Genomic DNA, 124111 nt, shown 5'->3' with positions numbered 1-124111 from the left:
CCAACTCCTGGGTTCAAGTGATCCTCCTGCCTTGGCCTCCCAAAGTGCTGGGATTGTAGGCATGAGCCACTGTGCCTGGCCTGATGAGTGTGCATGGTGTTGTTTTTTCTTTTGAAGATTTCTCCTCTTCAATCCAGTCTCATTCAAGTTGGAGTGAGGCAGGGCTCCTGGTCTGGAGTCTCTTTTCTATCTGCTTTTACACTCTGCTGATTTCATCCTGACTCAGAACTTTAAATATCATTATAGGCCAATGACTCCTACATTTCTATTTCCAGCTAAATATTTCCACCTCATCGTGTCTAAAACTGAACTCCTAATCCCGTGCCACTTTCCCCAATTCAACTCATGGCAACCCATCCTTCCTATAAAACAAAACAAAATGTGGAGTGCTTTTTAATGTCTGTCTTTAGCACCCATATCTATTATGTCTGTTGGCTCTATCTTCCGAATACATCCAGAATCCAACCATATCTCACTACCTCTATTGCTAATACTCTGGGCTGAGCCACTGTCATCTCTCTTCAATGTTATTCTGCTTTTCTCCCTCTTCCTGTTCTCTTTTCATTTCTTATTTATTTATTTATTTATTTATTTATTTATTTTGAGATGAAATGTCACTCTGTCACCCAGGCTGGGGTGCACTGGTGCGATCTAGGCTCACTGGCACCCACCACCTCCTGGGCTCAAGCAATTCTCCTGCCTCAGCCTCCCGAGTAGCTAAGATTACAGGCTTCCGCCACCATGCCTAGCTAATTTTTGTATTTTTAGTAGAAACAGGGTTTCACCATGGTGGCCAAGCTGGTCTCGAACTCCTGACCTCAAATTATCCACTCACTTCAGCCTCCCAAAGTACTGGGATTACAGGCGTGAACCACCGTGCCCAGCCAATACCTGTTCTCTTTTTAATACGACAGCCAGGGTTATCCTTTTAAGCTTCAGATTCTATCATTGTGCTCAAACCTTGCAGGGCTCCCCATTTCGCTGAATAAAGACCCTAGGTGCTCAGGTTTCCCATCACCTCTCTAAACTCTTCTGCCTCTGTCTCTCCTTCACTCTGCCCCAGACACACTGGACTCCCTTGCTGGTTCTTTTTTTTTTTTTTTTTTTTAATTGGCAAACAGGCAATTTCAAACCCGGGCGCAGTAGCTCACGCCTGTAATCCCAGAACTTTGGGAGGCCAAGGTGGGCGGATCACGAGGTCAAGAGATGGAGACCATCCTGGCTAACACAGTGAAACCCCGTCTCTACTAAAAATACAAAAAATTAGCCTGGCGCGGTGGCGGGCGCCTGTAGTCCTAGCTATTCCAGAGGCTGAGGCAGGAGAATGGCGTGAACCTGGGAGGCGGTGCTTGCAGTGAGCCGAGATCGCGCCACTGCACTCCATCCAGACTGAGCGACAGGGAGACTCTGTCTCCAAAAAAAAAGAAATAGAAAAAGAAAAAATGAAATTGGCAAACAAGCTCTTGTCTCAACGCTATTGTACTGACTGTTCACTCTGCCTAGAACTTCATCCCATATATCCGTATGGCTCACTCCCCCATCTCCCTTCAACTCTACAAGAAGGCCTACTCTTTAAAATTGCAATGCACACTACCACTCTCTATACTCACCACCTCTCCTCCCACCTTACTCTGCTATTTTTTTCCATAGCATTATCTTATTATGTTTATTAATTGTATGTCCTCCACCTGACTGTAAACTGCACGAGGACAGGGATACTGTTAGGACAATGCCTGGCATTCATGAATCAGTGACTGAGGTATTGTGAGGGAATAGTCCCTCCAAGTCGGAGGAAATGAAGTCAGATGGCAGTAATTCTCCAAGATGCCACAAGAGGGCATCACCAGCCCTGTCGTTGGTCTAAGGCAGTTCTGCTTTCCCCAAACTTATTTTGAGCCTCAGCTTTCCTATTTTTGTACCTACAGAGGAAAGTTAACAAAATATATTTATGTTTTGTTGTTATGTTTTCTTTAAAGCTAAATGGATTTCCTATTTTATTTTTGTTTCATTTACTTATTTATTTATTTATTTATTATTTTTGAGACGGAGTCTCGCTCTGTTGCCAGGCTGGAGTGCAGTGATGCAGTCTTGGCTCACTGCAACCCCCGCCTCCCGGGTCCAAGCGATTCTTCTGCCTCAGCCTCCCAAGTAGCTGGGATTACAGGCACGCGCCACCACGCCCAGCTAATTTTTGTATTTTTAGTAGAGATGGGGTTTCACCATGTTGGCCAGGCTGGTCTTGAACTCCTGATCTTGTGATCCACCCCCCTCGGCCTCCCAAAGTGCTGGGATTACAGGCGTGAGCCACCGCGCCCGGCCTTATTTTTTTATTTTATTTAATTCTCTTTATTTAATTTATTTTATTTTTTGAGACGGAGTCTCACTCTGTCTCCCAGGCTGGAGTGCAGTGGCACAATCTCGGCTCACTGCAACCTCCGCCTCCTAGGTTCAAGGGATTATCCTGCTTCAGCCTCCCGAGTAGCTGGGATTACAGGCGCCTGCCACCATGCCCACGCCCAGCTAATTTTTGTATTTTTAGTAGAGACGGGATAGCACCATGTTGGCCAGGCTAGTCTTCAACTCCTAACCTCAAGTGATCCACCCGCCTTGGCCTCCCAAAGTGCTGGGATTACAGGTGTGAGCCACCGCGTCCACCGCGTCAGGCTGAGAGATCAAATCATTTTTAGTTTTTAGTCTTCTTTTTCTGGTCACTGTTCGGTTTTAGTTTTTAGTCTTGAAATGTTTTCTTTTGCATAATGGTAAAAAAAAAAAAAAAAAATAGTACCCCAGAACTTTTTTGGAAATTTTAATAATTGGGAAATCCAAAAATCTAGGAACCACTGGGCTAAAGTGATCATAATTAAAAAAAAAAAAAAAAAAAAAAACCCTTTAAAAACTAAACTGGCCAAGCGGGAAGTGGTGGCTCACGGGAGGTTGAGGTGGGTGGATCACTTGAGGCCAGGAGTTTAAGGCTGCAGTGAGCTATAATCGTGCCACTGCACTCCAAACTGAGTGACACAGTGAGACCGTTTCTAGAATAAATCAATTAAAAACAAAAACAAAACAAAATCTTGTCACGGTGGCTCATGCTTGTAATTTACCCAGCACTTCGGGAAGCCAAGGTGAGCAAACCAACCTGGCCCAGGTAGTAAATGCCCATCTCTATTAAAATACAAAAACTAGCAGTGAATGATATTGCACGCCCATAGCCCCAACCACTTGGAAAATTGAAGCAGAGATTGCTTACTACGATCTAGTTTAAGCCCTATTTCCATAAAACCAAAAAACCAACATTTTTACTACTACAATCCAAATATAAACAACAAGAAGAAACCCCTACATCACGCTTAGCAACAAACACACAACTTTGAAAACATTACAAGGCGCAAGTCTGTATCTTCTTTTTAAACACTATTAGACAGCCCCACGAACGTGAGGCCTCAAAAAATTAGTTTAAAACTCGGAATATGTTCCTCTCCACGGAAATCTTTAGTAAAAGGCGAAAGATTTATACGATTTGAAGAGAAACCAGAGCATATGTTCCAACATGTTGCACACAGTCCTCGAGGGACGGTCACTACTAGATTAGCAATGGTTACTATTAACCCAAAAGTGCTAGTGACTTCTATTTTTGTCTCAGACGATTGTATGAAAGGAGCTCCATTATTATGGTAAAAGAAAAAAAGGGGGGGAAAAAAGGGAGAATCTCCTTTTAAAGTAGGACGTGTTCTGTGTGCAATGCATTGTGGGTATGTAAATGCCCTGAGTCACCACCCCCTCGGTTTCTACAAATACCCTAAATAGTTCGTTACTTTTTCTAGGCGTTAGGCCACCACCAGGGGGCAGAGCGGAAGCCAGATTTACAGATCTGTAGATGCCTGGTCCAACTAGACAGTGACTTTTATAATTGGCACTTAAAGTAAAAAAAAAAAAAAATTAAGAGCCTTAAAATAATTGTATTCATAGGCCTGGCGCGGTGGCTCACGCCTGTAATCCCAACACTTTGGGAGGCCGAGGCGGGTGGATCACGAGGTCAGGAGATCGAGACCATCCTGGCCAACATGGTGAAACCCCATCTCTACTAAAAATACAAAAATTAGCTGGGTGTAGTGGCGTGCGCATGTAGTCACAGCCACTTGGGAGGCTGAGACAGGAGAATTGCTTGAACCCAGGAGGCGGAGGCTGCAATGAGCCGAGACTGCGCCACTGCACTCCAGCCTGGGCAACAGGAGACTCCATCTCAACAAAAAAGAAAAGAAAAGAAAACCACATCATAGCAAATACTGAATTTTCTATCATCCTTCTACCTTCCACAGTATGTAACAAAGACTCCAAAAAGAGTGGCTTGAACAAGCAAGAAGTTTATTTTCACCTTACATGAACGAAGCCTGGAGAAGAAATTCTGAGTTGTTACGGAGGTGTCAGGGCTTAGAACATGATACCCCAAAATATGGCACCTTTGCATACTGAGTATTTTAAGCCATCAAGGAAACTGAGAAAACTATATAAGCAAGAAGTTATTTTTGACCTTTTCCTTCTCTTCTCCCATGAAGACCTTCGTGTGACAAGTGTCCTGCCTTATGCCCACAGGGAATGAATGTCACACAGAGGCCAAGAATAATCTGAACAAACAGGCTTTGCCAAGTACCCCCCCACCCATCCAGTTTATTACCATTCGATCATACACTTTTTTTTTTTTTTTAAAGAGTCTCAATCTGTCGCCCAGGCTGGAGTCCAGTGGCGTGATCTCTGCTCACTGCAAGCTCCGCCTCCTGGGTTCATGCCATTCTCCTGCCTCAGCCTCCTGAGCAGCTGGGACTACAGGCGCCTACCACCACGCCTGGCTAATTTTTTGTATTTTTAGTAGAGATGAAGTTTCACTCTGTTAACCAGGATGGTCTCGATCTCCTGACCTCGTGATCTGCCCGCCTTGGCCTCTCAAAGTGCTGGGATTTCAGGCGTGAGCCACTGCGCCCGGCCTTTTTTTTTTTTTTTTTTTTTTTTTTTTTGAGGCAGTGTCTTGCTCTGTGTCCCAGGCTGGAGTGCAGTGGTGCAATCGAGGGCCACTGAAGCCTTGAACTCCTGGGATCAAGCAGTCCTCCTGCCTCAGCCTCCCAAGTAGCTAGGACTACAGAAGCATACTACCACAGCTGGCTAATTTTAAAATTTTTTGTAGAGATGAAATCTTGCTATGCTGCCCAGGCTGGTCTTGAACTTCTGGCCTCAAGCAATCCTCCTGCCTTGGCCTCCCAAAGTGCTGGGGTTACAGGCATGAGCCACTGCACCTGGCCAGAAAATTTTTGATCATTCCTTTATTACCTATTAAAGCAAATGAAATGATCAAAAATTTACTAAATATTCTAAAATTTACTAAAAATTTTACTAAAAATTTACTAAATTTTCTTGTGCCAGTTTTGACATTTTTGACATTTTTTTTCTAGAAATGTAGAAACTTATTCACACAACAAGAAGTATGGAGACAGGTGGATCAGGAGGTCAGGAGATCAAGACCATCCTGGCTAACATGGTGAAACCCCATCTCTACTAAAAATACAAAAAATTAGCTGGGCATGGTGGCACACGCCTGTAATCCCAGCTACTTGGGAGAATTGCTTGAACCCGGGAGGCAGAGGTTGCAGTGAGCTGAGATCGTGCCACTGCACTCCAGCCTGGGAGAGGGCGACAGGGCGAGACTCCGTCTCAAAAAAAAAAAAAAAAAAAAAAAAGACATATGGAGATAGAAATTAAAAATGTATATATATGGAAGTAGGTAGTTGCTAGCATTGGTTCAACTACTGAACCATCAAGAACCCTCTTAGCCTCTTCCTGCTGTACTTGGCTGTCCTGAGCATGTTGGCTTTTAACCAAATTACTGTCTTCTGCCTCATGATCACAAGGCAGCTGTCACAACTCCAGAAAGAACATCCCATGTCCAAGGCAAGAAAAAAGAGATGACACCAGGAAAGCATTTTCTGTCATTCCCTTTTAATAGAAAAACAACAAATCTTGCCCACAAGCCCCCAGAACTCTCCTGCTTACATCTCATTGGCCAGAACTGTGTCCCATGGCCAGCTCTAATTGCATGGGAGTATGGGAAAGGAAGTATAGCAACTATAAAGCTTTTTCAGTCTCTAATGTGGAGATGATTTAGGAAGAAGGGGGTTGGGAATACCTGCTGAGTTAACCATCAACAGTGTATGTCACAAACAGTTGGTTCATTTGTTTTCTACCCTGTTTTCTTTATCCCTTCCTGATGTCTTTTGGGTGAATCCTCACCCTTGATCCTGTTACTCCTCATTTCATTTTGGCTGTAACCATTCTGCTATTCAATTCATGTATGGATTTCAACTATTAAATTTTTCAAACCTGGTATTTTCAGTTGCTTCTTCCTGCCTTAACAATATCCTTCCTTATCTTTTGAAGATGTTCATTATGCTTATTTCTTTTTTCTTTTTTTGAGATGGAGTTTGGTTCTTGTTGCTCAGGCTGGAGTGCAGTGGTGCAGTCTTGGCTCACTTCAATCTCCGCCTCCCGGGTTCAAGCGATTCTCCTGACTCAGCCTCCCTCCTGAGTAGCTGGGATTACAGGCGCCTGCTACCACACCCGGCTAATTTTTGTAATTTTAATAGAGATGAGATTTCACCATGTTGGCCAGATCAAGTGATCTGCCCGCCTCAGCCTTCCAAAGTGCTGGGATTACAGGCATGAGCCACCACGCCCAGCCCATTAGGCTTATTTCAAACTGTCAGATCTATTAATTCTGCTTCCTCTTAATATCAGTTTCTGGCCAGATGTGGTGGCTCAAGCCTGTAATCCCAGTATTTTGGGAGGCTGAGGCAGGCAGATCACCTGAGGACAGGATTTTGAGACAGGCCTGGCCAACATGGCAAAACCCCGTCTCTACTGAAAATACAAAAATTAGCCAGGTGTGGTGGTGGGCACCTATCGTCCCAGCTACTCAGGATTCTGAGGCAGGAGAATCGCTTGAACCCGGGAGGCGGAGGTTGCAGTGAGCCAAGATCATGCCACTGCACTCCAGCTCAAAAAAACACTGTCTCAAAAAAACAAAAACAAAAATCCCAACATTTTGGGAGGCTGAGGCAGGAGAACTGCTTGAATCCGGGAGGCGGAGCTTGCAGTGAGCTGAGATCATGCCACTGCACACCAGCCTGGGCCACAGACTGAGACTCCATCTCAAAAAAAAAAAAAAAAAAAAAAAATTAGTTTCTCAGTTTGTCATTTTCCTATTATTGCAAATGTGTTCCCCTTTGACTTCACATCACCTTGGGGGCATCAGTGATTGTGACAGGGGAAAACAAAAGCCCAGAACCCAGGATACACAGTATAGGAGGAGGTATGGAGATTATGTCTAAAGTCGGGTATGTTCCTACGTGGCCAGGCTAAGGTGCTGAGACAGCGCTGCTGGTTTTCTGCCTCACAGTGGCAATGGGGCAGTTAATGACCCACCCACGGCCTTGGGGGATAAGAGTGGCATATGGAGGGAGGGGCGATGGTGAGCACAACTAAAGAGCTCTCCCTCAGCCTCCCCCGCATGTCAGGGTGTCTGACCCTCTTCCACTCTGGCTGCAGTCACAGTCTCCCCACAACTGGCTCCTGGCCACCTTCTTCTCTTTTTTTGAGACGGAGTCTTGCTCTGCCACCCAGGCTGGAGTGCAGTGGCGCAATCTCAGCTCACTGCAACCTCTGCCTCCCGGGTTCAAGCAATTATCCTGCCTCAGCCCCCAAGTAGCTGGGATTATAGGCACGTGCCACCACACCCAGCTAATTTTTTGGATTTTTATTAGAGACGGGGTTTCACTGTGTTAGCCAGGACAGTCTCGATCTCCTGACCTCGGGATCCACCTGCCTCAGCCTCCCAGAGTGCTGGGATTACAGGCGTGAGCCACCGCACCTGGCCTTTTTTTTTTTTTTTTTTGAGATAGAGTCTCTGTCTCCTAGGCTGTAGTGCAGTGGTGCGATCTCAGCTCACTGCAACTTGCAACTCCCACCTTCTGGGTTCAGGCGATTCCTGTGCCTCAGCCTCCCGAGTAGCTGGGATTACAGTTGTGCGCCATCACACCCAGCTAATTTTTATATTTTTAGTAGAGACAGGGTTTCACTATGTTGGCCAGACTGGTCTTGAACTCCTGGCCTCAAGTGATTCTCCTGCCTCAGCCTCCCAAACTGCTGGGATTACAGGTGTGAATCAACACAGCTGGCCCACCTTCTTTTTTTCTTCTGAAACAGGGTCTCATTCTGTCCCCCAGGCTCAAGTGCAGCTGCACGATCATAGCACACTGCAGCCTCGAACTCCCCAGGCCCAGGTGATCCTCCCACCTCAGTCTCCTGAGTAGCTGGGACTACAGGCATCTGGCACCACACCCAGCTAATTTTTGTATTTTTTGCAGAGATAGGGGTCTCACTGTGTCACCCAGGGTGGTCTGGATCTGCTGAGCTCAAGCAATCTGCCTGTCTTGGCCTCCCAAAGTGCTGGGATTACAGGTATGAGCCACTGCATCCAGCTTAGTCCATTTTCTGTTGCTACAACAAAATACTGGAGACTGGGTAATTTATAATGAACATAAATTTATTTCATTCATGGTTCTGGAGGCTGAGAAGTCCAAGAGCATGGTGCTTGGATCTTGTGAGGGCCTTTTTGCTGCATTATAACATGGCAGAGAGTATAACATAGTGACAGCGCAAGAGCATGTCAGCTCAAGTCTCTCTTCTTCTTATAAAGCTACCAATTCCATCACAGGGCCCCATCTTGATGACTTTATTAATCCTAATTACCTCCCAAAGGCCCCACCTCCAAATGCCATCAATATGTGAATTGGGAGATTAAGTTTCCAGCACATGAAATTTGGGGGACTCTTACCACAGCATATCCCTAAACAATATTCCATCTATTCTTGTCTCTCTAGTCTGGTTCTCACCCTCAATAGTTCACCAAGACTGCACAAGGTCAGCAATGACTTAGGTGCTAATAAATCCAAAGGATACTAGAATATCCTCATCTTATTTGGCCTCTGAGTAGCTCTCCAGAGTTACTTTCACCTTCTTCATTCTATCCCTTGACTTCTAAGGAACTCCCCCACAACTCTTTTGTTTTCTTCATCCCTTCAAACCACCCTAATCCCATCTCCTTTGCTGGATCCTCCTCCCCTGCCCTGCCTCAAAATATTGGCAAGTCCCATGGCTCAATTATACATGTTCTTCTCATCTCCATCTATACTCTTTCCCTAGATAGTATTCAGCTCATGACTCCAAATACCATCTACATAACGCAGACTGCCAAATCTCAATCTCTCGCTTTGACCTCTACCTTAGCTCCCAGTTTGTATATCCAACTGCTCAGTTGACACCTACACTCAGATGTCTTGTAGACATCTCAAATTCAAAATGAACAAAATAAAACCCTGGACTTAACCCCCAACTCATTCCTTCACAATCCCACTCTCCCTTTTCAGGACATGGTCCATCATCCAGCCAGGTGCTCTAGCCAGAAACCAGGAGTCATCCATGACCACCCCTGTCATTCACATCCAACTCATCAGCAAAACCCATTCACTTCACTTCCCAAACATGGGGTATCTTGAATCAATTGTCTCAGCCATAGTTCCAATCCAGTATCACTACCCTGGCCTATGACAGCATAATCTCTTGCCTACTAAGTGGTCTCTGCCCTCTGTCTTGCCCCTTTCAAATCTACTCTCCACACAATAGCAAGTTTGACTGACATAAAAGTAAAATGTAGGCTGGGCACAGTGGCTCACACCTGTAATCCCAGCACTTTGGGAGGCCGAGGCGGGCGGATCACCTGAGGTCGGGAGTTCACCACCAGCCTGACCAACATGGTGAAACCCCGTCTCTACTAAAAATACAAAATTAGCCGGGCATGGTGGTGCATCCCTGTAACCCCAGCTACTTTGGAGGCTGAGGCAGGAGAATTGCTTGAACCCGGGAGGCGGAGATCGCACCATTGCACTCCAGCCTGGACAACAAGAGTGAAACTGTCTCAAAAAAAAAGTAAAATGTAAATCAGATCTTGTTAGTCCCCTGCTTAAAACTTTTCAATGATTTCTCATTAGCACAAAAGCCAAAATTATTACTACAGGCCACAAGATGCTCAATGATTTTGCCCCTCCCCACCTCTTCAACTTCTTCTGATGTTCCTCTCCCCCATTGCCTTCCAGCCATCAGTTCTTCAAACAAGACCTTTCCTGGCTGGGCACAGTGGTTCACGCCTGTAATTCCAGCATTTTGGGAGGCTGAGGCAGGCAGATCGTCAAGAATAGGAGGCCGGGCTTGGTGGTTCACACATGTAATCCTAGCACTTTGGGAGGCGAAGGAGGGAGGATCTTTGAGCCCAGGAGTTCAAGATCAGCCTGGGCAACATAGCAAGAGACTGTCTCTAAATAAAAAAAAAAAAGAAAAGAAAAAGGCCGGGCGCGGTGGCTCACGCTTGTAATCCCAGCACTTTGGGAGGCCGAGGCGGGCGGATCACGAGGTCAGGAGATCGAGACCACGGTGAAACCCCGTCTCTACTAAAAATACAAAAAATTAGCCGGGCGTGGTGGCGGGCGCCTGTAGTCCCAGCTACTCGGAGAGGCTGAGGCAGGAGAATGGCGTGAACCCGGGAGGCGGAGCTTGCAGTGAGCCGAGATTGCGCCACTGCACTCCAGCCTGGGTGACAGAGCAAGACTCCGTCTCAAAAAAAAAAAAAAAAAAGAAAAAAAAGAAAAAAAAAGAGGACAGGAACTATGTGTCTAGTTTATTATCTCCATTTCCTGGTACCATGCCTAGCACGTGGTAGACTTCACTCAATAAATATCTGGTGAATCAGTGTCTTCCTGGAAATTTATACATAACTCCTTGAATGAGGCAACATGCTTCTCTACCGTGCAATAAGAAAAACTAAGTCAAGTTTCTAACCTGTGGTTTTGTTTTGCTTAGAGAACAGGGTCTTGGCTATGTTGCCCTGTCTGGTCTTGAACTTCTGATCTCGAGCGATCACTCCCAGCTCTCCCTTCCTAAGTGTTGGGATTAACAGGAGTGAGCCACCGCGCCTGGCCAAGTCTCCAACTTGCTCGAGGTCACTGAACTAGCAATTGAAGAAGCTACGATTCGAACCCATGTCTGTAGGATCCCAGGGCCCTCACTCTCAAATACATACTGAGGTTTCCCAGTTTTCGGGAACCCCGCAGTACAAGGTGACCAAAGACAATACCAGGAAGTGGGAGCCCCAGACGCCGCGGAGCGTAGAAATTCCCAGAAGGCACAGCGCTCGGGGGTGTGGCCAGACGCATGGGCGGTGCCGGGCGTTGGAAGATGGTTCGGAACTGCGTATCCCCCAAGGCTAGTCAGGGCGCTGCTGACTGGCGGAAGCGAGGGCGGGGACAGCGGGATGACGTTTTAAGGACGCTTGCGCGCGGGATTTAAACTGCGGCGGTTTACAAGGCGTTAAGACTTCGTAGGGTTAGCGAAATTGAGGTTTCTTGGTATTGCGCGTTTCTCTTCCTTGCTGACCCTCCGAATGGCCATGGACTCGTCGCTTCAGGCCCGCCTGTTTCCCGGTCTCGCTATCAAGATCCAACGCAGTAACGGTGAGGAGCGGGGTCCCTAGGTCAAGGGGACTCGTGAGCGGTGAGACGACTGAAATTACTGCCCCTCCCCGGACACACAAATAGGCTCTCACTCTCTTTCTCTCCCTCCCTCCTTTTCCCACGCACTCACTCCGGGTTTCTGCACTGGCAGTCATTCTTCTCTACACAGGGGTGAGAGTCCCTGCGCTGGACGTGGGTCCCTTTCGCAGTCCTCCGGGAGTGGGCGGACCTTCTCCAAGGCTGGTAGACCTCCCAGGGAAGTTGGGGCTTCTAAATTCACTTCCCTTGCAAAATTCTCCCCTGAAAATGCCCTGCTCTTATGGGGACCTCAGTCTTCTGGCCCCTCTACTCTCGAATAAATATTGCGCTGTTGGGGTGTGTCAGGTAAACGGGACAGACAAGATCCCTGCTCTTGAGGAGCTTGTAGTCGCTCTCTCTTTTGCTTAAGCAGGTACCGCAGTTCTGGCAGGTCTGATACCCGTGTCATTAGGGAAATGGACAGATACGACCGCCAGAAATGAGTTAGGAAAACCCCAAAAGGGCCAGATCCTCAATGCTATGTTGAGGAAAAGTTCATCTAAGGGTTATAGGGAATCCTCTGCTCAAACATACCTTTTGTGTGTTCTCTTCTGTAGGCCCTCTTTTTTTGTAGGCTCTCTTAAGTAGGGGTGAATCCTTATCCCACGCAGCTCAATTTAAAAACCTGTCCCCTGCCCACCTCACTGTGGATATTCTAAGGGTGAAGCCCAGGAGATTTATTTGTTTCTCTTGTTTTTTGTTTTTTTTTTTGTTTTTTTTTTTTAAGGCAGCTGTCTGTTCCTTCAGGTTAACTCTACTTTGGGAATCTCTGTGGAATCTTAGAAGTGAAGCTCTCAGGAAAGAGATGGGTAACTCTTTTTTTTCATACTTGATAGGCTTAATTCACAGTGCCAATGTAAGGACTGTGAACTTGGAGAAATCCTGTGTTTCAGTGGAATGGGCAGAAGGAGGTGCCACAAAGGGCAAAGAGGTAGGTTCTATGATAATTCCTCTACCACATTTAATGTTTTCCTACATAAAGGATCTGTGCAGAAGTGGAATCTGTGAGAGCCTAGTTTCTGATGCTGTGCTCTTCTCACTCACGCCTGTAATCCTACCACTTTGGGAGGCTGAGGCGGGCAGATCACCTGAGGTCAGGAGTTCGAGACCATCCTGGCCAACATGGCGAAACCTGTCTCTACTGAAAATGCAAAAATTAGCTGGTCGTGGTGGTGCATGCTTGTAATCCCAGCTACTCGGGAGGCTGAGGCAGGGGGATTGCTTAAACCCGGGAGGCTGAGGTTGCAGTGAGCCGAAACTGTGCCACTGCACTCCAGCCTGGGCAACAGAGTGAGAATCTGTCTCAAAAAAAAAAAAAAAATGGCTGGGTGCGGTGGCTCTTGCCTCTAATCCTGACACTTTGAGAGGCCTCGTCTGGAGGATTGCTTGAGCCCAGGAGTTCGAGACCAGCCTGGGAAAAGTGTTGAGACCTTGTCTCTACAAAACATAAAAAATTAGCAGGGCGTGGTGGCTCATGCCTGTGGTTCCAGCTACTCTGGAAGCTGAGGTGGGAGGATTGATTTAGCCTGGGAGGTTGAGGCTGCATTGAACCATGATCGAGCCACTGCACTCTGGCCTGGGTGACAGAGTGAGACCTTTCCTCAAAAAAAAAAAAAAAAAAAAAAAGGTCTTCTTGACTGGGCACGGTGGCTCACATGTATAATCCCAGCATTTTGGGAGGCTGAGGCGGGCAGATCACTTTGAGCTCAGGAGTTCAAGACCAGGCTGGGCAACATGACAAAACCTCATTTCTACAAAAAATACAAAAAACATTAGCCGGGCATGGTGGTGCATGCCTGTGGTCCCAGCTACTCTGGAGGCTGAGGCTGGAGAATCGCTGGAGTCTGGGAAAGCACAGGTTTCAGTGAGCTGAAATTGCGCCACTGCTCTCCAGCCTCCCAGGCAACAGAATGAGGACTTGTCTCAAAAAAAAACAACAACAACAACAAAAAAAAAAAACAAAAGAATGGTCCCCTTCCAGATGCATTGGGATTTTATTTAGTCAGGTCCATTCTAAATTGAAGCAATCAATAGTTTTCTGATATGTTTGTAGAAGGCGAACTGCAGCCAGGCGCGGCGGCTCACGCCTCTAATCCCAGCACTTTGGGAGGCCGAGGTGGGTGGATCACTTGAGATCAGGAGTTCGAGACCAGCCTGGCCAACATAGGGAAACCCCCATCTCTACTAAAAATACAAAAATTAGCTGGGCTTGGTGGCACGGGCCTGTAATCCCAGCTACTTGGGAGGCTGGGGCAGGAGAATCACTTGAACCCGGGATGCAGAGGTTGCAGTGAGCTAAGATCACGCCAGTGCACTCCAGCCTGGGTGACAGAGTGAAACTCCATCTCAAAAAAAAAAAAAAAAAGAGAGACGGCCGGGCGCGGTGGCTCACGCCTGTAATCCCAGCACTTTGGGAGGCCGAGGTGGGTGGATCACACAAGGTCAGGAGATCGAGACCATCCTGGCTAACACAGTGAAACCCTGTCTTTACTAAAAATACAAAAATTAGCCGGGCGTGGTGGCGGGCGCCTGTAGTCCCAGCTACTCGGGAGGCTGAGGCAGGAGAATGGCATGAACACGGGACGTGGAGCTTGCAGTGAGCCAAGATCGCGCCACTGCACTCCATCCAGCCGGGGCAACAGAGCAAGACTCCATCTCAAAAAAAAATAAAAAAGCAAACTGCACAGAATTTTAGGTTTTAGAAAACTTTGCTTGCCCAAGCTAAGTTCTGCATGCACACTACCTGTGATATCAGTTTGGTGAATGAAATCAATAACCTGGTTGAGGAGACAAAAATACCTTTCTGAATCACCAACTAACAGAAGGCAACTTGTGATGAATGGCACAGATGAGCATTGCTAGAGCAGCTCAGAGGTGGAAACTTGCTGAGAATGGGCTGGGCTTGGAGGGTGGAGTGTGAAGGCTTAGCTGAAGCAGCAAGATGGCACACACGGGGACCATGAAGAAGCTGGCCACAAGCAGTGCAAGGCCCAGGATGCTTGGCAGCAGCAAAACAGCTGAAAAAGGAGATAAAGGTCTTCATGTCTGGCACTGAGCTGGTTAGGTTTTCTTCTGTAGGCAGTGGGGAACCTTGGAAGGACTTTGAGGAGAGCACTGTGACTAAGACATTTCTGTTCTAGTGGCATTGTGGTGTAGTGGAAAGGTCACTGGGCTAGGAGTATGAAAACCTGGATTCTAGTCTGGCTCTGCCACTGCTTTGTGTTCTCAGGCATGTTCTGCCCCTCTTCGAAGTTTAGTTTCCTCATCTATAAATTGAGGATGATAATGTCTACCTCACAGGGTTGTTGTGAGGATTTACTCAGCACATTTTTTGGACTGCTTCCAAAATGCTAGACACTTATTGGGTGCTAGGGATACAGAGGTGAAGGAGACAGACTCTTGGACTCTCTTCCATGGAGCTTAATAAAATAATACATGTAGCTGGGCACAGTACCTATAATCTCAGCACTTTGGGAGGCTGAGGCAGGAGGACCTCTTGAGGCCAGGAGTTTGAGTCCATCCTGGGCAAATAAGGCAAGACCTCATCTCTACTAAAAATAAAAAGCAATTAGCCAGTCATAGTGGCTTGCGCCTGTGGTCCCAGCCACTCCAGAGGCTAAGACAGGAGGATTGCCTGAGTCCAGGAGTTCAAGGCTACAGTGAGCCACTACACTCCAGCCTGGGTGACCGAGTGAGACCCTGTCTCAAAAACAAATAAATAAAAAAGATAAAACACGCAAAAAGCTTGCTTAGCATAGTACGTATAGTAGAGATATTTAGGTGGTATATTTGAGAAACAAAAGGATTGAATACTTTCCATTATCTGCCCCTAAAGAATCAAGAGGTTCCTAAAATTCCTATCAACTAGCTATTATCAGTCCTTTGTGATTTGTTTTTGTTATTTGTTTAGAAATATATCCCTTGTCTTACCTCAGATCAAATACTGCTTTTGGAATAAGATCCAAACTTCTTAGTGGGGCATTCAGAGCCTTTTCAAGCTCTGATCTTTTTTTTTTTTTTTTTTTTTTTTTTGAGACGAAGTCTCACTCTGTCACCAGGCTGGAGTGCAGTGGCACGATCTCCCTCAGTGAGCCGATTTTGGCTCACTACAACCTCCATCCCCCAGGTTCAAGCAGTTCTCCTGCCTCAGTCTCCCAAGTAGCTGGGATTACAGGCACCTGCCACCACACCCAGCTAATTTTTCTATTTTTAGTAGAGACAGGTTTCACCATGTTGACCAGGCTGGTCTCAAACTCCTGACCTCAAGTGATCTGGCCGTCTCGGCCTCCTAAAGTGCTGGGATTACAGGCATGAGCCACCGCACCTGGCTCAAGCTCTGATTCTAATCACCCTTTTTCTTTGTACCACACACTCTTCTTCCACATATCCTATGCCCTGGCAAATGAGGCAGTTTACTGCTCTGTGACTGCCTAATTCCCTGCTGCCTTTACACTTTTTCCTTTCTCCTGGAATGTTCACCCTGAATTATCAACATGAGAATCAGTTGATTGTCAGAGCAAGTCTTAAAACTCTGATTTTTGCGGGGTATGGTGGCTCACGCCTGTAATCCCAGCACTTTGGGAAGCTGAAGCAGGCAGATCATGAAGTCAGGAGTTCAAGACCAGCCTGGCCAATATAGTGAAACCACATCTCTACTAAAAATGGAAAAACTTAGCCAGGCGTGGTGGTGCGCACCTGTAGTCCCAGCTACTCAGGAGGCAGAGGCAGAGGCAGAAGAATCGCTTGAACCAGGGAGGTGGAGGTTGCAGCGAGCTGAGATTGCGCCATTGCACTCTAGCAGCCTGGGTGACAGAGTGAGATTCCATCTAAAAAAGGCCAGGTGCGGTGGCTCATGCCTGTAATCCCAGCACTTCGGGAGGCTGAGGTGGATGGATCACCTGAGGTCAGGAGCTCAAGACCAGCCTGGCCAACGTGGTAAAACCCTGTCTCTACTAAAAATACAAAATTAGCTGGGCATAGTGGCAATGCCTGTAATCTCAGCTACTCAGGAGGCTGACGCAGGAGAATCGCTTGAACCTGGGAGGCGGAGGTTCCACTGAGCCGAGATCGTGCCACTGCACTCCACCCTGGGCACCAAGAGTGAAACTCCATCTCAAAAAAAAAAACACTCTGGTTTTCTTTGTTGTTTATGCTCTCTGTAGTTTAGGGGGTGGAAATGGGGGAGTATGTACCAAGAGTCTGGCTGTCCCAGAAGTGTGGATAGAAGTGTGATTACTGAAGTGCTTGCCAGCTTTTGCATTTAGTGATTCTATCCTCCTTTTTTTTTTTTAATCTCATTCTGCTTTGATTTCCTTTGTGCATATGACTTATAATCCCCATTAGAAATTGAGCTCATGGTGGCAGGGGTTATATATGTCTTTTTTTTTTTTTTTTTAAGACAGCATTTCGCTCTTGTTGCCCGGGCTGGAGTGCAATGGTGCTATCTTGGCTTACCGCAACCTCCGCCTCCGTGGTTCAATCAGTTCTTCTGCCTCAGCCTCCCGAGTAGCTGAGATTACAGGCATGCGCCACACCTGACTAATTTTGTATTTTTAGTAGAAATGGGGTTTTTCCATGTTGGTCAGGCTGGTCTCGAACTCCCGACCTCAGGTGATCTGCCCGTCTCAGCCTCCCAAAGTGCTGGTATTACAGGCGTGAGCCACCACGCCTGGCCTATATATGTCGTAATTCATGTTTGAGTACCTTCCCCCTGCAGGCTGCTGTCTTCGTGGTGCCTAACAAATGTTTGAATAGGCAGCTAATAACTGCAGGTTTCTTTTTTTTTTTTGAAACGAAGTCTCACTCTGTTGCCCAGGCTGGAGTGCAGTGGCGCGATCTCGGCTCACTGCAAGCTCCACCTCCCAGGTTCACGCCATTCTCCTGCCTCAGCCTCCTGAGTAGCTGGGATTACAGGCGCAAGCTGCCATGCCCAGCCAACTTTTTGTATTTTAGTAGAGACGGGGTTTCACCATGTTGCCCAGGCTGGCCTCGAACTCCTGAGCTCAGGTAATCCGCCTACCTCAGCCTCCCAAAGTGCTGGGATTACAGGCATGAGCCACCGCGCCCAGTCCTGCAGGTTTCATCTCTAGGCAGTAAAGCCCTCACCCTGGAGTACATGCTTCAGCTCTGTCACATTTTGAAATACAAATAACAAAGTTGGGATAAATTTGATATGTCTGAACCTGTTGTAAAGTTATCCTGGTGAAGTTTGAGTTGTTCCTGGAGGATTGCAGGACTCTTGATGATGTAAACTTAGAACTGTGACCTCATTGCAGGCATCAACAGGAAATAGGTAAGGCTTGGGCAGGAAGCCGTAACTGGGGAAGAAGTTTCTGGGCCCAGAAGAAAATGTAGGTAGTCTTAGGGTTAGGTAGCAGCTGTTGGGAACTTGCTCCTGCCCATGAGATCCTAAAGGGCCTCCATTTGACTCTCACCAGACAGTTAGAACTTGTTTCCTCTTCCGTGTCAGCCATCAAGAGGTGCTTGGGGGGCTGTGCCCAGCAGGACCTCACTGCCCGGCAGAACAGCAGGGGAGCCAAGTGGCCTAAATCTGCTGTGGAGTACCCGACTGTTTGCCTGCCTGTCTGCCCTCCTCTTCACCTCATTCTCATCACTGATGTCTACCATTGGCTTGGAAATCAGAAACCCATATCCATCTAGATAGTAAACCATTATTAAGGAGTAACTGTTTGTTTTATAGCTATTCATACTTAGTGGAACTTAAAGTTGGTAAGGTTTGAATTTAGGGGCACCCCTGTCTATAGAAATGTATTTGGTTTTTTTATGTTGTTTTTGTTTTTTGTTTTTTGTTTGTTTGTTTGTTTTTTGTTTTTTGAGACAGTCTTGCTCTGTTGCCCAGGCTGGAGGGTAGTGTCGCAATCTCAGCTCAATGCAACCTCCGCCTCCCAGATTCCAGCGATTCTCCCGCCTCAGCCTGGGGGGGCCAGGCACAGTGGCTCACACCTGTAATCCCAGCCCTTTAGGAGGCCAAGGTGGGGAGATCACCTGAGGCCAGTAGTTTGAGACCATCCTGGCCAACATGGTGAAACCGTGTCTCTACTAAAAATACAAAAATTAGCTAGGCGTGGTGGTGCGTGCCTGTAGTCCCAGCTACTCGGGAGGCTGAGGCAGGAGAATTGCTTGGACCCAGGAGGCAGAGGTTGCATTGAACCGAGATCGCACCACTGCCCTCCAGCCTGGGCGACAGAGCGATACTCTGTCTCAAAAAAAGAAAAAAAAAAAAAGAAATGTATTTGGATTGAACAATGTTGTTTCTTTTTTTGAGATGGAGTCTCGCTCTGTCGCCCAGGCTGGAGTGCAGTGGCGCAATCTCGGCTCACTGCAAGCTCCGCCTCCCAGGTTCACGCCATTCTCCTGCCTCAGCCTCTCCGAGTAGCTGGGACTACAGGCGCCCGCCACCACGCCTGGCTAATTTTTTTTGTATTTTTAGTAGAGACACGGTTTCACCATGGTCTCAATCTCCTGACCTCATGATCCGCCCGCCTCAGCCTCCCAAAGTGCTGGGATTACAAGCGTGAGCCACCGCGCCCGGCCACACAATGTTGTTTCATTGAAACTTTTACTTGCTCCTTGCAGATTGATTTTGATGATGTGGCTGCGATAAACCCAGAACTCTTACAGCTTCTTCCCTTACATCCGAAGGACAATCTGCCCCTGCAGGAAAATGTAACAATCCAAGTAGGTGCCTGTCATCTGGCTGCAGCCAGTGCCCCAGAGAATTCACTTTGCTTATTGACTCTTTGCTGATTGATTGTCTGGCATTTTAGCATAGTACACAGGCCCAGGATAGGCCCTTGAGAATTGATAAGAGCCATATATTGTGACAATTTGATTTGTTTTTCAGAAACAAAAACGGAGATCCGTCAACTCCAAAATTCCTGCTCCAAAAGAAAGTAAGTGGATTTCTACTAGCTTGCTATCATGGAATTTGTGTCAGGAATTATGTTTCTAGGACTCAGAGTTGTGGAAGCTCCTCTTTTGCAGGTGGTTTCTATGTGGGCTGAGTCCTGCCTGTGTTCCAAGCATCTTTCTCTATGAGGAAGAATCCAATCTACAGCTATCAGGCCAACCTTTAAGAGACATGGTGCATTTAGGAAATTTGCTGCCTGGCCTAGAAACCTTTTCTGTAGAATCCAGAGCCTGATGCTGAGGAGAGTGGGAATCAGCCATTGGTAGGCCTGTTTTCTTCCCTCAGGGCTCAGCCACCTCAGGGGAACAGTATACCTTGGAAAGAGACTTTGAAAAAGGGAGACACTAGGTCTGTGGGTTGTTTAAAAGTACAGTTGGTGGCGCTATAGAGAGGGATGGCTGGGGCTGCAGAGAATAACAGCATTGCCTCCTGGTCTAGGAGGTTGGGGTCTCTCTGCAGAAGTAGTCTGTGAAAACCTACTTTGACAACATGATAGACTGTGACTCTAGGGGGTAAGCTTCCCAAAAGATCCAGCTTAAAGCCAATTGTATCTTGAAGGCTGGTGACCTGCACAGCTCTCCAGGTCTAGGGGTCATCATTGCCCTGAAATGATCCAGCTACCTCAGGGACTCACAGAATACTTGGCTGGAACTTCAGGTTCTGGGGGCCCTGAGCAGAGGGTGGTGCCATTGCAAGCTTGGGCCTGACTGTTGTGGTGCTGGCCCTTTCTTGCTGGGTGTACCATAAGGTCAGGCAGGAGAGTTGGGACTCGCAGCAGTCCCATTCCGTGTTCATGTCCTCAAAGGATATAGCCACAGCTTTTTTTTGTTTTGTTTGGTTTTTCTTTTTTTTTTTTGAGACGGAGTCTCGCTGTCGCCCAGGCTCGAGTGCAGTGGCGCGATGATCTCGGCTCACTGCAGGCTCCGCCCCCCAGGAGTTCACGCCATTCTCCTGCCTCAGCCTCCCGCGTAGCTGGGACTACAGGCGCCCGCCACCTCGCCCGGCTAATTTTTTGTATTTTTAGTAGAAACGGGGTTTCACTGTGTTAGCCAGGATGGTCTCGATCTCCTGACCTCGTGATCTGCCCGCCTCAGCCTCCTATAGTGCTGGGATTACAGGCGTGAGCCACCGCGCCCAGCCTGTTTTGTTTTGTTTTGTTTTGTTTTGTTTTTCAAAGGCAGGGTCTCACTTGGTTGTCCATGCTGGAATACCGTGATATGATCGTAGCTCACTGTAGCCTTGAACTCTTGGGCTCAGGCAGTCCTCCACATCAGCCTCCCATGTAGCTGGGACTACAGGTGTGCCGCATCACACCTGGCTAATTTTTTTTTTTTGGTAGAGACAAGGTCTCACTATGTTGCCTGGGCTGGTCTCAAACTCCTGGCCTCAAGTGATCCTCCTGCTTCAGCCTCCCAAAGTGCTAGGATTGCAGGCATGAGCCACCATGTCCAGCCAATAGCTTTTTTTTTTTTTTTTAGGATGGGGTCTCACTTTGTTGCCTAAACTGGTCTTGAACTCCTAGCTTTAAGCAATCCTGCCTCAGCCTCCCAAAGTGCTGGGACTACAGGCACACACCACCATGCCCAGCTACACAGCTCATTTTAATGGAAAAAAAAAATCTTTAAGGCCCTGAGCAGTAGCTCATGCCTGTAATCCCAGCACTTTGGGGGGCCAAGGTTGGCAGATCACCTGAGGTCAGGAGTTCCAGACCAGCCTGGTCAACATGGTGAAACCCTGTCTCTATTAAAAATACAAAAAAACCGGCCAGGCGCGGTGGCTCACACCTGTAATCCCAGCACTTTAGGAGGCCGAGGCGGGTGGACCACCTGAGGTCAGGAGTTCGAGACCAGCCTGGCCAATATGGTGAAGCCCCTGTCTCTACTAAAAATACAAAAATTAGCCAGGCGTGGTGGCAGGCGCCTGTAATCCCAGCTACTCAGGAAGCTGAGGCAGGAGAATCGTTTGAGCCTAGGGGGCGGAGGTTGCAGTGAGCCGAGATCATGCCACCATACTCCAGCCTGGGAAACAAAGTAAGACTCGGTCTCAAAAAAAAAAAAAAAAAAAATTACAGATCATTTGGGGCTAGATGTGATGGCCCACACCTGTAAGCCCAGTGCTTTGGGAGGTTGAGGTAGGAAGATGGCTTGAACCTAGGAGCTTGAGACCAGCCTGGGCAACATAGCAAGACTCAATCTTATTATAAAAATAAAAAAAATCATTAAGGAAATAGGATGATTGTAAAAACTCAAAACATGGATTATATACAGCCATCAGCCTCAACTTATAATACTCAGAAACTCAGTAGAAGTTGGTTTTGGCAGAGGTTGCAGTGAGCTGAGATCATGCCACTGCACTCCAGCCTGGGTGACAGTGTGAGACTGTCTCTAAAAAAAGATGCGCTGGGCACGGTGGTTCACGCCTGTAATCCCAGCATTTTGGGAGGCCGAGGCGGGTGGATCACAAGGTCAAGAGATCGAGACCATCCTGGCCAACATGGTGAAACCCTGTCTGTACTAAAAAATATAAAAATTAGCTGGGTGTGGTGGTGCACGCCTGTAGTTCCAGCTACTTGGGAGGCCGAGGCAGGAGAATTGCTTGAACCCGGGAGGTGGAGGTTGCAGTGAGCCGAGATCATGCCACTGCACACCAGCCTGGGCAACAAGAGCGAAACTCCTCAAAAAAAAAAAAAAAAAAGATTCATAATACTTTTTCTCAAGGACTTGGATTAGGTCTCTCTCTCTCCAGAAATGTTTTCAGGATAGCTATAGGTTCTCAAGACAGCTGCTCTTTGTGGGAGATATCCTTGCCCTCAGGAGCTCCTGGACTTGCACAATGTGGACAAAGAGGTTTTGGGGTTACTGGTACTTGGTCTTTCTAATTTTTCCCTTCTAAGGAACATGGGAAGTTGGTGAGCCCCTTTCCTGGTGGCTGGGACCTATTTCACCTTGTACAGAAACTTGGAGGTTTGCCCCTGACCACCCTCCAGATCATGCAGCACTGACTGGCTACTGCTCTCGGTTCTCCAGGTCTTCGAAGCCGCTCCACTCGCATGTCCACTGTCTCAGAGCTTCACGTCACCGCTCAGGAGAATGGCATGGAGGTGGAGCTGCCTGCAGCTGCAAACCCCCGCAAACAGTTTTCAGTTCCTCGTGAGTAACGAATGTGCCCCCCACCCGCCATGTTTGAGGCCCTGGAGCACATTGCTTGGTCCCTGTGCTAGAATATCCTGAGATTCATCCATTCCCCCAGCTTCAGAACTGGTCTGCTCCTGCCCTACCAACACGGCTTTCTTATTTGGAAATCATCTCTTTTTTAAAAAAACTTAACTGAAACATTACACACACATACACACAGACGTGAACACACAGCATTGAGTATATAGTTCTGTGAATTTTTGTAAACTGAACACACTCATGTAACTAACATGATCAGAGCATTACCAGAACTTCAAATCACCTGAGTTCAAGCCCTGTTTGTCACATGGGGGCATGTTTTCCTGTGGCCATGGAATCAGTCTTTCGCAAGAGGTGAAAGACTGGGCAGAAGCCCTCTGACGTAGTTGAGGATTCTAAGGTCTAAGTACACATAGCATTGAGTATATAGTTCAGTGAATTTTCATAAACAGAACACACTCATGTAACTAACATGATCAGAGCATTACCAGAACTTCAAAAGTCCCTGTTGGGCATATTTCCAGCTCCTAATTCCCCCAAGGGTACCCATAATCCTGACTTCTAATAGCATTAATTAGCTTTTTTCTTTCTGTATTTTATTATTTATTTATTTATTTATTGAGACAGAGTCTCACTTTTGTCACCCAGGCTAGAGTGCAATGGCGTGATCTTGGCTTACTGCAACTTCCGTCTCCTAGGTTCAACCAGTTCTCCCACCTCAGCCTCCTGGGTAGCTGGGATTATAGGCATGTGTCACCATGCCTGGCTAATTTTTGTATCTTTAGTAGGGGTGGGGTATCGCCATGTTGGCCAGGCTGGTCTTGAACTCCTGGCCTCAAGTGATCCACCCACCTTGGCCTCCCAAAGTTCTGGGATTACAGGCATGAGCCACCTCGCCCAGCCCTCTTTTTGTACTTTTTTTTTTTTTTTGAGACGGAGTTTTGCTCTTGTTGCCCAGGCTGGAGTGTAATGGCTCTATCTTGGCTCACCTCAATCTCCGCCTCCCGGGTTCAATTGATCCTCCTGCCTCAGCCTCCTGAGTAGCTGGGATTACAGGCATGTGCCATCGTGCCCAGCTAATTTTGTCTTTTTAGTAGAGATGGGGTCTCTCCATATTGGTCAGGCTGGTCTTGAACTCGTGACCTCATGTGATCCGCCCACCTTGGCCTCCCAAATTTCTGGGATTACAGGCATGAGCTACTGCACCTGGCTCTCTTTTTATACCCTTTTTTTTTTTTTTTGATGGAGTCTCGCTGTGTCGCCCAGGCTGGAGTACTGTGGCGTGATCTCAGCTCACTGCAACCTCTGCCTCCCAGGTTCAAGTGATTCTCTTGGCTCAGCCTCCCGAGTAGCTAGGACTACAGGTGCACACCACCACACCTGGCTAGTTTTTATATTTTTAGTAGAGACAGGGTTTCACCATATTGGCCAGGCTGATCTCAAACTCCTGACCTCGTGATCTGCCTGTGTTGGCCTCCCAAAGTGCTGGGATTACAGGTGTGAGCACTGCGCCCGGCCCTTTTTGTACTTTATATAAATTGAAATTTTTTTTTTTTTTTGAGACGGAGTCTTGCTCTGTCACCCAGGCTGGAGTGCAGTGGCACGATCTTGGCTCACTGCAAGCTCCACCTCACGGGTTCATGCCATTCTCCTGCATCAGCCTCCTGAGTAGCTGAGACTACAGGCGCCCGCCACCACGCCCGGCTAATTTTTTTGTACTTTTTTAGTAGAGACAGGGTTTCACAGTGTTAGCCAGGATGGTCTCGATCTCCTGACCTCATGATCCACCCACCTCGGCCTCCCAAAGTGCTGGGATTACAGGCCTGAGCCACCGCGCCCGGCCTATATTAAATTGAATTTTTGTTTTTTGTTTTTGAGACAGAGTCTCGCTCTGTCGCCCAGGCTGGAGTGCAGTGGTGCGATGTCGGCTCACTGCAAGCTCCGCCTCCCGGGTTCACGCCATTCTCCTCCCTTGGCCTGCGAGTAGCTGGGACTACAGGCGCCCGCCACTGCGCCTGGCTAATTTTTTGTATTTTTAGTAGAGACGGGGTTTCACTGTGTTAGCCAGGATGGTCTTGATCTCCTGACCTCGTGATCTGCCCACCTCAGCATCCCAAAGTGGTGGGATTACAGGCATGAGCCACCGCGCCTGGCTATAAATTGCATTTTAAAATTTTTAAAGTGAGTCAGATGAGGTGTGGAAAATTAGTAAATATAAATAAAAATTTTTAATGTGAATTGTTTGTCAGTCTTTAATAAATTATATAAATTAGATGCAAATTGTGTAAGACACACAACCATTATACTTTACACATATCAAATTCAGCTCTAATATGATGAAGGTAAATGCATGGGTCATGACCATGTATGGGAAGTAATGAGGTATTGTGGATTGGACCTTTCTGTATTGAATCAATCTGGTTAGTTGTTGCCCCAGTTCCCTGTCACCCTTGATTTTCAGTCTTTGCTCTTGTTAACCACCTGGGTTCCTGAGGCTTGGGAGAAGTCAGAAAGGCCGGGCTTTTCTCCCTAAGACCAGACCTCGCCTGGCCTGAGAACCCATGCTTGGGTGAAGTCTAAAGAGTTCACACACTCAGAGGCTTTTCCCTTCATGTCGAAGCCCATACTGAACTGTTCACATACCCTTTAAGATATTTTGACCCCAGGAGCCAGCCCTTGCAGAAAGGGTGGTCAGGATGAGAGTGTGGGCTGAGGTGAAGGGAAAAGCCCAAGCTCTGCACATACTATAAGAGCTTTGCTGAGCAGGCAGGTCGCTCTCCCGGCCCATAACCAGGGCCATGGGCTCAGGTGAGATGCCTGCAGTATACTTGCCTGCTTCTCCAGTGACTCTTGTTCCCCTACAGCTGCCCCCACTAGGCCTTCCTGCCCTGCAGTGGCTGAAATACCATTGAGGATGGTCAGCGAGGAGGTGGAAGAGCAAGTCCATTCCATCCGAGGCAGCTCTTCTGCAAACCCTGTGAACTCAGGTAGACACACTGAGCTGTCTGCTGTTCTGCTTCTAGTGAGGCACAGATAGTTAACATCCCGTCCTAAACCTGGCCTACCTTGGCACCTGAGTTCAAGCCCTGTTTGTCACGTTTTCCTCTGGCCATGGAATCAGTCTTTCATTATCAAGACAAAACAAGAACTGTCTCACCTCTGTGGTTGTTGAGAAAGTAGCCAAGATGCATAGGGAGAGCTTGGGTTAGAACTGGAGTGCAGTTATCACTATTTGACTTCGTATTGGCCAGGCCACTACTTTGTGGACTTATCCATCTTGAGAGTCACATCTATTACTTCTTTTTGCATATAGTGATTTAAGAGTAAGGATCTAGAGAAGGCCTCTCCCTGGGAAAGGCCCAGTACTCAGTTAATAGCCAGAGAAGAGTAGGCTGGCTTAAACTGGTAACAGAGTCGGCTTCCTTTTTTTTTTTTCCTTAATGTTTTCATAGTTCGGAGGAAATCATGTATTGTGAAGGAAGTGGAAAAAATGAAGAACAAGCGAGAAGAGAAGAAGGCCCAGAACTCTGAAATGAGAATGAAGCGAGCTCAGGTACCTTTCTTGGGAGGCCAGGGTAAGGGTTTTTGGACAGCTGACTTAACCGAAACTCTACGGGCAACAGAGATACAGTTGGGCCCCAGTATTTCTGAGGCTCCAGTTCTTGAGGCCCCAATTCTTTTTTGTTTTGTTTTGTTTTTTGCTCTGTTGCCCTGGCTGGAGTGCAGTGGTGTGATCTCGGCTCACTGCAACCTCCACCTCTGGGTTCAGGTGATTCTTGTGCCTCAGCCTCCCAAGTAGCTGGGATTACAGGCATGTGCCAGCTAATTTTTTGTATTTTTAGTAGAGACAGAGTTTTGCTATTTTGCCCAGGCTGGTCTGGAACGCTTGGCCTTCCAAAGTGCTGGGATTTTAGGCATGAGCTGTTGCGCCTGGTCTCTGACGCTCCAATTCTGATATCCAGGAAATTTAACTGGTTTATCGGGATTCAGAGAACAAATAATTCAGAAATGTTTCTGAAGGCCCTCAGATGAGGAATATTTCATGCTGATTGTCTAGTAAGCAAGCCCATCACATGCTCACATGGCATGATGGCCAGAGGGCCTGCAGGGCACAATTGGTCTGCTCTCCCCTACCCTCCCCCCAGTTGTACGTATTTGGAGGGCAGGGACTGCAGTACAGTCCCCTTATTTGGGTTCATTGCTTCTAGGAAGCCTGATCTGCTGCTGTGCCTCCTAAAATGTGGAACTGGCCCTAGTCCCCAATTCCTAGCGTGCTTTGGTGTATGCTTAGGCCCCTCTGCCAATCTCTTCCCCAGTGCTTTGTACCTGGCTTCTCAACCTAGAGCCAGGGCGGGGATTTTGACAACTATGAAGGGTAGTGAGCAAAGAGCTGTTGCTGCTGCCACATAGGGGTCTGAGAGCACTTACATCTTAACAGTCTGCCCTTTTTCACTCTCATCTCAAACCAGGAGTATGACAGTAGTTTTCCAAACTGCGAATTTGCCCGAATGATTAAAGAATTTCGGGCTACTTTGGAATGTCATCCACTTACTATGACTGATCCTGTAAGTACATCCAAAGAACTTCTCTTTCTTAAGTGTACAGTTGACAGACAGAAAACTTCTCTTTACAGGAATGAGGGCATGCGGGAATCTTTACTCACCTTTGAGGGTTTTATTATTTTTTTTTTTTTGAGATGGGGTCTCACTCTGTCACCCAGGCTGGAGTGCAGTGGTACGATCTTGGATCACTGCAACCTCCTTCCCTGGGCTTGAATGATCCTCCCCACCTCATCCTCCCAGGTAGCTGGGACCACAGATGCATTCCACTGCACTCTGCTGATTTTTTGTATTTTTGGTAGAGACAGGGTTTCACCATGTTGCCCAGGCCGATCTTGAACTTCTAGGTTCAAGCGATCTGCCCACCTTGACTTCCCAAAGTGCTGGGGTTACAGGTGTAAGCCACCGTGCCTGGCTGAGGTTATTTTATTTTATTTTATTTGGAGTCTCACTCTGTCACCCAGGCTGGAGTGCAATGGCATGATCTTGGCTTACTGCAGCCTCTGCCTCCCAGGTTCAAGTGATTCTCCTGCCTCAGCCTCCCCAGTAGCTGGGATTACAGGCATGTGCCACCACGCCTAGCTAATTTTTGTATTTTTAGTAGAGATGGGGTTTTACCATGTTGGTCAGGCTGGTCTTGAACTTCTGACCTCATGATCTGCCCACTTCAGCCTCCCAAAGTGCTGGGATTACAGGCATGAGCCACCATGCCCAGCCGAGGTTATTTTTTAATATCCTTTGGTGGGCCAAAGCTAGTGAGGCCCACATTGGGAGGGGTCTGATCTTTATAAACTGGGTTCCACCCCCACTACCATAGGTTGGCTAGATTCCTGCATCAGTAAGAATCATGAAAGTAGTGCTGAAACTCCTGTAGGCAGCAGAGTGAGAAAAATGGGAACAAAATCCAGTGCTCTCTTGTGCTCTGGAGTATCTAATGGAGGATGCAGGGGTCCTAGTGTTAGATCTTGGCCTCTGACTAGGCCAGACATGGGATTGGAAGGGGTGGGAGTTCTGGACAAGCTCACTTTTGAAATTGCTCTGACCCTTTGCTGTTGGTTGCCTCCTCATCCACTTGCAGATTGAAGAGCACAGAATATGTGTCTGTGTTAGGAAACGCCCACTGAATAAGCAAGGTAAGTCCTGCTCAGTCAGGAAGAGGCTTCAGACTGACTAAGGGGCCCTCTGTTTCCAGGGAGCACCCCCTGAAATACTCTCCTTCTGCAGAATTGGCCAAGAAAGAAATTGATGTGATTTCCATTCCTAGCAAGTGTCTCCTCTTGGTACATGAACCCAAGTTGAAAGTGGACTTAACAAAGTATCTGGAGAACCAAGCATTCTGCTTTGACTTTGCATTTGATGAAACAGCTTCTAATGAAGTTGTCTACAGGTTAGTCCCTTGCATCCATTTTTCCCTCCTTGTGCCCTTCCATCCCCTTTTTGTTGTGGGACATCGTGGTAACACTACTCACAGACGTGCTGAATTCTGAGGCTCTTCCTCGCTTCTTGTGTTTTCTTTGGGTCATACCCTTTGGTAGCTTAGTGGCCCATCCTTGAGTGGATCCTGAATGAGGTATTACCCGCTATGTGCTGAGGCAGGGCTGGCCAGGCTCCAGGGGTTCTTCCTGTGCCTTATGCAGCCACCCCATTGCCCACTGGGGTTCACAGACTTGGGGAACTCCAGATCTGCTCTATGTCTTTTTTTTTTTCTTTTGAGACGGAGTTTCGCTCTTGTTGCCCAGACTGGAGTGCAGGGGCACAATCTCGGCTCACTGCAACCTCCGTCTCCCAGGTTCCAGCGATTCTCCTGCCTCAGCCTCCCATGTAGCTGGGATTACAGGCGCCTGCCATCACACCTGGCTAATTTTGTATTTTTAGTAGAAACAGGGTTTTGCCCTGTTGGTCAGGCTGGTCTCGAACTCCTGACCACAGGTGATCCACTCGCCTTGGCCTCCCAAAGTGCTGGGATTAAAGGTGTGAGCCACTGCGCCTGGCCCTAGATCTGCTCTTTCTAATACAGCACCCAGTACCCTCATAGGGATATTTATTTATTTTATTTTTATTTATTTATTTATTTTTTGAGACGGAGTCTCAGTCAGTCTGTCGCCCAGGCTGGAGTGCAGTGGTGAGATCTCAGCTCACTGCAACCTCCACCTTCCGGGTTCAAGCAATTCTCCTGCCCCAGCCTCTCAAGTAGCTGGGATTACAGGCATGCACCAGCATACCTGGCTAATTTTTTTGTATTTTTAGTAGAGACAGTTTCACCATGTTGTTCAGGCTGGTCTCAAACTCCTGAGCTCAGGTGATCCACACACTTCGGCCTCCCAAAGTGCTGGGATTACAGGCATGAGCCACCATGCCCAGCCAGTAGTGTCTCTTCTGCTGGAAGTTGGATGCTGAGCTTAGGCTTTCATCCTGTGTCTGCAGGGTCAGAGGAAAGGTCAGATGGCTTAGAGTATGGGCCGTCAGCTTGCTTCTGGGTAGTCAGCCCAGTGATCCCCCAACACCCATCCCACTGCCAGTTTGCTAGGAGTATTTCGGATTTGTAAAGTGGGGTTGGGGTCAGGTGGGACCACTGAGGCAGGAGAAGAGTGCTATTCTTAGAAGGAGGAATCAACCCTAGAACTCTGCAGTGGAAGGGTGGCAGGACATGTTCCAGGGAGCACAGTTTGGGAACAGATACAAATACTCTACCTCTCTTCTAGGTTCACAGCAAGGCCACTGGTACAGACAATCTTTGAAGGTGGAAAAGCAACTTGTTTTGCATATGGCCAGACAGGAAGTGGCAAGACACATGTGAGTACTGAGGCCTGGCAGGGAAAGAGCCTTTCCATTGTGCATCCCTGGCTCCCTATAAAGGGAGACAATGAGTTTGTTAAGAAAGGCCCCTTGTGGCCAGGCGCAGTGGCTCACGCCTGTAATCCCAGCACTTTGGGAGGCTGAGGCGGGCGGATCACAAGGTCAGGAGATCGAGACCATCCTGGCTAACGTGGTGAAACCCCGTCTCTACTAAAAATACAAAAAATTAGCCAAGCGTGGTGGCAGGCACCTGTAGTCCCAGCTACTCGGGAGGCTGAGGCAGGAGAATGGCATGAACCCAGGAGGCAGAGCTTGCAGTGAGCCAAGATCATGCCACTGCACTCCAGCCTGGGTGACAGAGTGAGACTCTGTCTCAAAAAAAAAAAAAAAAGTCCCCTTGTTACAGATGCCCCATCACCAGAGATAGCCTTGCCATGTCAGATGCAGGGAGGGGCTTTAGGTCCAGCCTTCTGGCTTTGTTGTGGCCCACTGTGGTGATGGAGCCAGTAGTGCTCTGCCCTAGGCCAACGGCCCTTTTCCATGGTCTTCTACCCCTTCCCTTTGCAGACTATGGGCGGAGACCTCTCCGGGAAAGCCCAGAATGCATCCAAAGGGATCTACGCCATGGCCTGTAAGTACTGTGTACTGCTGCTTCAGGGTTGGGCACCAAAAGGCAGGCTGTTTGCTTAGCAAAGTTCTCTCCCTCAGCCCGGGACGTCTTCCTCCTGAAGAATCAACCCTGCTACCGGAAATTGGGCCTGGAAGTCTATGTGACATTCTTCGAGATCTACAATGGGAAGGTAGCTGGCAGGAATCCCCTTGTTTACACTGTTGGGGCCCAGCACTTTTTAAAACGTTGAAGCTGGCTAGAAGTTGAAGCCAAAAACCTATTAGCTGTCAAGCCACTGATGGGCCACTCTGCCCTGGCATCCACATGTAGGTGGTTTCATCTGATGGTGAGATGGCACCTAAGTTCAACAAGTATGGCAGTAATACTCCTCAGGGCCCCCTTTCAGGTGCAAGGTTTGCCTGTGTGTGTCCTGACCTCCCTCAGCCTACCTCCTTCATCCTTCCCCGATTGTGCACATTCAGTCTCATATTCATTCTTTCCCTCCCCGTACCACCATATATCTCTTTCCACCCCTCTCTGTATTCACTGTGTGCTTCTGCAGAGTTGCTTTCCCTAGAGTGGGATCTAGATAATAAAAATAGCTAATATTTATCATTAATAAGATATTAGGAGCTGGGCGTGATGGCTCATGCCTATAATCCCAGCACTTTGGGAGGCTGAGGCGGGCAGGTCACCTGAGGTCAGAAGTTCGAGACCAGCCTGGCTGACATGGTGAACCCACATCTCTACTAAAAACACACAAAAAATTAGCTGAGCATGGTTGTGGGCACCTGTAATTCCAGCTACTCGGGAGGCTGAGGCAGGAGAATCGCTTGAACCCAGGAGGCAGAGATTGCAGTGAGCCGAGATCGCGCCATTGCACTCCAGCCTGGGCGACAGGAGTGAAACTCCGTCTCAAAATAATAATAATAAGATATTAAGAGCTATACGCTATTCTAAGCACTACCTGTCTCAGCTTTACAGATGAAATGCAAGGCTAGAGTGGTTATTAACTTGCCCAGGCTCACACAGCTAGTAAGGCAGTGTCACAGCAAACTGAGGCAGTTCGGCTCAGATCCCAAGTATATTGCCCTCTGCTAGGCTGACACCCATCAGCTCATATTCTCTGCCTTTCCTGCTGCTGGCTCTTGTCTGAGCTGGGCAGGCTCTGTAGGAGGGAGCAGTCGGGTGGGGTGCCCGGTGCCCAGTGGCCTTAGCCTCATTCCCCCTGCCTGGCACAGCTGTTTGACCTGCTCAACAAGAAGGCCAAGCTGCGCGTGCTGGAGGATGGCAAGCAACAGGTGCAAGTGGTGGGGCTGCAGGAGCATCTGGTTAACTCTGCTGATGATGTCATCAAGATGATCGACATGGGCAGCGCCTGCAGGTGAGAGTCCTGGTGAGGGGAAGGAGCGACCTTCTCATGTCTGGTTTATGAGTAAAGTCTAGCTCTGAGCACACTTCCGTTTACACAGTACACAGAGTGCTGCTTTTCCCAGTTTGGTAAGGGCTGCGAAGGCCTGTGCTTTACGGGGTCTCAATAAGACATATGACCCCAGGGCCAGAGGCTTATCAGAACCAAGTCAGGTCAGGCACAGTGGCTCACACCTATAATCTCAGCAGTTTGGGAAAACGAAGCAGGAGGATCACTTCAGGCCAGGAGTTCGAGGTTGCAGTGAACTATGATCGCACCACTGCACTTCAGTCTGCATGGCAGAGCGAGATCCTGTCTAAAAAAAAATAAAAATAAAAACAAGTCAAAGTGTTATCCCAAAGGCATGCTTCCTGGCTTCTCTGGGTTCCTCCTTGCTCTTCCCTCCCTTTATGGTGGAAGTCAGGAGCTCTGGGTCTGTTCTGGGCTGGAAGTAATGGGTTCATACCCCCTCTGCACAGAAGTTGGGGAGCACTTTTCCACTAGGGCTGTAGACATTGGTACAGTGGGGCGCTAGGCAGCTATGGAGGCCCAGGGAGGGGGCTGCCCTCTACAGGGTCCTCAAGTTCTGGCAGGTGGTTCATGACAGCTTCCTCCTTCCCTTTGGGCCCTTTAGCAGAGGCAATTTATCCTTCCCCGTGTCCTTCTAGGGCTCCAGGTCTGGCAAAGGCCCTAGTCCAGAATCCAGTACTAATTTGGCTGCCAGGAAAATGTATTAGGTCCAGAGCTGGAGGGATAATTGCTACCCAGGGAGGGCAAGATGGAAGCCTGGGACAGGAAGACACAGGACTTCTTTGCCTGCTAACCTGTGTCCCTCCCTTCCTAGAGAACTTCTGTGGAGTCGGGTGCCATGGGGGCTGGTGACCACAGAATCTCATAACCTTTCTTTACCACAGAACCTCTGGGCAGACATTTGCCAACTCCAATTCCTCCCGCTCCCACGCCTGCTTCCAAATTCTTCTTCGAGCTAAAGGGAGAATGCATGGCAAGTTCTCTTTGGTAGATCTGGCAGGGAATGAGCGAGGCGCGGACACTTCCAGTGCTGACCGGCAGACCCGCATGGAGGGTGCAGAAATCAACAAGAGTCTCTTAGCCCTGAAGGTAGTGGGACAGCTAGAGCTGGTTGGCTGGGAGAGCTGCTGGGAAGGGATGGGGAGGGGTCAGTGCAAGGAAAGAAGGGACCTCAGTTGTTCCTGCTGTCCCCATAGGAATGCATCAGGGCCCTGGGACAGAACAAGGCTCACACCCCGTTCCGTGAGAGCAAGCTGACACAGGTGCTGAGGGACTCCTTCATCGGGGAGAACTCTAGGACTTGCATGGTGAGTAGGGTCACTTTGAAGGTGATGGTGCAAGAGGAGACAGAGTTGCTTTCCACAGAGACACTTAGTCCTGTCCCTGGGCTGGAAGCTCAGCACTGCTGGCTGCCTGGGTTTCCAGGCTCTACCGTGACTGGGTTTCCAGACCCTGCTTTAATGCACCAGACTCCTCGTGGCCTAACCAAGCGTAGAGGAAAGGCTCTATTCCCTTTAAGATGTGTAGGTGCAGCTCTTGGTTTGGGAGAGGTCAATCCTCCATTACCTGATGAAAAGGGGGTTCCAGAATTCAGAAGATGGGCCTTTGGGTCAGCAGGAGAGGAAAGTCCTTGTCTCTTCCATGGCCTCCCTCAGGTTCACTGGCTCCGAGCCTAGAAAATAGAAATAGCCTGGATCATAAGGCTGTGTCCTTGAATGACTTCCTCTTCTCTGTTTTATCCCCAAGCCCTTGTATGTGAGACCTGCCATCCTTCCCCTCAAGAGAATATTCTCCCCTACCCTTTAGGTAGGGGCCTTTTCATGAGGAAGGTGGGATTTTCTGACTAAGCTCTACCTAAGGCATTATCCCTTGGCCTAAGGGAACTGAAGTTTCCAGCAGAAGCCACAGAGCTTTAAGATAGGACCTTGGGCTGGGCGTGGTGGCTCACACCTATAATCCCAGCACTTTAGGAGGCCAAGGCAGGCGGATCACAGGGTCAGGAGATAGAGACCATCCTGGCTAACATGGTGAAACCCCGTCTCTACTAAAAAATACAAAAAATTAGCCAGGTGTGGGGACGGGCGCCTGTAGTCCCAGCTACTCGGGAGGCTGAGGCAGGAGAATGGCGTGAACCCGGGAGGTGGAGCTTGCAGTGAGCTGAGATCGCGCCACTGCACTCTGGTCTGGGCGACAGAGTGAGACTCCGTCTCAAAAAAAAAAAAAAGAAATGATAGGACCTTGGTAGCAAGACTGTCTCAGTAAAGGAATAACGAAGCAAAAGATAATTAGGTGTGTCTTTGAAAGCAGTAAACCAATGTCTGAGGCACCTTAATTCGCAATGCCCATGGGGCAAGTGGCCTAGCACAGTGTGGTGCTAAATGAGTCCTCCCACCAATACCATGTGGGTCTCCGAAGCTTGAGGAAACTCCCCGACTGGAGGCCCCTTGGGGACAGGCTATCTAGCATCCTCACCGTGCCTCTCAGCCTTTAATCACCCACCCCTCTTTTGCAGATTGCCACGATCTCACCAGGCATAAGCTCCTGTGAATATACTTTAAACACACTGAGATATGCAGACAGGTACTAGGACCTACAGCTAGGTGGGATGGGGAACCTGACTGGGCACGGGAAGGGCAGTGATGAGAGGGGAGGAGGCTCTGGGGCCTCAGGGCCTACTGTATACTCCTCTGTGACTCTGAACCTGAGGCTTGGGAGTTCCGCCGTGATGCTAGGTCTGTCCCAATCCTCTCCAGGCCCTGCTGGAGAGTCAGCTGGGTGAGGGGCTTTTCCAGTCCAGCTTTAGTTTACTCTCTCCTTGGCTGAAGGCAAGGTTGCCATTCCATCCCCTTGGAGCCTCAAGCCTCAAAGCCTGGGCGGTGCCACGTTCCTCTGGTGAGTACCAAGGGGGCTGCTGTGGGATCTGAGACCTCCTTGTTTCCTCAGGGTCAAGGAGCTGAGCCCCCACAGTGGGCCCAGTGGAGAGCAGTTGATTCAAATGGAAACAGAAGAGATGGAAGCCTGCTCTAACGGGGCGCTGATTCCACGCAATGTAAGGGCCAGGATGGGGCCAAGCAGGACAGAAGTGTGGCCTGGTGAGGCGGCACCTGGGTCACACAGTTGTCTTTCTTTTTGGCCCTCTCAGTTATCCAAGGAAGAGGAGGAACTGTCTTCCCAGATGTCCAGCTTTAACGAAGCCATGACTCAGATCAGGGAGCTGGAGGAGAGGGCTGTGGAAGAGCTCAAGGAGATCATACAGGTAGGCAGCTGGTCCTGGCCAGGGAGCTGGATGCAGCACGGCCCTCAGTGTGCTCCGCACCATTCCCAGAACATGACCTGGGCCTTGTTCCCACAGGTGTTCACATTAGAGTAGCAACAAGCAGCCCTCTACACCAGCACTCTTTAATTCTTTGCCTGTTAACCCAGCTGTTCTTCTAATTTTCACAACCCCTTCTGCAGGTTGGCACACATAGGCTTTCTGACATCACACTAACCAGAGCTAGTCTGTCCTCCATGCTCCTGATAGAGGATTTGAAGGGTGATCCATATGCAGGGATCTTGTCTTGTTTTTTTTTGGTGAATGTTGCAACTCTTTTGCTGAATCCAAGGGCCAAAAAACATGAAGTATAGGTAATAGGCCCTAAGGGTACGACTTGAGATCAATCCTGTCTCTTCCATTAACAAACTGATTTCCTTGTGAAAGTCATTTAGCCTCACTGGGCCTCACCTCAGTTTTTGCATCTCTGAAATGGTCAAGGTAGGATGGTTGTATTTGAGGGTTCAGTAATATGCTTATAAAGCGTCAGCACAGTACCCAGTGTGTGGTCAGGCTTTAGTAAGTGGTAGGTGCCCCTGCTACTGTAATCCCTACTGTGGAAGAGCAAGTGACTGGGAGGCAGGAATTTACATCCCAATGGTGGGGCGCTCAGAGGATTGCAGAGCAGGAAGGAAGAACTTGGGGCAGGTGTAACTGAGGAGGGACTGTGAAGGGTAAGTGCTCAGGCCTGTCCTCCCCTTCCTGGAGTGCTCAGGGGTGCAGAGTTTTGTAAGTACATGGCACTTTCAGGATGAATGAGAGGCTCACTGTGGTCAGAGCAAAAAGAGTGAACAGGTAATGGAGGGTAATTAAGGCTGTGGACAGGTCAACAGGTATCTGATGCTAAAGAGTCTTCTAGATGGTTCATCTCACAGGCCTGGACTGCATCATGAGGACAGTGGAAGCCTTTGGAGGGTGTTAAGCAGAGTGGTGACATGGGCATGTCAGAGCCTTAGATATATCATATGGCCACCATGTGGAGCCTGGTTTGGGGGCTTGGGAAAAGCAAAGGTAGAGGCAGTTAGGAGATTGTTGGAAAGGGTTCAAAAAAACTAGTGCCGGCCAGGCGCGCTGGCCCATGCCTGTAATCCCAACACCTTGGGAGGCCGAGGCAGGTGGATCATGAGGTCAGGAGTTCGAGACCAGCCTGGCCAACATGGCGAAACCTCGTGTCTACTAAAAATACAAAAAATTAGCCGGGTATGGTGGCGGGCGCCTGTAATCTCAGCTACTTGGGAGGCTGAGGCAGGAGAATTACTTGAACCAGGGAGGCAGAGGTTGCAGTGAGCTGAGATTATGCCACTGCACTCTAGCCTGGGTGACAGAGCAAGACTCCGTCTCAGAAAAAAAAAAAGAAAGAGAAACTAGTACCTAGACCAAGCTGTGTCCATGTTCATGGGATTGGAATGAGGGCATGAGATTCATGAACCATTTAGATATACAAGCATGAAAATCTTAAAAGGTACCCCCCAAAATATGTACTCTCTCTATATATATGTTTTTGTTTTTGAGACAGAGTCTCACTCTGTCACCCAGGCTGGAGTTTAGTGGTACAGTCTCGGCTCACTGCAGCCTCTGCCTCCTGGGTTCGAGCGATTCTCCTTCCTCAGCTTCCTAAGTACCTAGGATTACAGATGCATGCCACATGCCTGGCTAATTTTTTGTATTTTTAGTAGAGATGGGGTTTTACCATGTTGGCCAGGCTGGTCTTGAACTCCTGACCTTAGGTGATCTGCCTGCCTCAGTCTCCCAAAGTGCTGGGATTACAGGTGTGAGCCACCATGCCCAGCCTGTATATCTGGTTGCTTTTTGTTTGTTTGTTTGTTTTGGGGGGAGGGGCGGAGTTTCACTTTTGTCCCCCAGGCTGGAGTGCAATGGCACCATCTCGGCTCACCACAACCTCCACCTCCCAGGTTCAAGCAATTCTCCTGCCTCAGCCTCCCAAGTAGCTGGGATTACAGGCATGCGCCACCACGCCCGGCTAATTTTGTATTTTTAGTAGAGATGGGATTTCTCCATGTTGGTCAGGCTGATCTCAAACTCCCTACCTCAGATGATCCTCCCACCTCGACCTCCCAAAGTCCTGGGATTACAGGCATGAGCCACGGCGCCCAGTCGTATTTCTGTTATTTAAAAAGAATCATTTGACCGGGCGCAATGGCTCACGCCTGTAATCCTAGCACTTTGGGAGGCTGAGGCGGGCAGATCAACTAAGGTCGGGAGTTTGAGACTAGCCTGGCCAACATGGTGAAACCCCGTCTCTACTAAAAATACAAAAATTAGTCAGGCATGGTGGCAGGCACCTGTAATCCCAGCTACTTGGGAGGCTGAGGCAGGAGAATCACTTGAGCCTGGGAGGCGAAGGTTGTAGTGAGCCGAGATCGTGCCACTGCACTCTGGCCTGGGCAACAGAGCAAGATTGTCTCAAAAATAAAATAAAAGAATCATTTGGCCAGGTGCAGTGTGGGTCATGCCTGTAATCCCAACACTTTGGGAGGTCAAGGAAGGAAGATCACTTGAGCCCAGGAGTTCGCGACCAGCCTGGGTAACATGGCCCCATCTCTACAAAAAATAAAAATAAATAAATATCCCAAAGGTGGTGTGTGCAGCAAAAATTATAATAAAAAGAACCGGGGGGAGGGATAGCATTAGGAAATATACCCAATGTAAATGACAACTTAATGGGTGCAGCACACCAACATGATACATGTATACATATGTAACAAACCTGCACATTGTGCACATGTACCCTAGAATTTAAAGTATAATAGTAGGAAAAAAAACCATTTAGGGAGCAGAATTGAGGATTTGGTGACAAGTAGGGTGAAAGAATAAAGTCACTCGAGCTGGGCATGGTGGCTTATGCCTGTAATCCCAGCACTTTGGGAGGCCGAGGAAGGCAGATCACAAAGTCAGGAGATCAAGACCATCCTGGCCAACATAGTGAAACCCTGTCTCTACTAAAGAATAAAAAAATTTAGCCTGGCGTGGTGGCGCGCCCCTGTAGTCTCAGCTACTTGAGATGCTGAGTTGTGTGTCTATTATTTAAAAAGAATCATTTGACCGGGCGCAATGGCTCACGCCTGTAATCCTAGCACTTTGGGAGGCTGAGGCAGGCAGATCAACTAAGGTCGAGAGTTGAGACCAGCCTGCCCAACATGGTGAAACCCCGTCTCTACTAAAAATACAAAAATTAGCCAGGCATGATGGCAGGCACCTGTAATCCCAGCTACTTGGGATGCTGAGGCAGGAGAATCATTTGAACCCGGGAGGCGGAGGTTGCAGTGAGCAGAGATCACGCCACTGCACTCCAACCTGGCAACAAAGCAAGACTCCGTCTTAAAGAAAAAAAAAAAATTAGCTGGCTATGGTGGCGTGCACCTGTAGTCCCAGCTACTCGGGGGGCTGAGACAGGAGAATCGCTTAAACCCAGGAGGCGGAGGTTGCAGTGAGCCAGGATCACACGCCACTTCACTCCAGCCTGGGTGACAGAGCGAGACTCCATCTCAAAAAAACAAAATAAAAATAAAATCACCCAAATTTCTAGCTTGGGCATCAGGACCAATGATGTTATTCATTTGACATAAGAGATGGGGATAATCTTGGGGTAGGAGGCTGGGAGTGGTGGCTCAGGCCTGTAATCCCAGCACTTTGGGAGGCCGAGGCCAGCAGATCACCTGAGTTCGGGAGTTCAAGATCAGCCTGGCCAACATGGAGAAACCCCATCTCTACTAAAAATACAAAGTTAGCCGGGCGTGGTGGCACATGTCTGTAATCCCAGCTACTTGGGAGGCTGAGGCAGGAGAATCCCTTAAACTCAGGGAGTGGAGGTTGTGGTGAGCCGAGATCACGCCATTGCACTCCAGCCTGGACAACAAGAGTGAAACTCTGTCTCAAAAAAAAAAAAAAAAAAAACAAGCTTGGGGTAGGAAGAGGGTGAATTCAAGCTAAGGGTTTCCTTGGAGAGAGGGTGAACAGGCAGGGTATGGGTCATGGACCAGAGGTAAGGCATCTTACTCAGGTGTCTGCATTGCAGTTGGTAGGACCCCAGGAATGATTTCCTAAATGGTTATTGAACTGACAAGGTCCTCCCTGTGTTGTAGCAAGGACCAGATTGGCTTGAGCTCTCTGAGATGACCGAGCAGCCGGACTATGACCTGGAGACCTTTGTGAACAAAGCGGAATCTGCTCTGGCCCAGCAAGCCAAGCATTTCTCAGCCCTGCGAGGTGGGTGTGGCTGGATGCGATGCAGGTGGACGATGGTGGCCTCTGCTGGCTCTTGGGCAGCTGCAGGTGCTGGCAGCTCTGCCCTGAGTGAATGGGGGCTCCTCAGACTCTCACTAACCCCATATATACCACTACCCTTTATTCCAGATGTTATCAAGGCCTTGCGCCTGGCCATGCAGCTGGAAGAGCAGGCTAGCAGACAAATAAGCAACAAGAAACGGCCCCAGTGACGACTGCAAATAAAGATCTGTTTGGTTTGACACCCAGCCTCTTCCCTGGCCCTCCCCAGAGAACCTTGGGCACCTGGCGGGTCTAGGCAGGGTCTGAGCTGGGGCAGGTTCTGGTAAATGCCAAGTATGAGGGCATCTGGGGAGGGGGTCAGAGTGACATGGGACACTCCTTTTCTATTCCTCAGTTGTCGCCCTCGTGGGAGGAAGGAGCTCTTAGTTACCCTTTTGTGTTGCCCTTCTTTCCATCAAGGGGAATGTTCTCAGCATAGAGCTTTCTCTGCAGCATCCTGCCTGTGTGGACTGGCTGCTAATGGAGAGCTCCCTGGGGTTGTCCTGGCTCTGGGGAGAGAGACGGAGCCTTTAGTACAGCTATCTACTGGCTCTAAACCTTCTACGCCTTTGGGCCGAGCACTGAATGTCTTGTACTTTAAAAGAATGTTTCTGAGACCTCTTTCTACCTTACTGTCTTCCTAGAGATCCAAGAGGATCCCTACTGTTTTCTGTTTTATGTGTTTATACATTGTATGTAACAATAAAGAGAAACAATAAGTCAGCTGTTTAAGTGTGTGGAAAGGGCCTGGGATGTGTCTGAGCCTTTTGGGACTAAGGACATGACTGTACCTTTGGCCTCTGGGTAGTACTGATTCTGTACTCCTTCCAGGAGGCCATATCCACGCCTACAATTCCAATGCCAAGCTGAAGACTCCTGTGACTTGTCTGATGTCTATGAGATGCTTAGTAGGCCTGGGAACAGGAACTCTTAAGTAGAAGGAAGATGGCCGCTGGGCGTGGTGACCCATGCCTATAATCCCAGCACTTTGGAAGGCCAAGGCAGGCAGATCGCAAGGTCAGAAGTTCGAGACCAGCCTGGCCAACATAGTGAAACCCCATCTCTACTAAAAATACAAAAACTAGCTGGGCATGGTACATGGTGGCATGCATCTATACTTCTAGCTACTCAGGAGGCTGAGGCGGGAGAATTGCTTGAACCCGGGAGGCGGAGGTTGCAGTGAGCTGAGACTACACCACAGCACTTCAGCCTGGGCGACAGAGTAAGACTGTCTCAAAAAAAAAAAAAGGCCAGGTGCGGTGGCTCACATCTGTAATCCTAGCACTTTGGGAGGCTGAGGCAGGTGGATCACCTGAGGTCAGGAGTTTGAGACCAACCTGGTGAAACCCCGTCTCTACTAAAAATCCAAAAAATTACCCGGGTGTGGTGGCAGGCACCTGTAATCCCAGCACCTTGGGAGGCTAAGGCAGGCAGATTACCTGACATCGAGAGTTCAAGACTAGCCTGACTAACATGGAGAAACCCTGTCTCTACTAAAAATACAAAATTAGCCGGCCGTGGTGGTGCATGCCTGTAATCCCAGGAGGCAGAGGTTGCGGTGAGCGAAGATCGTGCCATTGCACTCCAGCCTAGGCAACAAGAGCGAAACTCCGTCTTAAAAAAGAAGAAGATGGCACCCTATTACAGTCAGCCCAGGGCCTGCTAAAAGATTCTGTGGGGTTGAGGCCAGGACTCTGCCTGACTGAGGGCCCCCTAAACACACATTTGGTTGTATGGTTCCTAGGCTTAAAACCTTTTAGTGATACCTCATTACCATTCACACAAAGGCTGAAGAAAGCACTTAACTTGCTGGACAGAGAAGGATCCGAAGGGAAACACCAATTTGGTTTTGAAAAAAATGTCTGTCCAGTGGACTGAGGGCCCAGTCATAGGGCATGGACAGTTTAGGAACTGGAGAGCTCTGTATTCCATGTCATGGAGCATGGATTATCTGCATGGTAATGAGGTGCCACTAAAAGGTTTAACCTAGGAACCATACAAGCAAATGTGTGGGAAGCCCTCGGTCACAGAGACTCCTGGCCTCAAGCAATCCTCCTACCTCGGCCTCCCAAAGTCCTGGGATTACAGGCATGAGCCACTGCGCTATGTCAGAAGTTCACTTTTATTTCTAGTTTGAGTCTTTTAATCACCAAAGGGTATTGGATTTTGTCAAATGCTTTTTCTGTGTTTTGAAGTGATCATGTGGTTTTGTTTCTTCCTTTACTCCATTAATATGGTATATTAAATCTGGGAAAACCAAGTAAATACAATGTGGTGAGTAGAACAATAATTTGCTTGAATATTTAAGTGCCATTTAAATATTTATTGAGTGCTGTACTTTGGGAGGCCGAGGCGGGCAGACGGCTTGAGCTCAGGAGTTCAAGACCATCCTGGGCAACAAAATGAGACTCAGTCTCAGCTGGGTGCTGTGGCTCACGCCTGTAACCCCAGCACTTTGGGAGGCCAAGATGGGTGGAAAATGAGGCCAGAGTTGGAGACCAGTCTAGCCAACCTGGTGAAACCCTGTCTACAAAAATGAGCTGAGTGCTGTGGCTCACGCCTATAATCCCAGTACTTTGGGAGGCCAAGATGGGTGGAAAACGAGGCCAGACTGGAGACCAGCCTGGCCAACCTGGTGAAACCCTGTCTGTACAAAAATGAGCTGGGCATGGTGGCGCATGCTTATAATCCCAGCTACTCGGGAGGCTGAGGCAGAAGAATCGCTTGAACCCACGAGGCAGAGGCTGCAGTGAGCCGAGGTTGCACCACTGCACTCCAGCCTGGGCAACAGAGCGAGGCTCTGTCTCGAAAAAAAAAAAAAAAAAAAGGACCCAATCTCTACAGAAAATACAAAAATGAGCCAGGCGTGGTGGCATGTGCTTGTGGTCCCAGCTCCTTGGTAGGGTAAGGTGGGAGGAGGGCTTATGCCTGGGAGGCAGAGGTTACAATGAGCCGAGATTGCGCCATTGCACTCCAGCCTGGGCGACAGAGCCAGTCCCTGTATCAAAAAAAAAAAAAGGCTGCGCATGGTGGCTCACACCTGTAATCCCAGCACTTTGGGAGGCCAAGGCGGGTGGGTCACAAGGTCAGATCGAGAGCATCCTGGCTAACGTGGTGAAACCCCGTCTCTACTAAAAATACAAAAGAAAAAAATTAGCCAGGAGTGGTGGCAGGCGCCTGTAGTCCCAGCTACTCGGGAGGCTGAGGCAGGAGAATGGTGTGAACCTGGGAGGCGGAGCTTGCAGTGAGCTGAGATCGTGCCACTGCACTCCAGCCTGGGCGACAGAACAAGATTCCGTCTCCAAAAAAAAAAAAAAATCATTGAGTACTTATTAAATAGCAAGCATTATTCTATGTATGGGTGTTAGAAATATGGCAGTGAATAAGACTAAGTTTCTACCCTTATGCACATTGTATTTCAGTGGAGAAAACAGATAATGTGCATGTAAACAAATGATAGGTAGTAAGTGGGTAGAGAAAGATGAGAGAGTGTTGCTGCTTTAGAAAGCAGACTCAGAACTCTGGCCTGAGCAGTATAATGAGACCCTGTGTCTAAAATTTAAAAAAAAAAAAAAAAAAAAAAAAAAGGCTGGATGTGGTGGCTTACGCCTGTGATCCCAGCACTTTGGGAGGCTGTGGCAGGCGGATCACCTGAGGTTGGGAGTTCAAGACCAGCCTGAACAACATGGAGAAACACCGTCTCTACTAAAAAAAAAAAAAAAAAAAAAAAACACACACACACAAAAATTAGCCGGGTGTGGTGGCACATGCCTGTAATCCCAGCTACTCGGGAGGCTGGGGCAGGAGAATCACTTGAATCTGGGAGGCAGAGGTTGCAGTGAGCTGACATCACGCCATTGCAGTCCAGCCTGGGGGACAAGAGCAAAACTCCGTCTCAAAAAAAAAAAAAAAGGGATAAAGTTAAGAGAATTTCTTCCACAGGATCTGCAGCCAAGTGTAGTACAAGCTACTCATCAGTTTACTCCCTTATAAAACTACCTTTCTGTGGCCGGGTGTGGTGGCTCAAACCTGTAATCCCAGCACTTTGGGAGGCTGAGGCAGGCGGATCACGAGGTCAGGAGATCGAGACCATCCTGGCTAACACGGTGAAACCCCATCTCTACTAAAAATACAAAAAATTAGCTGGGCATGGTTTTGGGCACCTGTAGTCCCAGCTACTCAGGAGGCTGAGGCAGGAGAATGGCATGAACCAGGGAGGCGGAGCTTGCAGTGAGGCAAGATTGCACCACTGCACTCCAGCCTGGGCAACAGAGCGAGACTCCATCTCAAAAACAAAACAAAACAAAAAAACTACCCTTCTGCTCTACATTCCTTTCCAGCCAACAACCTAATTCTTTCCCCTTTAAAGTCATACCTCTCAAAATAGTTGTCTACATACATTGGATTTTTTAACTTCCCATTCTATTTCAAGTTTTTTCCCACTGTACTGTACAGAAACTGCTCTCACCAATATCACCAAGGACTTTCAGGTTACTAAATCCAATAATCACCTTTTTTTTTTTTCCTTGAGATGGAGTTTCGCTCTTGTCGTCCAGACTAGAGTGCAGTGGAATGATCTCGGCTCACTGCAACCTCTGCCCCCCAGGTTCAAGTGATTCTCCTGCCTCAGCCTCCAGAGTAGCTGGGACTACAGGTGTCCACCACTGCACCCAGGTAATTTTTGTATTTTTAGTAGAGATGGGGTTTTGCCATGTTGGCCAGGCTGGTCTCGAACTCCTAACCTCAGGTGATCTGCCCCCTCGGCATCCCCAAGTGCTGGATTACAGGCGTGAGCCACTGCACTGGCCTTTTTAGTCTCATTTTAACTAGCATTCACAGCAGCATTAAGCTATGGCAGCACCCTGTGCTGGCTTTCCTCTAGTCACTCTAATTTCTCTTTCTGTGTCCTTTGCCAGCTGTTTTTCTCTATCTGGCCTTGAAATGACGACATTCCTTTTTTTGGGGGGGGGGATGGAGTTTCACTCTTGTTGCCCAGGCTGGAGTGCAATGGTGCGATCTCAGCTCACTGCAACCTCTGCCTCCTGGATTCAAGTGATTCTCCTGCCTCAGCCTCCTGAGTTGCTGGGATTACAGGCATGTGCCACCATGCCTAGATAATTTTGTATTTTTAGTAGAGATGGGGTTTCGCGTGTTGGTCAGACTGGTCTCGAACTCCTGACCACAGGTGATCTGCCCATCTTGGCCTCCCAAAGTGCTGAGATTACAGTCGTGAGCCACTGCACCCAGCCGAAATGTAGACATTCCTAAAGCCTTGGACCTATGCTTTTTTCTTGTATTTCGTTTTTTTTTTTTTCTTTTTAATAGCCAGCTGGAGAGTCTGCTTAGGTCAATTCTTTTCTTTTCTTTTTTTTTTTTTTGAGATGGAGTCTCGCTCTGTCGCCCAGGCTGGAGTGCAGTGGCGTGATCTCGGCTCACTGCAAGCTCCGCCTCCCGGGTTTGCGCCATTCTCCTGCCTCAGCCTCCTGAGCAGCTGGGACTGCAGGCGCCCGCCATCACGCCCGGCTAATTTTTTGTGTTTTTAGTAGAGACAGGGTTTCACCGTGTTAGCCAGGATGGTCTTGATCTCCTGACCTTGTGATCTGCCCGCCTCGGCCTCCCAAAGTGCTGGGATTACAAGCATGAGCCACCACGCCCGGCCCTCTTTTTTTTTTTTGAGACAAGGTCTTGCTCTGTTGCCCAGGCTGGAGTGCAGTGGCATGATCATAGCTCACTGTAACCTCGAATTTCAGGCTCAAGCAATCCTACAGCCTCAACTTCCCAAGTAGCTAGGACTACAGGCGCATACCACCATGTCTGGCTCCTACATATTTTATTTTTTGAGACGAAGTCTCGCTCTGTCACCAGGCTGGAGTGCGATGGCGTGGTCTCGGCTCACTGCAACCTCCGCCTCCCGGGTTCAAGAGATTCTCCTGCCTCAGCCTCCCAAGTAGCTGGGACTACAGGTGCGCGCCACCACACCCAGCTAATTTTTGTATTTTTAATACAGACAGGGTTTCAACATGTTGGCCAGGATGGTCTTGATCTCTTGACCTCGTGATCCACTTGCCTCAGCCTCCCGACATGCTGGCATTACAGGCATGAGCCACCGCCCCTGGCCTCCTACATATTCTTTATAAGAAATGTTCACCCAAGTAGCAAAGGATCAAAGACGACTGTCGCCACAACCCTCCCCCTTGCACCAGTTCTCTGATAGAAAAGGAGAGTGCCTTGGAGTGGCCGTGGGCCAAGCACAGGCCATGCCTTCATCTGCATGGAGTACCAATTCGCCTCAACCTTTGATTAGCTAAGGACCAAATCCTTCATTCAGATAAGTGGTAGCTGATAGGGACCTCAAAAGGAGTACTTAAAACCCAGAAAACGTTGTAACCGGGTCCTTGGGCAGCTTGCTGGGGCCCACACCCACCCTGTGGAGTGCTTCCTCACTTTAATAAAATCTTGCTTTTGCTGTTAAAAAAAAAAAAAAGAAATGTTAAACACTATAGGGATGATTTCTATAGTTTGTTGCTAGGGAAGTTTCTCTGAACATGTACAGCACTGCACAAAAATCAAATCAAAATGGATTAAAGACTTAAATCTAAGACCTCAAACTATGAAACTACTACAAGAAAACATTGGGGGAAATCTCCAGGATATTGGTCTGGGCAAAAGTTCCTTGAGCAATACCCCATAAGCACAGGCAACCAAAGCAAAAAATGGACAAATGGGATCACATCAAGTTAAAAAGCTTCTGCACAGCAAAGGATACAATCAACAAAGTAAAGAGACAACCCACAGAATGGGAGAAAATATTTGCAAACTACCCATCTGGCAAGGGATTAATAACCAGAATATAGAAGGAGCTCAGCTCTACAGGAAAAAACTAATAATCTGATCAAAAAATAGGCAAAAGATTTGAATAGACATTTCTCAAAAGAAGACATACAGACGGCAAACAGGCACATGTAAGGTGCTCAACATCATTGATCATCAGAGAAATGCAAATCAAAACTACTGTGAGATATCATCTCACCCCAGTTCAAATGGCTTATTTCTAAAACACAGGCAATCACAAATGCTGGCGAGGATGTGGAGAAAAGGGAACGCTCGTACACTCTTGTTGGGAATGTAAATTAGTACAACCACCATGGAGAACAGTTTGGAGGTTCCTACACTGCTGGGTATATTACTCAAAAGAAAGGAAATCAGGCTGGGCGCAGTGGCTCACGCCTGTAATCCCAGCACTTTGGGAGGCCTAGGCAGGCATCACTTGAGGTCAGGAGTTCAAGACCAGCCTGGCCAACATGGTGAAACCCCCATCTCTACTACAGATACAAAAATTTGCCAGGCATGGTGGCCCATGCCTGTAACCCCAGCTACTTGGCAAGCTGAGGCAGGAGAATTGCTTGAACCCAGGAGATGTAGGTTGCAGCGAGCCAACATCGCACCACTGCACTCCAGCCTGGGCGACAGAGCAAGACTGTCTCAAAAAAATTTAAAATTAAAATTAAAGTTAAAAAAGACGAATGGCACCGGGCGTGGTTGCTCACGCCTGTAATCCTAGCACTTTGGGAGGCTGAGGTGGGCAGATCACCTAAGGTCAAGAGTTTGAGACCAGCTTGGCCAACATAGTGAAACCCCGTCTCTACTAAAAATACAAAAATTAGCCGAGCGTGGTGGCACATGCCTGTAATCCCAACTACTCAGGAGGCTGAGGCAGAATTGCTTGAACTGGGAGGCAGAGGTTGCAGTGAGTTGAGATCATGCCACTGCACTGCAGCCTGGGTGACAGTGAGACTCTGTCTCAAAAAGAAGAAAAAAAAAGATGAATGGGTAAAATGTGGTACATATACACAATGGATTACTATTCAGCCATAAAAAAGAATGAGATCCCGTCATTTGCAACAGCATGGGTAGAACTGAAGGTCATTATGTTAAGTGAAATAAGCTGGGCACAGAAAGACGCATGCAAAGAGAATCGCATGTTCTCACTTATTTGTGGGATCTAAAAATCAAAACAATTGAACTCATGGTCCTAGAGAGTAGAAGGATGGTTACCAGAGGCTAGAAAGGGTAGTGGGAGGGCAGGGGGGAGTGGGGATGGCCAATGTATACAAAAATAAAATATCAGAATAAATAAGACCTACTATTTGATAGCAAAACAGGGTGACTATAATCAATAATAACTTGTGTATTTTATTTTTTTGAGACAGAGTTTTACTCTGTCACCCAGGCTGGAGTGAGTGCATTGGTGCCATCTCGGCTCACTGGAACCTCCACCTCCCGGTTCAAGCGATTCTCCTTCTTCAGCCTCCCGACGCAGTTGCTGGGATTACAGGCGCCCGCCACCACGCCCAGCTAATTTTGTCTGTTTTGTTTTGTTTTGAGACTGAGTTTCGCTGTCGCCAGACTGGAGTGCAGTGGTGCGATCTCGGCTCACCACAACCTCCGACGCCCTGGTTCAAGCGATTCTCCTGCCTCAGCCTCCCTGAGTAGCTGGGATTACAGGTGTGCGCCACCATGCTCAACTAAATTTTGTATTTTTTTAGTAGATACACGGTTTCACCATGTTGGCCAGGCTGGTCTCGAACTCCTGACCTCGTGATCCACCCGCCTCCTCCTCCCGAAAGTGCTGAGATTACAGGCGTGAGCCACCGCGCCAGGCCTAAACATTTTAATTAAAAAATATATATCCTTCTAGCTCAGAAAAAAAAGTTAGCTGATCCCTCCTTTATACTCTCTTCCTAAGTTCGTTTCATTCTGGTGGCTTTAATTACCATTTATAAGCCAACGATTCCCAAAATAACATCTTCAGTGCAGATCCCTTATAAGGATGACCAGTCATTAATATTCAGCTTCCTATCAGTCAGTCCCACTTACATGACTTAGCAAGATCTCAAAATGAACGTGTCCAGAAGAGCTCCTACCTTAGCCTACCCCATCTCAGTAAATGGCCCCAATATTTATGCGACTGATCAAGTGAGAATCTTAGGAATCCTTGACACCGCCCTCTCCCTCAATCCCCATGTCCTATCTACCACCAAACCCTTCAAAACAAAACCCAAGTCCACACTCGTTTCCAATTCCATTCCCTTCCACTCTTTTTCTTTTTTTTTTTTTTTTTTTGAGACAGAGTCTCGCTCTGTCGCCCAGGCTGGAGTGCAGTGACGCGATCTCGGCTCACTGCAAGCTCCGCCTCCCGGGTTCACTCCATTCTCCTGCCTCAGCCTCTCCGAGTAGCTGGGACTACAGGCGCCTGCCACCACGCCCGGCTAATTTTTTGTATTTTTAGTAGAGACGGGGTTTCACCGTGGTCTCGATCTCCTGACCTCGTGATCCGCCCGCCTCGGCCTCCCAAAGTGCTGGCAAGCATGAGCCACCGTGCCCAGCCCCCTTCCACTCTTTTTCAACGCAGCCGCAACCACATCTCATCCTAAACGACCGCAGCAGCCTCTGAAACTAGTCTCAACACGCCCAGATCTGCCGACGCCGCAGACCCCCTTCCCCCAGCCCAAGGTCGGAGGCGAGTCGGCGGAGGTCAGGAGAGGTCGGCAGCCTGCGAGACCCTCCCAGGTCTCGTGGCCCTAGGCGCGGCAGCTGACACGTAAGCCTCGTGGCCCGACGTTGTTTCGGCGCTCAGAAACAACGTAAGTAAAGGGGGTGGGACGGCGTTTTACAAACCGGACCGTGAATCTTTGCGGTTTCTCTTTCCAGCCAGCGCCGAGCTATGGGTGAGTGTCGCTCTGCATTGAGGCGGGTGATGGGGGATTGAGCTCAATCAGGCCTCATCCTGCTTCGCAGCCTACTGAGGAGTCCAGACGCCCCGACCCCCGGCCAGGGACAGCCACGAGGAGTGGTGGCCCTCGGGTTTCGGCCGCCTAGCCCCTCTCTGGGGGCTGCGAAGGCTCTGGGCTCCGGATTCCGGGCCGCGGGCTGCGGGCTCCGAGCGGCGCCAACATGGCTGCCGCGAGGAGGAGGCCCCGGCCTGGCCGCACGTGTATGATGACAACTCGGTAATGCTGCATACTCCCGAGTGCGCGGTGGGGAAGCCAACCTTGGAGAGCTGAGCGTGCGCGGCCGGTCCGGCGCGGCGGTCGGGAGCTGGCGAGTAGCTAGCACTGAGTCACAGTGGCTCAAGCTTCCTTCCCCGCTTCCACATGCAGGCATCTCTCGGGACAACTGGCACAAGCGCCGCAAAACCGGGGGCAAGAGAAAGCCCTACCACAAGAAACGGAAGTATGAGTTGGGGCGCCCAGCTGCCAACACCAAGGTGGGTGCGAGTGTGGGCCTGTCCGCCTGGGAGGTCGCCTTCCCCCGCTTTCTAGCGTGCTCGGGTCTCTCCGTGTGACCGTTGTGCGTTCTTTCTTGGGCTCTGATTTCTCTGTAGTAGGGCCTGGGTGTCCTGTCCCCCCCTTTAGCTGTTGGATAAGTAAGTACCAAAGAGGGAATGCTCCCTCAGGCCCCCAACCCTGGAGGTTAGGGTCTCAGAGAGAAGGATACTGTGTGGGGTCTTGAGCTTCTGGAGAGGGTGGCGCCTCGCGTAATAGTCAGAACCCTAGTCTTTTGTTTTTTTATAACAGAGGCTTAATTTTCAGCATTTGGGGTCAGGCTTTCCTCTTGGAGGCAAGTAGGGTGATGAAAAAGAATCCTTAGGCGTGGTTGTGGCCGTCTTGGTCACTTGTGTGCCACTTGCCAATGCAAGGACTTGTCATAGTTACACTGACTGTTGCCTCCTCCCGGCCCAGGTTCCTCTCCCTCTCTTGCCTTGCTCTCCTTGGTAACCTAGTTCCTGTAACCTTGTGTTTTCTAGATTGGCCCCCGCCGCATCCACACAGTCCGTGTGCGGGGAGGTAACAAGAAATACCGTGCCCTGAGGTTGGACGTGGGGAATTTCTCCTGGGGCTCAGAGTGTGAGTGAGGCCCTTTGGGAGTGGGTGGGAAAACGCACCTAAACCGTCTTAAGATTAACCAAGTGGGCCTGGCGCGGTGGCTCACGCCTATAAGCCCGGCACTTTGGGAGGCCGAGGCGGGCGGATCACCTGAGGTCAGGAGTTCGGGTCCAGCCTGGGCAACACAGCGAGACTCTCTCAGAAAAAAAAAAGATTCAAGTGCTTTTAGCAGGTAGTCTGTGGCTTAGACCAAGGCATTTGAAGTTTCTCCTTGCTGAAAGATCTTAAGGTAGCTGGGGAGTTCTCTCCACCCAGGCTGTCCTGCTCCAATCTCTTTTTTTGAGATTGGGCCTCTGTTGCTCAGGCTGGAGTGCCAGTGGCGTGATCTTGGTTCACTGCAGCCTCCACCTCCTGGGTTCAAGTGACTCTCCTGCCTCAACCTCCCAAGTAGCTGGGATTAGAGGCGTGTGCCATCACACCCGGCTACTTCTGTGTTTTTAGTAGAGACGGGGTTTCACCATGTTGGCCAGGCTGGTTTCAAATTCTTGGCTTCAAGTGATCCACCCGCCTTGACCTCCTAAAGTGCCGGGATTACGGGCGTGAGCCGCCGTGCCCGACCTGCTCTGATCTTTCTGAACTCTGCAGCCTGAGAGATGGGGGCTGATAAAGACTAGATTGCCAAACATCACTAGAAACGTGGGTTAGGGGGTTGTGGAAGACGAACTGATGCCCCGTGGCAGTAGTAAAGGCTGAGAGTTCCCTTATTTCTCCTTAAGGCCTCATGGGGCTGAAGAACCTGGAGGAATGTGCCAGGGCCATTTGTCCTCCAGTTTACTTGATGCCAAATTTCTCCTGTGAGCAGGTTGTACTCGTAAAACAAGGATCATCGATGTTGTCTACAATGCATCTAATAACGAGCTGGTTCGTACCAAGACCCTGGTGAAGAATTGCATCGTGCTCATAGACAGCACACCGTACCGACAGTGGTACGAGTCCCACTATGCGCTGCCCCTGGGCCGCAAGAAGGGAGCCAAGCTGGTACGTGTTATTTCCCTGTAGGGGTTGTGGGGAGGGCAGCCCTGACTCCAGCCTTCTCGTGATGAAAACTCTGTCCAGTTCTGCTACTGAAGGGAGAGAGATGAGAGCCTTTTAGGCTGAGGAAGGCCAGCACTGGGGTGTGCAGGGTTCGAGAAGGCTTCCAGGGCCTGCCTGCCTTCCCTGAGCTCATATATTTGTATCCCCTTTTCAGACTCCTGAGGAAGAAGAGATTTTAAACAAAAAACGATCTAAAAAAATTCAGAAGAAATATGATGAAAGGAAAAAGAATGCCAAAATCAGCAGTCTCCTGGAGGAGCAGTTCCAGCAGGGCAAGCTTCTTGGTGAGAAGGCTGTTGTGTTGGAGGTGGGGAGTCTCAGAGATTGAGTGTGCCGAGGCACTTTTCCCTTGTCTCACTTCCTTTGACTGCCAGCCATGCGGTCTAAAGGGTTCACTGGTAACAGGCTGCGAGCACAAAGGGGAACGTTTGGTCGCCCTATTCATATGAAGCTGAAATGGGAAGCATTGGGTAGAAGAGTCTGCATAGGCCCATGCTTAGAGTTTTTGTATTTGGGGAAGTCTCTGCCCAGGCTGAGGGGGCTGTCTCAGTGATGAAAACTTTGTCCAGTTCTGCTACTGACAGTAAGTGAAGATAAAGTGTGTCTGAGGAGACAGCTGGCTTCATGCTTGCCGCCAGGGTACCTGAACCCACAGAGATTCTTAAGGGGGTGGAGAGGTTTGGGTGGGGCCACCTTGTCATTGTGCTAAGGATCACCTACTCTCTTGCAGCGTGCATCGCTTCAAGGCCTGGACAGTGTGGCCGAGCAGATGGCTATGTGCTAGAGGGCAAAGAGTTGGAGTTCTATCTTAGGAAAATCAAGGCCCGGAAAGGCAAATAAATCCTTGTTTTGTCTTCACCCATGTAATAAAGGTGTTTATTGTTTTGTTCCCACATTTGTGTTGCCTGAATATTTGACTGTTTTCTCTGCTTTATTTCCTTGCCCTGCAAAACTGATCTGGGTGGGTGGCTGCAACCCCTTGCCTTACCTCTACCTCCTACTGTCCTGATCCAGGCTCACCACACTGTAAAGTCCCTGTTCTCAACTCCATGTCCCTGAAGGCCAGATTTATTATGTGGGCTATGTCTGTAGTGGGAACATTTCTCACCACATTTTGGTGGGGATAGGGATTGTGGCAGAGGCTATGAGAGGGGGTATCCCAGCCTTGGGGTTCAGCAATATTGTGCTGGCTGAGTCATGATTAGAATCTCAGGCTTATATTGCATCTAAAAAGTTTTAAGGATCTTGCACCCATTGTAAGATTAACAGTGATTTCTGCCTTGCTTGGTCTCCAAGGGTCATTTCTTTGACTTAAACTTGCCCTGTCAAACACTTATCTTTAGTCCTGACCTGCTTGACATCTGCACTTGGATTTTTTTTTTTTCTTTTTTTGAGATTGACTTAAACTTGCCCTGTCAAACACTTATCTTTAGTCCTGACCTGCTTGACATCTGCACTTGGATTTTTTTTTTTTCTTTTTTTGAGACAGTCTCCGTCACCCAGGCTGGAGTGCAGTGGCATGATCATGGTTCACTGCAGCCTTGACATCGGGGCTCAAGTAATACTGCCTCAGCCTGCCAAGTAGCTGAGACAATAGGCACTACACCCCTTTTTTTTGTTTGTTTTTGTTTTTTGTTTTGTTTTGTTTTTGAGACGGAGTTTTGCTCTTGTTGCCCAGGCTGGAGTGCAATGGCGCAATGTTGCCTCACCGCAACCTCTGCCTCCTGGGTTCAAGGGATTCTCTTGCCTCAGCCTCCCAAGCAGCCGGGGTTACAGGCATGCACCACCACACCTAGCTAATTTTGTATTTTTAGTAGAGACAGGGTTTCTGCCTGTTGGTCAGGCTGGTGTTGAACTCCTGACCTCAGATGATCCGCCTGCCTCGGCCTCCCAAAGTGCTGGGATTACAGGCATGAGCCACCGTGCCTGGCCTATACCCATTTTTAAAAATTATTTTTTTTGGTAGAGACAGGGTCTCACTTCATTGCCCAGGTCTTGAAATCTTGGGCTTAAGCAATCTTACCACCTTTGCCTCCCAAAGTGCTAGGTTTCAGGCATAACCCACCACCCCCAGCTTTGCACTTGGGTTTTTTGTTTTTTTGAGACAGTCTCGCTCTGTCACCCAGGCTGGAGTGCAGTGGCACAATCTCGGCTCACTGCAAGCTCCGCGTCCTGGGTTCACGCCATTCTGCCTCAGCCTCGCGTAGCTGAGACTACAGGCACCTGCCACCACCCCTGGCTAATTTTTTGTGTGTTTGTAGTAGAGACGGGGTTTCACTGTGTTAGCCAGGATGGTCTCGATCTCCTGACCTCGTGATCCGCCTGCCTTGGCCTACCAAGGTGCTGGGATTACATGCGTGAGCTACTGCACCTGGCGGCCTGCACTTGGGTTTTTTGTTTGCCTTTTGGGTTTTTTTTTTTTTTTTTTTTTGAGACGGAGTTTCGCTCTTGTTGCCCAAGCTGGAGTGCAATGGCGGGATCTTGGCTCACCGCAACCTCCACCTCCCGGGTTCAAGCGATTCTCCTGCCTCAGCCTTCCAAGTATCTGGGATTACAGGCATGCACCATCATGCCTGAATAATTTTGTATTTTTAGTAGAAATGGGGTTTCCCCATGTTGGTCAGGCTGATCTTGAACTCCCAACCTCAGGTGATCTGCCCACTCTCAGCCATCCAAAGTGCTGGGATTACAGGTGTGAGCCACCGCACCCGGCCTGGTTTTTGGGTTTTTTTAGATAGTCACTCCGTTGCCCAGACTGGATTGCAGTGGTGTGCAATCTCGGCTCACTGCAACCTCCGCCTCCTGGGTTCAAGCAATTCTCATGCCTCAGCCTCCTGAGTAGCTGGAATTAATAGGTGTGCACTGCCACACCCAGCTCACTTTTTGTATTTTTAGTAGAGAGGGTTTCACTGTTGGCTAGGGTGGTCTCCAACTCCTGTCCTCAAGTGATCCATCCGCCTTGGCCTCCCAAAGTGCTGGGATTATAGGCATGAGCCACTCGCCCAGCTTTGTGCTTGGATATTGTAATAGGGCTCTCAAAGGCCAACATTTTCAAAACTGAGCTCTTGTTCGCACCCACCTGCCATGTTCCTCAGTTTCAAGAGTCAGGATCTCACACTAGGCTGGAGTGCAGCAGAGCAATCATTGCTCACTGCAGCCTCAATCTACTGAGTAGCTGGGACTACAGCTATGGTGCAGGGCCCAGAATAATCATTTTATTTTTTTGTAGAGATGGGGTTTCCTGTTGCCCAGGCTAATCCTGACCTCCTGGTCTCAAGCAATGCTCCTGACATGGCTTTCCAAAGTGTTGGGATTACACACGTGAGGTACTGCACCCCACCAAGATTATATTTTTAATGCAACAGCTTCCTATCTCATCAATGAAAATCCTTACCAAGTATTATGACTTGATGTGACCTAGCTCCTTCTATAGTGACTCCCTCCATCAACCACACAACCATCCTAGCTTACTGAACATACATGTACACATGCTATTCCCTTTGTTAGGCACACTCCTTCAAATATCCACTTGGGGCTGGACACTGGGCATGGTGGCTCATGCCTGTAATCCCAGCACTTCGGGAGGCAGAGGCCAAGGCAGAAGGATTGCTTGAGGCCAGGAGATTGAGACCAACCTGGGCAACAAAGTGAGACCCTGTTTCTACAAAAAAGCCCCACATGGTTCATTCCCTCCAGGTCTTTGCTATGTCACCCTAGTGAGTTCTTGCCGGATCACAATACTGTAAGTTGTAGTCGCCCCTTTGAACTGTCTTATATTTCGCCTATTTTTTCTCTTTATTCCTTAATCTGACAAAGTTTGCTCTTTTCCCTTTGGAATGGTACTCCAGGGAAACAAGGATATTTGTTTCCTGCTGTGTCTCTGGCACCTAGAAAAGTGTATGGACGTATACTGGGTACTCAAATATATGCAAGATTAATTGGGAAAAAAGTCTTGAGATTTTATTAAATTTGAAGTTTGGCCAGGCATTGTGGCTCACGCCTGTAATCCCAGCACTTTGGGAGGCCGAGGCAGGTGGATCACTTGAGGTCAGGAGTTCAAAAACCAGCCTGGCCAACATGGTGAAACCCCATCTCTACTAAACATACAAAAAATTAGCAGGGCGTGGTGGCACGTGCCTGTAATCCCAGCTATTTGAGAGGCTGAGGCACGAGAATCTCTTGAACCCGGGGAGGTGGAGGTTGCAGTGAGCCAAGATCTGTCCATAAAACCAGTGGGTTCTTTCTCTAAAGTCTTGAAATCCAACCATTCTCCATTTCTACCACCTTCACAGATGACCGTTCTCACCATGGGACAAGGCTTGTAAAAGCTGCAGGAAAAAAAACCCTCAAATACCTTGTGAATGAGGTATTTCCTCATATAACCCTCAAATGCCTTGTGAATGAGTAGCTATCATTGTGGGGTGCTACTGTCTCCACATTATAGATTTGGAAAGTGAGGCTTAGAAATATTCACTATTGGCTAGACGCAGTGGCTCACGCCTGTAATTCCAACACTTTGGGAGGCCGAGGTGGGCGGATCACCTGAGGTAAGGAGTTAAAGACCAGCCTGGCCAACATGGTGAAACCCTGTCTCTACTAAAAATATAAAAAATTAGCCGGGCATGGTGGTGGACACCTGTAATCCCAGCTACTCGGGAGGCTGAAGCAGGAGAATTGCTTGAACCCAGGAGGCGGAGGTTGTAGTGAGCCGAGATCAGGCCATTGCACTCCAGCCTGGGTGACGGTGCAAGATTCCGTCTCAAATAAATAAATAAGAAATATTCACTGTCCCATGGACATGCAGATGGAAAGAAGCAAAGCCAGCATTAGAATCCAGTCAACTGACCCTGCCAGAGGCTGGAGTCTACCCACTGTACTCTAGTGTCCCCCCTGTCTTCCTCCTCTGTTCTGGCATTTATCCTGTGGCCTTAATATTCAGTTTTGGCCTTCACTGATTTCTTTAGGTGAAGACTGGGATTTAGAAAGCAAGAATCGTAGAGGAGCATAGTTTTATCACAATTCCAATGTAGTGCTCTGTGGCAGACTGTTTCCAGAAGACTTTTTGTTTGTTTGTTTGTTTTTGGAGACAGAGCCTGGCTCTGTAACTGAGAGCTAGAGTGCAGTAGAGTGATCTTGGCTCACTGCAACCTCCGCTTCCCAGGTTCAAGCAATTCTTGTGCCTCAGCCTCCCAAGAAGCTAGCATTACAGGCATCCACCACCACACCCAGCTAATTTTTGTATTTTTAGTAGAGATAGGGTTTCACCATGTTGGCCAGGCTGGTCTTTAACTTCTGGCCTCTGGGGATCCGCCCACCTCGGCCTCCCAAAGTGCTGGGATTACAGGCGTGAGCCACTGTGCCCGGCCACAGAAGGCTCTTTACTTATATCGGCCAAGTGCCCCCAGCACTGCAGGCCCACCATGGAGATGGGCCTAGGCTTCCACCTGTAAACTGTACTTTTTCCCCCGTGTGGTTGGTGGGAGTGGAGAAGAGCTTGGCACACTGAAGTCCAAATGCTAGGTCTAGGGTGAGTGGTGGATGGCTGCCTTCACATCTGACTTTAATCAGCCTCCAAGACAGATTCCCAAACCCTTCTTTCCTTCATCTTCATCCTACTGCATGCATGCCAATTCAATTTTAAACAATTATAACTGCACAATAAATATATTCTCAATATAAACAAAAACTAAACAAAACTTAAAAACTTGAATATATTCTCAATGTAAACAAAAACTTGAACATTACAGACAAGGCAAAAGTCCCCCAGCACACACTGACCCCTCTTTTGAGTAAGGTTACCAGGGTAAGGTATACCCCTTCAAGCACGTTTCACATGACTCTCAAATTGTGTTTCCTGGACCAGCAGCACAGCATCACCTGGGAACTTGTTAGAAATGCAAGTTGTTGGGCACCATCCCAAATCGAATATGCCAGAAATGCTGGGAGTGGTGCCCAGCACTCTTTTGACAAGACCTTCCGTGATGCTGATCCTTCCTCAAGTTTGAGAATCACTGGCCTAGCTCCCTGTTGCTGTGAAGCTAACCGTGCACCTGGGCTCTAGTCCTCTATGCCTGGGCTCATTTATTTTTCTAGCTTCACGTCCCCCAAGCAACCCATCCGACCTTCTCTCCCACCAAAGTGGACACATTCCCAGCCCTGGCTCAGGCCCTTCTCGCCATCTTCTCTTTCAAGTTCTGTCCCTAAATGCTCTGGCCTTCAAGGCACACAGGAAAAGCTGCTCTAATAGAGCTGGCTGGCAGGACCGGGCACGGGAGGGAAGGAGGGCAGTGGGTGGGGGGAACCGGGCTGGGGCAGGCGAGACCTCAGGGCTCCAGGGCCTCGTCCCCGGACTCCGCCGTCTCCTCCTCGATGCGGGGTGCGGCCTCGGGGTCGCCGCCCTCCTCGGCCCGGAAGCGCAGCAGATGCGGGGGACGGGGGGTGCCTCGCACGCGGCCGAAGTTCCGGAGGCTGATGGCGGGGGAGGGCGCCCCTACGCCCAGGAAGCGGCCGAGCAACGGGGTCTGCGCGGCGGGTGCGGGCCGACCCGATCCGGGGGACGCCTCCACCTGCAGGCTCTGCTCAGGGTCGTCGCTCATGCTGCGGGCGGGAGGGCGGGCTGAGCCGGGGCACAGGGCGGGAGCGGGGACGCGGGATCGACTCTCGGGAAGGGACGGAGGCATCTGTGCCCCAGAGGCTGAGCGAGGACCCGCGTGCCGGGTCAGGTCCGGCGCAAGCCACTCACCGCAGGTTGAAGGTGGAGCCCAGGAATGAGGGCCGCAGAGACTCGGCCGCCGTGGCCACAGTGTAGGGTGGCTGCGGCTGGTCCTCATCCCAGTACTGGTCCTTCTCAGCGGGGGGAAGGTTCTGGTACATTTCGTCCACGGATAGCAGGGACACCTGGGCCACCAGCAAGTTACAAGGATCTTCCTCTCCTCTCCTTCCCGCGGCCGGGCTGAGAGCTGACCGGGAGAGGGGGCCCAGGAGCTGCCCTGGACTCCTGATCCTTCCTGATGCTTGCTCACCTGCAAGTTGCGGTCTATGAGCTGGTTTGTCTCAAAGTCGTCATCATCCTCACCAAATGGGTTGATGATCTGTTCAGCCACCTATAGGTGGCAGAGACAAAGTTTTCTGGGCTCAGAGCCTCACTCTTTGTCCCCAAAGTTGGGGCAGCCCCTGTGCCCACATCTCCACAGAGCAGGCTGGCATGCCCATCTGCAGTGCCCACCTTGAGCCAGCCAGCATAGAAGAAGAACTGCAGCAGAGTGGTGAGAGGCACATACATGTCCAGGTCTCCCAGGGATGGGGCTGGCTCCTGGCCCGGCTTCAGAAGCTTCTGAGGTTTGGCAGCCCCTGCCTCTGGCTCCACAAACTGGCGGCCAACCAGGGAGAGGGCAAAGAAAGAGTAGACGGCTATGGTCACCACCTGGAGAAGGAAGAGCCAGGCTCAGCGCGGGATGCAGCGGGACAAGGAGAAATGCCGCCCCTGCCTCTGAGGATCTATGGGAAGTCTGACAAGTAATCAAACATGTATCCTGGTGTGGCAGTACCAGTGGGGACAGGGTCACCTTGGTGGGGGTGGTGGGAGGCTTTGAGGATGAACCCAGTGCCTCAGGGGACTGAAATGGCCAGGCAAGTACCATCACTAATTCTTCTCATCTCACACACAGCACAGGACATACAATAGGCACTGGGACCCAGGAGGGGAGAGGCAGTTACTTGGGTGTAGACGAGGGGGATGCTGATCCAGTCATAGTGGAATAGCATGCTGCACTTGGCTCGGTACTTGTTCAGCTCCTGGAGGGACAGCAGGAACAGGAAGTCAGCAGAGGTGAGGAAGGAACAGGGGTGCCCAGCACAAACTAGGTCTGGGCCCGGCCGGGAGGCTCTTTCTCATTCTGCCCTCAGAGGTGTATTAAGATGGGGTGCTTGAATCCCAGCTCTGCTAACTAGCTGTGTAACTTAGGCAAATTTCTTTTCCACTCTGTGCCTCAGTTTCCACATCTGTGTAAAGAGGATGATAGTACCTATCTCAAGAGTTGCTGTAAGGGATGAATGAGTTAACATAGGTACAGGGCTTCCAAAAGGCCGAGGTACACAGTTGGTGCCATACAAGTGTTAGGTACTAAAATTATTATTCATCTTTAAACTTGGAGGAGGGCAGATAGGTCTGGTCCGGGGCCCACTCACTTCCAAAAGTAGACAGAGAGCTATATCGTCACGGATTCGCCCGTCCCTCCGGGCCTGGGCCGCCAGGTTGGTGAACCAGACGCAGGGGACCCAGTACTTGTTGAAGTCGGATTTCAGGCTCTCAAACTTTTTCCTCTCTTCCTGGGACATGAAACCTGAGGGGGTAAAGCAGGTGGGGTGCAGTTGCACCCTCTGCCGCCAGGGGAGGCTGCTGTTCCGCCGTCTGGCTCCCCTCCCTCGCGTCCACCGGCTGTCCCAGGACTCGCGGTTCCGCATTCCTGTCGCAGTCCAGACCCTTCCCTGGAGGCCCCTGCTCCCAGGACTCTCCCAGGCGGCACCTGCATCCGGCCGTGGGCCGGGCCCCCAGAGGCTCCCGGCGGGCGGCACACCTGCGTCCACCACGTGCTCCATGGTGGGGAAGCGCTTAAGCACGCGGGTGCTGACCGAGCGCAGTACCAGCACTGACGCCAGGTTCGCGTAGCGGATGAGGGTGCGGCGCAGCAGGCGGCCCCGCTGGTCCACGCCGTGCACGCTAGCCGAGATGACGCACATCAGCTGGTCTGGCAGCGGGATGCTTGTGTACTGGGACCACCAGCGGTTCACCACGAGAGTCACATAGAAACCTGCTTGGCCGCCGTGGTAGAGGGAGTAGGAAGGGAGGGTGGAGAGCCTGGGGGTCGGAGCGCCTCGCCTCCCCCAGCAAAGGGCCTGGTCCAGGCCAGTTGAATCGTGGCAGGGGGAAGGAAACATTCAGCTCCAGTGCCCTGCTGTGCGAGGCCAGGAGGAGGGAGGAGGGCAAACTTCTTCAGCAGAGGGAAAGTGGGGATTCAAAGCCAAGAGACTGCTTCCCAGGAGGGTGGGGAAGGGGTTGTCACCTCTGTCCAGCTCCCCTCCAGTGCCCAGGGTGGGCTTGTGAGGCCAGCAGGTGTCTTGTGCCTTGCTGGAAGTGAGGGTCCAGCAAGTGATAGGGCCCTGCCCTCTGGAAGTGCTGGACCCAGCACCCAGCTCCTGTGCCTGCTGGGCCTGCTCTGGCTGACCAGGCAGGCTCTGCCACTCTGTTGAGTAAATCCTTTTTTTTTTTTTTTTTTTTTTAGCAGAGTCTCGCTACATTGCCCAGGCTGAACTGGAGCTGTCAACCCAACCCAGAGGTCAGGGAACACAATAAGGAGGACACAGGGAAAACTAGAGGGGAGCCTTACCCAATACAAAGGACAAGGGGATGAGGTCCGCTGAGCGGTTGCAGTACCGGGCCACCTGAGCATACACGTACCTCTGCTCCTGGGTCAGCAGCAGCCTGGGAAAGGCAGGTGTAGGCTTGGGTTAGAGGGAGGTGGGTGACCCAGTCTCCCCACTTCCGCCAGCTCTAAGACCCTGCCCTTACCGGTAGGTGATGCTAAGCACAGCGTACAAGGCCCCGAAGAGGAGGAATTCCTTGTAGAGGAGCTTGTAGATGCTTCCCCTCCAACGGAGAAGCAGGCCAGAGAAACCTCCGAAGCGGGCCTCCGCCACTTTGAGAGTATATGAAACCGTCATGGTGCTGGGAGCCTGGGGCAGGAGGTCACAAGAGTTGTCCCCAGGGCTGTCCTTTAGTTCTCCAGACAACCTCCCTTCCACTCTGGTCTCACACACCCCAGCCTTCACCCTGCATCAGTGGACAAGGGGGTAGGAGCCTGCAGAGCAGAAAGGCACACCCCACCCCCTGCAGAACTCAGCAGTACATGGGCAAAGCCAGGCTAGAGTTGGACAAGGTAGAACTGAGATCTGTGTGCCTTCATGCATGAGGCTTCCTCAAGCTCCTCTTCAGCCTGCAGGGCTAGGGGTAACCAGATCCTGAACTGCTGCGGACAAGAGATGCAGCTCCAGCCCAAATCCACTGCTATTCCTTGGGGCTTTGCTCTGGAAGCTGATTAACTAGAACTACCAGAGCCCAGGGCACTCTCACCCCTATCCCATACCTGCCTACCTGCTCTGGGCAGCAGCCCGTGTGGAAGAAGAACCGGGCTAGACTTCAACCCCCACAGACTTAAGTACCTTTGCGGTCCATAAAGTTAGGCTGGACTGAGGCCTATCATTGATGGATTGAAGCTGTCATCCAGCTTCCCCTGGTGCTGGGAACTGGGTGTGTCTCCCTACCCCTGTAGGGTTGGGCTGGCCTTTGAGTGGCAGAAATGCCACCTATACTGACCCCACAGCTCACACAGATGACACCATGTCCTTCAAGCCAGTATGACAGGGGTTATTGTCCCACGTTTCAAGTGGGAAGACAGATGCATGATAAACTGTTATAATAATACCAGCTGCTGATCACAGAACACTGACTAAGCGACAGGAACCATGCCAAGGGCACTACTAGGTCATCCTCTCATGAAATCCTCATCACAGCCCCATAAGGTAGGGAATTAATCATCCACATTTCACAGATGAGGCTCCAAGAGATAAATGACTTGCCCACAGTCGGCCATACAGCTAGAACATGTTGGAGGCAGGATTCAAAGCCAGGGCTGATGGACTTCCAAGGCTGGAAGTGGCCTAGCAAAGGCATGAGCTCCAGGACCCATCCTATGCACTGGCCACACTCCCAGGCTTCTTGTACAGGGTCTGGGGGTCTTGGCCAGGCTCTTCCCCATGCATGCCACAGGGCTGACAGCCACAGATCTGGAAGCTCAGGCCTAGGAGTGCAGGCCCCGTTAAGACCTGTGTCCAACATCCTGACTCCTAGGGGTGCCCAGGATTTGAGTGGCCACTTTCACCTCTGGAGGAAATAATACCTAAGGCACCAATAGAAACAGAACCTCGGCCGCCAGACAAGGTGGCTCACACCTGTAATCCTAGCACTTTGGGTAGCCTTGAGGCGGGTGGATCACTTGAAGTCAGGAGTTCGAGACTAGCCTGGCCCAACATGGTGAAACCCTGTCTCTACTAAAAATACAAAAATTAGCAGGGTGTGGTGGCACAAACCTGTAATCCCAGCAGGTACGTGGGAGGCTGAGGCAGGAGAATTGCTTGAACCTGGGGAAGCCCAGGTTGCAATGAGTCGAGATCGTGCCACTGCACTCTAGCCTGGGTAATCAAAAAAAAAAAAAAAAAAAAAAGAAAAGAAAGAAAGAAAGAAAAGAAAAAGAAAAATAAATAGAATCTCAATGGGAGAATCACTTGAACCTGGGAGGGAGAGGTTGCAGTGAGCTGAGATGGTGCCACTGCACTTCAGCTTGGGTGACAGAGCGAGACTCTGTCTCAAAAAAAAAAAAAAAAAAAAAAAAAGGCCAGGCACTGTGGCTCATGTCTGTAATCCCAGCACTTTGGGAGGCCGAGGCAGGCAGATCACCTGAGATCGGAAGTTCGAGATCAGCCTGACCAACATGGAGAAACCCCATCTCTACTAAAAATACAAAATTAGCTGAGCATTGTGGCACATGCCTGTAATCTCAGCTACTAGGGAGGCTGAGACAGGAGAATCGCTTGAACCCGGGAGGCGGAGATTGCGGTGAGCCGAGATATGCCATTGCACTTCAGCCTGGACAACAAGAGCAAAACTTTGTCTCAAAAAAGAAAAAGAAAGGAAAAGAAATAGAACCTCAAAACGGAAGAGAATTGGCAGCTCACTTACCCTCCCAGTGCTGAGGTAAGTGAACGCTGAAAAATCCCAAGAGTGGTGGTCCTGCCTCTGTCTTGTTTTGGGAAGCTCCTCCCCCTACACTGTGAGCTGGTTCTCTTCTGCAAGTTTCCTAAAGAGAGGAAGCATAGAGAGGTGATTAGGAGCACAGGCTTGGGAGTTGGACAGACCTGGGTCTGAATCCCAGCTCTTTGTGCAAGTTACCTAATCTCTCTGAACCTCAGTTTCCTCCTCTGCAAATCAGGATCAAGAATGCCTAACCTCATGGGGTAATTTTGAGTGTTCACAGAAACAATGCCTACGGCCTAAAGCACTGTGGGTGGTTGGCTTGGGCTGCTGTTACTATGAAAATCTGAATCTATTCTCTTTGGTTTCCTACCACTGGTCCACTCTTGCCTCCCAAGCCTTCCAAGCCAGACAGTCCCTGAGAGATGAGGAGGCAGAGACCTTTTCCTCATGTCCTGCTAACCTGCCCCAGACCAAACAGTGCTGGATCCTGGCTTTTAAGCTGAATACACAAGGCCCTCTGAGACTTACCCACCTCTACCTTCATCACCAGCCTCTGCCTAGCTCATTTAAAATTCTTTTTTAATTTTAATTTTTGTGATTGCATAGTAGGTGTATATGCCTAGCTCATTTGTAACTGTTCCTTCAAGGTGTGGCTCAGAGCACCCTCTAGGAAGTCTTCTATGATCTTCCCCAGGTTAGTCCTCAAAACCCTCTGGGTTTTCTCTCTTGCAGCAGTTAATCACAGTGGTCTGTGATCTGTTTACAGGGAGATCTCCCCTCTAGCCTGTGAGACACCTGAGAACAGTTTTGAATCTGATTCATCTAGGTAAAGCTAGATTACAGTGGCTCATGCCTGTAATCCTGACACTTTGGGAGGCTGAGGTGGGAGGATCATTTAAGTCCAGGAGTTTGAGACTAGCCTGGGCGACATAGTGAGACCTGTCTCTACAAAAAATTTTTAAAAATTAGCAGGGTGTGGTGGTGTGCGCCTATAGTCCAGGTACTTGGGAGGCTGAGGTGGGAGGATCACTTGAGCCCAGGAATTTGAGGCTGCAGTGAGCCATGATACGGCCATTGCACTCCAGCTTGAATGACAGAGTGAGACCCTGTCTCAAAACAAAAACAAAACAAAAAAAAAAGAAAAAGAAAAAGCTGGGGAGGACTTGAAACCAAGCAAGCTTCTTTTCCTTTCTTTCTTCTCATCCTTCCCTCCTCCTTGCCTCCCTCCACCCCCTCTTTTGTTCTCCGTTTCTCTCTTCCCTTTTAAGATGAAAGACATCTGGTCCCCCACCCCACCCCTGCTATTTTGTGAGATTTCCCAGATGAGCCAAGATCTGGAAAACTACTCATGGCCTGACTGGAGTTACATTCTCCTTCCAGGTCTCCCATGTGAGATCTCAATATGAGGAAAGAACAGGACTCAGAGAGAGAGAGAGTGTGTGTGTGTGTGTGTGTCTGTGTGTGTCCAGGACCTGACCTGGGGAGGGTGAGATACCAGCTGGGCCTCAGGCATCATGGCCAGGCAGTTCATTCTCAGGCTTCGATCGGTGGCTTTCCTAGAGCATCTGGGCTGCTTACCACTTAAAGATGTTCTAGGACTTGGAAAGCCGGGTCCTGGGAGTGCAGGAGCTCAGGCCGTGTCTCCCTGACAGCTCTACTCCAGGAAGACCAGCTGGCTGCATTTCAATCCTGCACCCCCACCCGCACCTGTGGCCCTCACCCCTCTGCTTGTTCCCAGCCCTGTGGTCTGTGAATTTCCCACAGAGCCCAGGATAAAAGTACGTGACCTGAAGCCTCTGCCAGAGGAAGAGGGCGGTCCCCAGGCCCACCCAGTCCCTACCTCCTGAATCACCTTATCTCCTTCTCAGCTGTTGACCAGTCCCTTTGTTTATGGTGCAGGAGAGGGAACCACTCAGCCCATAAATCACCTGCCCCACCTTTCCTTATCCTCCAGCTCTGCCTCTCCCTCCCTATTGGTCCTGCCCACCCATTCCCCTGTCCCCTCCTCACAGCTGAGAGGTGGTTGTATGGCTTGGCAGTGAAATGGATTCTGGAGCCACACTGCCCAGGTTCCCAAGTCCATGCTTTACCATGGTCACCAAAGTCACCAAGCTTTGTGACCTTGGGAAAGCCATTGAACCTTTTAAATTCCCCATGAGAGGCCGGGTGCCGTAGCTCACTCCTGTAATCCCAGCACTTTGAGAGGCCAAGGCAGGTGGATCACTTGAGGTCAGGAGTTCGAGACCAGCCTGACCAACATGGCAAAATCCTGTCACTACTGAAAATACAAAAATTAGCCGGGCTTGGTGGCAGGCACCAGTAATCCCAGCTACTCAGAAGGCTGAGGTGGGAGAATCGCTTGAACCTGCAGTGAGCCCCAATCATGCCATTGCACTCCAGCCTGGGCAACAGAGCAAGACTCCATCTCAAAAAAAAAGGCCGGGCGCGGTGGCTCACGCTTGTAATCCCAGCACTTTGGGAGGCCGAGGCGGGCGGATCACGAGGTCAGGAGATCGAGACCACGGTGAAACCCCGTCTCCACTAAAAAAATACAAAAAAAATTAGCCGGGCGTGGTGGCGGGCGCCTGTAGTCCCAGCTACTCGGAGAGGCTGAGGCAGGAGAATGGCGTGAACCTGGGAGGCGGAACTTGCAGTGAGCCGAGATTGCGCCACTGCACTCCAGCCTGGGTGACAAGAGCAAGACTCAAAAAAAAAAAAAACAAAAACAAAAACAAAAAAATTCCCCATGGGGATATGGGGATGATAATGCCTATCACATGGAGTGGTTGTGAATATTAGGCGAATTAATTGTATAAAGTGCTCACAATAGCACCAGGTAAGTGGGAAGTGCTACTGTGGCTATCAGCACATCTCTTATTTCAGGTTGGCTTTATCCCTTCCACCTCTGCACCCACCAAGGACACCTGCCATCTCCTTATTGCTGAAGCGAATGGCCCTTCCCAAGTCCTAACCTTACCTGGCATCTCTTGTTCTTGACCCTCCTCCGTTGGCCTCTGTGACGTGACACTCGAGAGATTCTGGCCCAAGCACGGTGGCTCATGCCTGTAATCCCAACACTTTGGGGGGCCAAGGCGGGATCACTTGAGTCCAGGAATTCGAGAACAGCCTGGACAACATGGCAAAACCCCGTCTCTACAAAAAATACAAAAAGTTAGCCGGGTGTGGTGGTGCATGCCTCTAGTCCCAGCTACTTGGAGGCTGAGGTTGGAGGATTGCTTGAGCCAGGAAATTGAGGCTGCAGTGAGCTGTGATTGCACCACCTGCACTCCAGCCTGGGTGACAGAGCAAGACTCCATCTAAACAAACAAACAAACAACAACAAAAGACAGAGAGAACAGGAAGACAAGATAATAAGCTCACAGCCCCAGCCTGGGTGTGGGCCCACCCAGCCAGTTGAGGAAGCCACAAGACAACAGCAAGAAAGGCCAGATGGGATTTCATTTTGTGCCTGAGTGGTGGCCCCTGGCCAGGGTCCTGTGTGGCAGAGATTAGAGAGGTAACATGGCCATGGATCAGACAGCCTGAGCTCAACCTTAAATCCCAGCCTGGGAGGAGAAGGGAACCCAGTCTTAGGCTCAGCACCTACGTGCTTGGCAGGAGCTCATCAGCTTTGGGGAGGGGGCTCTAGGGAACCAGGCCAGGAGGGCAAATCAGCTTTCTCTCCCAAGGAGCCTGTCCTGGTCCCCTCTTTCCCACTTTACAGACCCACTCCCTGGCTATATTGTCAGACTTCACCTGAACTCACCAAATTCAAAACTTAGGGCAGCTTGGGAACTTGGCAAATTGGGGAAGGGGCAAGTAGGCCTTCACTCCTCCACACACATTGCAAAGCCTTTGGAGTTCTGGCCCCTGGACTGTTCCAGTCACCCTTCCCCTTTCCTCCAGATACTCGGAACTTTCAGTTTTTTCCAGGACCAACAGCTCTCACTCCATGCCTCAAGGAGCACAGGGTTCGTCTTCTGGAATACTTTCTCCTCCTGTCCATTACTGTTCCTGGCTAACTCCTCCTCAGCTCTCAGGTTTCAACTTAGAAATCTCAGCCTACGTGCATTCCCCAAACTGGGTGTGATCCCACCTCTGGGCTCCCATAGGCCACCCCCATACCCTGTCTGTCTTCACCACTATAGCACTAATTACAGTCCAGTGTCCTTGTCCTACCTACAGGTCACTCCAGGGTGCAGCACAGGACCTGACACATAGAGGCTGCTCAACAAAACATTTGTTGAAAAAATGAACAACTGGCCTGGCGCAGTGGCTCACACCTGTAATCCCAGCACATTGGGAAGCCGAGGCAGGCGGATCACTTGAGGTCAGTAGTTCAAGACCAGCCTGACCAACATGGTGAAACCCTGTCTCTACTAAAAATACAAAAATTAGCCAGGCATGGTGGCGGGGGCGTAACCCCAGCTACTCGGGAGGCTGAGGCACAAGAATCTCTTGAACCTGGGAGGCAGAGGTTGCAGTGAGCTGAGATCGTGTCACTGCACTGCACTCCAGCCTGGGCAACACTTCGAGACTCTGTCTAAAAAAAAAAAAAAAAAAAAAAAAGACTGGGCACAGTGGCTCATGCCTGTAATCCCAGCACTTTGGGAGGCCAAGGCGGGCGGATCATGAGGTCAGGAGATTGAGACCACGGTGAAACCCCGTCTCTACTAAAAATACAAAAAATTAGCTGGGCGTGATGGCAGGCGCCTGTAGTCTCAGCCACTCGGGAGGCTGAGGCAGGAGAATGGCATGAACCCGGGAGGCGGAGGTTGCAGTGATCTGCCATCCTGTCACTGCATCACTACACTCCAGCCTGGGTGACAGAGCAAGACTCTGTCTCAAAAAAAAAAAAAAAAATTAGCTGGGTGTGGTGGCATGCACCAGCTGTAGTCCCAGCTACTTGGGAGGCTGAGTTGGGAGGATTGCCTGAGCCAGGGAGGTCGAGGCTTCAGGGAGCCATGATTATGCCACTGCACTCCAGCCTGGGCCACAGAGTGAAACCTTGTGTCAAAAACAAAAAACAAAAAAACAGAGTGTGTTAGATCTTGCTAGACTTGGTGATATAATTAAGAGGCAATTATGGGCAGAACTGTGCTCCCTTCCAAAATTCATATATATATATATATATATATATATATATATATTTTTTTTTTTTTTTTTTTTTTTTTTTTTTTTTTGAGACGGAGTCTCGCTCAGCCACCCACGCTGGAGTGCAGTGGCACGAGCTCAGCTCACTGCAACCACTGTCTCCTGGGTCCAAGCAATTCTCGTGTCTCAGCCTCCCAAGTAGCTGGGATTACAGGCACCTGCCATCATGCCTGGCTAATTTTTGTATTTTAGTAGAGATGGGGTTTCACCATGTTGGCCAGGCTGGTCTCAAATTCCTGACCTCAGGTGATCTGCCCACCTCGGCCTCCCAGTGCTGGGATTACAGGCATGCGCCACCACGCCCAGCCCTATATATATTTCTGAGACAAGCTCTCTGTCGCCCAGGCTGGAGTGCAGCAGCATGATCATGACTCACTGTAGCCTAGACCTCCAGGACTCAAGGGATTCCCCCACCTCAGCCTCCCAAGTATCTGGGATTACAGGCGTGCACCACCACACCCAGCTAATTTTTGTTTTGTTTTGTTTTGGAGACAGAATCTCTCTCTGTCACCCAGGCTGAAGTGCAGTGGTGTGATCTCAGCTCAATGCAACCTCCACCTCCTGGGTTCAAGTGATTCTCATGCCTCAGCCTCCTGAGTAGCTGGGACTACAGGTGTGAGCCACCACACCCCGATAAATTTTGTATGTTTTTTTTCAGACGGAGTCTCACTCTGTCACACTCAGGCTGGAGTGCAGTGGTGTGATCTCGGCTTATTGCAACCTCTGCCTCCTGGGTTCAAGCGATTCTCTTGCCTCAGCCTCCAGAGTAGCTGGGATTACAGGTGCCTGCCCACCATGCCCAGCTAACTTTTTTTTTTTTTTTTTTTTTGAGATAGAGTCTCGCCCTGTCACCCAGGCTGCAGTGCAATGGGGCAATATTGGCTCACTACAACTTCCACCTCCCAGGTTCAAGCGATTCTCCTGCCTCAGCCTCCTGAGTAGCTGGGATTACAGGTGGGCGCCACCACGCCAGGCTAATATTTGTATTATTAGTACAGACAGGGTTTCACCATGTTGGTCAGGCTGGTTTCAAACTCCTGGCCTCAGGTGATCCGCCTGCCTCTGCCTCCCAAAGTGCTGGGATTACAGGTGTGAGCCACTGCAGCTGGCCCAATTTTTGCATTTTTTTTTAGTAGAGGTGGGGGTTTCACTATGTTTCCCAGGCTGGTCTCAAATTCCTGGACTCAAGTGATCTGCCTGTCTCAGCCTCCCAAAGTGCTGGGATTACAGGCATGAGCCACCACTGCACGGCCCCAAAATTTATTTATTTATTTATTATTATTATTATTATTATTATTATTATTATTATTATCTTTTAGATGGAGTCTCCCTCTGTTGCCAGATTGGAATGCAGTGTCACGATCTCAGCTCACTGCAAACTCCCCCTCCTGGGATCAAGCGATTCTTTTTTTTTTTGAGACTCTGTCTCAAAATATATATACATACATATATATATATATATATATATATATATATATATATATATGAATTTTGGGCCAGGCACAGTGGCTCACACCTGTAATCCCAGCACTTTGGGAGGGCCGAGGTGGGTGGATCACAAGGTCAGGAGTTTGAGACCAGCCTGGCCAATATGGTGAAACCCTGTCTCTACTAAAAAATACAAAAATTAGCTGGGCGTGGCGGCACGAGCTTGTAATCCCGGCTACTCTGGAGGCTAAGGCAGGAGAATCACTTGAGCCCGGAGGCGGAGGTTGCAGTGAGCAGAGATCGCATCACTGCACTCCAGCCTGGGCAACAGAGCAAGACTCTGTCTCAAAAAACAAACAACAAAACAAAACAAAATAAATAACAGTGCAAAATTGAATATGCCTTTTTGACTCTCTAAATGCCTCTGATCCATTTACCCTGGGGATTTGTCCTTTCTAGCCCCACCACCATCTCCCCCCGGAAGATTGCTGACCTATAAGGATAAAGACCAGACTCTTGAGCAGGCACTTAGGGTCTGCCTGCCCATCCCTATCCCCAACTCCCCCTCAGTCATTTTGGCTACTAGTATTTCTCCACATCTGAGGCTGTCCTGGGTCTCCCTTCAGTGGTCATGAAGGACAAGGTTGGAGAAGTTTGCCCTCGTGGGTCTGATGAGGGATTGGGCGGGATCCCTCTAACAGTATATGGAGGGGGATGAAATGGGCATGAGACCAAAGGCCAGGAGAGTAGCAAGGAGCTGTGGCAATCATTCTGACAAGAGAGACTGTGGCCCAGGCCAGGGTGTGAGGGGAAGATGGAGCCAAGGGGGTAGATATCAGAGCTATTTGGGAGACAAAATTGACAGGAATCGGGTACTCAGCAAATATTTGTTGACTTTCCTGGCTACTCTTTCTAAAGTAGGCTCTTCATTTGCTCTTCTGTTTATTCTTCCTTCATAGCACTTTTCACAGCCTGCAATTACCTTGTTTATCTGCTTGCCCATTGTCTGTTTCCATCAAGCAGAATGTAAACTAAATGAGGGCTGCAAGCTTGATTAGTTTTATTTGAGATAGTGTCCAGCACTTAGCAGATGCTCTCAATAAATCTTTGAGGAATGGCATGGTAATTGATTGGCTGGCACAGAGAGAGGGCAGAGAGGTGAGAGACAAGGCCAGGAGGCCTGTGGTCCTGGGCCTCTGTCTCTTGCCCTGGGAAGGGTGGGCATTGCGCAGGGGTCTAGGGGTACACATGGTCCAGAGACTAGCTGCCCAATTGCCCATGTCTAGTATTTGAGAAAATCCAATTCCTGGCCAGGCGAGGTGGCTCACGCCTGTAATCCCTGCACTTTGGGAGGCCCAAGCGGGCAGATCACCTGAGGTTGGGAGTTCCAGACAGTCTGACCAACATGGAGAAACCCCGTCTCTACTTAAAAAAAAAAATACAAAATTAGCCGCGTATGATGGCGCATGCCTGTAATCCCAGCTGCTCGGGAGGCTGAGGCAGGAGAATCGCTTGAACCTGGGAGGCAGAGTTTGCGATGAGCCAATATCGCGCCGTTGCACTCCAGCCTGGGCAACAAGAGCGAAACTCTGTCTCAAAAAAAAAAAAAAAAAAAAAGAAAGAAAAAAGAAAATCCAATTCCCATTCACTTTCTGGCCTTCTGGCTGCTGACCCAGGCCCGGGGGTATTTTCAGAGGAAGGGAATTGGGGACCCCGCAGGAACCCGAAATCTGCCCCTCAAGAGTGTAGAAGTGGGTAGCGGAAGATGTGGCCTGCAGCACGGTAAAAACCTTGAAATTCCAGGCTCTGCTTGACTCCTAAACCTGGCAAGGCAGCCCTCGGGCCAGGCAAGCCAGGCGCGAGACGGTGCCTTCCTTTCAGGCCCTAAAGAGGGCAGCACTGGGCCGGGCCCCGGGCGAGGGCGAGGGACACACGCGGTCCGGCACACTGAAAGGGAAGTGTCGGGTAACATGCCCGGGCAAAAGCGAGCGCCGCCCCTGCCTCTCCGCTGCTGGCTGGAACGCTGATCTATCTAGTTGATGGGGAGATGCCCCCAGATGCCCGGGCCCCACTCGGACTTCAGCACACATCCCGAAGGATGGGGAAAGAAAGAGGCCCCCATGAGCGGGACTCGCAGTGGCCAAGGAGGGGAGAGAGGCGGACAGGGATCAGCTGGCCCCTGCGGCTTGGTTGCACCTGCCTGGTGACTAGCTGCCGGGCTGCGCCCCGGGGCGTGGCCAGGAGGCGGAGTCTGGCAGTGCGTTGGGTGGGGGAGGAGCTTCTGGGTGATGTAACGCCGGGAGTGGGAGCGGCCTCTCCTCGACTCGCTGCCAGGAAGGGGGCGGGACTCTCGGTGACTAGACGCCGGGGAGGGGGCAGGCGTTCATTGATAAAAACGCTGGGCTCCCCCGGGCGCGAGCGCAGCGTAGCAAATCCAGGCAGCGCCACGCGCTGCCGGGGCCGGGCGGAACCAAGAAGAAGCCGGGCCCGCGCTGCGCTGCGACGCGCCGCCCGCATGGAGCCCGCCGCCGGTTTCCTGTCCCCGCGCCCCTTCCAGCGTGCGGCCGCCGCGCCCGCTCCCCCGGCCGGGCCGGGGCCGCCTCCGAGTGCCTTGCCTGGACCTGAGCTGGAGATGCTGGCCGGGCTACCGACGTCAGACCCCGGGCGCCTCATCACGGACCCGCGCAGCGGCCGCACCTACCTCAAAGGCCGCTTGTTGGGCAAGGTGGGCCGGGGAACGTCCGCGGGGTGGTGATGGTGGAGGTGGGGGTCCCGGCCGGCCTCTTTTCTGGCGCCGAGCCGGGCATGGGCACTTGACCCCCAACGCGGGGACGCCCGCGGGCCCGACTCGGCCCCCCGGAACACCCAGCCTGATGCCCCCTCTTCATAGGGGGGCTTCGCCCGCTGCTATGAGGCCACTGACACAGAGACTGGCAGCGCCTACGCTGTCAAAGTCATCCCTCAGAGCCGCGTCGCCAAGCCGCATCAGCGCGAGAAGGTGGGTCCAGGCTCAGCGGGCGAGGGGTGGGGTGGGGACGGTGGCATGGGAACCATGGAAGGATGACGACTCCGCGCCCTCATCGCAGATCCTAAATGAGATTGAGCTGCACCGAGACCTGCAGCACCGCCACATCGTGCGTTTTTCGCACCACTTTGAGGACGCTGACAACATCTACATTTTCTTGGAGCTCTGCAGCCGAAAGGTGAAAGATGGTGATTCCCGCAGGGATGAGAGTGAGGGAGAGAAGACAGTCTTTTTTTTTTTTTTTGAGATGGAGTCTCGCTCTGTTGCCCAGGCTGGAGTGCAGTGGCACGATCTCAGTTCACTGCAATCTCTGTCTCCCGGGTTCAAGCAATTCTCCTGCCTCAGCCTCCTGAGTAGCTGGGATTACAGGCATGCACCACCACGCCCCACTGATTTTTGTATTTTTAGTAGAGACAGAGTTTCACCCTGTTGGTCAGGCTGGTCTCAAACTCCTGACCTTGTGATACACCTGCCTCGGCCTCCCAAAGTGCTGGGATTACAGGCGTGAGCCACCACACCCAGCCGAGAAGACAGTCTTAAGACCCAAAACTGGGGCCCTGTTTCTTCTTCAGGGAGCACAGATGGAGGGGGAGGGGGAGGGAGGGCCCACCAGGGTCTGAGGCAGTGGCTCTCTGCAGTCCCTGGCCCACATCTGGAAGGCCCGGCACACCCTCTTGGAGCCAGAAGTGCGCTACTACCTGCGGCAGATCCTTTCCGGCCTCAAGTACTTGCACCAGCGCGGCATCTTGCACCGGGACCTCAAGTTGGGTGAGACTCCTGAGCCTGAAGGATGGGAGGTTGGGGAGGTACGGAGAGAGGGAGGAAGGAAAGAATCTGACACACCTCTCTTTCCCCATCTAGGAAATTTTTTCATCACTGAGAACATGGAACTGAAGGTGGGGGATTTTGGGCTGGCAGCCCGGTTGGAGCCTCCGGAGCAGAGGAAGAAGTGAGTTTTGAGGAAAGGGGCCTGTGTGTGATAAAGATGACATGCGTGACAGACAGTGCATATGTATGTGGGAGGCAAGGTGACTGCCTGATGTGTGCATGAGATAAATGGGAAGGGATGATGGGCTGTTTATGCATGTGTGAAGGTGGAGGTGGCAGCCTGTGTTACCGAGACCGGTGGAGAGGGGGAGGATCCTATAGGTGTGTGACACAGATAGGGTAGGTGACTCTGAGTCCCTGAGACAGATGGGGGTATACAGATTCTTGGAGGCATATGACTTACCCTTTGTGTGGATGGGGGAAGGTGACAGGCAGCGTGTATGTGTGTGTGAGAGACAGACTGAGAGTGTGGAAATGGTGGGATGTGACATTGTGGGTGTAAGAAAACCCTGCTGTGGCCATCATACTTTGTGTGTGTGACACAGATAGCATATGTGGCAGATGAGTGTTTATGGGGGTTGTGACAGCTGGTGTTGGCGTGTGTGTGGCACAAACCGTGGGAGGTGACAGCCTGATGCCTGTCTGACAGACAGGAGTGCAGGAAGGGGGAAGGGATCAGCTGTGGACTCTCTGTGTTGACCCTGGAGGAGGGGACTGGGCTGGGGGTCAGGCCCTCCCCCTGTCATGAAGAGCGGCTGAGCAGCTGGGCCAGGCGGGTGGGCAGGGACTCAGCTGCCATCCCTGGCATCCATTGTCCCAGGACAAGCAGGAGTTCTCTGGCCTTTGGTGACAGGCAGCTGCTTTGTCTGGACTCACAGTGGGGGAAGGGGTGGGGGGGCTGCTGGGCTGGGTCTCAGCCTTCTCTCCTCCTCCCCACCCTCTTTCAGGACCATCTGTGGCACCCCCAACTATGTGGCTCCAGAAGTGCTGCTGAGACAGGGCCACGGTCCTGAGGCAGATGTATGGTCACTGGGCTGTGTCATGTGAGTCGCAGGGTCCAGGTTCAACAGCAGACAGGTGGTGGGTGTGTGGGTGGAGCATCCCCTCCACTTTACTCCTGACCCCTTGGCCCTGCCCTATAGGTACACGCTGCTCTGCGGGAGCCCTCCCTTTGAGACGGCTGACCTGAAGGAGACGTACCGCTGCATCAAGCAGGTTCACTACACGCTGCCTGCCAGCCTCTCACTGCCTGCCCGGCAGCTCCTGGCCGCCATCCTTCGGGCCTCACCCCGAGACCGCCCCTCTGTTGACCAGATCCTGCGCCATGACTTCTTTACCAAGGTCTGTGGCTCCCCAGACCTCTAAGTCCATCTGTGTATTCCCAGGGATTGAAAGGGGGCAGGTGACAGGACCCCTGGAGCCTCTCTTCTCTGTTCACATGGTTCCCCTCCCTAGGGCTACACCCCCGATCGACTCCCTATCAGCAGCTGCGTGACAGTCCCAGACCTGACACCCCCCAACCCAGCTAGGAGTCTGTTTGCCAAAGTTACCAAGAGCCTCTTTGGCAGAAAGAAGAACAAGAGTGAGTCTGGGGTGTCAGTGGGTTGAGGGGGGCAGAGCAGCAGAGCGGCTTGTCACATTTGTCTCCGGTGTGTGAGTGTGGGTGCCTGGGAACTCCTGGGGAGAGCATTTGCAGTACAGGCACTCAGGGAGGCCAATCTCTGTGTCATCCCTGTGGGAAGTGGAGGGGCTGGGCAGGATACTGAGGACGGTATCACCCTTCACCCCCAGGTAAGAATCATGTCCGGGAGAGGGACGAGGTCTCCGGTTTGGTGAGCGGCCTCATGCGCACATCCGTTGGCCATCAGGATGCCAGGCCGGAGGTGAGGCGCTCACGTGGACACTGCTCCCCTGACTCACCCCCACCCTAGCAGCTGAGGGAAGCCCAGGATAAAAGAGGCTGCTGAAGCATCCCGCCTCGTGGTAGCCTAATTGGCTGTGTGTCACCAGCCTGGCGGGGCTGACTTGGGGTGCCCTGGGAGCCAGGGCAGGGCTGGGCCATGGACTCAAGGGTTTGGATTTTGGGGCCTGTCTCACTCCCTTTCCCTGCCCAACCCTCCAGGCTCCAGCAGCTTCTGGCCCAGCCCCTGTCAGCCTGGTAGAGACAGCACCTGAAGACAGCTCACCCCGTGGGACACTGGCAAGCAGTGGAGATGGTGAGGAGCCAGGGAGGATGAGAGGTGCTAGAGGTTGCTGGAGCTGAGATCAGGGGCCAGAGGGAAGGAGTGGGCAGAGGGGTCTGGCCTGGGTCCTGGGGTGCTAATTCCTAAATCTCAGTGCCCTGTCTCCTTCAGGATTTGAAGAAGGTCTGACTGTGGCCACAGTAGTGGAGTCAGCCCTTTGTGCTCTGAGAAACTGTGTAGCCTTCATGCCCCCAGGTAAGGCTGGGGTCTGGTACATGCTGCTGTGGTGGGAGTTCTGTGGCTGGGAGGCCAGGAGCAGGTCCTGACTCCCTCCTCTCCCATGACAGCGGAACAGAACCCGGCCCCCCTGGCTCAGCCAGAGCCTCTGGTGTGGGTCAGCAAGTGGGTTGACTACTCCAATAAGTTCGGCTTTGGGTATCAACTGTCCAGCCGCCGTGTGGCTGTGCTCTTCAACGATGGCACACATATGGCCCTGTCGGCCAACAGAAAGTGAGTGCTGTTCTGGGGTGCCTTATATTCAGGCCACTAACCCAGCAGGGCCACACCCTCGTGTGTGCTCCTGGGCTCAGGGCTCTGGGTTTCTCAGGGGAGGGGCATTGGTGCAGGGTTCCCTCTGACCTCTGCCTCCCCGTTCTAGGACTGTGCACTACAACCCCACCAGCACAAAGCACTTCTCCTTCTCCGTGGATGCTGTGCCCCGGGCCCTGCAGCCTCAGCTGGGTATCCTGCGGTACTTTGCCTCCTACATGGAGCAGCACCTCATGAAGGTGTGAGGGCTGGGGCTGTGGTACATTGAAAACTAACCCATCCTGGCCGGGTGCCATGGCTCACGCCTGTAATCCCAGCACTTTGGGAGGCCGAGGCGGGTGGATCATGAGGTCAGGAGATCAAGACCATCCTGGCTAACAAGGTGAAACCCCGTTTCTACTAAAAATACAACAAATTAGCTGGGCGTGCTGGCGGGCGCCTGTAGTCCCAGCTACTCCGGAGGCTGAGGCAGGAGAATGGGTGAACCCAGGAGGCGGAGCTTGCAGTGAGCCGAGATGGCACACCATTGCACTCCAGCCTGGGGGACACAGTGAGACTCCATCTCAAAAAAAAAAAAAAAAAGAAAACTAACCCATCCTGATCCCTCTGATTCCCCCTTGGTTGTGGTGGGGGGTGCTCAAAGCTAGAGGATAAGGCATACACTAATGCGGAGGGGGCTGTCTCACGCTGGATCAGTGACCTGCCCCGATCCTGCTCCCAGGGTGGAGATCTGCCCAGTGTGGAAGAGGTAGAGGTACCTGCTCCGCCCTTGCTGCTGCAGTGGGTCAAGACGGATCAGGCTCTCCTCATGCTGTTTAGTGATGGCACTGTCCAGGTAAGAGCCTATCCAGGAGTTGCGGGGAAGGTCCGGGAGGCCTAGGGTGCTGGGGAGGAAGCCGGGCCCGGAGCCTAGATCCTGACCACTGTCATGCTCCTGTGTGCAGGTGAACTTCTACGGGGACCACACCAAGCTGATTCTCAGTGGCTGGGAGCCCCTCCTTGTGACTTTTGTGGCCCGAAATCGTAGTGCTTGTACTTACCTCGCTTCCCACCTTCGGCAGCTGGGCTGCTCTCCAGACCTGCGGCAGCGACTCCGCTATGCTCTGCGCCTGCTCCGGGACCGCAGCCCAGCCTAGGACCCAAGCCCTGAGGCCTGAGGCCTGTGCCTGTAAGGCTCTGGCCTTTGCCTTCGTGGCCCTCCCCCTTCCTTTGGTGCCTCACTGGGGGCTTTGGGCCGAATCCCCCAGGGAATCAGGGACCAGCTTTACTGGAGTTGGGGGCGGCTTGTCTTCGCTGGCTCCTACCCCCTCTCCAAGATAAGCCTGAGCCTTAGCTCCCAGCTAGGGGGCGTTATTTATGGACCACTTTTATTTATTGTCAGACACTTATTTATTGGGATGTGAGCCCCAGGGGGGCCTCCTCCTAGGATAATAAACAATTTTGCAGAATTGGACTCCCCCTCACTCGCAGTAGAGCCCGTGGACCGTGGCCACCGCGAAGAGCGAGGTGTTGGTGTAGGAGACCGAGGCCAACCCATCGCGCGCCACGTCCCAGAGCGCGCGGCTGACCACGTGAACGCCCTGGCCCGCGCGCGGCCCGAGCACCACACTGCACACCAGCTTGTAGCGCGGCGGGCTGAGCTCGCGCAGGCGAACGTGCACCTGTTCGCAGAGCTCCCGCACCAGCCGCGCGGCCTCGGTGCTGGAGTAGCACGCGTCGCGCAGCCCTGCGGCCAACGCCGCCTCCAGGGCACGCTGTGCACGCGCAGCCTCCCAGCGCTCCCCGGGCACTGGCTCCGTGCGGTAGGAGGGCGCCACCCGCCGGCCGGGCGCCAGGGGCAACCCTGAGAAGCTGACCCGTGAGCCCAGAGGGGGCACCGGGCCCAGGGATGGCCGCCGACCCCCAGGACCCGCGCCTGGCCCAGCCAGCGAGTTGCGGCGGGAGAAGGACGCGGCCAGGCCCAGCATGGAGCCCCGGCGCGAGGCCGGGCCCGGACCTGGACCTGCCAGTCGGGCCTCATCGATGCTGGGCAGGCGGCCTCGGGGCCGCACCGGTGAGGGTTTCGGCCCGGAGTCTTTGGCATTCTCCTCCTCCTGGCGTCCCGGAGGCAGAGGCCTGCTGGCCATGGACCTGCTGGCTGGAGGACCCACATTCAGGGTGGCCTTCACCGGGCATCTGTCTACCCACCCCAGCCTCTTGCTCGGTGATGTCAAGGGTTTTTACCTTCGACCCCCTTCTTACCTGTGTTTTAGAACAAGTGGATCAGAGTCCCAGGTTGCCTGGGTTCCTAGGTGCTGAGAAGGTTAAAGGCTGTTAGACACATGAGGAGGGGACAGGAGGCTGCTGGGACTGGGATCCTCGGCTAGTCCCTGCCTGCTGAGCTCCTCTGGGCACAATGGAGGTTAGCCAGGTACGCTCGGAGTCTTAGAGACTGCCATTTCTCCCTTCCACCCGACTTCTCTGGAAGGAGAGGCAGGCCTCTGCCTCAGCCTGGACTGTGGAGGCAGTGCCTCCAACCCCTAACCAGGAAGGACTGACAGACTCAGCTCCTTCAACCCCACAGATCCTTCCAGCCCTGGGGGTGTTGAATCCAGTCATCTTCCACCCAGATCTACTCTAGGGTGGCTGGCACAAAGATCTCCCCTACACCTGGCCCAGGCTGAGGGCAGACGACTGGTGAAGCCCCCTTCCACCTTCTGCCTTTGGCCTCTGATCCCACTTCCTCCAGAATCAGTTCTGAGATGGCTGCCCTCTGCTCCCGAAACTCCCTCAGGCACCTGAGTCACCTGCAGGCTTTGGCTTCTGAGTTCTGTCCTGGCTCCACAGCCCTGGCCCCGCTGGCCTGAAGGGCAAGTGGGAGGGGAAGGACCTGTGTTGTGGAGTTGCCATGGGTTGCTGGAGCAAACACTCCTCCCTCCCAGGATCCCTCCCTCCAGTCTGGCTCTGGCTTAACCTGAGAGCATTGTTACTGTGAGCATGTGCTGAGCGTGGGGTGCCCCTGAGTCATTAGGGAGAGCAGCCGACAGGGTCTTGCAGCTTAGAGGCAAACTTCCTAAGCGCAGGCGACAGAGGAACAGATATAGAGCGAGGCTGTGGTCAGAAAGGCTTTGTCCTACCCCGGGACTCTTGAGCCAGGGCCCATTTTCTCCCCTTGTGGAATGGCCAGATGACTGGGCATTTGTGAACAAGTCACAGAGGCCTAGGATAGGGGGAGATCTTGAGGCTGCGGGGGTGGTGGCTCAGGAATCCAGGGTCTGGGCCCACAGGAAGGAACACGTCATGGCTCTGTTGTCTCCCCATCAGCCTTGACAAGGACAAACATTTCCGCTCCCAGCGCCGAGTTAGGGTGGGGCTTGGATGACTTCCTCAGTTCAGGGCTCTGTGCGGGGGAGGGGAGGCCCATTGGCTCAGCTGGTAGGAACCAGGCCTTACAAAGTGGCAGTGACTCGGCGGTGAACCCTGAGTCCAGCCTCGTGACCCTTGCTGACCCAAGTGTCCTGGGGCTTGTCCCTAGCTGGCTACACCTCTAGTACCTAGATTTCCCCAAAGTTTTTTTTTTTTGTTTTTTGAGACGGAGTCTCGCTCTGTCACCCAGGCTGGAGTGCAGTGGCGCGATCTCGGCTCACTGCAAGCTCCGCCTCCCGGGTTCACGCCATTCTCCTGCCTCAGCCTCCCGAGTAGCTGGGACTACAGGTGCCCGCCACCACGCCCGGCTAATTTTTTGTATTTTTAGTAGAGACGGGGTTTCACCGTGGTCTCGATCTCCTGACCTCGTGATCCGCCCGCCTCGGCCTCCCAAAGTGCTGGGATTACAAGCGTGAGCCACGGCACCCGGCCGATTTCCCCAAAGTTACATTTCAGAGATGGCAGAGGCTGTGACACCTCTGCCAGGGCTGACAACTCATGTGGCTCCCCCTCTGGCAGGGATGGGACTGTCCCCTCCCAAACAAGCCAGGTCTGGGCCCTGACCCATCTAAGGGGGCGAGGATTTTCCCTTTTGAGTGGGGGTTTCCCAGGCCTGGCTAACCGGATTCTGACCCTGTGTGCCTGTGGAGGAGGGAAGGGTTAGGAGGGCAAGGAGTTTGAACTCTGAACCTAGGGCAGGCTCAGCTTCGGGGCTAAGACCCTCGTAGGGCGCTTAATGCCCCTCTAAGGGCTGAAGTTTTCCCTGGGCCTGCCCGGGAGATGGGTGGAGTCTCTTCTCAGGCCAGCTCCAGTTTCCATGGAAACCCACAGGCTTCCCACCCTGTCGGCTGCCTGGGCAGACTCCCAGCCAGGGCCTCTTTTGCCGCCGCCGCCGCCAGCCAGCCAGCCAGCTTCTTCCCAGGACCATAGGCCACTCCACCCTCAGCTTCTCCTGGCCCCCTCCCTGTGTCTGTTCCTGTCCCCGAGCCTCTGGCCCCTGATGCCTTCAGGAGCTTGGGCCTCTCCTGCTCCACTCCTAAACTTCAGCTTCTCAGCAAACAGGCCTCCTAAGTCCCTGCTTCTCCCTCTGGGGCCTTGCTAGCCTCATCAGCTCTAGGACCTGGCCAGGCCTCCCAGGCTCCCTCCTCCACCCCCACCCCTTCTCACTCATGGAGCCCCTGGGACTGGTCGTGCATGGGAAAGCTGAACCTTTTTCCGCAGCACTCCGAAGCCTTGTCAACAACCCGCGATACAGGTGAGGGGTGGGCCCTGCCTGCGGGTTTTCCTTAGCTGGCTCTGTGGGCCCCAGGACTCTAGAGAGGCGGTGGTGAGAAGAGGCTGGGAATTAGAACTTGGCCGTCCTCCCTGGTGAACTCAGGCTGTGGGGAGGTCAAGTGTGGAACATGGCTGCTGGTCACTCAGTGTCTGTGAGACCCTGAGGGCCAGAGGCAAGGCTGGCGGGGTCCTGGGGGCCAGAGCCAGGAGCTGCTGTGTGAGCTCAGGCAAAGCCTTTCCTTCTTTGGACTTTGGCCCCTGGCAGAAGAGAACGATTCTCAGCCCCTGGGATCCTTAGAACGATTCTCAGCCCCTGGGATCCTTAGAGACGGTGGGTCATGATTCCCCTCCTCCCTCCACTCACTCAGCTTGGTATTGAGAGGAACAGATGATCTGTTCTGGGAACTGAGGCTTCACGAGAAGAACAAAGCTCCAGAGATTGAGCCATTGTCCCTGACAGGAAGCCTGGGGGTGCTGGCTGCTCCCTGCTGGCCAGGATGCCAGTGTTGTCTGAAACCAGGGGCAGAGTTTACAGGAGGCCGGGCTGCTCAGGAGAGCTAGAATGAAGCTCTCTGTCCTCATGGTCTCAGATCTGAGCTCTTCCCCAAAGGGTGGTGACTTCCATCACCCTGCTTCTTTGGGGTCACAGTCTGGTCTGGGTAATGTAAACCCCCCCCAGGCTTTGGACCTGGGACTAAGAGGCTCTAGGAGGCTCCAGCCTCATCTGCCTCCTATCCCCTGCCTTGTTCAGAGGCCCAGAGCTGGGGCCGGAAGTGATCATGAAGATGGAAACTGTGGTCTGGCTCATGATGGTGCATCACTGCTGTGTCTGTTTGCAGTCGGTGCGCACTCTGTGCCCCACACCCCCACACCCTCCTGTCTGGAGGAGGGCTGAAAAAAGCTGAGTTTGCAGCTGGTGGAGGAGGAGCCAAAAGAAGCTTCCCTTCCCCCAAGACTCAGGCTGGGGAGGGGAGGGGAAGGTGGGATCAACCTTGCTTCTATTAGCCCAGATGCCCCTCAGTAATCAAGCATAGTCACCTCTTCTGAGACCTGAGGTTTAGGAGTATTGTCCCATTTCATGGGTGAGAAACCTGAGATTCAAAGATAGGAAGTCACTGGCCTATGGTACCCATCAGGTGGAGCTGGGACTAGAACTCAGGGCTTTGGGTCCCAGATCTGCTGGAGGGACGAAGCCCTGTCTCTTACATTCTGGATAGGAAACTAAGACCCAGAGTGGGCAAAGGCACAGCCCAAGTTGCACTCCAGGTGCTGGCCTCCTCCCCGCTGCCTCTCTGCCTCTCTCCCGCAGTGATGTTCGCTTCGTGGTCGGTCAAGAACGGCAGGAGGTATTTGCCCATCGGTGCTTGTTGGCCTGTAGATGCAACTTCTTCCAGCGACTTCTGGGCACAGAGCCAGGCCCCGGGGTGCCCAGTCCTGTGGTGCTAAGCACTGTGCCAACTGAGGCCTTCCTGGCAGTGCTGGAGTTCCTATATACCAACAGTGTCAAGCTGCACCGCCACTCTGTGAGCCTGCTGACCAGGGGCCTGGGTGGGAGAGGTGGGGGGTGCCAGAGGCAGGAGTTTGCCCATTACACTGTGGGCATAGGGCAGGGGAAACTCCCTTCCACTCCCCCAACCACCCACTCTACAGGTGCTGGAAGTGCTGACAGCGGCTGTGGAGTATGGGCTGGAGGAACTGAGAGAGGTGGGTTTTTGTGCCAGGTCCCTGTCTCATTTCCCTTGCTTCTCATGGGCTCACTTGCCGCCCTGCCTCACACACACTCCGGCCTGGAGAGGAACGTGTGCCCACACAGAGAGAAGTATATATATCTCTCCCATGTAAGTAGGGCATGTATGTGTGCCTGTGTGCAAAAGGATCCATGCATGCCTGCCCTGTGTGTGCTGTGGGAAGAGGGGGTGATTACGGTTGGTGCTGTAAATACAAAGATATCAGCCTTGATCCCTGTTCTCCAGAGAGGGAGAAGAGACAGACACATGAAAACGCTTACCTGGGTGGCATAAGAAGTGTGATAGAGGCCGGGCACGGTGGCTCACGCCTGTAATCCCAGCACTTTGGGAAGCTGAAGCAGGTGGATCGCTTGAGCCCAGAAGCTCCAGACCAGCCTGGGCAACATGGTGACACCCCATCTTTACCAAAAGCACAAAAATTAGCCAGGCGTGGTGGCACACACCTGTAATTCCAGCTACTTGAGAGGCTGAGGCACAAGAATCTCTTGAACCTGGGAGGCAGAGGTTGCATTGAGCTGAAATCGTGCCACTGCATTCCAGCCTGGGTGACACACAGCAAGACTTGCTCTCAAAAAAAAAAAAAAAAAAAAGAAAAGAAAAAGTGTGACAGAGAAGCGCGAATGGTGCCGAGACTGTATGGGGCACCTCTCCAGTCCCACCACTAGAGAGAGGAGAAGACTTCCCAGAGGAGGAAACATTTGTATTGGATCTGGTAGAAGAAATAGGATTTTGTTCCTAGGGGAAGTGGGAAGATGGTATTCTAGTCACAGAGGCACCAAAAGAGCTAGTGAGACATTTGGTGTGTCTGAACTGTGAGGAGAGGGCAAGATGAGACTGCAGAGGACGCCAGGGCCTGGTTCATGTAGGGCCCTCAAGCTTTTGGACTTCTTTTAAGCAGAGGGCAGTGGAGATTCACTGAAAGTTTCCAATAAGGGAGTGAAGAATTGGAAGCTCAGGGGAGAAGGGATTGGAAGAGGTGGAGAGGACTCGCTAGTCCAGTCAGGAGGCTAGTGCAGCAGTCAAGAGATGAGAGATGTCACGGATGAAATTCAAGTTTCTGCTAAAAATAGAAGTATCCTTGAGTCAGGAAGGGAACAAGTGGAGGAAGATAAGCATCCTGAAAGAAGGGGAGAATTTTGCATGGCCTTTATCTGGTCTTGATTAGTGGCGAATGTGCCAGACGGTGGGTGGCTGGGCTTGGTTTTGCTAGTCTCCAGTTCCTGTGAGCCTGCTGTCTCAGGGTCTAGCAATTCCCTGCCTCCCCTGGCCTGGGACGTCAGGATGGGTCTGGGGCTGCTGAGCGACTCACCACTCCAAGCCTGCTCACTGCTTCTGGGGTGGAACTAGTGTCTTGGAGCAGGGACACCACCACCCAACCCACATTCATTTCTGTTCCCAGCTGTGCCTGCAGTTTGTGGTGAAGGTGCTGGATGTGGAGTTGGTTTGTGAGGCCCTGCAGGTGGGTGCTGCTGGACAGGCATGGGAGGAGTCTGGCTCTGTGTGTGGAAATGGGCTCCCAGGTGCTGGGAGCCTGGGCCTGCTGTGTCTGGCCTGGAAATAACTTGGGTACATGGTGGTGGTGGGGGTGCTCCAAGGATGTTTATAGGATGAATTCTGTGCCTAGATCTGTGGGATCCTGGGTATATCAGCAGGGTCAGGTGCAAGAGCAGGTGTTGAAGGGGCTGGAGGTCTTTGCTGGTCTTCTCTCTATCAGGGCTGGGGAATGGTTCTCAGCTTGACTTGGGGTAGGGGGAAGGGTGGCTGTAGACTTTAGAAGCCAAGCCGGGTCAGGCACAATGGCTCACACCTGTAATTCCAGCACTTTCGGAGGCCGAGGCGGGCAGATCAAGAGGTCAGGAGATCGAGACCATCCTGGCTAACACGGTGAAACCCCGTCTCTATTAAAAATACAAAAAATTAGCCAGGTGTGGTGGCATGCTCCCAGCTACTCTGGAGGCCGAGGCAGGAGAATCACTTGAACCCGGGAGGCAGAGGTTGCAGTGAGCCGAGATTGCGCCACTGCACACTCCAGCCTGGGCAACAGAGTGAGACTCCGCCTCAAAAATAACCAAGCCTAGGTCCCAGGTGGGGTTTGAAGGCCATGGCATGGTCTCCTGTAGGGAAGAGCAGGTTGTAGAGTGAGTCCACGTGTGTGTGTGCGTGCGTGCGTGTGTGTGTGTGTGTGTGTGTGTGTAGCAGGCTTTCACTGGGTCTAGTTTCCTGGAGGGCCGAGGGCCCTGTTAGCCTCCCCAGCTAGGGCTAGGGTCAGGCTTGCAGTGGTGGGTCCCGGTGAGCAGGCTGGGCTACGGCCTCTCCAGTCTGCAACCTGATCTCCCTCATTCTGCTCGCAGGTGGCCGTAACCTTTGGCCTGGGGCCGCTGCAGGAGCGCTGCGTGGCTTTCATAGAGGCCCACAGCCAGGTACTGCTCCCTTCATACTTCTCACCCCACGCACCGCATTCTGCTCCTCCCTGACCCATTTGCCGGCTCGCAGGAGGCCCTCCGGACCCGAGGCTTCCTGGAGCTGTCGGCGGCCGCGCTGCTGCCCCTGCTCCGCAGCGACAAGCTCTGCGTGGACGAGGCTGAACTGGTCCGCGCGGCCCGAAGCTGGGCGCGCGTGGGCGCGGTGAGTGGGGCTGGGGGAGCGCAAGGGCACGGAAGGAGGTGCGGGCCACGAGCCTGGTGAGCGGGCGGCAGGACAAGGTGCCCGACTCAGGGCTGGCGTTTGCAGGCGGTGCTGGAGCGGCCGGTGGCCGAGGTGGCGGCCCCGGTGGTGAAAGAGCTGAGACTAGCCTTGCTGGCCCCGGCGGAGCTGAGCGCGCTGGAAGAGCAGAACCGGCAGGAACCACTCATCCCGGTGCGGACGCGGGGAACCGGCCCAGCTCCACTCAGCAGCGGTACAGGGAGCTGGGAGGGGGCAGGAGCGGCCCGGCCCACGGTCCTCGGGGCGAGGGACCACCGCGGGACTGCGCACTGACTGGCCTTGCTCTGCAGGTGGAGCAGATTGTGGAGGCGTGGAAATGCCATGCCCTGCGGAGAGGGGATGAGGCCCGGGGCGCCCCGTGTCGCCGCCGGAGAGGCACCCTGCCCCGGGAGCATCACCGCTTTCTGGACCTGTCCTTCAAATGATCCAACGCCGGAACTCACAGGGAGCCCTGGACCCGCCCAGCTGAGCCTGCCCCAAACTACAGCTCCCGAAGTGCTCGGCGTTCGGAGCTGGCTTCCGTTCCCAGCGTGCCCAGTGAGCCGGGCGCCGGAAGAACCATTGTCTGCCACGCGCTGTCCCTTGTGCGGAATCAAGCCCGTGTGGGCGAGGTGGGGTCGGGCCGGGCAGGGCTTGGGCTGGGCCTCCCTGAGGGGGTGAAACTCGAGGATTTCCTTCGCTCCACACCCTCACTCTACGCCCTGCCCCTGGGCATTGTCGTCTACTAGTCTATTCTGATGACTCCCACATATCTATCTGTTCAGCTCAGCTCCCTCTTTCTTTTTTTTTTTCTTTCTTTCTTTCTTTTTTTTTGTTTTTTTGAGACGGAGTCTCGCACTCTCGCCCAGACCGAAGTGCAGTGGCGCCATCTCGGCTCATTGCAAGCTCCGCCTCCCGGGTTCACGCCGTTCTCCTGCCTCAGCCTCCCGAGTAGCTGGGACTACAGGGGCCCACCACCACGCCCGGCTAATTTTTTTTTGAATTTTTAGTGGAGACGGGGTTTCACCGTATTAGCCAGGATGGTCTCGATTTCCTGACCTTGTGATCCGCCCGCCTCGGCCTCCCAAAGTGCTAGGATTACAAGTGTGAGCCACCGCGCCCAGCCTCCATGAAGAGTTTTAAAGGAGCTGCAAAACAAGATACTATCAATCTAAAATGAGAGACAGTTGACTATTTAGAAGAAAATAAAGTTAGATTTCTATCTCAGGGACTTCCTACAAAAATATATTTTACAGAATGCCAGGCACTGTGGCTCACGCCTATGATCCTAGAACTTTGGGAGGCCGAGGTGGGTGGATCGCCTGAGCTCAGGAGTTCGGGATCAGCCTGGGCAACATGGCAAAACCCTGTCTCTAAAATACAAAAAACTAGCCAGGTGTGGTGGCACATGCTTGTAATCCCAGCTACTTGGGAGGCTGAGGCACGAGAATTGCTTGAATCTGGGAGGTGGAGGTTGCAGTGAGCTGAGATTGCGCTACTGCACTCAGCCTGGGCAATAGAGTGAGACTGTCTCAAAGAAAAAAAAAAAAAAAAAAATATATATATATATATATACACATAGATGTGTGTATATATATTGCACAGGGATTAAAGCTAGTTATTTAGCATTATCTCTCAAGACAGAAAATGTGCTTACTCAGTAGTACCATGTCATGGCAGCATTGGTTGGATAGTGGAAATTGAAAATCATCTATATGTCCATTACCAGAGGACTGGTTATATTAACTATTGTATATTCCTATAATATTTAAAAAATCCATGATCTTTGGTGAAAAAAGCACAGAATAGACCAATTACAGCATGATTTCTCTTGTTAAAAGAAAAAAGGTAGCATAGTGATTAAGAGCGTGTCTCCTGGAGCCAGAATGCTTGCATTTGAATCCCAGCTCCGCCACATATTGTCTTTGCGATTAACCTTTCTTTGCCTCAGCTTCCTTATTTATGAAATGGAGATAATGGAACCTATTTAGTACAGTTTTTTTGTTTGTTTGTTTGTTTGTTTGTTTGTTTTTGAGACGGAGTCTCGCTCTGTCACCCAGGCTGGAGTGCAGTGGCGCGATCTCGGCTCACTACAAGCTCCGCCTCCCGGGTTCACGCCATTCTCCTGCCTCAGCCTCTCCGAGTAGCTGGGACTACAGGCGCCCGCCACCACGCCCGGCTAATTTTTTTGTATTTTTAGTAGAGACGGGGTTTCACCGTGGTCTCTATCTCCTGACCTCGTGATCCGCCTGCCTTGGCCTCCCAAAGTGCTGGGATTACAAGCGTGAGCCACCGCGCCTGGCCTATTTAGTACAGTTTTTAGGAAGATGAAAATAATTTTATAAAATACTTAGAATTATAGTGGGACAGATTAAATTCTGTACATGTGTTTAGAAAACATATTCATTCATTTGTTCCACAACTATTCATTGAGTGCCCACACACTAGACATTGATTTAGGGTCATGGAATAAGTACATCAGAGAACAAGTCAAGTCTCTGCCTCATGGAGCTAACATTCTAAGAGGAGAAACATACAGTAAACAAGTAAAGAAATGTATGATCTATTCAGGGAGTAGTTTGTGCTATGAGGAAAAGCAAAACGGGTTAAAAAGATAGCTATGTGGTGGGAGTGGGACTATTTCGTACAGGGCAGTGATTGTAGACCTCTGATGAGATAACATTTGACAAGTGATCTGCAGGAAGCCATGTGTTGTGGGGAAAGGTATTGGAGGGTTTTGTGCAGGACAGTGATGTGTGATCAGATTTACTTTAAAAGAATAATTTGGGCTGAGCATGGTGGCTCCTGCCTGTAATCCCAGCACTTTGGAAGGGTGAGGTGGGCGAATCACTTGAGTCCGAGAGTTCGATACCAGCTTGGGCAGCATGGCGAAATCCCGTCTCTACAAAAAATACAAAAATTAGCCAGTGTGGTGGCACGAGCCTGCAGTCCCAGCTACTTGGGAGGCTGAGGTGGGAGAATTGCTTGGATCTGGGAGGTGGAGGTTGCAGTGAACTCAGATTGCGCCACTGCACTCCAGCAAGACCCTGTCAGAAAAAAAAAAAAAAAAAGAATTTGGTTGTTATGTGGAGGACTGGAATTGAGAAGGGCAAGAGCGAGGTAGAAGAGTGGTCTAGGGAGAACAGTTAGGGGCTACTGCAATTATCCAGCAAGAGATCTTGGACCAGGATGGCAGCAGTGGAGGTGGTAAAATGTGGTTGGCTGAAGCATATGCTTTGAAGGTATCAACAGGACCAGCTGATGGAAGGGAGTCAACAGGACCAGCTGATGGGTGTAAACTGGGGGGTCACTAGCTATCAGATGGCATTTACTTAAAGCCATGGAAGTAGGTGAGCTCGCTTATGGAGAAGGAATAGGAAGGAGGTAGACCATTCTATCAAAATGCTGTTTCTACAGGGCACTTCTCACTGAGATATTATTCATCATCTGGGATTTATATTATTTATTCAATTTGTTTTGTGTGTGGTTCCATTAGAAAAGCTCCACAGGGGCTGGGCGCGTTGACTTTTGCCTGTAATCCCAACACTTTGGAAGGCCGAGGCGGGCGGATTACCTGAGGTCAGGAGTTTGAGACTAGCCTGGCCAACATGGTGAAACTCCGTCTCTACTAAAAATACAAAAATTAGCCGGGTGTGGTGGTGCGCCTGTAATCCCAGAGGCTGAGGAGGAGAATCGCTTGAACCCGGGAGGTGGAGGTTGCAGTGAGCCGAGATCGCGCCACTGCGCTCCAGCCTGGGCAACAAGAGCGAAACTACCTCTCAAAAACAAAAAGAAAAAGAAAAAGAAAAAAAAAAAAAAAGAAAAAAAGGGCCAGGTGTGGTGGCTCACGCCTGTAATCCCAGCTCTTTGGGAGGCTGAGGCAGGCGGATCACGAGGTCAGGAGATCGAGACCATCCTCACCAACACGGTGAAACCCCGTCTCTACTAAAAATACAAAAATTAGGCGGGTGTGGTGGCGGGCGCCTGTAGTCCCAGGTACTCGGGAGGCTGAGGCAGGAGAATCGCTTGAACCCGGGAGGCGGAGGTTGTAGTGAGCCGAGATTGAGCCACTGCACTCCAGCCTGGGTGACAGAGTGAGACTCCATCTCAAAAGAAAAATGCTCCGTAGGAGAAGGAACCTTGTATCTTCACCACATAAACTGTGTTTGGATTCGCAGTCGAGTTGCGGAAAAAAAATCAGTCTGGAAGAGCCACACCAAACCGCTAACAACTACTGTCTCTGGGGATAGAACAAGGAGTTTGGTTGGTGCGATATACCGTCCCTGAACCTCTAGCCACACTAAGGCTTAATTAATGACCGGAGAGACTTGAAAGTGCCTCCCACTGTTTATCTCTTAAATATGCAACAAAATGCAACAAAAACGCGAGAAATTATAGAAGCCAGTCTTATTGCACACTGCAGAAGCCAATAAACCCCAAATGCAGCTCAAAACATAGGTGTCACACAAACTTTTGATTTTTTTCTTTTATTTTAGACGGAGTCTCTGTCACCCTGGCTATAATACAGAGGGGCGATCTCGGATCGCTGCAACCTCCGCCTTCCAGAGGCAAGAGACTCTCCCGCCATAACATCTCGAGTAGTTGGGATTACAGACGTGCACCACCACGCCCAGGTACGCTGTTGAAGTACTTGGGAGATACGGTGTATTATCAAATTACCCATACATGTCTGACTTTCAACACTCAAAATGCAGCCTCGCGAAACGCGAGGCTTAACCAAAAAATTAGATAAAGACGCATAACCGTTTCTCTCCACGGAAATCTTTAGTAAAAGGCGAAAGATTTATGCGATTTGAAGAGAAACCAACGTAAAGCAGCAATTTCCGCTTCGAATCTCGCAGAGAGAGCTAACACTTAACACACTTATGGTTGTTGGGTACCTGCGTGATGCGCACTCCCTATATGTAGTTTATGACACAGATGCGTGTAAGAGGCATCATGCTCTAAAACAGTGCAGAAATGCCCGCATGGAGGGAGTGAAAGCATCGTGAGGGTATCTTTTCGTGGTGCACCATGGATATGCAAATCACAGGCGGCTCAGGGCTGTTCCGCGCCACCCGGGCTGGGTTGGGTCACTGATCTCCTTTGCTCTCCTATGCTCCTCTCTGCTGGTCCTCCTGGGACCCGCACCCCGTGGGCGGCGCCGGGTGCCGAGTCCTTTGCGGAGCTGGTGTTCGTCCCAGGGGTTAAGGTCCTGTCCCGCCGTCCTTACCCGCAGTAAGCCTCCGGGCTTAGGGAGAGGGACGGGGAACCAGACGGGCACAGACACTCAGGGGCATTGGGACCTCACAGGAGGCACGACCCCACCCCTCCTGGAGGAGATGGCATCCGATCCAGTTCACCTCGAAGGGGGATACGGGGTCACGTCAAGGGGAGGTGAGAAAGTGTTCTAGGCAGAGGGAATGGCATATGAGAAATTATGGACCCGAAGACCAATTCAGCCTGTCCAGACAGTGGCGCTCCGTGTGCCTGATGAGCGGGTGCTGGGGTGGGAGTCAGAGGCTAGATCTCCTCGGGCCTGGAAAGATGAAGATGAGGAGGCTTAGTGAGGCTGGCTAACTTGCCCAGGGTTACTCCACTGGTAAGTGGCACTGAGGGCTGACCCCCTTTGCACCATTCTAGCCTGGTGAGCTCTCTCTGCTCCACCTAGAATGCCCTCCTTGGTGACCCAAACACTGCTGGACCCAAATCCAGGCTCCCTCCCTTGGGCCTGTTGGTTGCACCCCCTACTCTAGGTTCTCTGCCAACTACCTGCTTCTCTTGAGCTTTTTAGGCATTTTAGTGTGGATTCAATTGCAATAGGCGTTTTTTTGTCGTGGTTGATTTTGTTTTTGTATCTTTTGGTCAGAACATGATTTCCTGGCCTATGTCCAGGTGGGGTGGGATGTGAGAAGCCATTGTTCCTGGGTGGGATCATTCCTGGTGAGTGGGTGGTTGGAGCCCAGGGTCTATGTGAACTAGACTATGGGTCCTAAGCTATGGCTGGGAAAGGGCAGTTGCAAACCTCCCCACACCTCTAGGTGAGGCTCTGTGCTCTATTCCAGGGCTGTGGCCACTCTTCAAGGCCTCTGCTCAGTGGAGCTGTTCAACTTTCACAGAACAAACAGCTTAAATTGTGTCCTCACTAACTGCTAGCATCTCAGTTTCTGAGCAGTTCCCGCAACTGATCCACTGGCTGACTGGCCAAAGATGCCTCTCGGCTGTCAGGCCAACCACCAACTTGCAGAGGCCTTTGCCTTGGAGGTTGCTCTGGGACCTGGCTCCTTTCCCTGGGTCCACAAACCTCCTGAGAAGCTCCCCAGACCCTGTTGACCTCTCTCTGCTTCAACTGGCCACTTTCCTGATCTGCCTCCACCTCACATTCCACCTGCTGCATGGTTTTGCCCCTCCACCTTGCCGTTTCCCGTGTGGGTGAGGCAGGTAGGTGGAGGTGAGTCTGGAGAGACGGGGGCTGGAATGTGGTGGCTGTGAAAGCCACATAGTGGGGTTCTTTTTTTTCTGCTCCCAGTCACCAGATTGAACCCAGTAGGATTTCACACTAACAAAATTTGTTATCGTTTTGTATAGTAAGCACTTAATCCAGATGATGTTACCAAGGATATGACAAAAATCCAGAATCTGGGGTCTTTTCCACCCAGAACTAGAGAAGCTAATACCTCAGGTCCTGGCACCAGAGAAGCTCCTTCCAATAGCTAATGTTCACTTGCAAACTCCCCACTCTGTCCAAAAAAAAAGCACTGAAGTCATCTGAGATTAGTTCACATAGAATATATTTCATTCTTTAAAAAATAAAACTTTCATCATAGCTAACATCTATGTATACTACAAAAATAGACATTTTCATATAAATAATGGATGTGGTAGGAGGTGGGCAGGGATAGGGAGAGCCTGCCCAGGAGTCACCAGGCGGCGGGGCCAGGACTGAGGAAGGGTGCTGGAGGGTCCCTCAGGCTTGGTCAGCTGGGCGGGCAGCGGTGTGGGGTGGGAAGGGGGACAGGGCTGCACTGCAGCCCCAAGTGCCGGCTTTCACTCTCAAGTAACACAGACATAGGCTCACACAGGCCTGGGTGTGCAAATCCGTGGCTGTTCTGTATGGATATCAGGGAGGCCCATGACAGCTGGGTCAGGAGAGGGGGTGCAGCAGCAGCAGGACCCTCCAGGGGTCCATCCTGCGTCTAACACCTGACCCAGTGCTTCCCAGTGACCCCACGTGGCCCACACACAGTCTCTGTGCTTCAGCTGCTCTTTCACCCAGTGGCTGGACCTGGTCCCCTGGAACTGAGGTTGCCAGAGCTGGTGGCAGCAGGGGACCAAGGGGTCTCATCAGAGGCTGGATGGATGTAGGCACCAGGCAGGGGGGGTGGGTGGATGGCCACGGTCATGGAGGTAGTCACTCTGGCAAAGCTCTGGGGCAGGGAGGAGGATGCCCCCCACCTAAGCCCGCCTCCCTGTGGAGCTGGTGGACTCAGGACCTCTGGGCTTTGCTTGTACATCTGTATCACCTGTGGGGAGACACCAGCCCCAGTAAGCCCATAGGCCCCTGGGGCTCCCGTCCCCTTCAGCATCTCCCTGGGGATCACCATGACTGTTGGGAAGCTGGGGCCCTTGTTGGTCTCCAGCAGGATATGAGAGCTGGCAGGCGACAGGAGGTTGAGGCCTGGGGCAAACCCTGCACCTTGCTCTGGATCCTAAAAGGCTAAGGTGGGTCCCATGAAGAAGCCAGGAGGGCTGAGGGGCAGGAACATGGTGTCTGGGGAAAGGAGGAGGCTGCCACCTTCAGCTGGTGGCACCTGTTGGGGAGGTACCTGTCTGTGGGCCACAGGGCTCTGTCCCTTCCCTTGCCTCTCCCTACCCTGTCCCTTGGGCTGGGAGTAGAGGGATGGTGCCGAGGGTGTGGTCACCTCTGGTGGTGGCCCCAGGATGGACAGCAGCACAGGCAGCAGCACGAGTCCATGGAGGAGGCCCAGGAGCGTAAGTACCGTCAGCGCCGCAAAGAAGTACCTGGGGGTGGGGGGAGTCAGCCCAGGCCTGCCCTGAGCCCTGCCTCCCTGCCCCGAGCCCTCCCTACCTTACAATGAAGTCAAAGTGGGAACCAGCAAGCATGAGCAGACCCAGCAATGTGGAGATGGCCCCATCGGTCACGGGGGCAAATGTGTGCTCAAGGGCACGGGCGGCTCGCAGGTTCCGGCTGCCCTGGGTGGTCAGGAAGCCCTAGGAAAACAGAGTGGTCCTGGAGCTGCTCCTCTGCCAGTCATGGCCAGCTCAGCCATGTCCCCAGCTGTATCTGTCTTCAGAGCTCAACGATACCTTGGTCCACCAAAGGCCGGGTGAACTAAGTTCATGGGAACTGTACAGGAAGCATGCATGAGTCCTTTAGGTAACACTGTATGGATGGGTTTGGTGAGCTTAGACACAGAGACACGCGGAAAATAGGGTACAGCCTGGGTGACAGAGTGAGACCCTGTCTCTAAAAACAAACAAGGCTGGGTGTGGTGGCTCATGCGTGTAATCCCAGCACTTTGGGAGACCGAGGTGGGTGGATCCCCTGAGGTTGGGAGTTCGAGACTAGCCTGAGAAACATGGCAAAACCCTGTCTCTATAACAAATGCAAAAATTAGCTGGGTGTGGTTGTGTGTGCCTGTAGTCTCAGCTACTTGGGAGGCTAAGGTGGGAGGATCGCTTGGCCAGGGAGGTGGAGGTTGCAGTGAACCGAGATTGCACTGCTACACTCCAGCCTGGGCGACAGAGTGAGACCCTATTTCAAACAAACAAACAAACAAAAACAAAAATAGGTTGGGCAAACAACAGCCTGTCACTTGTTTTCTAAACGAAATTTTGTTGAAACAGCCATACCCATTGGTTAATGTATTGTCTAGACAATTTTGTGCTTCGATGGCAGAGTTGTAGCAGAGACTCTATGGCCTACCAAGCCTGAAATAGTTATTATTTGGTCCTATAAATAGAAGAAGTTTGCCAACCACTAGTCCATCTAGAAGAGGGACATCAAAGTGATAACAGTTACTTCTCAGAGTAGTGTTTCAGAGGATTTCTAATTCTTTTGTACCTTCCTGCATGCTGGCTTTGTTTGTTTTCAAGGACCATACATTGTTCTTATAATCAGAATAATAATAGAGATATTTGGTGGGGGGAAGGGAAGGGAGCTGTTTGTGGAGTCTGGCCGGTCTGTGGGTCCCCCCTTTCCTCTGCCAGAGAATACGCAGCCCTGGGTGAGGCCCTCCTTGGTTCTGGCATCTCTGTATCTCTGGTATCTTTGTAGAACCCCTCCATTAAGCCCACACTGGCATCCTGCTACCATCCCATTTTTTTTTTTTTTGAGACAGGATCTTACTGTGTTGCCCAGGCTGGAGTGCAGTGGTGTAATCATGGCTCACTGCAGCCTCAAACTCTGAGGTTCAAGTGATCCTCCCGCCTCAACCTCCCAAGTGGCTGGGACTACAGGCACGCACCACCATGCCTAGCTAATTATTTAAAAAAAAAATTTTTTTTTTTGAGACGGAGTCTTGCTCTGTTGCCCAGGTTGGAGTGCAGTGGTGCAATCTTGGCTTACTGCAGCCTCTGCCTCCCAGGTTCAAGTGATTCTCCTGCCTCAGCATCCTGAGTAGCTGGGATTACAGGCACCCGCCACTATGCCTGGCTAATTTTTGTATTTTTTTTTTTTCGAGACAGAGTCTCGCTCTGTCGCCCAGGCTGGAGTGCAGTGGCGCAATCTCGGCTCACTGCAAGCTCCGCCTCCTGAGTTCACACCATTCTCCTGCCTCAGACTCTCCGAGTAGGTGGGACTACAGGCGCCCGCCACCACGCCCGGCTAATTTTTTTGTATTTTTAGTAGAGACGGGGTTTCACTGTGGTCTCGATCTCCTGACCTCGTGATCCGCCCGCCTCGGCCTCCCAAAGTGCTGGGATTACAAGCGTGAGCCACCGCGCCCGGCCTAATTTCTGTATTTTTATTAGAGACAGGGTTTCACCATGTTGCCCAGGCTGGTTTTGAACTCCTGGCTCAAGCAATCCACCAGCTTTAGCCTCCCAAAGTGCTGGGATTACAGGTGTGGGTCACCATGCCTGGCCCATCCCACAATGGTTCACAGTAAAACCATTCAAAAGAATCACTGCTTCCCATTTTCTCATCTTCCATTCTGTCTTTAACACATTCCAGACAGGATTTTGTCTACTCCTCTCTACTGAAATGGCTGCTTATTTATTTGTCTACTTATTTATTCTCCCTCTCTTTTTTTTTTTTTTTTTTTTTTTTGAGATGTTTTGCTTGGTCACCCAGGCTGGAGTGCAGTGGCATGGTCTCGGCTTATGGCAACCTCCGCCCTCCTGGGTTCAAGTGATTCTCCTGCCTCAGCCTCCCAAGTAGCTGAGATTACAGGCATGCACCCCCACACCCAGCTAATTTTCGTATTTTTAGTAGAGACGGGGTTTCACCATGTTGGCCAGGCTGGTCTTGAACTCCTGACCTCAAGTGATGTGCCCACCTCAGCTTCCCAAAGTGCTGAGATTACAGGCATGAGCCACCGCACCCGGCCCTTATCGTCTATCTCTATCCCTAGAATATAAGTTCCTTGGAGGTAAAAATCTGTATTGCTATTATATCCTGTATTCTTTTTTATTTTTATTTTCCAAATTCTTTTCTTTTTTGAGATTGAATCTTGCTCTTTTGCCCAGGCTGGAGTGCAGTGATGCGATCTTGGGTCACTGTAACCTCCGCCTTCTGGGTTCAAGTGATTTTCCTGCCTCAGCCTCCTGAGTAGCTGGGATTACAGGCATGTGCCACCACGCCTGGCTAATTTTTGTATTTTCAGTAGAGACGGGGTTTTGCAAAGTTGGCCAGGCTGGTCTTGAACTCCTGACTTCAGGGGATCCGCCTGCCTTGGCCTCCCAAAGTGCCCCAGCATCATCCCAATTACAAGCATGAGCCACCGTGCCCAGCCCAAATTCTTCTTCTTCTTTTTTTTTTGAGACGGAGAGTTTCACTCTTGTTGCCCAGGCTGGAGTGCAATGGCGTGATCTCAGCTCACTGCAACCTCCACCTCCCAGGTTCAAGCAATTCTGCCTCAGCCTCCAAAGTAGCTGGGATTACTGGCATGTGCCACCACGCCTGGCTAATTTTTTGTATTTTTAGTAAAGACAGGGTTTCACCATGTTGGCCAGGCTGGTTTCGAACTCCTGACCTCAGGTGATCCACCTGCCTCGGCCTCCCAAAGTGCTGGGATTACAGGCATGAGCTACCACGTCCACCCAGCCCAAATTCTTAAATAGTACCTAGCACATAGTAGGGGCTTGAACAGTATGTGTTGAATACTGAATCAGCTGACTGGTCCCTCCCCGGGGTGCCTGTGCTCACCAGAGCCACGTGGACTGTGAACTCAACGCCAATGCCTACAGAGGCCACAAGGATCACCACGGGGATGGCGCTCAGCTTGATGCCCAGGAAACCCATGACACCAAAGAGTTCCACCGTCATCATCGCCAGGACCAGCACCTGGGGGAGACAGGGCTCACGGAGGGCTCCTGGCAGGAGGGATGACAAGCTGGGCAGGGAAGGGTGCGGGTGCCGCTGGGTCTCTCTGTCCCCACTCCTGCAAGCACTCACTATGAGGCCAGCTGTCCAGGGGTTGAGGAGCAGCAGGGCACAGACGAGGAAAGTGCACACCAGCAGAATGCAGACAGCCAGCAGGAAGCAGCGCCGCAGGCCCAGATACTGCTCCCAGAAGAGGAAGGGGGAGCCGCTGGGGTAGGCGTGCACCCCAGCCTGGCCGGCCTCTGCGCATGCTGCCCGGGCCCCCTCGATGGCCTCCACAAAGTCTGCAGTCTTCTGGAGGCCACGCAGCAGGAAGGGGAACTGGGCAAACTCCAAGGGCTGAGCTGGTGGGACTGCGGAGGGGGGGAAGGGAGAAGAGGGAGAGGGACAGGGCAGTGAGCATGGGGCAGAGTGGGCAGGGCCTCAGGCTCAGGGCTTGTGTGGGCGAGACTGAGGCTCTTGCTGAGCTCCCCCCAAGACTCACTGCGAAGGTTCTCCCCCGTGGTGTCGTATTTGTCATGCAGCCATTCAGGAGGTGGGGGGTAGAAGTTGGCCTGTGAGGCTGCCAGACCCAGGGGGTCACTGCTCACCCACACAGTCAGCCCCATGTAGAAGAGCTCAGGTGGAATCAGTCCCTCTCTGTCCACCAGCTTCCTTGTGGTCAGCTGCAGAGGCAGAGAGGGCTGAAGGCCTGGGCCCAGGACGCCTGCAGCCCCTGTGCTACTGGACCCCTCCCGCCCTCTCCCAACCTGGCTGAAATCCAGAGGCTCCTGGGCGTCTCCGGTCTGGATGAGCAGCTTGTAGGCCAGGGCCCCATCCTCAGAGCCATTGCGGTACGAGTGGCGGGTGATGCGCCCAGAAGCCCAGTCCTGGTCAAAGGCAGCCTGGATTCCTGGGGGGAGACAAGGATAGGGTTCTGTTAGCTGGCGGCCCCGGGGCGTTTCTCCCTGCAGCACCCCTCCATGCCAGTCTCCTCGCCTCTCACCTTGTAGCCAGTTGCGGTAATAGTGCAGCCAGGTGCGGGGTGCCTGGGTGGCCGGTGGGGGCAGCACCGCCTTGAGGGAACTGAAGCGCTGGTGCAGATCAAAGAGGGCGCGTTGGGAGTGGGCGTAGTCAAAGCCACCCTGGGTCACCAGGGCCACCTCGTACAGGGAGAAGTACCTGAGCTGGGCGCTCAGGAAGGCATGCTCCTTGGTGCCCCGAGGCACCACATCCGTCAGGGCCAGGCCGTCTTGCACCAAGGTGGCTCCATAGAGGCTCAGGCCCAGAAAAGCGCCAAAGAGCACCAGCACGATGGCCTGTGGGAAGTAGCAACTAAGCTGGAGACCCCAGGGCTGCCCCCAACCCCTCAGGCGGTGGACTAAGCCCTCTGCCCTTCTGGACCCAGAGATGCTAAGTCTCTGCCCTGCTCTGCCCAGTCTTACCTTGGCATGTGACTGGAGCAGCAAGGGAGCAAACTGATAGCGGGCGAAATGGGCAAGATTCCAGCGGGCACAGGGCAGGGACTTGCAGGCTGCCTTCTGCCTTGTCTCCTCCTCCTGGCCTAGAAGGTCCCGTGTGGACCCTCCAGGGCTGAAGAGCTCAGAGCCCAGTGGGTCAGAAGGTGGAGGCACCAGGTGGGCTTGGGGAGGCAGGATGGTGACCACATGCTGGCTGCTGGCTTCACAGTGGGTAAAGGCTTGAACGGTGGCAGTGAGGTGGGCAATGCCCACTGGTACTGTCCCGTCCCCCAGCTCCTGGGGCAGGATCTGAATCACCCGAGCAGAGCAGGGACTGGAAGAGGTAGAGAGTGGATGACAGGTCCGTGCCTTGAAATGCTGGTGAGGGGACAGGCTGGCGTGGGTCACGGGAGGAAGGGGCTGGGGTGCAGGCAGTACCTGGAGAAGCAGCAGAGCACATCAAGGCGCTGGCAGTGGCGCCGCCGTAGGTCCAGGCTGAGGATGGCTGGGAAGACAAGCATCACGGCTACAAAGGTGCAGCCAACCACTATGGCCGCCTGGGGGACGGACAGGAGGGGCATGAAGGCTGGATGAAGCTTGGCCTCAGCCCCATACCCACCCTGAGCCGCCCCGTGTGAGAGGCCTCACCTGTAGGGAGAAGGCTCGCAGCGCAGGGATGGGAACGAGGGCAGCCATGAGGAAGGCGGCCATGTTGTTGATGGATGTGAGTACGACACTGGTGCCCATGCGCTGCAGACACTCGCCCATGCGCTCCTGCCAGGACAGAGTGGGGACCTGCCCTCAGGTCACAAGGGAGGGGCCGTGTTAAGGTGGAGTGAAGGGGAGGTTCAGGAACTTGGAGTGCAGAGGTGGGGCAGTCATAACACAGCAGCTAGCATTTATTGGGTACCATGTACGTGTGATGGGCTGTTCTAAGCATTCAACTTGAGTTACCTCACTGAGCCAAACAACAACCCTTAGGACACAGCACTATTATTTCCCCTGTTTACAGATGGGGACAAGAGGCACTGAGGTTCACTAGCAGCCCAAGGTCACTTGAACCAAGAGGCTCTTAACCAGTAAGCTGAGCTGCCTCAGATGAGCCCTGGGGGACAAGGCCCCACCTGGAGAGGGGTGCCAGGCAGAGCCTCTGTGAAGGCGTGCGCCAGCAGGAATACATCATCTACGCCGATTCCCAGAGCCAAGAAGGGCAGCACCTAGAGGGGCACAGGAGCAGGCAGCTGAGGACCTGTGAAGCCTGGTGACTGGCACTGAGTCTGCCCTGCAGTCCTGGCGTACCTGGGTAGTGGCAGCATTGAAGGTGATGCCGAGCAGGGCACAGAGCCCAAGGCCTGAGGCCACCGCCAGGGCCACCAGCAGTACCCCGGCAAGGCCCACGGCACCCTGGGACTGGGCGCAGTCCCACCGCAGCATGGTCACACAGGCATAGGCCAGCTGTGGGGAGAAAGAGCAGTCTCAGACAGGGGCTCCCAGGGTGGGCACTGGTTGGAGGTGGGGTGGGGGCAAGGTGCCAGGTGCAAGACCCACCATGAGCAGATAGCCTCCCACCACACGGGCAGCACTGACTTCAGAGAACGCATGCAGGATGTCATCCAGGGTGGTGGAGGAGAAGGCGTGGATCTGCTGGGAAGCGTTCTCAGGCAAGGCCTCCTGGGCCAGCTGGAGAAACAGGGTGGATAGGAGGGGGCAGGAGGAGGGAATGGCCTCAGGGCACCCCCCCTTGTCCTTGTCCATACCGACCTGCACAAAGCGCCGCTGCCAGGCTTGTAGCACTGTGCTGGCCTGCTCCTCACTCCAGCCAATGTCATGCGTCTGATAGTCACCCCGGAAATGCTCGTACAGCTGGCGGGGACTCATCAGCAAGAAGGTGCTCTGCAGGGCCTCTGCCCTGGTGGGGGTGTGGGAGAACCAGGGGTCAGAGCTGGCCCAAACACCTGGTGAGGGATGTGAAGGGCCTTTTGCCAGAGCTGCCTGGCATTACAGTATGGGTTCTCATGTACGGAGTCCCCTCACCAACTCCCAGAGGAGACCCTACCTCAGCAGCTGTCCTTGGGGGTCTCTGGCCATGCCTCCCAGCAGCAGTTCCTCCTGCCAGTGCATGAATTTGTGGGAGAAGCCATGGCAGCCCCCGCTCAGCTCGTGAGCCACATTGGGAGCCTGGAGGGGAACAGGAGGGGTTAATGCTCAAGGCTCTGGCCGCGGATAACTGAGTGTCCCTGGGCTTCCACCTCCAGGAACCAAGCTGCTATGAAGCTCAGTAGGCCTGGAGTGTAGGTAACTATTCTGAGCCTCTTGACTGCTCTGCAGGAGTGAACAGCGAGTATCCCACAGACAGGAAGCCCCAAGGGGTAGAGGCCTGGAAGTAGGCTTCTGGGAGGAGCTGGTGTAACTGGCGGATTCTGAAAAAAGTACATTTGCAGGGCCATAAAGAAACCTGGGAAACCAGGTATGATATTCATGCTTACCTGCTGTGTTCTTAGTTTCCCTGTATTAGTCTATTTTGATAAAAAGTCCAGCCTTGGCCAGGCGCAGTGGCTCACGCCTGTAATCCCAGCACTTTGGGAGGCTAACAAAAATTAGCTGGGCATGGTGGCGGGCACCTGTAATCCCAGCTACTCAGGAGGCTGAGGCAGGAGAATTGCTTGAGCCGAGGTTGCAGTGAGCCGAGATCGAGCTACTGCACTCCAGCCTGGGCGACAGTGAGACTCAAAAAAAAAAAAAAAAAAAAAAAAAAAAGTCCAGCCTTATCTAGGCTTAGAAAAGGAAAAAGGGATTCGTATACCACTTGAGGGCTCCGTAGGATAACTGAATGGGAATGGAACACTGGGGGCCTGGCACTGTGGAAGCAGGGTAATAATGGCCAGGAAGTGGGGGCAGGGCACAGAGCAGTCAGCTCCCCCAGAACACAGGAGTATGAGGAAGGGAAAGGGAAGGAAAACAGCCTTTCCCTGGCAGACCTGGTTGGAACCCACCTGCCTGCTGTAATGGTTGGGGGCACTAGGTGGGCAGTGGAGGTCATCAGGGTGCAGACAAGGCCGCCCCACGTAGGCCTGGCCCACCTGTGCCTTGTCTAGCAACTCCCGGAAGCCCTCAAGGGAGGCAAAGGGACCCAGCTCCTCCAGCAGCTGCTCTGGGTCCAGGTTGGTCCACTGGATATCCGGGCGGCCGCTGAGGGAAAAGCCCATAGTTGGTGAGGGTCAGGGATGAAAACCCAGGCTCCAAACTGCTGCTGGGGCCCCATGCTGTACCCTGCCCTCCTCTTATCTGCCGATTTGTCCTTCCATATGGAGGGTGTGCAAGCCTCAGCTTCTCAGAACTGCCAGGCTGCATGGGCCCACCAGGGTGCTACAGTGAGCTGTAGAAGAGTACAAGGGGCTGAGACGAATATCAGGGCAGGGTTACCTAATACATAGAAAGGGCCCAGAAAGGCCCCACTGAGTCTCTTACCAAGCTGTGTGCTTGGTTCTAATATACAACCAGCAGGCACATGCCTGTAGCAGGTTTTCTTTCTGGCCTGGGCAACGGCTTAGCAAACACCTAGGTAATTCCCCCCAGCAAAGCCTCTTTCTGGGGATCTTTTTCTCCTTTGCTCAGATCTTACAGATCTTTGTGTTTAGTTTTGTGTAAATAAGTCAGGTCTTCCTTCCTTCAGAGGGAAAGAGAAGGAGGATGTGGAGAGAGCCTTGGGGAAGCCCATGCTCTCTGTTCCTGGCCTGGGAGGTAATTAGGACCTTGGTAAGGTTTTGATCATCCTCATTCCCCCAACCCCTCCTTTCTGCTGGGGGAGTCCCCAGCGGGAGATGAAGCAGGGCCCCAGGAGTGGCACTCACGGCAGATAGGCGGAGCCCCCTTGGAGTTTGGCTCCCTCCCAGAAGCAGTCAAGGGGGGTGAGGATCACACACGGAAACAGCTTCTCAATCATCTGCCAGGGATACCCCGGGCCATGTCAGTCCTGCCCCACATCCCTTGTAGGATGCCCTCTGCAGTCCCCCTCCTTAGTTTTAAGGGGGTGGATTGCAGGCTGTGGGGCTTGCTTGGTCTGAGTCCTCCCACGCCACAGAAAAGGTTCTGCCTCTACTCCCTCTCAGGACACTTACCCGCTCAATCATTCCATTTTCAATAAGGGGAACTCCTGACTTGTAGCAGATTTTGTTCAAATCCCAGGACCTGCAATAGCCAGGGGCATAGGAGATCAGCAGAAGAGGGGGATTCCCACTCCAGAACCCCCACAGCATGCCTCACCCCCAGCTGCTCAGGGGCTCAGCCAGACTCACTTCCCATAGAGTGATACTTGGACTTTACTGGCAGTGAGGGCTGCCTGGAGGTGGAGGCCAAGTGCTTCGGGCGTGAGGATGTTCTCGCCCTCCTGGCGAGAGGTCTGTATCAGCATCTGAGAGGTGTATGCAGCCTCCTCCCCCAGCTTCTCCTTGGTGTAATGCAGCTCCTGGCTCACCCGGCTGCCCACTGCCGGAGCAAACAGAGAAAGCTGGGGGGAAAGGGCCTAGGCGGGTCAGACTTGGGATGGGGGCTTCTAACTCTGAGGCCTCCCCAGACAAGTGGGAGAGGTGCGGCAGAGAGGAGCCCCTGCCTTATCCCTGAGGGCCTGGTCATGGCCCAGGCCGACTCCCCAGGCTTCTGGGTCCTGGAGCTCTGCCAGGGAAGTGGAGAAGCCTCAGTTGTGTGGCTCTCCGGATTTCTTGTGTGGTCTAGGGCTTAAGCATGAAGCAGGTTGGCTGAGTTTTGGGTGTAAACTTAAAAATGACAATCGGCATGAGCTGGCTGTGGGCTGTGGGGGTTGTAGGGGCATCTTGGTAAGGGAACCCTCGTTCAGTCCCTCTCTGTTCTGGTGGGGAGGACAAGGAGGGCCAATAGGGGCCAATAGGGAGGCTGCTGCTAGGAGGGTTTCCTAAAAGAACAGGTGTAGGGCTAGGGCTGGTTCTTAGTTCAGGTTGCTCTGGGCAGTGATTTATATCCACACACCTTTCTGCAAAGTGTCCTGGGGAGAGGGCAGGGATAGGAGTGTCTGATAGTAATGGGTGATAATAATGGGCCCTGTGTTGGTGTGGGGGAGGGGGAGGATGGGACAGTCATTCAGTGTGCTGCTCCCGCTCAGGCAGGAAGTGCATGGAATCAGCTCACGAACCCTGGCAGGGGTGAAATCAAAGTGGTCCAAGGGGAGGGAGGTGTCCAGATCCTTTTCACCGCCCTCACTGTCCAGACCACAGGGATTCCCGGTGCCAGGCCTGCCATAGTGCCCTGGATCTTAGCGTCCCTCCAGTCCTGCGTTATGCTGGCCACAGGCTCCTGCTATGTAACTGGGACCTGAGGGAGGTGGGGACATTGTGAGGGGATATCACCTAACTATGATGTGGGGGAGAGTGAGGGTCAAATCTACCTCTGGAGGCTCTGTGGATTTGGTCTGATCTCAGACCCTGCGCTGTTTCCACTTGTCTGGGGGTCTCCTCCTGTTAGTCTTTGCTGCCTGCTGGGACCCACATGTATTGCTTCTCTGAGACTCAAGCCCCATCTGAGATCGTCATGTTTCCCAATCTCTTTTCCTTTTTTTGTTGAGACAGAGTCTTGCTCTGTTGCCCAGGCTGGAGTGCAGTGGCCTGATCACAGCTCACTATAGCTTTGACTTCCTGGGCTCAGGTGATCCTCCCACCTCAGCCTCCCAAGTGACTGAGACCACAGGCGCCCGCCACCATGCCTGGCTAATTTTTAAATTTTTTGTAGAGACAAGGTCTCATCACTATGTTGCCCAAGCTGGTCTTTTTTTTTTGGCTCACTGCAATGTCTGCCTCCCAGGTTCAAGCGGTTCTCCTGCCTCAGCCTTCCGAGTAGCTGGGATTACAAGCACCCACCACCATGCCCAGCTAATTTTTGTATTTTTTGTAGAGACAGGGTCTCCCTATGTTGCCCAGGCTGGTCTCGAACTCCCGGGCTCAAGCGATCCTCCCACCTCAGCCTCTGAAAGTTCTGGGATTACAGGCGTGAGTCACTGTACTCGGCCAAACTTTTATGTCTTTTTTTTTTTTTTTTTTTTTTTTTGAGACGGAGTCTCGCTCTGTCGCCCAGGCTGGAGTGCAGTGGTGCAGTCTCGGCTCACTGCAAGCTCCACCTCCCGGGTTCACGCCATTCTCCTGCCTCAGCCTCTCTGAGTAGCTGGGACTACAGGCGCCCGCCACCACGCCCGGCTAAGTTTTTTTTGTGTGTTTCAGTAGAGACAGGGTTTCACCGTGGTCTCGATCTCCTGACCTCGTGATCTGCCCGCCTCGACTTCCCGAAGTGCTGGGATTACAAGCGTGAGCCACCGCATCCGGCCCAAACTTTTATGTCTTTACCAATGGGAAAATATAACTGGTTAACCAATATGGAAAAGAGTCTACCTTATAAGCAATCCTGTAAATGCAAATAAAAACATCAATAAGTTACTATCTAACAATTTAGCAAAAATTTTAAAATTGATGGCACTCATTGCTGGTTTACAAGAGCACACTCTAACCCACTATGGGAGTGTAATATGGTACACTCCTCACGGGAAAGCAACATTGCAATATGATGCTCCATAATCTTTGGTCCAGAAGTTTCACGTCTAAAGGCCTATATACTATTGCAGGGACTTAAACTTTCTCCAGGTGAAATGGGAGTCATGGTAGATTTTGGGCAGAGGGGATCTGACGTTTTCATCACCTAACAACGTATTTTTGTGAATACACTGTTGTGAGTTGTGAATGATAAGAGGTGCCCACGAGAAGTCAGGAAAGGCGTCCTGGACCAGGTGTGCGCGTCCTGGACCAGGTGTGCGCAGGGAACTGTGAAAGTCTCCGTGTTTCGGTACTGCTAAGAGTGAGCCAGGGAGGAGCCAGCGGCAATGCTGGAGAAGCAATCAAGTCCAATTATGGAGGGCCTAGAGTGTGTGCTATGGAGTTTATATTTGATTTTACAGAATCTGGTGGAAATCGGTGGAAGGGCACTAAGAAGGGGACTGACTTGGCCAGATGGAGATTGGCCACAGGGTGGTGCTGTGGAGGCAGATTTGAAGGTGAGGCTGTCAGCACCTTCCTCCTTTCTGACAGACCCTAATTTCAGTGGCCATCATCGGAAAGGCCTAGTGATTAGGGACAGCTGGGCTCCTCCCCAGCATCAGAAGGTGAAACTTGATTAGTTTAAGAAGCCAATCAGTAATTCCATTGCCTTTGCCAAGTGAAGGATTTCGGCATAGGATGTTACATAGTTCTTGCCAAAGAGAGCAAATGAGAAGTTGGCTGGGAGCCTACTAATAAATTTTTCCTCACTTTCAAAAAGAGATGCAAGACCAGGCATGGTGGCTCATGCCTGTAATCCCAGCACTTCAGGAGGCCAAGGCAGGAGGATCGCTTGAGACCAGGAGTTCAAGACCAGCCTGGGGGCCGGCCAGGCGCGACGGCTCATACCTGTAATCCCAGCACTTTGGGAGGCCGAGGTGGGCGGATCACGAGGTCAGGAGGTTGAGACTAGTGGCCAACGTGGTGAAACCCTGTCTTTACTAAAAATACAAAAACTAGCCAGGCGTGGTGCGCACCTGTAATCCCAGCTACTGAGGAGGCTGAGGCAGAAGAATCGCTTGAACCCAGGAGGCAGAGGTTGAAGTGAGCTGAATTCAATCCACTGCACTCCAGCCAGGGCTAGAGAGCAGGACTCTGTCTCGGGGGATGGAAAAGAAAAAGAAAAAAAGAAAAAAGACCAGCCTGGGCAACATAGTGGGACTGCGTCTGTACAAAAAACAAACAAACAAAAAGATTAGCTGTGCATGGTGGCATGTGCCTGTAGTCCCAGATACTGTAGAGAAAGAGGCAGGAGTACTGTGTGAGCCTAGGAGTTCGAGGCTGCAGTGAGCTGTGATTGTGTCACTGTACTCCAGCCTGGGTGAAAGAGTGAAACCCTGTCTCTATAAAACAAAACAAAACAAAAGCAAAAAGAAATGCAAGACAAGAATGATTTCTTTTTCCTGACACTGCAGCAGCCACTTTGAGATAAGCCTGAGGACAAAAGTCCAACATGTGGAAGATGGCAGAGGAGAAAGATAGAAAGAAAGTGGGTCCTTGCTAATGTCCTTGGGCTGCCGAATTAACTGAATTAACCAGGCTTCCTGTTACAGAGAATAATAAATCAATCTTCTTTCTTCCTTCTTCCCTTCTTCCTTTCCCTTTTTTCTCTTTCATGTGGCTAAAAGCATTCTATTATTTTATTTTATTTATTTATTTATATATTTTTTTGAGACAGAGTCTTGCTGTTACCTAGGCTGGAGTGCAATGGCACGATCTCAGCTCACTGCAACCTCCACCTCCCAGGTTCAAGTGATTCTCCTGCCTCAGCCTCCCGAGTAGCTGGGATTACAGGCACAAGGTCAGGAGATCGAGGCCAGCATGGCCAACATAGTGACACCCTGTTTCTACTAAAAATACAAAAAAACTAGCCGGGCATAGTGGCGCATGCCTACAGTGTCAGCTACTCTGGAGGCTGAGGCAGGAGAATCGCTTGAACCCGGGAGGCGGAGGTTGCAGTGAGCCGAGATTGCATCACTGCACTACAGGGCAGTGTAGTGCACCTGGGCAACAGACAGCGCAAGACTTACTCTCAAAAAAAAAAAAAAAAGAAAGAAAAAAAGATTTTTACCTCACCCCCAGCCAATATAGGACAAGAGTGATATTCTGAAATAAAGGAAAAAAGCCTAGGAATTGGCTACCATCCTCTTACAAAACCCTCCCCCAAACAACAGCAAAAAACTGCTGGGGTCTAGCCTATCCTATGCTGGAGTATAGGAGAGAGGATGAGGAAACATGGAGCATCAAGCAGTGTTTAGATGGGGAAAATGTGGGGAATGGAGAGGGAGGAAGGGAAGGGAGACTGCCTCTGTTGTGGCAGGAAATCCAAGAGTCATCTGGGACCACCCAGGCAGCAGTGGTGTGGGTGGGGGTATGTGTATGTGCGTGTATGCACATCTGTGTCCTGGGGCTAGGGGCAGGCAGGCAGAGCAAAACATCTGCTCTGGACCTCAGGGCTGGCCTAGAGTGTGTATGGATGTGAGGGTCTGCAGGGCTGGGGGTAGGTAGGGTGGGGACGGCGTGTGGGAGCCCAACAGGCAGGCAAGCTCTGAGAAACATCTGCTCTGGATCCTAGGACTTCACAGTATTTGAAATAACTCGAGGGTGTGAGACTCCAACCTGGGCTCTGCCTTTGGGTATGTGCCCGGGCTGAGGAAGTCTACAAAATGCAAATTTCCCAGGGAAAAACAGACTGGAGTTTGACTCCTATCAAAGGGCTGCCATATGAAACCAGCCCTCAGGAAAGAAGAGAGTCATGCTGAATTTTTTTTTTTTTTTGAGATGGAGTCTCCCTGTGTTGCCCAGGCTGGAGTGCAGTGGCGTGATCTCGGCTCACTGCAACCTCCACCTCCCAGGTTCAAGCAATTCTCTTGCCTCAGCTTCCCAAGTAGCTGGGACTACAGGCACCCGCCACCACGCCCGGCTAATTTTTGTATTTTTAGTAGAGATGGGGTTTCACTATGTTGGCCAGGTTGGTCTCGAACTCCTGACCTTGTGATCTGCCAGCCTTGGCCTCCCAAAGTGCTGGGATTACAAGCGTGAGCCACTGCACCTGGCCTGCTGAAATTATTAAGAAATCATTCTGGCCAGGCACGGTGGCTCACACCTGTAATCCCAGCACTTTGGGAGGCTGAGGTGAGCGGATTACTTGAGGTCAGGAGTTCGAGACCAGCCTGGCCAACATGGTGAAACCTGGTCTCTACTAATAATACAAAAATTAGCCGGGCATGGTGTCGCCCACCTGTAATCCCAGTTACTTGAGAGGCTGAGGCAGGAGAATCGCTTGAACTTGGGAGGCGGAGGTTGCAGTGAGCCGAGATCAAGCCACTAAACTCCAGCTTGGGTGCGACAGAGTGAGACCCTGTCTCAACAAAACAAAACAAAACAAAACAAAAACCCAAAAATATCAGGGCGTGGTGGCTCACGCCTGTAGTCCCAGCTACTTAGGAGGCTAAGGCACAAGAATCACTTGAACCTGGGAGGTGGAGGTTGCATTGAGCTGAAATCACACCACTGCACTCCAGCCTGGGTGACAGAGCAAGATTCTGTCTCCAAAACAAAACAAAACAAAAATTAGCTGGGTGTGGTGGCACACGCCTGTAATCCCAGCTACTTGGGAGGCTGAGGTGGGAGGACCTGAGCCCTGCAGGTCTAGGCTGGCTCTACTAAAAATACAAAAATTAACCGGGTGTGGTGGTGGGCACCTGTAATCCCAGCTACTTGGGAGGCTGAGGCACAAGAATCACTTGAACCCGGGAAGCGGAAGTTGTAGTGATCCAGGATCGCGCCACTGCAGTCCAGCCTGGGCGACAGAGCAAAAGACTGTCTCAAAAAAAAAAAAAAAAAAAAAGCCAACAAAAAAAACCCCAAGAAAATCATTCTTTTATGCTTCCTTAAGAAAGTGAGGATTTGGGGCCGGGCGCGGTGGCTCACGCTTGTAATCCCAGCACTTTGGGAGGCCGAGGCGGGCGGATCACGAGGTCAGGAGATCGAGACCACGGTGAAACCCCGTCTCTACTAAAAATACAAAAAATTAGCCGGGCGAGATGCCGGGCGCCTGTAGTCCCAGCTACTCGGGAGGCTGAGGCAGGAGAATGGCGTGAACCCCGGGGGGCGGAGCCTGCAGTGAGCCGAGATCTCGCCACTGCACTCCAGCCTGGGCGACAGCGAGACTCTGTCTCAAAAAAAAAAAAAGTGAGGATTTGATTCCATCTGACCCTGGCTATTGCCTCAAAGTGTGGATTCTGTATTGCTTTTCCATTAAATGGGTCTGGGTGCCTGAGTCCTCTCCCTGGAGGCTTGGCCAGATTATTTACTGAGTTTCCCCAGCCTTCTAGTTCTAACTTTTCTGATTCTGCTGGTCAGAAGTGATTTCTCCCTGCCCTCTCTTATACGACACAATCACAGGATGCTCTGTATTGTATTTTAGTTATTCCAGCACATATTTTACTTTCTTTGCTACTGAAAGATGAATCTTGTTTTAGCTGCCTTTGTAAAACCCTGATGCATTGTCAAAAACACACATAGAAAGTTAACAATAAATGCTAAATAAACACATACAAAATCACAGACAAATATTCTATACACCCAATTCACAGGGTCTAACATCTGCAGATGTCCATTTATGGCTGTGGGAGGGAACGGTGTTCCTAGATGCCCAGGTGTAGCATTCTGGCCAGCAGGTGCCCCTCCAGCCCCAGGGCCAGGCCTACTAGAGCTCAGTAACCAGCTCCTCACTCCGTTCTTGTCTTGGGCTCACCATACCTGAGCAGCTATGGCCAGTGTCCACAACTTACCTTCTACCCAGAGCTGTTCCAAGTTTGTCTCAATAATGGCCATGCGGAGACCTAATGCCAGGGCCCCAAAGGCCAACAGTCCCAGAAAGAGCACTTTGCCACAGTGTCTCTGGATGCCGCATCCCAGAGAGAAGAGCAGGCCCTGGAAGTAAGCACGAAGCCAGAGCGGAGCCTTCAGGCTCCCAGCTAGGATCTGGGATGGAAAGAGAAGGGTCAGCCAGGCATCACTGCAACAATGCATGAAATCCTTCCCTTCTCACCCTGTATATCTGCTGCCCAGCCCTAGCTTCTTGATTTCTGGATGTGGGACAGGGAGCACCAACACAGACACAGGCGCAAACTTGGAAAACGTAGCACCCACCACCCCCAGCACACACCTGAGGAAGGCATAGGCCTATTTTCCTTTCTTTTCTTTTTGTTTTCTTTTTCTTTTTTTTTTGAGACGCAGTCTCGCTCTGTTGCCCTGGCTGGAGTGCAGTGGTGTGATCTCAGCTGACTGCAACCTCTGCCTCCCAGGTTCAAGAGATTCTCCTGCCTCAGCCTCCCGAGTAGTTGGGACTACAGGCGCCTGCCACCACGTCCTGCTAACGTTTTTAGTTTTAGTAGAGACAGAGTTTCCCCATGTTGGCCTGGCTGGTCTCGAACTCCTGATCTCAGGTAATCTGCCTGCCTCAGCCTCCCAGTGTTGGGATTACAAGCGTGAGCCACCGCCCCCGGCCGGCATAGGCCCATTTTCTGAGAGCAGGATACATATGTACACACACCTGTCGTCAGGTGGACACGGAGGTGAACCCACAGACATTCATTCTCAATGGCCAGACGATGAGGAGACACAGGCACAGACACACCGACACACACGCACAACTTGCTTGCCGTGCTAGCTCTCACTTGCCTTCAGACGTCTAATGACACTCGGCACTTCAAGACATCACAAACCTTGCAGAGGCCCGAGTGACAGACCTGGCTCCGCTCTTCCTTCTTCCAGCTCCCCCTCTACTCACCTGGGATGCTGCGGTTCGAGCTGGGGGTGTGTAACTCGGGGGCAGCTCTCTGAGGGGCGGCGATCGAGTCATGTTGGCGGGGATGGGGGGCGCGGGCGCCCCCAACCCGCGTTATCTGGGCACTCCCATAGGCTAGCCCGGTCTCCCGGTACCGCTGGGACCCGCGTGGGGATTCAGTGGGGCCGCCAAGGCGCGGGCGTGGGAGAGACTGTGGGGTGCGGGTGTTAAGGCGGCTGGGAAGGAGGAGTGCAGGGAGCTGCGGGTCCGGGGCGCGGCGCCGAGGTTCACCCGCTCCGTGGGCCGTGGGCCGCGGGCCGCGGCGGCTGGAGGAGGAATGGGTCCCGCGCGCAGGCGGAATTGCTGGCCCGAGACGCACAGCAGGGCTCGAGGTGGCGACTGCAGTGCCCGGGAGGCGGCTGGAGCTCCAGAAAAGTGAGCCGGCCGGGGCGACGCCCTCCCATTGGCTGAGGGGCCCGCAAATTACCGTAGCCGCGCGGCCGGGCCCGCTGCTAGGTAACGGCGCCGCAGGAGGCGGGGCAGGAGACCACCCAGGCTGGGCCACCCGGCGCCTCCCTCCGGCCCGCGGGGCCCCAGGGAGGAGGAGGGAGGGGGATCCCGGAGAGGCGCAGCGCCGGCCAAGTGTAAGTCCAGAGGCTGAAGCTGAGAAAGGGCGTTTGCGGGCTCTGTTAGGGATTTTTTTTTTTTTTTTTTTTTTTTTTTAAGACGGGGTCGCCGGGCGCGGTGGCTCACGCCTGTAATCCCAGCACTTTGGGAGGCCGAGGTGGGCGGATCACGAGGTCAGGAGTTCGACACCAGCCTAACCAACATGGTGAAACCCCGTCTCTATTAAAAAATACAAAAATTAGCCGGGCGTGGTGATGCACGCCTGTAATCCCAGCTACTCAGGAGGCTGAGGGAGGAGAATCACTTGAACCCGGGAGGTGGGGGTTGCAGTGAGCCAAGACTGTGCCACTGTACTCCAGCCTGGTGACAGAGTGAGACTCCGTCTCAAAAAAAAAAAAAAAAAAAAAAAAAAAAAAAAAAAGACGGGTCTCACTCTGTCACCCAGGCTGGAGCGCAGTGGCTCCATCTCGGCTTGCAGCCTCCGCCTTCCAGGCTCAAGCCATCCTCCCACCTCAGCCTCCCGAGTAGGTGGGACCACAGGCATGCACCACCACGCCCGGCTTTTTGTATTTTTGGTAGAGAACGGGTTTCGCCATGTTGCCCTGGCTGGTCTCAGACTCCCGAGCTCAGGATATCCGCCCGCCTCAGCCTCCCAAAGTGTTGGGATGACAAGCGTGAGCCACCGCACCCGGCCTAGGGCCACACTTTTTCTTTTCTTTTCATGCTTAATTCACTTTATTTTTCTTGAATAAAAACTCTACGTTGTAGCCACAGGTGGGGCCTGGATCCTCTGCGCGGAGACTCTGGTGTGGGTCTTGACGAGGTGGTCAGTGAATTCCTGATAGGGAGACTTGGTGAATACAGTCTCCTTCCAGAGGTCGGGGGTCAGGTAGCGGTAGGTCTTAGAGATGGCATCAAAGTGGGTAGGGCCACAATTTCTTTCCGAGCCAATCAAAGCCCCAGATTTCTTCTGTTCACTCTTCCCGGCCTCCATTCTTGCCCTCTTCAGTCCACTCTCTCCACTGAGACCAGAGTCATTTTTCTAACATGCAAATCTGATAGCTCCGAAGCACAAGGCCCACTTGGAGCACAGGGCCCTGTGTGATCTAGCTAAAACCTTCTCTCCCATAGTTCCCTCACATCAGTGGTCCCTCGTTCCTGCCTTTGTACATGTTTTGGTCCTCTTGTCTTGGCAGATAATCTTCAAAAACTGAACTTGAATCACCCCCCCAACCCACCTTTTTTTTTTTTTTTTTTGAGGCAAGATCTCCCTCTGTTGCCCAGGTTGGAGTGCAGTGGTGCCTTCACAGCACACTGCAGGCTTGAGCTCCCAGTCTCAAGGGATCCTCCCACCTCAACCTCCCAAATGGCTGGGACTACAGGTGTGCACCACCACACCCGGCTAATTTTTGTAATTTTGTATAGACAGGGTTTCGCCATGTTGCCCAGGTTGGTCTCGAACTCCTGGGCTCAGGTCATCTGCCCACCTGGGCCTTCCAAAGTGCTGGAATTATAGGTGTGAGCCACTGTACCCAGCCTACCCCCTCTTTGAAACCTTCCTTGATTCATGTCTCTCTCCTGGCAGATAATTGCTTCTTTGTGCTCTGCATAACAACTCAATTTATATATGTATAATTGCGTTTATGACACAATAACTTATGTACTTGAAAGTCTGCCTTCTTCACCAGACAATAAATAGATGCTTAATAATTGTTGAGTGAGTCACTAAGAGTTGCAGAATTCAGGGTGTAAAGGATTGGAAATAGGGAAGAATAGAGGCAATAGTCCCTCTATTAAACTTTCAACTATCCTGTCTGAGTGTGCTGTTTCTGTTGGGTTCCTGATTGATAAACCTCAAGTGGCAGAGTAGGGTAAAGTCAATATTCCAATATGTAAAGTTTGGGAAAGAGAAAATGAATCTACAATAAGCTAATTTTTCTAACACAACCACTATTATCTCTGGTCAATTTCTTGGTCAGTTCTTCCAGACTTAAAAAAAAATCATTACGTCATAAATAGTTCATGTTACTACATAGTTTTTGTAATCAATCATTTGGAGAATATCCTTAGGACAGATTCCCAGAAGTGGGTTGTTTGGGTCAAAGAGTATGAACATTTTCATGGCTCTTGATACACACTGCTCAACTGATTTTTTGAAAGCTTGTGCAAATTAACATCATCTCTAGAGCCTCAGTCCTGGGGAAGAGGAACGTTTAGGTTGAGGGGGTGAACACCTAACAGGTTTGCCATTTCCATTTGTCCATTCACCCAGAAAAATGCCTATGGAGGAACTAATATATGTATGATGCTGTTGGCCAAATAGTAACTGCACATGAGAAGCAGCCTACCTGAATAGTACTTTCTTCTCCCTGTTATAGAGTGTGTCCCGCTGAGGATAAAGTGGCATGGTAGCTCATGCTTGTAATCCCAGCCCTTTGGGAGGCTGAGGCGGGAGGATTGCTTGAGGCCAGGAGTTCAAGCCCTGGCAACATAGTGAGACCCCATCTCTACAAAAAATAAAAAATTAGCTGGGTGTGGTGGCGCACACCTGTAGTCCCAGCTACTTGGGAGGCTGAGGCAGGAGAGTTGATTGAGTCCAGAAGGTAGAGGCTGCAGCGAGCTATGATTGTGCCATTGCACTCCAGCCTGGGCGACAAAGTGAGACCCTGCCTCAAAAAACAATAATAATGATAACATAAAAAATTTAAGGTTAAAAAGAACTGTACCCCTAGCAAGTCTCTGAAATAGAAACAGCCTCTAACTTATTCTGTATGGGCCTCTAGTTTGCTCTTGGGGCAATAGCTGAAGAAAGGGAGTGGCCTGGACTCAGCACTGGTTGGCATCAGGAGTGCAACTCCCAGTGCTATGCTTTAAGTAGGTCTTAATCTCCTTCCTTTTTACCAGACTCTGCAAGACATAAGGTCCGTGGATAAATAGATTTGTAACCACTTGGGCCTTGGGACTCTGCTTTCATCCTAGGCCCATCACTGCTAACAATTGTGGCAAAGTCCACCATTTCTATGGATGCTTCCAAGGCCAAGCCTGTCTATTAAGGAAACCTCTTGCCTTATAGTTCAAAGACTAGGATGGAAGAAATGGGTCTACAGTTTCCAGCCTTTCCAACCTAGGGCCTAGTGCTGTCTGGCTGCTCCAAGCTACAAAATGACCTCTCGTCTCCCAAACAAAATGGTTTCCTGAGCCCAGCTAAGCTCAGCCAGAGCCAAAGCCATAGACCCCAGGAATAAGAAGGGATAAAGAGGCTTCTCTTCTCTTTCTGCAAGCAGCCTTCTTTATGATAGAACAGCTTGTTTCACTGTCACTTCCACTGGTCCTGGGTACGTGTTTTGGGCCTAAACTAGAGATATTCTCCAAATAACAGGAGAAAAGCAATCTAATTAAATCTCATTACTGACTCATGAGACAAACATGTCTTGGGATCTCTTTTTTTTAAATTTTTTCAATGAGACAGGGTCTTATTCTGTCACCTAGGCTGCAGTGCAGTGGCATGATCTTGGTGCACTGCAGCCTCTACCACCCAGGCTCAAGTGATCCTCCCATCTCAGCCTCCTGAGTAGCTGGGACCACAGGCACGTGACACCACGCCTGGCTAATTTTTTGTATTTTAGTAGAGACAGAATTTCAGCGTTTTGCCCGGGCTGGTCTTTTTTTCTTTTGAGACGGAGTCTTGCTCTGTCGCCCAGGATGGAGTGCAGTGGCACAATCTCAGCTCACTGCAAGCTCCGCCTCCTGGGTTCACGCCATTCTCCTGCCTCAGCCTCTCTGAGTAGCTGGGACTACAGGTGCCCGCCACCACGCCCGGCTAATTTTTTTGTATTTTTTAATAGAGACGGGGTTTCACTGTGGTCTCGATCTCCTGACCTTGTGATCCGCCCACCTCGGCCTCCCAAAGTGCTGGGATTACAAGCATGAGCCACCGTGCCCGGCCAACCCCAGGCTGGTCTTGAACTCTGAGCTCAGGCAATGCGCCCGCTTCGGCCTCCCAAAGTGTTGGGATTACAGGCGTGAGCCACTGCGCCCGGCCTTGGGATCTCTTATGTGTCCATTCCTTTGCTGGGTTCTGGTGTTGCAGGGTACCTGCTTTTTAGAAGTTCATAGCCTGAGGGGGAGCACAGAGACCAAAGGGGAAACCACTGAGTTGGGGGTACTCAGAGATGTTTCCAGAAGTGAAAGAAACTGGATGGGAGAGGTGGGAGGATGACAGAATCTAAAAGGAAAAGGACTGGCTCATGGTCTGGATCTTTCATTTGCTGGTTGTGAGATCTTGGGGAAGTCACATAATCTCTGACATTAACATAAGGATTAAATGAGATAATACATATGGCTGAGGAACAGTGCCAGGAAAAGTGAGGCAGACCACACTCACATACACACAGTGCTGGGTAAAGTGACCAGTCTGGCTTCAGGGGTGGGTTCATGTGGGAGTTATTAATTCATGGTGGAGGCAAGGCAGGCTTTCTTTCTCTGGCATTCCTCTAGGCTTCTCACTCACCAGCTTTTGGCTGCTTCTGTTATCTAGGCCAAGCAGAGTCAATGGCCCTGAGATGTGGAGGAGAGAAGTGGGGGTCCTGGGCAGCCCCATCACCACCTGTTATATTTAGGGGCCAAGCCTGGGTATGTATGCTCCTTCCCTGTGGGCAGGTTGAGGCCAATAGCACCTATCAAGTGTTTGTTTGAGACGGAGTTTTGCTCTTTTTGCCCAGACTAGAGTGCAGTGGCACGATCTTGGCTAACTGTAACCTTCACCTCCTGGCTTCAAGTGATTCTTCTGCCTCAGCCTCCTGAATAGCTGGGATTACAGGCGCCCGCCACCACGTCGGGCTAACTTTTTGTATTTTTAGTAGGGATGGGGTTTCATCATGTTGGCCAGGCTGGTCTTGAACTCTTGACCTCAGATGATCCATCCACCTTGGTCTCCCAAAGTGCAGGGATTACAGGCGTGAGCCACCGCGCCTGGCATACCTGTCAAGTATTTGGTGCCAGGGCTGCAGCCAGAGATCAGGGAATGGTCCTTCACTTTAAGTGTGGGGGAAGGAGACAGGCTAAGAACAAATGCAGCCTCTCTCCATTTATCCATGGCAGAAAGGCCCCGATGCAATCATCCTGGGTAGTGGCAGATGGCTCAGGCCAAGGACAGGTCATACTGGCTTCCAATAGAATGTGTTCTCCTGCCCAGTCTCTCTCCCTCTGGGTCAGCTTCATTAGAGCAGAGCTTTCTAGACTTTCTGTCTGGGTGGTCCTTTCCATGGGCCTCCCCCTTCCTCAGAAACATTTAACTATTTAGAAAGCTGCATACAAAGGCCTGGTTTATGTACCTCCTTAGGAGTAGGGATAGCTGTGGATAAAGAAAGTGTATCCCCTGCAGTTCTCTGGAAATAGAAACAACTTCTCAACTAGGCCATGCAGGCCCTAGATTCCTGTTGGGGCTACAGCTAAACACGATTTCCCTCTCTCCACTGAGTATGGAAGTGGGATGGTAATAGTAAGGTAGTGAAGAACTGGGAAGAAGTTCGACCTTTGGCCTTGGGAAACAGCTTGGAGGGCAATCTTGGCAGTCTTATAGGCTCATAGGAGCTTATGGCCCCTCACTTCAAGTATGTGGAAAGGAGAGAGGCTAAGAACCAATGCAGCAGCTCCCCGTTTATCCACGGCAGAAGGCCCCTGATGCAATCATCCTGGGTAGTGGCAGTCTTCTCGACTCTAGGAACTCTTGCCAGCAGGCAAGGATGAATTGTAACTGGGGGATGGATTCCTGGAGTAGCAGCTGTCAAGTTTTGTCTGACCAGGCTAGCTCCCGGAACCCTGTTCCTCAGCACATCCCCAAGGTCCTCCCTGATTCGGCATTCGAGGTCCCCTTTCTCCTCTTCCTCCACTCCCCTCATTGAGCATCACTGGGAGAGGGAGGGCAGACCCTATTAACTCTTCTGCCTGCCTTGCTTTTCTCATTTCTGTCCATGGAGAGGCGGCCGGCCAGTGGACATTCAGTTGCCCACTATGTTTCAGACATACTCAACCCCTCTGTAGCTGCTACCAAAAGAAAACAAAAACTGTCCCTGCCTTCTGGCAGACAAACAGAGCAAAGAGAAGAAAAATCAAAGCATCTTGGGCACCCAGCCAGTCCTGGAACTGTCAGACAATAGCAGCAGTGTCCTGAGATGGGGGCTGCTCCCAGCTGGGACTCAAACTCAACAACGCCTTCCTCTGGGAAAGCTTTTACCTTTTGTTTTCTCCAGCTCCTTCCTTTCCTTGATGCAGAGGCCGTTCGATGGACTTGTGCAAAGGGAAGGCACAGGAGAGGTTTTTCCTCTGTCTCACTGTCAGGGGTTCTAAGGGCTCCATGGGGAAGGCCAGGCAAGAGTGTACAGGAGGGCTCTGAGACAGTTTAATCAATGCCCTTTACTCCTCCACCCCACTTTCCCTCCCAGCCCGTTTCTGTGGTCAAGGAGCAATCTTCTGGCTCCTTGGGAGACCCAGGCCCTAAGGGGAAGAAAGCTCTGAGAAAGAGGACAAAACCTGAGAACCAGAAGGGCCTTTAACATTCAGTCTAACTTTCTCATTTTGCAGATGGAAACACTCAAGGTCAGAGAGGAGAGAGTGATTTGACCCAAACCAAAAATTACAGAGGACAGATTTTCTTCCACCCAGGCCAGGACTCTGTCTCCAGCACCATCTAGGCCCCACCAATTTAATTTCAGTTCCAAAGGAGACCGTGTTGGGCAGCACCACAGCTCTTTATCCCCACATCCCCCTCAGCCCTGTTGGTTTCAACCACTTCTGCCGGGGCCATTTCAGCTGCTGCCTGATGAGGGCAAACTTTCAGGAGCCTTGTTCTGACCAGTGGGAGCTCCAGGGCTCTCAAGAAGACTGACAGAGGTGGGGATCCCCCAGGGTAGAAACACTCATGGAGTCTCTCACAAGTTCTGTGACTAAGATAGGCAAGATTACTCAAGTAAACTTGTGAGCCTTGAGGTTTTTGAAGCAATGCAAACCCATATTTCAAATAATTCTTTCTAATTACTGCCACCCACAGTGAAGACATCAAGAGAAACCTTTACTTTGATAATTCTAGGAGGTGAAATCTCACCCCAGGAACCACTTTTATCTTCCACCAAACACCTGCAGGTTGTAAAAGCAATACAGGGAGAGAGCAGAGTGAATGTGTGTTTGGGAGCAGGGGTGGTGGAGGGAAGGTGGATAGGCCTCTAGAAGGGCTGTGAAAATGGAAATTTCGTTCCTCAATTATCTGAAGCAGGAGAGTCTGCAGAATTAGGATATAAAGGAGTGCAGCTGGAGGAGAGTCAGACGGAATTTCAAGCCATGATACAGGTTCCTGGCTCTTCCTTCCCAGGTTGGGCAAACCTCGTGAGGTGAGGTGCAGCGGGGTCTGGCTTGGCTCAGACCATGGCTCTTCATGTTCTTATCTCCACTAAAACCTGTGGGAATAGGCTTGTGGGCTAGGCAGGGGCTGCCCCTGCTTCTGTTCAGTCTCCAAGGGATATTAGTTGAACTAGGGGAAATGGCTAGAGGCTGGGAGGAGAGGAAGTGAATGGTGAGCATGGAGGGTGGGGCTGTGGGTGAGGTGGGGGAAGGGGCTGGGAATCTGTATGGTAGGTATGGGAGCAGAGTCCTGGGCTGATGCTCAGGCGTGGCACTGCCAGCAGCTAGGCCTATGGGTCTAGAAAGGCTGATTAGGATAAAGGACTGAAGTACTCCCAGGTCCTTTTAGGTGAGGGATACTTTCAGGACTGGGTTGGGTCAGCCAGTCAGAAAGTAGCCTTCCTAGGAGCTTTACATTGGACAGCTGCTGCCCCCACCTGATACACCTTGGCACACAAGAGTTAGGTCACCGTGTCTGTCCTGTCCCACACACTTGCTCCAGATGATTTTCACCACATGACTCATGAACATACACTGTGTACACCTAGAGCCCACCTGACGTGGAGCTTGGGACTGCTCTACAAGTCTCCAGCATGCCTTTGGAAACCCTTCTTTATTGGGAAATAAATACAGAGTTAAACAGGTGGGCTGGCCAACATCTGTGGCTTTGGAGGCCAAAAGGAAGGAGTCTGACTTGCTCAGAACTCAGATCTCCATGAGCTGGTCATTCCCCACGATCACCTCGTTCACTCGTTTAGCTACAAAAGAAAAGGAAAGAAGTTTTCTGAGAACTGGCAGCAAGATGACATTTCAAACCCAACTGAACTGTTTTTTTGTTGTTGTTGTTGTTTTTTTGAGACAGAGTTTCACTCTTGTCACCCAGGCTGGAGTGCAGTGGCACAATCTTGGCTTACTGCAACCTCCATCTCCCGGGTTCATGCGATTCTCCTGCCTCAGCCTCCTGAGTAGCTGGGATTACAGGCGCCCACCACCACGCCTGGCTAATTTTTGTATTTTTAGTAGAGATGGGGTTTCACCATGTTGGCCAGGCTGGTCTCGAACTCCTGACCTCAGGTGATCCGCCAGCCTCAGCGTCCCAAAGTGCTGGGATTACAGGTATGAGCCACCACGCCCAGCCAAACCCAACTGCTTCTAATTCTGTGTTCACAAAAATTTATTTCTCTACTATTGTGGCTCTGTTCTTGAGAAGCTCTTGGGCATAGGGGTATGAGAGAGAGAGCACCCTCCTATGCAGGAGGATGGGACCAACTTTCTACATACCTGGCTGTGGTGAGGCTTTAAATAGGAGAACTGAAACTGGGTCTTAAAGGGTGAATAGTTTCTCCAGGCAGTGATGGAAAGGAAGATATTCTAGGCTGTTAGAACAGCAAGGGCAGACAGTGAGATGGGAGAAAGGGGACCATGAAATACTGTGGTGTGGCCAGAAGTTAGGAAATGAGGGGATAAGAGTAAGAAATGAGGCTAAAAGGATAAATGAAGATAGTCAAAGAAGAAAGGGCAATACCTCATATATAATATGGAAATAATGACACCTACTGCATAGGGCTGTTGTGAGAATTCAATGAGTTAAAGGTAAGTGAATGCTCAATAAGTTGTGGCTATTATTATTTCTTTTTTTTTTTTTTTGAGACGGAGTCTCGCTCTGTCGCCCAGGCTGGAGTGCAGTGGCGCAATCTCGGCTCACTGCAAGCTCCGCCTCCCGGGTTCACGCCATTCTCCTGCCTCAGCCTCTCCGAGTAGCTGGGACTACAGGCGCCCGCCACCACACCCGGCTAATTTTTTGTATTTTTAGTAGAGACGGGGTTTCACTGTGGTCTCGATCTCCTGACCTCGTGATCCGCCCGCCTCGGCCTCCCAAAGTGCTGGGATTACAAGCATGAGCCACCACGCCCAGCTGGGTATTATTTCTATAAAGGTCAAACCCATAAGGCCCTCCATGACATCTCTGCCTACCTCTCCAGCTTCATTTCCCACTATTCTCCATTTTATTCTCCATTTTACCAATAAGCCATACTGTTTTAATCCCCCTCCCCCCCCTTTTTTTTTTGAGACAGGGTCTTGCTTTGTCACTCAGGCTGGAGTGCAGTGGCGTGATCTTGGCTCCCTGCAACCTCCGCCTCCTGGGTTCAAGTGATTCTCCTGCCTCAGCCTCCCCAGTAGCTGGGACCACAGGCATATGATGCCACACGTGGCTAATTTTTTTTTTTTTGTATTTTTAGTAGAGATGGGGTTTCACCATGTTGGCCAGGCTGGTCTTGAACTCCTGGGCTCAAGTGATCCACCCCGCCTTGGCCTCCCAAAGTGCTGGGATCAGGTGTGAGCCACCGCACTTGGCCCTGTTTCATATCTTTGAACTTTGGCACAAGCCTCTGCCTAGAATGCTTCCCCCTCCATTTTTTCCCATTGCACTCTTACTAACCTGTGTGCCCTAATGTAGCACCTCTAATATGCGATGCCTTCCCTTTTGAACTGTCCATTTCCTGTTTTGTGAAACCACTCTACCTAATACATATCTCTATTCCTAGATCATTATACCATTCTCCTCTACTTCACTATAAGAACATTGAGGCCGGGCGCGGTGGCTCACGCTTGTAATCCCAGCACTTTGGGAGGCCGAGGCGGGCGGATCACGAGGTCAGGAGATCGAGACCACGGTGAAACCCCGTCTCTACTAAAAATACAAAAAAAAAATTAGCTGGGCGTGGTGGCGGGTGCCTGTAGTCCCAGCTACTCGGAGAGGCTGAGGCAGGAGAATGGCGTGAACCCGGGAGGCGGAGCTTGCAGTGAGCCGAGATTGCGCCACTGCACTCCAGCCTGGGCGACAGAGTGAGACTCCGTCTCAAAAACAAAATAAATAAATAAAAAATAAAGAACATTGAGGGCTCTGGGCGCCGTGGCTTATGCCTCTAATCCCAGCACTTTGGGAGGTCGAAGCAGGTGGATCACCTGAGGTCGGGAGTTCAAGACCAGCCTGGCCATGGTGAAACCCCATCTCTACTAAAAATACAAAATTAGCCGGGCATGGTGGCGCATGCCTGTAATCCCAGCTACTCGGGAGGCTGAGGCAGGAGAATCGCTTGAACCCAGGAGGCGGAGGTTGCGGTGAGCTGAGATTGCACCATTACACTCCAGCCTGGGCAACAAGAGTGAAATTCTGTCTCAAAAAACAACAACAACAACAAAAAATAAGAACATTGAGAGGAGAGATGGAACAGTGTAGTTATGATTATATCCCCAGTGTCTAGCATAGCTACTGCCACATGATGATTTTAGAGGTTTTGGGTAATGACAAAGATAGAATATGATCATGAGTGGAGAGCTAAAGCTGAATGGAGATGAAGGTTGGTAGAGAAGTTCAGGAATCATGAAGCTGGAGAGCTGGACAGTTTACTGATGAATATGTTTAAGTTGTCCAAGATGTTATGGACAAGTGAGGCAGAGGAGAGGAAGACTGTTAACCTAGGCTAAAACTCTTAATAAATGTAGGGAAGTACTCTGGAAGCTGACCAATGATGGGGTGAAAGGTAAGAAGAGCTATAGAAAACTTTCAAGGAAAAAGAACTATAGAAAGGAGGCAGTGAGCCAATGGCCTGGAAGGGGCAGGGGGAGCCAGGGAACAGAGACTATATCTGGCATGTTGGGGTTGATGTATTTTCATGGCGATTCAGTAAGTTGGCGTAAACCTATAGGGGCACAACAAGCAGAACTAGGCCAGGCGCGGTGGCTCACTCCTGCAATCCCAGCACTTTGGGAGGCCAAGGTGGGTGGACTGCCTGAGCCCAGGAGTTTGAGACCAGCCTGGGCAATAGTTAGACACCATCTCTACAAGAAATAAAAATATTAGCTGGATGTGGTGGCACATGCCTGTGATCTCAGCTATTCAGGGGCCGGGGTGGGAGGGTGCTTGAGCCCGGGAGGTCAAGGCTACAGTGAGCTGTGACTGTGCCACCTACACTTCAGCCTGGGTGACAGAGCAAGACCCTGTCTCAAAAACACAAAAAACTAAGCAAAGCTAGTGATGCTTGTTCAGGGATGGGAGTAGGGTCCAGTAAATACACTGGAAAATCTTTGGGCTGGAATCAGGTTGGGAAAGATCCCAAGGGGAAAAATACAAGGGAGGATGATAAGTTGGGAAAATAGCAATGGGATAGAAGGGAAAAACGTCACAAATAAAAGCTGCACTGCTGGGAAACTGGAAAGGCTTCCTGCTGGCCAGGAGGATTTGACCTGTGTCAAGAATACATCAACAGCCTGACCTAACCAGGTCTACTTTCATGGTCAAAGAACTGATCACTCTGGCCACAGGGAAGAGATCCAAGTTCTGTCACTGACTGTAAGAAGAGACTCAGATGAAGCATGCTTTTAGCAGTTAGTGTTTTTTTTTTTTTTGAATGGAGTCTTGCTCTGTTGCCCAGGCTGGAGTGCAGTGGTATGATCTCTGCTCACTGCAACCTCCGCCTCCCAGGTTCAAGTGATTCTCCTGCCTCAGCCTCCCAAGTAGCTGAGATTACAAGTGTGTGCCATCATGCACAGCTAATTTTTGTATTTTTAGTAGAGATGAGGTTTCATCATGTTGGCTGGGCTGGTCTCGAACTCCTGACCTCAAGTGATCCACTCGCCTTGTGGATCCCAAAGTGCTGGGACTACAGGTGTGAGCTACCGCCTCTGTACCCGGCCATTTTTTAGGTTTTGACTGTTAGCTGTAGCAATTCTACTGCTTGAGAAGGTCAAATATGGCTGTTAGTATTTTTGCCAGAGATAACCAGTGAGGGTATTGGGATGGGGTGAGGAAAGTCAGAGT

At 51.4% G+C, this 124111-nt stretch overlaps 8 protein-coding genes, 1 long non-coding RNA gene and 6 other non-coding genes across 26 annotated transcripts in view; 8 read left to right on the top strand and 7 right to left on the bottom strand.

Annotated features, from left to right (window-relative positions):
• Window positions 1–3420: 3420 nt before the first annotated feature.
• On the bottom strand, window positions 3421–3537 carry LOC129469273 (U5 spliceosomal RNA). The gene has a single exon (XR_008652967.1). It is a non-coding gene; the product is annotated as a U5 spliceosomal RNA (small nuclear RNA).
• Window positions 3538–11273: 7736 nt separating this feature from the next.
• KIF2C (kinesin family member 2C) lies at window positions 11274–40516 on the top strand. Of its 5 annotated transcripts, XM_055255316.2 has the most exons (21): window positions 11274–11606; window positions 12521–12615; window positions 19281–19382; window positions 19549–19597; window positions 22641–22763; window positions 25652–25774; window positions 26240–26340; window positions 27257–27352; window positions 28425–28479; window positions 28571–28733; window positions 30049–30139; window positions 30710–30773; window positions 30851–30942; window positions 31994–32136; window positions 33078–33282; window positions 33390–33500; window positions 34706–34773; window positions 35137–35242; window positions 35336–35449; window positions 39610–39733; window positions 39881–40516. In XM_055255316.2, the coding sequence occupies exons 1-21, from the start codon at window positions 11537–11539 to the stop codon at window positions 39961–39963; spliced, it is 2178 nt and encodes a 725-aa protein (XP_055111291.1). In that variant the 5' UTR covers window positions 11274–11536; the 3' UTR covers window positions 39964–40516. The 5 variants fall into 5 exon arrangements, with proteins under 5 accessions (XP_055111291.1, XP_055111292.1, XP_055111293.1 ...); XM_055255317.2 differs by lacking the exon at window positions 25652–25774 and having other exon boundaries at window positions 11308–11606; XM_055255318.2 differs by lacking the exons at window positions 11274–11606; window positions 12521–12615 and adding an exon at window positions 17993–18034.
• Window positions 32130–42677, bottom strand: LOC134734588 (uncharacterized). Its single transcript, XR_010117710.1, has 3 exons — window positions 40585–42677; window positions 33760–33865; window positions 32130–32479 (listed from the first exon to the last, which is right to left on the bottom strand). It is a non-coding gene; the product is annotated as an uncharacterized lncRNA (long non-coding RNA).
• Window positions 42678–49178: 6501 nt separating this feature from the next.
• RPS8 (ribosomal protein S8) lies at window positions 49179–52667 on the top strand. Its single transcript, XM_055255108.2, has 6 exons — window positions 49179–49521; window positions 49954–50060; window positions 50601–50700; window positions 51542–51717; window positions 51929–52058; window positions 52505–52667. Exons 1-6 carry the CDS (start codon window positions 49518–49520, stop codon window positions 52612–52614), a joined length of 627 nt encoding a protein of 208 aa, XP_055111083.1. The 5' UTR covers window positions 49179–49517; the 3' UTR covers window positions 52615–52667.
• LOC129469297 (small nucleolar RNA SNORD55/SNORD39) lies at window positions 49785–49864 on the top strand. Its single transcript, XR_008652986.1, has one exon. It is a non-coding gene; the product is annotated as a small nucleolar RNA SNORD55/SNORD39 (small nucleolar RNA).
• On the top strand, window positions 50416–50519 carry LOC129469305 (small nucleolar RNA SNORD46). Its single transcript, XR_008652994.1, has one exon. It is a non-coding gene; the product is annotated as a small nucleolar RNA SNORD46 (small nucleolar RNA).
• Window positions 51772–51841, top strand: LOC129469303 (small nucleolar RNA SNORD38). Its single transcript, XR_008652992.1, has one exon. It is a non-coding gene; the product is annotated as a small nucleolar RNA SNORD38 (small nucleolar RNA).
• Window positions 52319–52387, top strand: LOC129469302 (small nucleolar RNA SNORD38). The gene has a single exon (XR_008652990.1). It is a non-coding gene; the product is annotated as a small nucleolar RNA SNORD38 (small nucleolar RNA).
• A 4804-nt stretch (window positions 52668–57471) lies between the features above and the next one.
• Window positions 57472–66704, bottom strand: BEST4 (bestrophin 4). Of its 3 annotated transcripts, XM_055255059.2 has the most exons (11): window positions 66561–66704; window positions 63569–63686; window positions 61343–61506; window positions 61161–61255; window positions 60351–60584; window positions 59962–60116; window positions 59491–59568; window positions 59000–59197; window positions 58797–58877; window positions 58517–58671; window positions 57472–58371 (listed from the first exon to the last, which is right to left on the bottom strand). In XM_055255059.2, exons 3-11 carry the CDS (start codon window positions 61492–61494, stop codon window positions 58098–58100), a joined length of 1422 nt encoding a protein of 473 aa, XP_055111034.1. In that variant the 5' UTR covers window positions 61495–61506; window positions 63569–63686; window positions 66561–66704; the 3' UTR covers window positions 57472–58097. The 3 variants fall into 3 exon arrangements, with proteins under 3 accessions (XP_055111034.1, XP_055111035.1, XP_055111033.1); XM_055255060.2 differs by lacking the exons at window positions 63569–63686; window positions 66561–66704 and having other exon boundaries at window positions 61343–61958; XM_055255058.2 differs by lacking the exons at window positions 61161–61255; window positions 61343–61506; window positions 63569–63686; window positions 66561–66704 and having other exon boundaries at window positions 59962–61060.
• Window positions 66705–72114: 5410 nt separating this feature from the next.
• PLK3 (polo like kinase 3) lies at window positions 72115–78198 on the top strand. Of its 2 annotated transcripts, XM_055255057.2 has the most exons (15): window positions 72115–72890; window positions 73056–73163; window positions 73252–73368; window positions 73829–73958; window positions 74052–74139; window positions 74966–75061; window positions 75161–75359; window positions 75474–75600; window positions 75810–75901; window positions 76141–76234; window positions 76373–76456; window positions 76549–76711; window positions 76860–76989; window positions 77472–77585; window positions 77695–78198. In XM_055255057.2, exons 1-15 carry the CDS (start codon window positions 72213–72215, stop codon window positions 77884–77886), a joined length of 2412 nt encoding a protein of 803 aa, XP_055111032.1. In that variant the 5' UTR covers window positions 72115–72212; the 3' UTR covers window positions 77887–78198. The 2 variants fall into 2 exon arrangements, 1 of the variants encoding a protein (XP_055111032.1); XR_010117685.1 differs by lacking the exon at window positions 77695–78198 and having other exon boundaries at window positions 72151–72890; window positions 76860–77132; window positions 77472–77584.
• On the bottom strand, window positions 78101–79814 carry DYNLT4 (dynein light chain Tctex-type 4). Of its 2 annotated transcripts, none has more exons than XM_055255061.2 (3): window positions 79537–79814; window positions 78992–79044; window positions 78101–78887 (listed from the first exon to the last, which is right to left on the bottom strand). In XM_055255061.2, exon 3 carries the CDS (start codon window positions 78874–78876, stop codon window positions 78211–78213), a length of 666 nt encoding a protein of 221 aa, XP_055111036.1. In that variant the 5' UTR covers window positions 78877–78887; window positions 78992–79044; window positions 79537–79814; the 3' UTR covers window positions 78101–78210. The 2 variants fall into 2 exon arrangements, with proteins under 2 accessions (XP_055111036.1, XP_063483830.1); XM_063627760.1 differs by having other exon boundaries at window positions 78101–78883; window positions 79537–79692.
• A 485-nt stretch (window positions 79815–80299) lies between these two features.
• On the top strand, window positions 80300–91103 carry BTBD19 (BTB domain containing 19). Of its 2 annotated transcripts, XM_055254583.2 has the most exons (9): window positions 80300–81410; window positions 82740–82953; window positions 83081–83134; window positions 84578–84637; window positions 85530–85598; window positions 85672–85803; window positions 85909–86034; window positions 86172–86492; window positions 90357–91103. In XM_055254583.2, exons 1-8 carry the CDS (start codon window positions 81325–81327, stop codon window positions 86304–86306), a joined length of 876 nt encoding a protein of 291 aa, XP_055110558.1. In that variant the 5' UTR covers window positions 80300–81324; the 3' UTR covers window positions 86307–86492; window positions 90357–91103. The 2 variants fall into 2 exon arrangements, with proteins under 2 accessions (XP_055110558.1, XP_055110557.1); XM_055254582.2 differs by lacking the exon at window positions 90357–91103 and having other exon boundaries at window positions 82740–83268; window positions 86172–89904.
• Window positions 90574–90693, bottom strand: LOC129469274 (U5 spliceosomal RNA). The gene has a single exon (XR_008652968.1). It is a non-coding gene; the product is annotated as a U5 spliceosomal RNA (small nuclear RNA).
• Window positions 91104–92634: 1531 nt separating the features above from the next.
• PTCH2 (patched 2) lies at window positions 92635–112085 on the bottom strand. 3 transcript variants are annotated; one of them, XM_055254577.2, is made up of 22 exons: window positions 111271–112085; window positions 110270–110462; window positions 103161–103350; window positions 102984–103053; window positions 102717–102808; window positions 101859–102054; window positions 100922–101043; window positions 100627–100774; window positions 100414–100545; window positions 100165–100320; window positions 99990–100082; window positions 99514–99639; window positions 99304–99422; window positions 98851–99199; window positions 98412–98724; window positions 98176–98318; window positions 97911–98091; window positions 97499–97779; window positions 97250–97387; window positions 93950–94092; window positions 93783–93882; window positions 92635–93383 (listed from the first exon to the last, which is right to left on the bottom strand). In XM_055254577.2, the coding sequence occupies exons 1-22, from the start codon at window positions 111340–111342 to the stop codon at window positions 93129–93131; spliced, it is 3612 nt and encodes a 1203-aa protein (XP_055110552.1). In that variant the 5' UTR covers window positions 111343–112085; the 3' UTR covers window positions 92635–93128. The 3 variants fall into 3 exon arrangements, with proteins under 3 accessions (XP_055110552.1, XP_055110554.1, XP_055110553.1); XM_055254579.2 differs by having other exon boundaries at window positions 110647–111352; XM_055254578.2 differs by lacking the exon at window positions 99990–100082.
• A 7798-nt stretch (window positions 112086–119883) lies between these two features.
• EIF2B3 (eukaryotic translation initiation factor 2B subunit gamma) overlaps window positions 119884–124111 on the bottom strand; it is a 137316-nt gene continuing 133088 nt past the window's right edge. Inside the window, exon 12 of the mRNA XM_055254581.2 lies at window positions 119884–120047. Coding sequence (XP_055110556.1) covers window positions 119995–120047 — 53 coding nt within the window. The 3' untranslated portion in view covers window positions 119884–119994. The remainder of the gene's footprint in view (window positions 120048–124111) is intronic.

This window comes from Symphalangus syndactylus, chromosome 12 (assembly GCF_028878055.3).
Source record: "Symphalangus syndactylus isolate Jambi chromosome 12, NHGRI_mSymSyn1-v2.1_pri, whole genome shotgun sequence".
NCBI lineage: Eukaryota > Metazoa > Chordata > Mammalia > Primates > Hylobatidae > Symphalangus > Symphalangus syndactylus.
Note: the sequence above shows the minus strand (reverse complement) of the source record. Positions and strands in the feature narration are given on the sequence as shown.

Coding starts and splice junctions, on each gene's coding strand:
- KIF2C (XM_055255316.2), top strand. CDS start 11,537: ATGGCCATGGACTCGTCGCTTCAGGCCCGCCTGTTTCCCGGTCTCGCT. Junction 28,734..30,048: donor TCTAATGAAGTTGTCTACAG/GTTAGTCCCTTG, acceptor CCTCTCTTCTAG/GTTCACAGCAAGGCCACTGG. Junction 35,450..39,609: donor AGCTCAAGGAGATCATACAG/GTAGGCAGCTGG, acceptor CCTGTGTTGTAG/CAAGGACCAGATTGGCTTGA.
- RPS8 (XM_055255108.2), top strand. Junction 50,061..50,600: donor GCCCAGCTGCCAACACCAAG/GTGGGTGCGAGT, acceptor TGTGTTTTCTAG/ATTGGCCCCCGCCGCATCCA. Junction 52,059..52,504: donor CCAGCAGGGCAAGCTTCTTG/GTGAGAAGGCTG, acceptor ACTCTCTTGCAG/CGTGCATCGCTTCAAGGCCT.
- BEST4 (XM_055255058.2), bottom strand. CDS start 60,711: ATGTTTCCTTCCCCCTGCCACGATTCAACTGGCCTGGACCAGGCCCTT. Junction 59,569..59,961: donor CTCTCTGTCTACTTTTGGAA/GTGAGTGGGCCC, acceptor CTGTCCCTCCAG/GAGCTGAACAAGTACCGAGC. Junction 58,372..58,516: donor GGCTCCACCTTCAACCTGCG/GTGAGTGGCTTG, acceptor TCCCGCCCGCAG/CATGAGCGACGACCCTGAGC.
- PLK3 (XM_055255057.2), top strand. CDS start 72,213: ATGCCCCCAGATGCCCGGGCCCCACTCGGACTTCAGCACACATCCCGA. Junction 73,959..74,051: donor GCACCGGGACCTCAAGTTGG/GTGAGACTCCTG, acceptor TTCCCCATCTAG/GAAATTTTTTCATCACTGAG. Junction 74,140..74,965: donor CCTCCGGAGCAGAGGAAGAA/GTGAGTTTTGAG, acceptor ACCCTCTTTCAG/GACCATCTGTGGCACCCCCA.
- DYNLT4 (XM_055255061.2), bottom strand. CDS start 78,876: ATGGCCAGCAGGCCTCTGCCTCCGGGACGCCAGGAGGAGGAGAATGCC.
- BTBD19 (XM_055254582.2), top strand. CDS start 81,325: ATGGAGCCCCTGGGACTGGTCGTGCATGGGAAAGCTGAACCTTTTTCC. Junction 85,599..85,671: donor TCATAGAGGCCCACAGCCAG/GTACTGCTCCCT, acceptor GCCGGCTCGCAG/GAGGCCCTCCGGACCCGAGG. Junction 86,035..86,171: donor GGCAGGAACCACTCATCCCG/GTGCGGACGCGG, acceptor CTTGCTCTGCAG/GTGGAGCAGATTGTGGAGGC.
- PTCH2 (XM_055254577.2), bottom strand. CDS start 111,342: ATGACTCGATCGCCGCCCCTCAGAGAGCTGCCCCCGAGTTACACACCC. Junction 100,775..100,921: donor CCCCAAGGACAGCTGCTGAG/GTAGGGTCTCCT, acceptor CACCCCCACCAG/GGCAGAGGCCCTGCAGAGCA. Junction 100,546..100,626: donor GGCAGCGGCGCTTTGTGCAG/GTCGGTATGGAC, acceptor CTGTTTCTCCAG/CTGGCCCAGGAGGCCTTGCC.